Here is a 143,688-nt window from a genome sequence, read left to right as displayed (position 1 = left end):
ACTGAGCGATTAACACACGCACGCACGCACACACACACACACATGCACGCACACACACGCACATGTGCACAAACCAGTCTGCAGTTAACGCAATCAATGCTGGAGCTGCCTTAGAGCAAGTGCTTGCAGCTGCGTCCTGGGTTGGAAACCTTGGGCCTCTGAACAGGACCGGGAAGTGCCACTGTCTGAAACACCTGAAGTCTGGTTTATGATGTGCGCTGCCTACACGAGGCTGCCCTACTTTCTAAAATCTCCCATCGGCATCCTCATTTTCTCTGTTGATGTACACTTCCTCATCCTTGGAGATCAGCCAGAATCCCATCCACAGGCTCTCATTTTGCCCTTGAAGTGACGTCTGCTGCGATGCTCACAGGTGGTGAGGAACGTCCTCGTCTGTGTCTGCATTCGCCTTCCACTTCTTCTCTAGTTGGCGCATCTCAACTCCAGGAACACAGCTGTGTGGCCCACCACCTCTCCTTCCTGCACGCTAAGGCCGGCTTCTTCCCAGGGCGCTCCTGGCACCTTATGTCTCCCACAGTGATTATTTATTACCCATGGAACAGGTCTAGGAGCTTTTCAAGGAAGGAACAATCTTAACCATCTTTCTATCCTTAAGGCCTACAGTGTACATGTTTGATGAACAAGTAGTGAGTGAATGAGCGAATGACCAAGTGTGTGGATAAGTGAGGGAGTGAATGAATGATCTATCTTCCTGGCCGACAGGACAAGCAGGGGAATAGATGCAGGTGGGTAGCAACTTCCTTTGTCCTTTGGGGCTGACGCTGGAGGCAGCCTACCCACATTCACCCCCACACACCTTCTTTGCTCAAGACCCAGATTTAGGTCAGGTCCCAGGTCCCTGAAAGCTCCATGACACCTTCACAGGCTTAGTGCTTTCCAGACTTTCCTGAGCCAGAAAGGGTTTGGTCTACTGGTGTTTTGCAAGATTTAAAGATTCTTTTTCAGTATTTATTCATTTGGCTGTGCTGAGTCTTAACTGCGGCACATGGGAGCTTCAGTCTTTGTTGGGGCATGCAGGACTTTTACTTGTGGCGTGCAAACTCTCAGTTGCAGGCATGTGGGATCCAGTTCCCTGACTAGGAGTCAAACCTGTGCCCCTTGCACTGAGGGTGCAGTCTTGGCCACTGGACCACCAGGGAGTCCTTAAAGGTTCTTTTGAGAGTGGACACAACACACAGATGCATGCACACGCGTGCACACACACACACACTCACTCGGGTAGATGGAAAGCAGAATTTTTTGTTACTTACCGCTCCAGATGGGAGAAGACCTCCAGGCAGGGCCAGTCTGGGGGACCCAGTACCTTGGGGTAGAAAAACAGGCAGCTGGAGCTGTGGGGAGCAGCCTGGGTGTGGCAAGTGGGCTGGGGCTAACTAGATTTCACAGGCTCCCCATGGACTGGCTAACCTGAATGACTTGGCATTATAAACCCCAGGGCCTAGGGCCTCCCCTGGTTGTCCTATAGCTGTGGCACTTGGTCACAGGCCAGAGGCAGGGCTGTCTGCAGGAGAGCCTGACAAGGGAAGTGGCTGGAATGTGGACCTGATCAGCTGCTCAAGAAAGGGAAATGACAAGCCTCTAACCACGGCCTCAAAAGTGGGTCAAGAGAGTGTTCAAAACAAAGCTCTATTGCAACTGAGCCCTTTAATGGGAGTTACACAGTGAGTTATGCAGCCACAAAGCCCCTGAGCTACATGGACAGTGAGACGAGGATCGTTTCTCTATTTCGGTGGCGGCAGGGGTGAGGGGGGGGTCCAACCAACACCTCCTTCCTCGGGGATCGCCCAAAATGCACAGAGAAATCAGGGTCCTGCCCCAGAGGATGATTTAAAACAAGTGACTCTGGAGATAGGACGAAGTTCTGGATAAATGCAGGTTCTTCTGGAGACACAGAGGAACAACCAACCCAGAGAGGGCTGCTCGGGCAGCCGCATCTCCCCGTGACTCTAAAGAGGCCGCGCGGACGCACGTGCAGTCCTGGTGCTCGGCCAGTGGGCACCCTTCACGTGGACGTTCTCGCGCTAGGGTGTCCGGGCGAGGGGAGAGTGGCAGTCACAGAGCAGCAGCAGGCCCGACCCCGGAGCCCCAGCTCTGCCTCAAGCCCTCTCCTCTCACCGTGGTCTAGAACCAACAAAAAACCGAGAGCGGTCTCCCGACAGAGCTGTCCAAGGGCCAGCGGTCACAGCCACGCCATCCTGCTCACAGCACCGATTGTTCTCTGAGACTTAAAGGTCCCTTTGATGGTGCCCAGCACAAAGGTCCTCAGATAGATGAAAGGCAGACTGTTTGTTACTAACAGCTCCAAACCAGAGCAGGCTGCCAGAAGGGCCACACAAGCGCTCACACCCAGGGACCAGGGGCCAGGCAACCATTGCTGCAGAAGCCACTTGTGTGTGGCAAGTGGGCTAGGGTCAACTAGGTTTCTCAGGCTCCCTGTGGATGGGCTAGCTTGAGTCATTTCTCATTTCTTCTGGAGTCAAATCCTAGGCTTCCCATCACAGTCACGAGGACCCCACCCTACAGAGCACCCCTCCACCACCACCACCATGGCCTCTGATGTGTGGGAACTGGGGATGAACCAGGTGTGTACACACACACCTCCCGCTGACCGGCTGCGGGGTACACAGCTGGATGAGAGACGCTGGAATGTGATTTGGGTTTCCATCACTCCATAGCTGGCACAGGACGGGCCATTGTCAGCGTGTGCTGGGCCGTGCCACTGGTCACTGGGTGTCCTTAGTCCTCCATCTGGGGTGGAGGACTGGCGCCCACGAGCCCACAGCGGGACTGACTCAGGGCGGGCTGGGCCCTCAGCCCTGCGGCTCCGCTATTTCCAGCAGTGTTGCACAAAGTGGTTATGGGGAGGTTTGTCCTGGCTCCTGGCCCCTGGAGTGGATGTGGTCATAGCGGTGGGGGTCTCAGGAAGGGGCCCTGAGCACGTGCTGGGAGGGCTGCTGGTGTGGGTCACGTACCGTGAGTTCAGGTCCACTTGTGGCACCTGGAGGCTGTGTCGAGTCATTCCGCCTCCCCACCACCCCAGAAGCCTCAGTCTCCTCACCTGTGAAGTAGACACACTCGTGGTTCCACCGCGTGGGCTGTTAAAGGGTTAAACCAGCCTTTTCTACCTGGAGCCCATCCAGGTGTGTGCCAAGTCACTTCAGTCGTGTCCAACTCTTTTGTGACCCCATGGACTGTAGCCAGCCATGTTCTTCTGTCCATGGGGTTTTCCAGCTGAGAATACTGGAGTGGGTTGCCATGCTTCCTCCAGGGGATCTTCCCAGCCCAGGGACTGAACCCGTGTCTCTACATCTCCTGCATTGTTAGGAGGAGAGGCCAAGTGCAACCTAGCAGAAGTCGAGAGGCCGGGTTCTGCACTTGACTGAGGGCTTGGAGGATGTAAGGGTGCAGATAGCAGCTGTGCGAGAGGGAGAATGTTCTAGAAAGCTCAAGAACAGAGACCAGAGTGGATGGGAGTGGGCGTGGCACTGTGAGGTCATGGGTACCAGTGCCCTCGCATGTACCTGATGGGGAAACCTGGAAAGGGCCCCAGAGGTCAGCTTACAGCAGGGTCGTGGCTTTAGTCACACCAGGGACAAGTCGGCCGGACAGACAGAGAGGCTCCCATGGGAAGCCCCAGGCACGCATGTCCTTCAGCTTGGTGCAGTGGTAGAGACCAGTTACGAGACCCTAACTGCCGGCTCACATCTCAGGGTAAAGGGCTGAGATTTGGAAATGAGAAGGAGTTTGGGGGGGACCTGGGACTGATCTCCAGGGGAAGGGAGCTGGGACAATCTGCTTCAAGTTCAGGCCTTGGAGCCTGCTTGAAGAATCTAACCTGTGACTCCACAGTCTGAGGGACACAGGGACTGGTCTCAGATTCTCTGAAAAGTCCAGAGAGGGAGGGACTGGCTGGTGGCCTGCTCCCCTGCTGGAGCCGAAGTGCGGGCAGTGTAGGGTGTGGGGGTGTGGGGGGCGGGGATTTGGAGGATGGCGGCTAAGGGGGTAAGGGGTCGGGGGTGTCAGTGAGCAAGGGCCCTGGAGCAGTCTTGCCTTGAGTGGGAAGGGGCCATACTGAGGGACTGCAAGGACTGGAGGGCAGGCTGGCTGCCCAGGGCTCCTGAGTAAGCACAGTAAGCAGCCAGGGCAGACAGAAGCACAACCTTCCTCACATAGGGTCTGCGGATCACAGATGCGCTGCAAAGCCCTTGAATCGGGGAGGGGGGGGGCAGTGGAGAGTGGTGATGGGGAGCATGGGCAATCTCCCCAGAAATCGTGAAAACACCTGTCTGAGAAAGAAGCGGCTTCCATCTCTGCTAGTGCCAGAACACACCACAGGACCTGGTTGGTAAATCTGATAAAATCTTTCCCATGCCACGCCCTCCTTTTCCTGATTCACCTGGAAGTCTCGGGAAGCTGCGCTGGCAGGAAGCGGCGTGAGAGGAGGGACGCTGCAGGTGGCCGTGCTGGAGCTGCTGGGATGGAGGCAGGGAGGCTGTGCCAGGAGGGACTGATCCAGTCTTTACCACCTCAGTGATCCATCCCCATTCACATCCAGGATGAGAACTAGCCCTGAAGAGTGAATTGAAGGGACAGAGGAAAATTAAAATGCAGGGACTTCCCTGCTGGTCCACTGGCTGAGGCTCTGTGCTCCCAACACAGAGGCCCCGGGTTCAATTCTGGTCAGGAAGCCAGAGCCCACATGCTACAACTAAGATCTGACGCAGCCAAAGAAATAAACAGGCATTTTTTAAACAATTAAAATGCAGCTGCTTTTCAATTGCTTTGCACAAATGCTCACGAACGTCAGTCTGTGGGCTGGGCTTGGTAGGAAATATAGAAGCTACTTTCCTTCTTCCTCACCCAGCTCTTCAAACACCATGCAGAGTTCTTGTTCTCCTGACCCTGGTTGAAATCTCAGCTTCTCTCCTCACAGCCTTGTTGTCCAAAAAAAAAGATAACATGAGCAAGCCACAGTTGCTGCATGCTTAAGTCTAACATCCTAGTAGCCACAGTAGGAAAAGCAAAATCGGACAAATAGAGTTAATTAATTTTAATAATGTGTTTTATTATAATGTATAATGTATGAGCCATCTGCTGTGAAGGGCTGACTAATTGGAAAAGACCCTGATGCTGGGAAAGATTGAGGGCAGGAGGAGAAGGGGATGACAGAGGACTAGATGGTTGGATGGCATCACTGACACAATGGACATGAGTTTGAGCAAATTCCAGGAGGTGGTGAAGGACAAGAAAGCCTGGCATGCTGCAGTCCATGGGGTCGCAAAGAGTCGGACATAGCTTAGTGATTGAACAACAATGATAACAATGTATTTTATTCTACCCAGTATATGTAAAATATTATCATTTAAGCAGTTAATGTAAAATAGGAGATATTTTACACTTTTTCCCCATACTAAGCCTTTGAAATGCAGTGTTTCTAAGAATGTTATTTTTTTTATGGTTTTCTTGGCTGTACGTAAGCTTTTTAGTTTAATGTAGTCCCATTTGTTTATTTTTACTTTCATTACCAGTGCCTTTGGAGTCCGATCCAAAAAATTACTGCCAAGAACAAGGTCAAGGAGCTTACTGCCTATGATTTCTGCCAGAGGTTTTATGGTTTCTGATTTTACATTCAGATCGTTCATCCATTTTGACTTAGCCTTGTGTGTGTGGTGTGAGGTAGGGATCTGGTTTGATCCTCTTGCACATGGCTCTCCAGTTTTCCCAGCACCAGTTATTAAAGAGACTGTCCTTGCCCTGGTTTGCATTCTTGCCTCTTTTCTTATAAATTAATTGACCATAAATTTATGCATTTATTTCGGGGCTTTATTCCATTCTGTTGATCTATGTGTCTGTTGCTAAAGAAAACAGAACAAGTGAACAAACAAAACAAAAAACTCATAGCCACAGAAAACAGATTGGTGGTTATCAGACAGACAGGGCCTATGGGGTGGACGAAAGGATGAAGAGGGCCAGCTGTTTGGCGACAGATGGGAGCTAAACTTTTGTGGTGGTCACTTTGCAGTATGCGTGAATATCGAATGGTTATGTCGTGCACCTGAAGCTAATATACTATTCGTATCATTTTATGTCAATTAACAAAATGAAGTGCGGTATGTATTTTACAATTCCAGATTACCTCTATTCAGACTGGCCCATTTCAAGAGTGCAATAGCCTCATCTGAGTCTCAGATATCGAGGAATGGTTTTGTTTCCAGGTAGTTAAAAAATCCGGTCCAGTCTGGAACTAAAGCTGTGATCTTTTATTCATTTCGAAAGTCCCTTCCCCACACTGGACAGATTTGGGCTTGGAAATCAGCAGGAGAAGAAGGGGCAGAAGGTGTGTGTGTCAGGGATGGGGGGAGTAGGTGGCCTTCCACTGATAGGTGGTCTTTCTGCCCCTTTGCTCCATCCCTCTTCCTCTGCCCAGGACTAGGGGCCAGGGACAATTAGAGGTCAAGGACAGAATGCTGGGTGTGTGTCTCCCTGACGTTGTACCTGCTGGAGTAACATCCTAGGCTGCCTTCTTCCATCCTGTGCTTCTATGCTGGGGAACAGTCATCTGTGGTTCCCTGATGTTTGCACTCAGCTCTGGGCTGCTGGCTGCCCTCCACTCCTGGATTCCCCTTGGGGAGGTCACCTTGCCTCTCCAGGCCTCCAGAGCCCTTCGGAGATGCCCATTCCTGTGACTGGCCCAGCGGTCCACTTGCAGGGGCAGTGCACACCCATGTTGCTCCAGGGGCAGCTCCAGCCCTGTTCTTGCTCTTAGATGCTCCAGGGGCAAATCTGGTGCTGCTCCCTGATGCCCACTCCCCAACCCCCAGGGGACCCAGCCAAGTTCTCTGGCGACTCCCTTGAGGCCCATTTGCTTGGTCTGCAATCACTGTCCTCCCTTACCCTGTACCTTCAAAGTGGATTACGGAGGATAATAGTGGCAGAACCTTCCTTTGCTGAAACCTACATGATTGGACTTCCCGTCTCTCTAAGGAGACGCCAAGACCCCCTTATCAGCCTGTGACATTTACAAATATAGTCAGGAAGGGTGCGCCGGCACCAAAATATTAACATTGGCAGTCCTCAGGTATAAACATTCCAAGGGAATTTTATTTTTGCACCTTGGAATTTCTTATTATATAAATGTCTAAAATTTATTATTTTTATTATAATTTTTAAAATTATAATAATTAAATTATATAATCATAATAATTAAATTATAACTTAAATTTTTTATTATATTTTTTTGAGAAAACCAGTGACCAGGGAGTCAAGTAAGATAAGAATACGAATATTTAAAGAACGCATACATCAAGAGTGAAGGGCATATCAAGTGTTTGTGTTCAGGCCTATGCTCACATGTGTAAACAGGATGCTGCGTATTTGTAGAGGAAATCTTCTCTGTTCTCTTCCCTGGCTCTGTTCTGCGTCATCTCCCAGGCTCCTCGCTGGCTGCTCGTGTTTCGTTACCTTTTCCAGTGGCAGAATCTGGCCAAACATTGGAAGGTGGTGCCAGGAAAGATTGGTTGTTCTCTAACCTCTGCTTCCAGTGGTCGTGTGGCTGCTGCTGCAGCCCAGGACTCCACGGGCCTCGGGGGTCCCCCTGCAGCAGCGTCTGCAGCAATGCCTCCTGGCATGGCCACCTTCCCTCTCTGCTCCCCTGGCACTTGCCTCCTGCAATTATAGTCTCTGAGTTACCTCTCATTCCCCTTTTAGCTCTTCAGCCTTCAAGCCATTTGTAATGTCAACTACAAATTGGCACTTGCCATCCACCTGTACAAGGATTAAATCACATGCTGCTGCAGTTGCTGATTTTCAACACCCCATGAAAGGAATTCAGGGTGGGGAGCAGAAATGAGGCACTCTGTGCTCAGGGGGAAGAACTGGCAGAACAGGTCTTCAGATAATTAGATATTTTCAGCAGCTGATTTTATGAGCCCAGTTCTTGTATCTCCCCATATCTGTTGTTGTTCAGTCGCTAAATCGTGTCTGACTCTTTGTGACCCCATGAACTGCAGCATGCCAAGCTTCCCTGTCCTTCACCATCTCCCTGCCTCATATCTAGAAAATCGCTAAATCCTTCATGATGATGACTGTTTCTCCTGACTAGCAGAAGCTTCATGAGACTAGTAGAAACCTTTTGCAAAATATGTGCAAAATATGTGCTTGATTGCATATACTCCCCCTTCATCAAAATCAGATATATACTGACATTTCCCCCCTGTCTCTTGGGAGCAGTTTCTGAGAGCTCTCTGAGGTGCTGTCTCCCGGGCTGCAGTCCTTATTTTGCCCCAAATAAAAATTAACTTGCAGCTCTCATATTGTGCATTTTTTTTAAGTCGACAGAAGAACTTTCCTGAGTTAAATCCCATCTCTTTGAAACACCTAGCATGGCTTCATTTCTCCGCACTGGACTCTGGCTGTTTCACAGTCAGCCGAGTGCTTTCCCATCATCAGCCCCTGTAGCTACGTGGATGCAGCATCACGGTTCACTCAGTACCTCCTGGACGAGTTCTCCACTGCCCAGGGGGGCCAGGTGTGTGGGTGCAACATGGGACACTGGCCCCAGGCCAGCCTGGCCCTGGGCCTGCAGCGGCAAGTGAGCCCTTAAGCCAGGCTTCCTGGTCTGTGCCTTACGTCCTCCCTGGGACGCCGCCTGCACCCCCAGCGACAGGGCTCACCCCTGGAGATCTGTCCCATTGACCTGAGAAGCCTTTCGCATTTGGCCTTGGGTCACGCTGACACCCCAGCTGTGACTCCAGACGGTCTGCACTGAAGGACACCTTTGGGACATCTAAACCTTTACCTTCTGGATAAGGAAATGAAATTGACACAGAAGCGGAGAGAAATGACCTGTCCAGGGTTATACAGGGACTTGATGGAACAGCCACTCCAGATTCTAGGCCTCCCACTTCTTGATCCAAACCACTTAAAAAAACAAGAGCAAAACTTAGTGTTAGATCGTTGTAGATTCCTACACAGTTTTACAAATAACACAAGAGAGACCCTGGTACCCTCTGCCCAGTCTCCCTCAGGAATAACAGGCTGCAAAGCCATCATACAGCATCACAACCAGGATGTGACATTGACACAGACCCCTGATCAAGTTTAGATTCCCCTACTGGTATTTACTTATTTGTATGTGTGTGTATTTAGTTCTGTGCAGTTTTACCATGTGTATATTAGTGTCTCCACCACCACAGTCAAGATGCAGAACATTTCCTCCACCACAAGGATCCCTCATGAGTCCTTTTTTTTTATAGCACAGAGAACTGTATTTAATATTTTATAATCACTGCCGATGGTGACTGCAACCAAGAAATCAGAAGACATTTGCTTCTTGGCAGGAAAAATATAACAAACCTAGACAGTGTGTTGAAAAGCCGAGAGAGACATTACTCGGTCGACAAAGGTCCATATAGTCAAGGCAATTGTCTTCCCAGTGGTCACGTACGGTTGTGAGAGCTGGACTGTAAAGAAGGCAGAGTGCTAAAGAACTGGTGCCTTTGAACTGTGGTGCTGAAGAAGACTCCTAAAGAGTCCCTTGGGCAGCAAGGAGATCAAACCAGTCGATCTTTTTTTTTTTTAATTTTTAATTAATTTATTTATTTTTTCAGTGGGTTTTGTCATACATTGACATGTTTCAGCAATAGATTTACACGTATTCCCCATCCCGATCCCCCCTCCCACCTCCCTCTCCACCCGATTCCTCTGGGTCTTCCCAGTGCACCAGGCCGGAGCACTTGTCTCATGCATCCCACCTGGGCTGGTGACCTGTTTCACCATAGATAATATACATGCTGTTCTTTCGAAACATCCCACCCTCACCTTCTCCCACAGAGTTCAAAAGTCTGTTCTGTACTTCTGTGTCTCTTTTTCTGTTTTGCATATAGGGTTGTCGTTACCATCTTTCTAAATTCCATATATATGTGTTAGTATGCTGTAATGTTCTTTATCTTTCTGGCTTACTTCACTCTGTATAATGGGCTCCAGCTTCATCCATCTCATTAGGACTGGTTCAAATGAATTCTTTTTAATGGCTGAGTAATATTCCATGGTGTATATGTACCACAGCTTCCTTATCCATTCATCTGCTGATGGGCATCTAGGTTGCTTCCATGTCCTGGCTATTATAAACAGTGCTGCGATGAACATTGGGGTGCACGTGTCTCTTTCAGATCTGGTTTCCTCAGTGTGTATGCCCAGAAGTGGGATTGCTGGGTCATATGGCAGTTCTATTTCCAGTTTTTTAAGAAATCTCCACACTGTTCTCCATAGCGGCTGTACTAGTTTGCATTCCCACCAACAGTGTAAGAGGGTTCCCTTTTCTCCACACCCTCTCCAGCATTTATTGCTTGTAGACTTTTGGATAGCAGCCATCCTGACTGGCGTGTAATGGTACCTCATTGTGGTTTTGATTTGCATTTCTCTGATAATGAGTGATGTTGAGCATCTTTTCATGTGTTTGTTAGCCATCTGTATGTCTTCTTTGGAGAAATGTCTGTTTAGTTCTTTGGCCCATTTTTTGATTGGGTCATTTATTTTTCTGGAATTGAGCTTCAAGAGTTGCTTGTATATTTTTGAGATTAATCCTTTGTCTGTTTCTTCATTTGCTATTATTTTCTCCCAATCTGAGGGCTGTCTTTTCACCTTACTTATAGTTTCCTTTGTAGTGCAAAAGCTTTTAAGTTTCATTAGGTCCCATTTGTTTAGTTTTGCTTTTATTTCCAATATTCTAGGAGGTGGGTCATAGAGGATCTTGCTGTGATTTATGTCGGAGAGTGTTTTGCCTATGTTCTCCTCTAGGAGTTTTATAGTTTCTGGTCTTACATTTAGATCTTTAATCCATTTTGAGTTTATTTTTGTGTAAAACCAGTCGATCTTAAGGGAACTCAACCCTAAATACTTGTTGGAAGGACTGATGCTGAAGCTGAAACTCCAGTATTTTTGGCATCTGATGCAAACATTAGAAAAATCCCTGATGCTGGGAAAGATTGAGAGCAGAGAAAAAGAGAGAGTCAAAGGATGAGATGGCTGGATGCCATCACCAATGCAATGGACATGAACTTGGGCAAACTTCGGGAGATGGTGAGGGCTGTAGTTCATGGGTTTGAAAGAGTCGGACACGACTGGGTGACTGAACAACATCAAGAACAACAAATAACCTATAAGGGCTTCCCAGGTGGTGCTAGTGCTAAAGAATCCACCTGCCAATGCAGGAGATGCAAGAGATGTGGGTCCAATCCCTGGGTTGGGACAACCCCCTGGAGGAGTGCACAGCAACCCTCTCCAGTATTCTTGTCTTGGAAATCCCTTGGACAGGGGACCCTGTTGGGCTACCGTCAAAGGTATGATCATAGGGTCACAAGGAGTCAAACATGACTGAAGCAGCTGACTATGCATGCTTTAAGCTTAGTGGGGAAGAACTTGAAAAGAATATATAGATAGGGGCTTCCCTGGTGGCTCAGACAGTAAAAAATCCACCTGCAGTGTAGGAGACTCAGGTTCAATTCCTGGGTCAGGAAGATACCATGGAGAAGGGAGTGGATACCCACTCCAGTATTCTTGCCTGGAGAGTTCCATGGTCAGAGGAGCCTGGTGGGCTACAGTCCACAGGGTCATGAAAGACTCAGACATGCCTTAGTGACTAAACAACAACAACATATATGTGTGTATAAATACAAAACCGAATCACCCTGCGGTATACCTGAAACCAACACATTTATGTCAACTATACTTTAAAAGATTTTTAAACAAAAAATATGATTCTCTAATAAATATTTCTAAGTGGATCAATAGAAACTTTGCCTTACTACCTTCTGAATTTAGCACACTCATTTACTATGAAACGAATGGTTTACCGGACTTATGAGTCCTTTGTAACCACACTGACTACCCAACTGCCCCACCCTCTCCTCAGCCTCCAGTCCGCTGATCTGTTCTTTATTTCTATAATGTTGTCAATTTAAGATTATTTTTTTATAGAATCATATGTAATATTGGGGGATTTTTTTTAAACTCAGCATAATTCTCTGAAAATTTATCCAGGTTGTTGTGTGCATCAATTATTCCTTCTTTCTAATTACTGAGCAGTGTTCCATGGTACGGATGTCCTACTGTTTGTATAACCAGTCACCCGTTGAAGGTATCTGGGTGGTTTCCAGCTTGGGGCTGGTACAAATAAAGCTGCTGTGTGCCCTCATGGGCAAAGATTTGTGTGAATGTAAGTCTTCGTTTCTCTGGCACCAGCGCCCAGGAGTACAATCACTGAATCACAAAGTGGTTGCATGCTTAGTTTCACGGAGTGCTATGTCATTTTACATACACTCCCATCAACAATGTGTAAGTGATCCAGTTTTTCTGGATCCTTGCCAGCGTTTGGTGTTAGTCATTGTTTAAAATTTTAGCCATCTTAAAAAAATAAAATAAAATAAAATTTTAGCCATCTTGATAGGTGTACAGCTTTAATGAGCATTTTTCTACTGGTGAATGAAGAAAAACAACTCTGCATGTGTTTATTGGCCACTTGTACATAATTCTTTTTTTCTTTCAGATCTTCTGTCCACTTTTTAATGCAGTTCTGTCTTTTCACTACTGAGTTGTCAAAGTTCTTTATATAGTTTAGATACAAATCCCTTATGAGATATATAATTTGCAAATACCTTCTCCCATTCTGTGAGTTGTCATTTTGCTCTTTCAATAGTTGTCCTCAGCAACTTCCCTGGAGGTCCAGTGGATAAGAATCTGCCTGCCAGGGCAGGGAACACAGGTTCGATACCTGGTCCGAGACGATCCCACATGCCTCAGGGCAGCTAAGCCCGTGTGCCACAGCTATAGAGCTCTTGCTCTACAGCCCAGGAGCTGCAACCTCTGAGCCCGTGTCCTGCAAGCACTGAGCCCATGTCCTACAAGTACTGAGCCCATGTGCTACAAGTACTGAGTCTAGGTGCTACAGCTACTGAAGCCCTAACCCCTGGAGCCTGTGCTCGGCAACAAGAGAAGTTACTGCAATGAGAAGCCCAAGAGCTGCAACTAGAGAGTAGCCGCTGGACAACAACAAAGGCTTAGGACAGTCAAAAATAAATAAATAAATAAATAAAAAAACAGAACCCTTTGAAGCCTAAATGCGTTTAATATTTAGCAAAGCCAGTTTCTTTCTTTCTTTTTTTTTTTGCTTGTAGCTTTGGTAACATATTTAAAATTCCATTGCCTCATTCAAGGTCATGAAAATTTACTCCTATGTTTTCTTCTAAGACTTTAGCAGTTTTAGCTTTTACATTTAAGTCTTTGATTCATTTTGTGCTAATTTTTGTATCTGGCGCAAAGTAGGGATTCAAGTTCATTCTTTTGCATGTAGATAAAGCTCAACATTCAGAAAACTAAGATCATGGCATCCGGTCCCATCACTTCATGGCAAATAGATGGGGAAACAGTGGAAACAGTGGTTGACTTTATTTTTCTGGGCTCCAAAATCACTGCAGATGGTGACTGCAGCCATGAAATTAAAAGACGCTTGCTCCTTAGGAGGAAAGTTATGACCAACCTAGACAGCATATTAAAAAGCAGAGACATTACTTTGTCAACAAAGTTCCGTCTAGTCAAGGCTATGGTTTTTCCAGTGGTCATGTATGGATGTGAGAGTTGGACTGTGAAGAAAGCTGAGTGCAGAAGAATTGATGCTTTTGAACTGTGGTGTTGGAGAAGACTCTTGACAGTCTCTTGGACTGCAAGGAGATCCAACCAGTCCATCCTGAAGGAGATCAGTCCTGAGTGTTCATCGGAAGGACTGATGCTGAAGCTGAAACTCCAATACTTTGGCTACCTGATGCGAAGAGCTGACTCATTGGAAAAGACCCTGATGCTGGGAAAGATTGAGGGCAGGAAGATAAGGGGACGACAGAGGATGAGATGGCTGGATGGCATCACCGACTCAATGGACATGGGTTTGGGTGGACTCTGGGAGTTGATGATGGAGAGGGAGGCCTGGCGTGCTGCGATTCATGGGGTCGCAAAGAGTCAGACACGACTGAGCGACTGAACTGAACTGACTGATCCAGTTGTCAGCACTATTTGTTGAAAACACAATTCTTTCTCCATTGCATTATCTTGGCACTCGTGTCAAAAAACAATTGACCATAAATGTAAGGGTTTAATTCTGGATTTTCCATCCTGTTAGTTTGATCTGCTTGTCTAACCTTTTGCCAGTACCACACTGTACTGATTATTATACTTTGCCTTTAGTTTTAAAATTGGGAAACGTATATCTTCCAGCTTTGGTTTTTCTTCTTCAAAGTTGTTTTGCTTATTCTGGGTCCTTCACATTTTTGTATGAATTTTGGGGTCAGTTTGTCAGTTTCTACAAATCCCAGTTTCTGCCACTGGGCTTTTTGGTAATGAGATTGCACTGAGTCTGTTGGTTAATTGCAGGAATACTGTATCTTAACAATATTAAGTCTTCTGATCTATAAACATGGAAGGTCTTTTTTTTTTTTTCAGGTCTCTTAAAATTTCTTTCAACAATGCTATGCAGTTTCCAGTGTGTATAAATCTCGCAATTTTTAAATTAAATTTATCCCTAAGTATTTTTTTCCTTTTTGATACTATTTTACATGGAATTGTTTTCTTATTTTATTTTGGATTGTACATTGCTAGGGTACAGCCAGCAATCACTTTTAATGAGCTTTTGATTAGCATTGCTTTCAATTGCAAACTTAGTTAAGGAAATATTTTCTGGCATTGAAAACTGCATTTATAAGTTTAACAGATATGTTTTCCTTAAGTATTTCAATGGTTTGATAACAAAGTCATTTTGAATGAATCTGGAATATGACGAAACTTATATTCTCTTAAATGTTCCAGCACTGTTTATAAACTTAGATTTCAGCCTAAATTGCAAATTTAAAGCAACTACACAGTGTCAGTCCCCACTTGCAAAAAAAATTCCAGACATGAGATTCCTTCTTGACACCCAGACCTTAACACTGAACCATTTCTGAATTCATGCCGAGTCCTTCTGACCTGAGTATCTGGGTGCCTGCTGGGAAGAACAGTTCCTGCCCCAGTTACCTGCAGACCTTGGGGGCAAATGCACTCACTCAACTGAGGAATCAATTAACGGCCTAGATCAGGAGCTGATTGTAGCCAGTTCAAACAAACAACCTTACCCCGCAAAGCATGTACATAAATGCAAGAGCAAGTTTTTTTTGGAAAATATATTTTGATGTTTCATACCAATTCCACACTTAATATCTCCTCCAAACTTCTAAATTTATCTTTATCATAATTGTTTATAAAGATAATGTAATGAATTTTTCCACTAAGCCCTATATAGTTATTCAGTTTATCCCAATGTGCAAAAAGTTGTATTATTTTCTGTGTTCCATGATGTAGAAAAGATTGGGAAGTGGGACTTCCCTGGTGGTCCAGCATTTAAGACCTCGCCTTCTAATGCGGGGAATGTGGTTTTGATCTCTAGTGGGGGAGCTAAGGTCTGACATATCCCTGGGCCAAAAAACCAAAGCATAAGACAGGAACAATATTGTAACAAATTCAATAGAGACTTTACAATTGGTCCACATCAAAAAGTCTTTAAAAAAAAGATTGAGAAGTAAAATGTAAGGAGGTTCTCCTATGTGCCTGTCTGTCAACTCCATGTTACCTTGCTTCTCACCCAGTTGTCAATAAACCTTTGCTAAGGAAAGAATGACCCCTGTCTGTCATTTACACTTTCAGCCAGTCAGGTCAGTCCTCAGGCGTGTCTGACTCTTTTCGACCCCTGGACTGCAGCATGCCAGGCTTCCCTGTCCATCATCAACTCCCGAAGCTTGCTCAAACTCATGTCCATCAAGTCAGTGATGCCATCCAACCATCTTATCCTCTGCCACCCCCTTCTCCTCCAGCTTTCATCCTCCTGCTTTCAATCTTTCCCAGCTTCAGGGTCTTCTCTAATGAGTCCGTTCTTTGCATCAGGTGGCCAAAGTATTGGAGCTTCAGCATCAGCATCAGTCCTTCCAATTAACACCCAGGACTGATCTCCTTTAGGATGGACTGGTTGGATCTCTTGCAGTCCAAGGGACTCTCAAGTCTTCTCTAGCACCACAGTTCAAAAGCATCAATTCTTTAGCACTCAGCTTTCTTTAGTGTGAATTTATTTATAAGGTGGTATTTCACTTCTCGGTGTGACAGGAAAAGGCAAAGCTTGTTTACACTGCACCAGTAAGAGACGCCTGTGGGGCTGGCTGGTTTCAATCACACAAGTGTTTAGCTTAGACCCAGAGCTGCAGAATACTCTGAACTGATTCAGCACCAAAAACAGAAAGTTTGTCGATTTTGGGCAGATGACTCTGTCTGCCTTGGGACTCATGACTGCATTTCAGGCCGGAAGGGAACCAGCAGCTCTGTGTGGAAGTTTGGCACTTTACAGACAAGGTTGCCCCTCCCTCGCTTCTTTTCCCTTTCTTTCTTTTCTGTAATTGAAGTATAGTTGATTTACAACATTATATTAGTTTCAGGTGTATAGCACAGTGATTCAGCATTTTATAGATTTTACTTCATTAAAAGTTATTGTAAGAAATGTATATTATATAACATAATATACACAGAAGAACTGTACAAAAAAGATCTTAATGACCTGGATAACCATGATGGCGTGATCACTCACCTAGAGCCAGACATCCTGGAATTCGAAGGCAAGTGGGCCTTAGGAAGCATCATTACGAACAAAGTGAGTGGAGGTGATGGAATTCCAGTTGAGCTATTTCAAATCCTAAAAGATGATGCTGTGAAAGTGCTGCACTCAATATGTCAGCAAATTTGGAAAACTCAGCAGTGGCCACAGGACTGGAAAAGTTCACTTTTCATTCCAATCCCAAAGAAGGGCAATGCCAAAGAATGCTCAAACTACCACATAACTGCGTTCATCTCACATGCTTGCAAAGTAATGTGCAAAATTCTCCAAGCCAGGCTTCAACAGGACATGAACCATGAACTTCCACAGTCAGCTCCTGGTCTTGTTTTTGCTGACTATATAGAGCTTCTCCATCTTCGGCTGCAAAGAATATAATCAATCTGATTTCAGTATTGACCATCTGGTGATGTCCATGTGTACAGTTTTCTCTTGTGTTGTTGGAAGACGGTGTTTGCTATGACCAGTGTGTTCTCTTGGCAAAACTCTGTTAACCTTTGCCCTGCTTCATTTTGTACTCCAAGACCAAATTTGCCTGTTACTCCAGGTATCTCTTGACTTCCTACTTTTGCATTCTAGCCCCCTGTAATAAAAAGGACATCTTTTTTGGGTGTTAGTTCTAGAAGGTCTTGTAGGTCTTCATAGAACCGTTCAACTTCAGCTTCTTCGGTATTAGTGGCTGGGGCATAGACTTGGATTACCGTGATATTGAATGGTTTGCCTTGGAAACAAATAGGGATCATTCTGTCGTTTTTGAGACTGCATCCAAGTACTGCATTTCGGACTCTTTTGTTGACTATGAGGGCTACTCCATTTCTTCTAAAGGATTTTTGCCCACAGTAGTGGAAGGGATAACAGAGGATGAGACAGTTGGATGGCATGACTGACTCGATGGATGTGAGTTTGAGCAATATTAGGGAGTTGGTAATGGACAGGGAAGGCTGGCTTTCTGCAGTCCATGGGGTCACAAAGGGTTGGACATGACTGAGCGACTGAACTGAACTGAATCCCATACTAGTTTGTCCCTCCTCACTCCCCTCTCCCGCTGGTAACCACTAGTTTGTTTTCTATTTCTGTGAGTCTGTTTCTGTTTTGCTAGATACATCCTTTTCTTTTTTCTTTGTAAAAATGTGGACCATTTTTAAAGTCTTTATTGCATGTGTTACCATATTGCTTTTGTTTTATGTTTGGGTTTTTTGGCCCTGAGGCATGTGGGGATCTTAGCTCACCTGCACTTCCTGCATCAGAAAGTGAAGTCCTACCACTCGACCTCCAGGGGAGTTCCTGCGTTTGTTTTATTTTTTAGATTCTACCTCAACATGTGGGGGCTAAACAACATGCTACTAAAAAACCCAGTGGGTTAATGAAGAAAGCAAAGAGGAAATCAGGAAACACCCTGAGACAATTGAAAATGGACACACAACTTTTAAAAAATCTAAAACCTATGGAATTCAGCAAAAGCAATTCACAGAAGGAAGTTTATAGTGATACAGGCTGGACTCAAGAAACAAGGAACATCTCAAATAGACAACATAACCTACAACACCCTGCTCTCTCTTGCCTTTCTGGAATGTATGGGAGGGCCCCTAGCCTGTTTCTCACATAGGCCGTCTGAGATCAGGTGGCGGGGGTGGGGACGGTGGGCGGGGGCAGTCCTGCACCTCTCGATCTTCCCCTCAACTGTACGAACCCTGGTGGGGGGTGGCTACGCTGGCCAGACCCAGGCCTGACCCCGTGGCCCCACTGGTCGTGGGCTGTGGGCTGGCTGTGTCCCCCCTCCCACTCATCCAGGAGGGAAGCGGGCAGGGCACACCTTTAAAGAGTGACAGAGCCACAGGGTGTGACACAAACAAGGTCCAAGACGGCGGAAGACGTGACTGCAGTGAACCCTGAGCTTCAGCATGCGCTCACTGTGACACATTACCATCTTAATCACACACCCTCAGGTGCCAACACAGTTCTGAAGCCAGCCATCAGAGGCCACAAAGTGGGCAGTGGCCCGCTGCCTGGAAATCCCCACCCCTTCCTGAAGTAGTTGGAATAACCCTCCCACTCATTAGCCTATGAAATTGCCCAGCCCATAAAAACTGATCACCCCACCTTCGGAGATGGCCCACACTTTGTCTGTGGAGTGTGTTTCTCTCTAAATAAATCCACTTCTTACCTATCACTTTGTCTCTCACTGAATTCTTTCTGCGATGAGACATCAAGAAACTGAGCGTCATGAAGTCCCGAGACCACGTGTGATCTCAGTTAAAAGACAGTGGGTTCAAGTCCCAATCAGAGTCACATGGCTTTCCTACCACCCATGGGGCTCCCCAGGGGGCCCTAGTGATAGAGACCTCGCCTGCCGCCGCAGGAGCCGTGAGAGGCGTGAGCTGGATCCCTGGGTCAGGAAGGCCCCTGGGGGAGGGCATGGCAGCCCACTCTAACATTCTTGCCTGGAGAACCCCATGGACAGAGGAGCCTGGTGGGCCGTGCCGTGGGGCTGTAAAGAGTTGGACACGACTGAGTGACTTAGCATGCACGCACACCACCCAGGAGCCCTCGGCATCCTGAGCGAGGCCCAACCTCCATTCCAGCGAGACGGGCGACTGACTCGGCGGGGCCACTGCCCGTGTCCGGGGAACAAGGCCGTGTGGAGCAGGGCTGAGCCGGGGGCCGCGCCGTCCTTTTCGACGTTCTCCCAGGTTGCCCGCTGCCCCTCGCCTGGCCCACCCGGGCCCTCCCTCTTGAACAGAGGCCGCCGCAGGTGGACGGGCTTTCCCTCAGCCTCTGTAGGCGTCCCCTGCAGGTTCCAGCCGGTCCCCACAGCACAGCCCTGGGTGACAGCTGTTCTTTGCTCGGGGGCCGAACAGAGGAAGAAAGGCAGTTTCTGTCCACAAGTGCAAGTTCAGACTCAGGGATCTCTCTGTGGGCAGCACCCCATGCTGAGGGTGTGTGCGCGCTCGTGTGTGTGTCTGTGTGTGTGTGTGGGTGTGTGCGCGCTCGTGTGTGTGTGTGTGTGTGTGTCTGTGTGTGTGTGTGTGCGCGCTCGTGTGTTGTGTGTGTGTGTGTGTGTGTGGGTGCGTGCATGCTCGTGTGTGTGTTTTGTCTGTTGTGTGTGGAGGGGTGTGGCGCTCGTGTGTGTGTGTGTGTGCGCGCGCGCGTCGTGTTGCGTGGGTGGTGGTTGCCGCGCGCCGCTCGTGTGGCGCGCGCTCCTGTGCGTGTGTGTGTGTGTTGCGCGCGCGCCATGTCGTGGGTGTGTGGTTTGGTTGTGCGCACGCTTGTGTTGTGTGTGTGTGCCGCGCGCTCATGTGCGTGGGTGGTGGGTGTGTGTGTGTGGTCGCGCGCGCTCGTGGTGTGGTGGTGGTGCGCGTGCGCCGCGCGCATGTGCGTGGGTGTGTGGGTGTGTGTGTGTGTGCGCGCGCGCGCCGTGTGTGTGTGTGTGTGTGTGCGCGCGCGCTCACGTGCGTGGGTGTGTGTGTGTGTGTGTGCGCGCGCGCTCGTGTGTGTGTGCGCGCGCGCTCATGTGCGTGGGTGTGTGGGTGTGTGTGTGTGCGCGCGCTCGTGTGTGTGTGTGTGTGTGTCTGTGTGTGTGTGTGCACACGCTTGTGTGTGTGTGTGTGTGCGCGGGCGCGCACTCGTGTGTGTGTGTGGGGGTGTGGGTGTGGGTGTGGGTGTGTGCGCAGCTGTGTATTTGTGTAAAAGTTTGTAGGCTTCCCAGATGGCACAGTGGTAAAGAATCTGCCTGCCAATGTAGGAGACACAAGAGATGTGGGGTTGATCCCTGGGTCAAGAAGTTTCCCTTCAGGAGGAAATGGCAACTCACTGCAGTATTCCTACCTAGAAAATTCCATGGATAAAGGAGCCCGGCGGGCTATAGTCCATGGGGTCGCAAAGAACCAGACACAGCTGAGTGACTGAGCACGCATGCACACACATGTATATGTGCAGGGGTGTGTGTGGGTACGTGTGAGCTATGCAGGCTGTGATTTCCAACACTAAAGTGGACTTTTTCCTTCTTGGCACATTCTTTTAGATGAAAAAATTTTACAGAAGCATAAAAATGAAATCATATTCATCTACAGTTCCAGTGGATCACCTCTGAAAAAAAGAAAACAAAATTACCTTCCATGAAATTAGTGGTCTTCTAAGAAACTCCAAAATCCCCAGCAAGCAGAGATACCAGCTAAAGACAAACTCGGCCGATGGTCAAATGGCTGGAATGGTCACAGAGCTCACTGTGGTCCAGAGCATGCTGGTCAGGGGAAGTTTCCACCCTGGTGCCCTCCTCAGAGCAAGCCCCCAGCTCCTTGCTCAGCGTCTTTTCCTGGTTTCTCAGAGTCTGTGAGTTCCTCAATAGCAGAGGCCATTTCTTATTCATCTCGGCATCCAGTGCTCAGACTGGATGCAGCAGGTGCCCCAAAATTGTCTAAGAGCATCCAAGACAGTGTCCTGGGTTGGTGGGAACACAGATGGCCCTGACTCAGTGCTTTGACCTTCTTGAGATTCAAACTCTTCTCACTCTGCTCCTTCACATCTCCAGTGACCTCCAATCAGAGCCTGATGCGAAGAGCTGACTCATTAGAAAAGGCCCTGATGCTGGGAAAGATGAAGGGCAGGAGGAGAAGGGGATGACAGAGGACGAGATGGTTGAATGGCATCACTGACTCCAGTGTGCGGGTGCGTCTGGGGGTCTTGGTGATGTGGCCCTGGCGTAATTCTCACCCTTGCCTGGAAGCCTCGCGCAGAAGACGGGACTTCCCACCCACCTACAGTGAGGGCGGTGCTTATTACCTGTCGGGTCTCCTCATGACCCGACACCCCCATGGCCAAGGGGAAGGCATCCTCTGTCCATGGAATTTTCCAGGCAAGAATACTGGAGCGGGTTACCGTTTCCTTCTCCAGGGGATCCTCCCGGCCCAAGGATCAAACTCACTGGGGCCAAAACCCCTACATAAAGGTTTGGGGTGCTGGAGGGAGCTGGGGAGCTGGGTGGGCAGGGTCAGGGGTGCCCCTGAAAGCTTCTGGAAACCTGGGCATATACCTGATAGGCAGAAGCTGATGAAAGGAAAGGTTGGGTGTTAACACCGTGCCTTAGCCCGGGACCCCCCACGCTCTGCACTCCCCGCCCCCCCCCCGCCCAGTGGTCCCTGGGAGCAGCCTTGGGTCAGCTCGGCCCAGCGTGTGCCCCTCCCCAGCACTCCAGGGCCCGGGGGTCTGCGTGTCCCGGCGAACACGGCCAGGCACAGAGGGTACAGTGGGTAGTGATGGCTGCAAGGATATCGGACAGAAGTCCCTCCCCTCGCCCCTACTCCCCTTCAGGCGGAGCAGGCCTTTCCCCTGGCTCGGGTCCAGCCGTCACTCGGCCACAGCGATGGTGGATGGACCGAGAGGTCCGCCGTGTGACACCCGCCCCTCACCTTCAGCCTCAACCCAACAGGCAAACCGTGCCAAGGCAGGGCCCCGGGCCTCTTTCTCCACGAGTGAGACAGCGGGTAAAGCTCCAAGGGCAGAGAACATCCTGTCTCCCCCTGCGGCAGGGGCAGCCTTCTCTGGCAAAATCCCCAAGGACGCCACTGGAGTCGATCGGGAATTTCTGGCGCCTCCGCCCTGACCACCTCGCACCACCGGGAAGGCCCTCTGTTTCGCGCGGGAGTGGAGCCCGCGCGCCACCCAGTGGAGAGCCTGGGTAACTGCACCGACCTCTCAGTTTCCCGCCTCGAGCTGGCCCCTTAATTATTTTCTCTCAAAGGCCATCTCGGGCTTCCCTGGTGGCTCAGTTGGTAAAGAATCTGCCTGCAGCGCAGGAGACCCGGGTTCGATTGTGGGTTGGGAAGATCCCCTGGAAAAGGGAACGGGCAACCCACTCCAGCGTTCTTGCCTGGGAAATCCCATGGACAGAGGAGCCTGGTGGGCTACAGTCCCTGAGGCTGCAAGAGCGGGACGCGACTGAGTGACTAAACCACCACCACGGCAAGAGGCGTCTTAACGCTGAAAAGAGAAATAATTTCACAACCTTAATGGTGGTGGAGTCATCTCCTACGGTTGCTGAAGAAAAGGACCTTAACTCAAGGGGGCCCTGGTGTGTTCCTGCCAAGTGGGATGACACACGTCTTTAATGATCCCACTTACAGGGATCGCAGGTTCCAGCCTGCTGCTGCCACTGCGTCTACACCTTGCTGACCTACACCTTGCAATAACTTGCCATAAGCACACCTGAACACAAGGACGTCTTGGTATAACTCCTCTTAACCGCCCAGCACCTTGACATAACACCTCTTGCCGTATCTAAATTTGCATATGTCACCCCACTTCCGCATAGTTACACCTTAACCCACCTGTGCTTAGTCGCTCACTCGTGTCCAACTCTTTGCGACCCCATGGACTGTAGCCCCCCAGGCTCCTCTGTCCATGGGATTTCCCAGGCAAGAATACTGGAGTGGGTTGCCATGCCCTCCTCCAGGGGATCTTCCCCACCCAGGGATTGAACCTGAGTCTCCTGCATTGGCAGACTGGTTCTTTACCCCTGAGCCCCCACCAGGGAAACCATTCTTACTGAAGTGGAAATTATGCCACAAACCCAAGCGCTGGAGCCAGATGTGGCGTCTCGGGGCAGCTGCCCGTGAAGCAAGGCTGGGTGGGCTGGGCCTGGGACCCCTCCATGGGTTGGGGCTCTGGAGTCTTGGTACAACTGCTGTTGGGACCTGGCCATGGTGGCCAGCCCCAGCGGTGAGGCCACAAAAGAGATGAGCTCCAGGCGTTTCACTGTAGAAACCACTTTTATTTGGATGTGGCTGCTCAGGAAATACTGAATATCCCAGACAGATGACAAGCTGGAAAGTCACAGATGAACAGTGGCTTTTCAAGCTACGGGGTGATTAGAAGGTGAGCCATCAAGGCATGAAGCCAATTTTCTGTCTGGTGATCTCCCCGCCTTCCTGACCCTCTCTCCCCCAGAAGCAGAAAAAAGTCAATCCAAAACTCTAAGCCCTCGAACTGGCTCAGACAGATCACTCCCACATAATAACTTATTGCATTTCAGACTGGCAGCAGGTCCATGCAGTTGGGGGGCTGAGCCCTGGCTCTCCTCAGAGCCTGAGCCAGACAAACGCCTGGACCCCAGCACGGGGCCGGAAACACCAGACGGCACAGCCTGCCTTTGAAAACAATTTAGTTGGGTATCCAGCACTGTGATTTTACATTTCTCTGTGCCTTTTCTCAGAGAATGCCCGTGCCCCAGGCCCCTGGAAGCCCTTCACTGCAGGAGGCTGGCTGGACGGTCCAGGCCCCCCCCAGCTGGACCACTGTGGGGAGGAGGCTTGCGAAAGAGCAGGGACCCTGGGATGGGGTCCTTTCCAGCCTCCTTGATATCCTCTGTGTGACCGGAGCCCAGAGGAGAATCCTGGCACATAATGCCCTTCTTGGTTCCTTGATGGTCTTTTCTGAGGGACAGGGAGCTGGGTCTGGAGGCCTGACCCAGGCGTCCTGCAGCCCTGAAGTTCTCTGAGCAGCCTGACTTACGGAGAATCGGAAAAATGGATTACAGCCTTCCCTGTCCGACCCCTCCTCCCCTCCCAGGTCTTGGTATATAACAATTTTGTAGTCGGGCCCTTATTTTCCCCACAAATCTACCCTCAGATTTCCCCTGGCTCCTAAAACTGTAGAGGAAAGAGGAAGTGGACATGAACTGGAGTCAGGCAGTGTGGGAGGGGGCAGCTGGTTTGTACCACCTCTGCAACAAAGAGGCAGGATCGCGGGGCAGGAGCAAGGTCTGTGGTTCTTCAGAACTGAAGGCTTTGACAGCACCATTTTGATTTTAAGAAAATAATGAAGGTTCTCATCAGTCAGCTGTGGGGAAGCTTGTTGCCGAGGCAGATGCCCAAACAGGCACAATGATGGTAGACCTGGAATTTTCCGCATAAGATGTTAGTTTCCTAGAAGAGCGAGGGTCACTGTCAGAAAATCCCAAGAGACAATTACTTTCCCTGGGCGAAACAAAACAAAATGAAACAACAACAAAGTCCTCCCCCCCAACCAGCCTTTTCATATTCATCACAATGAATTAAAATGTCCAAACAGATCTGCCAGCATGTGATTTCATCGCTCAGTCTGAAAAGATGGTCTGTGGATCCCATGATGTCATCGTTGGTGAGCTGTTTATCATCCAGATGGCGAAGGTTGAAAACCACTTTTGGAAGCTGACACTCCTGGTTTTGAAAAAGCATCTTCCACATCGCCTGGCCCCCTGCTTCTTCAGTGGTAATAGATGCTGAAGGCATGCAGGATGTAGAGCAGGGTGGTGATGAAGGCAAAGAACTAGAAGAGCCGGGGAGTTACTGCCTTAGAGATGCTGGCAGTCACTGCCCCTCCCAGCCCCACACAGGCCCACGGCAGCCCGGATGGCCCTTGTTTTGACCCTGCTTCATCCGCTGCCTGCCTAAGCCCCGTCTGGCCTGAGGGCAGCAACCACGGGGCAGCCCCTCCAGCCTCCGTGAAGCACTCCACCCCCTTGTCCCACCGTGTCACCTGCAGACCTGGGCTCCTCTACCTGCCATAAAGTTGGCCCGTCCCCATGCCTGCCCTGGGTGCCCTTGCCTCGTTCTGGGCACTCTCCCCCTCCTCCACCTTCAGCCACAGTCTGCTCAAATGACAGTTTCACTCACAGGTCCAGAACTCGACTCTACGCACCCACCTCTTAGATCTTCAGAGGCTCAGAGGCCCCGCAAGCTCCCTGTGGGCAAACTGAACTCCTGAGATGCCCTCACAAGCCCAGCTGATCCCAGGATCCTCACCTCGTCCAGCTACCCAAGCCCAAAACCTGTGCTTCCCCCTCCCCCTCCCTCCCCCACGGCCACGTCCATTCCTGAAGATACCCAGCTGTACTGTCTGATGATCTCTCGGTCCAGGGGAGGACTCCATCCTCCCTTTGCCCCACCCTGTCCAATCACACTCTGTTTCATTCATCCGTTCAACACATGGCTTGTAAGCACCTGCTATGGGCTTCCTCGGTGGCTCAGTGGTAAAGAAGCTGCCTGCAATGCAGGAGACGCAAGAGAAGCAGAAGACGCAAGTTTAGTTCCTGGGTTGGGAAGACCCCCTGGAGGAGGGCATAGGAGCCCACTCCAGTATTCTTGCCAGGAGAATCCCATGGACAGAAGAGCCTGGCGGTCTAGGGTCCATGGGGTCGCAAAGAGTCGAACAAGACTGGAGTGACTTAGCATGAGCATGCATGCTTCAAGCACAACCATGGATCTAATGGTGAACAAAAATTTAAAAATTCCTGTCCTTATGGAACTTGCATTTTAGTGGCACATGCGGAAAGGACCCAAGATGAACCAGGAGAGAAGTAGGAGCTACTGCTTTGAGTGGGGCTGAGTGGCAGCCTCACCAGGAGGTGACAAGTGAGAAAAGAACAGGAGGTGAGGGAGCCGGGAGCCGAGGCCAAAGTGTGGGGTCCAGGGACAGCAAGGAGGCCGGTGTGACAGGGGCCCCTGAGCAGGACGAGCAGCGCTCCGAGTGGTGGGAGGCAGAGTGGTGCTGGGCTGGGGGGGCAAGGAGGCAGACAGGCAGGAAAGGCGTCCTGCAAGCTCACCGCGTTGGCCTGGTATCTTTCTGACAAGGGGGCCAACACCCCATATCACAGCCCTTCCTACTGCTGCCCAATCCCTGGGGAGCCCGACTGACACAGGACTTTTCTGGCCACAGAGACTGGAGCTGATGGGCTGGGACCCAGCCTGGGCGTTAGATCTCCCTGAGAAGGAATAAGGAGGGTCAGGAGCACTTGCGTGCACACACACACTGGAGGAACCCACCACCTGCCATGTGGTCTCCTGCCACCTGAGGGCGCCATCCCCCCAAGAGAGGGGCGCGGCCACACTCAGGGCCTGGAAAGACTGTCGGCCGGCAGGCAGTGAGCTCGGCCCACGACTCTCTGGACCACCTTGCCTTGGATTCCATCAGCCGATGCGTAACCCCGAGGATGTCCGTCACTGAAATAGAAGGACGGCAGAACTTGAGCCGTGACGAGGAGCTGAGCTCCAGCCCAGCAGCAAAGGGGGCCACTGAAGGATTTTCTTTCTTCATTTTTTTAATAAATTTTTTTTGTGGACCATTTTGAAAAATCTTTAGTTAATTTGTTACAATATTGCTTCTATTGTTTATGTTCTGGTTTTTGGGCCATGAGGCATGGTCTTAGCTCCCCGACCAGGGATTGAACACACAGTCCCTGCCTTGGAAGGTGAAGTCTTAACCACTGGATTGCCAGGGAAGTCCTAAGGATTTTCAGTAAGAGATGTGCATTTTGGAAAATTTATGTTTTGGAAAAACATATTCTGAGGGCAGTGTAGTAGGTGTGAGTGAAGCATTAGTCACTCGGTCATGTCCAACTCTTTGCCACCCCATGGACTGCCAGGCTCCTCTTTCCTGGAATTCTCCAGGGAAGAATACTGGAGTGGGTAGACATGCCCTTCTCCAGGGGATCTTCCCGACCCAGGGACTGAACCCCCATCTCCCTGCATTGAAGGCAGATTCTTCACCGGCTGAGCCACGAGGAGGACAGACGACTCTAAGCGTAGGCTTGGCACCCTGTGAGCTTGGGTACACCTGACTGCCAGACCGTCTGCGTGCGCGCACGCTCTCACACACGCACACGCACACCCCTCCCATCCCGCAAGGCTGCTTCGGTCTGAGGACGCAGGGCTGTCTGTTCCGGAGAGACGGAGCTGAGCCCCTGGCTTTCCCTCCGGGTGGCGCCTGCCGCGCTCCAGTCCAGCACTCACCGAGGCCGCGGTGTTTATATAGTAGTTTTTCAGGTCCTGGATCTCTGACATGATGGTGGCGTGCACTTGTAACACGGCAGCACTCATGTACAGGATGCCCGTGGTCCCGTGATACAGGCTGTCCTGGAAAGATGGAGCAGAGGCCATGGACACCGACACACGGGCACGCAAGCAGGTACCACCTACCCCTCTGACTCAGCCGCTGGGCAGAGCGGGTGAAAGAGACAAGCCTGCTCCCAAAACTCCTGCTTTTTTCTTTCTCAGTGTTTCTAGGGAAATTTCTGTGTTGTGAGCAATGGCGGACTAACAAATGGCAATACCAGTATGAACCAAGATTTACTGAGTGCTTCTTCCTGGTCAAACTATAGGCTAAATCTTTTCCTCATGTATCTCATTTAACCTCGTGAACTGTGAGGTCGGTTCTATTTATCGTTACTGCTATTTTGAGGAAATAGAAGTCCAAGGTTAAAGTCAGTGACCACAGGCTGAGCCAGGATTTGAAACCAAGCCACGTTAACACCCAGCTTTTGCTCCCAGCTGTTAGCGCTACAAAGGCTGCTGTTCCTAGGTGCTTTCCTGACTGTATACACTTGTGTCGTTTCATCTTCACAGCCAGTTTCATAAGGCAACTACTATTAACATGCCCACTTTACAGATGAGAAAACTGAGGCTAGGCTGACACATGGCAGAGTCGGGCTAATCTGGTTTTCTTTAACATTGTAAGAATATCAAAGCATTCTGGAAGGAATGTCATGATAGGCAAATTGGCATTTTGCAACCCCTAAAGAATATTCATCAGAAGATGAAAGAAGACATTAGAGTGATGGGGTACGGTTGTCACGGTGAAAGGAGGACTACCAGTCACCATGTGTGATGTGACTTGAAGACACTTATGAAGCATCCTTGCCAGAAAGGTTTAACCCATTTCAGTGTAGCCTTTAGCTGCTAATTTCTGGCTTATAGAAAATTCAGGGATTAGAGGAGCGAGTCAAGTCACACCAGGAAGACGCAAACAAACCAAAATGCGGGACCTTCTACAGCAGCGGGCCCCAGCCTTTCCGGCACCGGGGACTGGTTTTGTGGAAGACAATTTCTATTCATGGACCATGGGTGGGGGGTTGGTTTCAGGATAATTCAAGCGCATTACATTTATTGTTCACTTTATTTCTATTATTATTATATCAGCTCCACCTCAGATCATCAGACATTAGATCCTGGAGGTGGGGGAACCCCTGGTCTGTGGGACAGCTGACCACCCAGTTTTTTCAGCAAGTCACCGGCAAGGAAAACCATGATAGTGAGAAGGTAGGAAGGAAGGAAGGAAGGCCAGGGGTCTCCAAACGGAGAAAATAGGCTGCAAGTGTCAGACAGTTTTTATCTCTCAAGCGGCAGGAGGAAACAAACAAGTGTTAGATTTTCTCCCCCTTCTCTATACAAATTTAAAAAGAGGTTTCTCTTAAAATTCTCTGCTGCCATGAAGACACCTGGCTCCACCTGAACTTAACTTTTCTCAAACCTTGAGCTAACCAATGTGTTTTTCTCATGGAAATATTTGTCTTAAGCTGTGTTAATGAACTATGTATTTACCCTAGACTCTGTCTTCAAGTTGGTTCCACCTAAGACTCAGAACCTACATGACAAACCAGTATGTTTTACTCATGCAAATGTTCCCCTAAGCTATGGTAATGAGACTGTTTTTGCTTGGAAACCTGCCTTTCTTCAAGATTCATGTCAATCATTTTATGGCCTGGGACAACTCACCTTGTGCCAATGTTATCTCAAAATGCATGTTGTGGGTGAGGGGCCTGGCGCCAGTCTCTGAGTTTTGAGACCTTTCCTTTCTCTAATTAACAGCTTGCTGATAGATATATAACACACCACTTAAAGGCTGGCAGGGGGCAATCTTTCTGCCCCCTTCTGATGTCTATGTCAGAAGCTTGCTCTATCTCTTTTATACTTTAGTAAAGCTTTATTACACTAAAGTTCTGAGCGATCAGCCTCATCACTGGCCTCGGGTTGAATTCTTCTCCTCTGGAGGCCAAGAATTCCGGTGTCTTTCGTGGTTTGGCAACCACCTATTGAAAAGTAGATTAAAGGTACTCAAGAAGCATCACTACCAAGTGCAAGTGGGCCTGGTGAGGACCCCGATTCAAACAGGTCGACTGCAAAAACATATTTCAGCTATAATGGGAAAGAAAGTGAAGTCGCTCAGTTGTATCTGACTCTTTGCAACCCCATGGACTGTAGCCTACCAGGCTCCTCCATCCATGGGATTTTTCCCAGGCAAGAGTACTGGAGTGTGTTGCCATTTCCTTCTCCAGGGAATCTTCCCCACCCAGGGATCGACCCAGCATTGTAGGCAGATGCTTTTACTGTCTGAGCCAGCAGGGAAGTGACTGCGTTATAATGGGGGACAGTTATAATTTTCCAGGACTGTGACCTGTGTCTTTGATGATAATGAGGAATTATCATTAACTTTATGTAAGTTTGATAATGTAAGAAAGCTTGTGTATTTTTTGGAGGTATTCTGAAGTGAAGTGTGTAGAATGGAATGACATGGTGTTTGGGATTTACTTTAAGATTCTTTAGGAGAAAAAAAAGCTAGGTGAAGCAAACGTGATAGTCTTGAAAATGCTGGAATCTGGGTTATGGTTACATGAGGATCCATAATATCAATACAATCCTCCCTACTTCTGTTTTGAATTGTTCAATAGGGAAATATTTCCAATGGTTATCCGGATGGTGTGATGACATGAAAAATATTTAATGGATGGCATAATAATAAATGAAAGGCTCTACATCTAAAATGATTGGTTCAGTGAGATTTATACATTTTGCATAAAATTTGCCAGGAATAGGGAAGAATGAATTGTGATAGGTGATGGTGGTAAGACCTTGAGATCGGGGTTATTCTTTTCCTACTATATTTCTTTCAATACTGCTCAAATGATTTTACCATAAATTAAAATTAGAGGGAAAATGTGTCAGGATGTGCTTGCTACGGGAGGAGCTGGGCTGTGCGTATATCCCTATAAAGGGAGGCAGTGGAGGGGAGTGCAAAGCAGGATGGATTCCGGCAGAGGAAAGCTTTCATTCCCATCTAATAGTTGTTGCTGTTTAGTAGATAAGTCGTGTCTAACTCTGCGACCCCGTGGACTGTACTCCACCAGGCTCCTCTGTCCATGGGATTTCCCAGGCAGGCATCCTGGAGTGGGTTGCCATTTCTTCCTCCAGGGGATCTTCTCAACCCAGGGATCAAACCCATGTTTCCTGCATGTCCTGCATTGGCAGATGGATTTTTTACTACTGCACCGCCTAGGAAGCCCTATCTAACAGTTGTTGTTCAGCTGCTAAGTCATGTCTGACTCCTTGGACTGCAGCATGCCAGGCTCCTCTGTACCTCACTGTCACTTGGAGTTTGCTCAAACTCATGTCCATTTGAAGGAGGAAACAGACAGACCAGGCTTCACCTTGAAAGCAGGACTCCATCCTGGGCCGGACTGTGGACTTTGAGCTCTATGCCCAGCATCTATGGAAATGACATACCAATGGAAAAACCAGGCCCCCCGGATGAAGAAGCCTCAGGACTGGTACCTAGACTCTTTGTCACCTAAAATGTGTGCTAATTATCTCTGTAACAGAACAAGGGCATAAACCCCACTATGCTTATGGGGCGTCACCACCGGCCTACTGATAAATGTCCACTGTTTAACTACCTAGGCTTATGATGCGCGAATCATGGGTCAACTTTGATAGTATCTCTCTTTTACCTTGTCCAGACTAGTTTCAGGAAATTTGGTGAGGTGGGTTTAACCATGTACACTTAGGGTATATAAGGTTTTCACAAAAACTGGTCAGGGTCCTTGGCTAAGAGGAGACTCCGCCTTGGGCCCGCTGGTGTAATAAACTGCACTCCACTATCTGCGTTGTCCTCCTTAGTGAGTTTGTTTCCCAGAACGCGTGGCTACAACACATTAAGTCAATGATGCCATCCTACTGTCTCATCCTCTGTTGCCCCCTCTCCTCCTGACCCCAGTCTTTCCCAGCATCACGGTCTGATAGTAGACACATTCAGATAAAATGTTGAGATTCCCCAGGGGCCCAGCCCAGCAAGCGTCTCTGGTTCCTCCTCCCACCCAGGAGGCTTCCTCCTCCCACCCGTGTTTGTCCTCACCGCGCCCAGGACAATGGTCTGGGAGGAGCCTCAGGCCCTGGGTCTCTCTCCCTGATTCTTACCAGAATTTTCCAGGACTCATATCTTTTGTAAAATCCAAACACATAAGACAACAGGAGCATCAGGGAGATGAGGAAGGAGGTGAGCGAGACGTACATCACCCATCCTTGTAGCAGTGGGCTTGCTACCTGCGTGGCTGCCACCAGGATCCAGACCCAGACCCCAAATATCTGCAAGAGAAAACACAGAAGGGGCTTCACTGGCTGGTGTTGAGTGTGATGTGCTTTGCACATTTCCCATCTCTGTCCTCCTCTGGCTTTGGTTAAGCACTCTTCAGGGGCTTCCCTGGTGGCTTAGATGGTAAAGAATCTGCCTGCAGTTTGGGAGGCCAGGGATTGATCCCTGGATCGGGATGATCCCTTGGAGAATGGAATGGCTACCACTCCAGTGTTCTTGCCTGGGAAATCTCATGGACAGAGGAGCCTGGCATGCTACAGTCCATGGGTTGCAAAAGAGTGGGACTCAACTGAGGGACTAACATTTTCACTTTCAGACATAAATAAGTCACCCCATCCCTTATGGGGCTCCCACTGCTGTTGTCCTGGAGGTAAAAGCACTTTTGAATTTATGGAGAGTTCTCAGGCTCTTCCGAAGAGAAGCCAGAAGAGACCAGGGAGTGTACCACGAGGCAGAGCTTCTTAACCTCTTGCAGGTTGGGAACATCCCTGGAAGCCTGGCTGCCTCTGACAGCACATTGCCCCAGGCCTCAACAAACAATCTCCAGGTGAACTGGAAGTCCCAGGCTGGACGCGGGACTGCCCATGAGCGAGCGGGGCCGCCTCGTTCCAGCAGGAAGAGTGGAGGAGCAAGAGCTGCTGTCCTCCTGAGCCGGGCTCTTGCCTGCTGATCACAGTGACCAGTGGCCGACGCTGAGGGAGGTGCAGGGCATGGCTTGGGGGCACCTGCCCCACCAAGGCATGAGAAACGCCTGGAGATGCTGGCCCACCGCCAGTACCCAAGCAGTGCTGGTTGTTAGCGGCAATGGCATTCAGGGCTTAGTGACCGTGAAACCTATAAAATTTTACACTCACATGAGACCTCTGAGGGCAGAGAATGGTCTGTGCCATTCACCGATGTATTCCTGGTGCCCAGCCCAGCACCTGGAGAAAAGCAGGTAGGGAGGGTGTCAAAGAGCATTCTTTGGAATGACTCAATGATAAACCCATGGGCTTCCCTGTTGGTAAACAGTCCACTTGACCCAGGAGACCCAGGTTCAATCCATGGGTGGGAAGACCCCCCTGGAGAAGGAAATGGAAACCCACTCCAGTATTCTTGCTTGGAGAATTCCATGGACACAGAAGCCTAGTGGACTATAGTCCATGGGGTTGCAAAGAGTCAGACACAACTTAGCAACTAAACCACCACGATGGTAAACCCGCCACCACTAGCTCTCGTTCACTAGGGGCTTTAAGGTTATAAAGTGCATTCACAGAGGTGCATTCCCCACTGGTGGTCCAGTGGTTAAGAATCCAACTGGGAAAAAAAGAAAAGAATCCAACTGGATATTCAGGGGACATGGGTTCCACCCTGATCCAGGAAGATCCCACCCACGCGTGTGTGCCACGACTACTGAGCCCCTTCTTTAGAGCCCGCACTCCACAACAAGTGTAGCCCCCACTTGTTGAAACTAGAGGAAGCCCACACACAGCAATGAAGACCCAGCACAAAAAATATATAAATAAAATGCATTCGTTCAGATGGCCTCATTTCGTCTGTACAGGAATTCAAACTCCCGTGGGCTCTCTATGGAGAGCTGCCACTTGATACCTGCCTCCTCTTGCTGCCAGCTTCCCTGCCTCAGCCCCACCAGGCCCCTCAGAGCTGGCAAAGCGTCTCCCCACCCCAGCTCCTGCCATCAGAGGCCACCCTGAGCAGACACTTCCACACGTGCATCTTCCATGTGTCTGCACTTCACTCTCACAGCGTGTGAGACGCCGCCCTCGTGGGGAGCATCTGGAGAAGGAAATGGAAGGAGGGACAGAGGTCCGAGGCCACGTGGGCCACAGAGCAGGGCCCTGGTGGGTCTCTCCTCCTCACTATCATGCCCCAAGGGCAGGGCCCCTGAGCATTTGGGAGAATCTACTCAAATTGCCCCGCTTCTTGGCGTAAAGGTTGCACAATCAGCTTTACGCAAAGGAATGTTATTTACTTTTTATTTCCACACCCTCTATCTTCTGAACATTAGAAGGGAACCAAGGCCACGGCCAAACTCCAGGTGAATTTAAAACCAGTGGAGTTTGCTATCCTGTTTCTGTCTCAAGCAGCCTCGGTTGGATTCAATACAGAGAAAATAATTTTGAATATTTGCCTTGACTTTTTTTTCTAAACTTATATTTAGCTTTCCAAATTTGCTTGGCAACCTAAATCATTCTCTCCTTTTAACCCTCATTTTTGGATATCTCAAGAGCTGGAGATATTTTTAGATGTTGAGGGCTGGCCTTTAACTTGGAAGAAGATTGTATTAAAGGCAGATATTTCAAGCAAGTGTATTTCAAGTACCATTTTGGCAGTCTGTTTCTTAAGAACAAACACAGATTACTCACCTGTGCGTTTTCTAAAGGTTGAACTGAAACTGGAAGGGATCACTTAAGGGAGGGTAGAGCTTAACAGTAAGTTTATTTATTACTCATTCTCCTCTGAAACATGAAGAATAGGCCCCCCACATTTAGAGAGCTGGTTAAAGAGCTAGAGGATGAGAAGTGGGGTAACAGCACCCAGATGCAGTCAGGAGCAACGGCCAATTACAGGTCGGGGCTGGGGAAGTTGACATATCATCAGAGCAGACAGCAAAATGTTTTCAAGGCTCTTGGGGTTAGGTCAGAAGGATTCAGAAGGTTGCTGCTGACTAAAGATGGGGCAATTTGACCTTCAGATAAATATAATAACTACTATGGATTGCGCCTAGTCACTCAGTCTTGTCAGACTCTTTGCGACCTCGTGGACTATAATGCACCAGGCTCCTCTGTCCATGGGATTCCCCAGGCAAGAATACTCGAGTGGGTTGCCATTTCCTTCTCCAGGGGATCTTCCTAACCCAGGGATCGAACCCTCCTCTCTTGATTGGCAGGCGGGTTCTTTACCACTGCACCACCAGTGGGTTGGACTGTATCAACCAAGCTGAAATCCATGAGTTGAAAATGATGCTTTTAAAAGCCCTACTTGGGTCATTTTTGGAGGATGCTTATTATTTTGGAAGGCAGCCATGTTCACCACTGTACCGTCAATAATTATTATTTTGAAAAATGCTTAATAAAGGAAAAGAATTATGCCAAAAGGGTGGCATAAGGGTAAGGAGCTTCTAAAATACATAAAATCCTGAACCTTAACCCTCAGGCCACCCCCTGAGTCCTGCTACTCCTGGGACCATCCGGGGACTTTGAGGGAGCCCCAAGGTCTGGGTGTTGCCCCAGAGATTCCGATGGAGTTGGTGAGAGAGGCTGCATTGTTAAAAATTTTCCGGGATGAAGCAGTGAAGACTGAGAAGCCCCAGGGCCCATCCTGTGGCTTCCAGGCTCTTCCACTCCAGTTCATGCACAAGCAGTACTGACGCTTCCGGGTTCAAATCCTAGCTCTGCTAAAGGGGCAGGTTATTTAACTCATCTCTGCATCCATGTCCTGGTTCATCAATCAGAGGAGGTGGGGAGGACTCCTCTCTTCTGGTTCCTGTGAGCATTAGATGAGTCTCTCATGCACAGGGTGAGTGTTAAGTAACCATTGTTGGCCATGTTATTAGCTATAAGGATATGGGAGGGACTTTTCCCCAAGAAAGACCCAGGAGAGGGAAAGTCCAAGGCCTGTGTTCCTGAGGGATAGGAGGTTCACTTCTGGAAGAGCTGGGACACCAATCGGTGAGGAGATGAGATAGCATTGAGGGGGCACAGATCCTTCTAAGGAGGTGATGAAAGCTTTGGTCACCTAGAAAAATGTGCCTGCATACATGCGTGACTTCATCTACAAATGTGGGGACTCACAGTCCCTCCAAGGCCACCTGCAGTCCCCAGGTCGGAATCCGTTACCATTTCCAGGATAGATAACGGTGCCATCAGCCAGTCTACTATTTTGATGTTGTTGATCAAGATATTAAATGCATATACTCTTTGACCCAGTAATTTCACTTTGGGAATTTGTCCTATAGACAACGCACATGCGCAAAATGGTGAATGTACAAGGTTGTTTACTGAAGCTTGCTGGTTACAGAAAGATAAAGAAGCATCCCAAATGTTTCATCCAGTGTGGGGGGGGGGGTGGTGGGTTGTGAAAGCAATTATGTCATACAGCGGAAAACTCAGCAGCCTTCAAAGAGAATGAAAAACTCTGTATATCAGAATAGAACAAACCCTAGCATTGTACAAGGCAGAGAGCAGCGTGCCCAGAGTGCTATGATTTACATAGAAGAAGAAGAGAATGTATAAGCGTATGTATGTGTATATGTGCATTGGTTTGAATATTTCTGGAATGAGACCCAATGAACCAGTCATGCCCTGGCCTCCTGGGAGAGAATTTCTTGGCTCAGAGACAAGATCTTTTAAATGAATCCAAATCACCAATATACACATTGAAAAAGAAAGAAGGACACTGGACTGGATGATGAGGGCTCGCTTCAAAAGTCAAAAGATTTTGCAGCAAAATGAATGGACCTAGCAACTGGCATACTGAGTGAGGTAAGTCAGAAAGAGAAACATGAATATCATATGATACCATTTATAAGTGGACTCTTAAAAAATGGTACAAACAAAATTATTTACAAAATAGAAACAGCGTCTCAGATGTAGAAAAGAAACTTATGGTTACCAAGGGAGAAGGGGGAGAGGGAGAAATAAATTGGGAGATTGGGGTTGACATATGCATCCATATATGTCCACATATGGACAGCTAGCCTGGAGGGCTACAGCCCACAGGGTCACGAAGAGTCGGACACGGCTGCGTGGCTGGGCACACGTAGCGCAGGGAGACTCAGCGCTCTGTAGGGACCGATGTGGGAAACAGTCTGAACAGAGTGGGTACATGCGCGTGTATAACCCGTACACTCCGCTGCACACCCGAAACCAGGGCAACGCTGGAAAGCAACCACACTCCAACAAGGACTTCTGAAAAGATTTTGAACGGGAGTGACAAGAGGAGAACTGCCGTTCCTTTGGGGAGAGTGGATCTGTCTTAACGGGACAAAGCAGGAGGAGAGCCAGGGGGCCTCCGAGGGGCTAGGTGCAGGGGCTGGGCGCACTGCCCCGGGGCCGTGAGCTTCACTCGGATTGCCTGTGAAGACAGAGCTGCCCTAGCAATGACCCCGTGTGAGGGGGAGGAGGAGCTGAAAGACACCAGGCTTAGGGCTGCACCTGGGCTCCTGGCCGCAGCTGGGAGGTGTGGTCCCGGTGGGGCCCGTCATGGGGTTGAGAATAGGAGGAGGTGCTGGCCATACGATACTCTGGGTGATACCAGTGGCAGGTTTTTCTGCATAGCTGGGCGTTATTTCAGCCTGGCTGGCCCACTCACCACTGACACTGCATTCCTTTCCTTACCACGGGGCTTAATCTTCACAAAGCATTGGTGGCCCCTCCTCCCCTTCACTGGTCCTCAGGTGAACACAAGCTGCAGGAAAAAGGCGAGACTCGTGGGACTTCCCTGGCGGTCCAGTTGTTAAGAATCCACCCTGCAATGCAGGGGACGAGGGTTCAACCCCTGGCCAGGGAACTAAGATTCCACACGCTGCGGAGCAACGACGCCCACACGCTGCAACTGCTGAACCTGTGTGCTGCAACAGAAGACCCAACGAGGGCAAATAGAGAAATAAACACCCAAAAAGCAAAGAAGAAAAGGCCAGACTCGGGACAGGGAGGCCCAGGAGGTGAGGGGGCCAAGTGAACTGCGGGCTCCTGCTCCCTCTGATGGCCCGGAAACAATGAGCTGAATGAAGGACAAGGCCTGGCTTGTCCACGATGGGAACCAGGACCACTTTGGGGCCCCCTCCGATGCTGAGATGTTTCAAAATGAAGAAAACTATTGTCCCTCACATTCAAGTAGCCACGGCCCACATTGTATGACTCCAAGTCCCTTGGCCATTGTTTACCTTCCCAAAATTGTGATAAAATACACTGAACAAAGTGTGCCTTTTTAACTGCTTTTAAATGTACAGTTCAGAGGCTTCCCGGGGGGCTCACACTGTAAAGTATCTGCCTACAATGTGGGAGAGCTGGGTTCAGTCCCTGGGTCGGGAAGATCCCCTGCAGAAGGAAATGGCAACCCACTCCAGTATTTTTGCCTGGAAAACTCCATGGACAGAAGAGTCTGGCATGCTACAGTCCACAGCGTAGCAAAGAGCCAAACACAACTCAGTGACTGAGGACGGCAGTATTCCATCATATGAATACACCACGTATCTATTTTATTTGCAAAGTATTTATTTATTTACTCATTTTTGTCTGTGCCAGGTCTTAGCTTCGGCGTTCAGGCTCTGGAGTGCAGGCTTCGGTATGTGGGGTCTTAGTTCCCCGACCGGGTATGGAACCTGCGTCCCCTGTTTTGGACCACCAGGGAAGTCCCCTCATGTCTATTTTATTTATTCGTCCTCTGATGGACACACGGGCTGCTTCCACCTTTCAGCTACTGGGGGTAGGGCTGCCGTAACATGAATGTACCACTATATGTTTGATGCACATCCTTTAAAGGGAAGAGTAAGATGAGGCCCATGCGGGAGCTGTTGTTTGGAGCCCGTCTGGCAATTCTGTTGCAAAACGCCCGGAGAGTCACAGCCCCTTCAAACAGAGCGCCCCCTGTTGGTGTCACCGAGGCCAGCACAGGCATCCCTCGGGACTTTGGTACCGCGCACTCAGAATGCCTCAACCCCAGGGTGATTTAATGGTTTAAATGGTACAACAGGAATCAGATCTGTGTTTTATCTTCCGACTGTGCGGCATGTGGAGTCTTAATTCCTAGACCAGGGATCAAACCCATGTCCGTTTTAATGGAAGCATGAGTCTTAACCACTGGACCACCAGGGAAGTCCCTAGATCTGTTAATCATTTTTTCAATCCTAAGATTTTAAATCGATTGTAAAAATAAGATTAATGTTATCAGCAGAGGAAGTCTTTATTATGTTTTGTTCCTTTTGGGGCCTAGTGCTGGTTGCAAATTGTGGGGAACATACATTTTGTATTCAATTTTTTTGGTATTTTTCTATTTTGCTACATGGCTTAATAATAACTTGTTGTTCTAGGTAGTTCTGTCAAGTTGCCCTGAACACTGGCATGTTTAGGTGTGAATCGCGAATCATCGCTCCTTGGGAAATACAGACTATGTTCCTATAAGCTTGTGGTCAAAATATCGTCATCAACTGATCAACATATAACTTTGTTTTATGTGTCTTTCTGTTTAAAGACACATTATTCAATATACTTAATATGTAATGTTAATCCATTAATATCGAGCTGTCCCCAACAGCTCTATAACTAAATGCTTACCTAACACTTACTTTCTTTTTTTTTTTATTAATTAATTTATTTTTTTATTAGTTGGAGGCTAATTACTTCACAACATTTCAGTGGGTTTTGTCATACATTGATATGAATCAGCCATAGATTTACACGTATTCCCCATCCCGATCCCCCCTCCCATCTCCCTCTCCACCCGATTCCTCTGAGACTTCCCAGTGCACCAGGTCCAAGCACTTGTCTCATGCATCCCACCTGGGCTGGTGACCTGTTTCACCATAGATAGTATACATGCTGTTCTTTTGAAACATCCCACCCTCACTTTCTCCCACAGAGTTCAAAAGTCTGTTCTGTATTTCTGTGTCTCTTTTTCTGTTTTGCATATAGGGTTATCGTTACCATCTTTCTAAATTCCATATATATGTGTTAGTATGCTGTAATGTTCTTTATCTTTCTGGCTTACTTCACTCTGTATAATGGGCTCCAGTTTCATCCATCTCATTAGGACTGATTCAAATGAATTCTTTTTGACAGCTGAGTAATATTCCATGGTGTATATGTACCACAGCTTCCTTATCCATTCATCTGCTGATGGGCATCTAGGTTGCTTCCATGTCCTGGCTATTATAAACAGTGCTGCGATGAACATTGGGGTGCATGTGTCTCTTTCAGATCTGGTTTCCTCAGTGTGTATGCCCAGAAGTGGTATTGCTGGGTCATATGGCAGTTCTATTTCCAGTTTTTTAAGGAATCTCCACACTGTTTTCCATAGTGGCTGTACTAGTTTGCATTCCCACCAACAGTGTAAGAGGGTTCCCTTTTCTCCACACCCTCTCCAGCATTTATTGCTTGTAGACTTTTGGATAGCAGCCATCCTGACTGGCGTGTAATGGTACCTCATTGTGGTTTTGATTTGCATTTCTCTAATAATGAGTGATGTTGAGCATCTTTTCATGTGTTTGTTAGCCATCTGTATGTCTTCTTTGGAGAAATGTCTGTTTAGTTCTTTGGCCCATTTTTTGATTGGGTCATTTATTTTTCTGGAATTGAGCTGCAGGAGTTGCTTGTATATTTTTGAGATTAATCCTTTGTCTGTTTCTTCATTTGCTATTATTTTCTCCCAATCTGAGGGCTGTCTTTTTCACCTTGCTTATAGTTTCCTTTGTAGTGCAAAAGCTTTTAAGTTTCATTAGGTCCCATTTGTTTATTTTTGCTTTTATTTCCAATATTCTGGGAGGTGGGTCATAGAGGATCTTGCTGTGATTTATGTCGGAGAGTGTTTTGCCTATGTTCTCCTCTAGGAGTTTTATAGTTTCTGGTCTTACATTTAGATCTTTAATCCATTTTGAGTTTATTTTTGTAACACTTACTTTCTATGTAAGGCAAGTCACTGCCTTGCCAAACTTAGGAACACGAGACATAACTTCAGCAGTGTACTTGGGCTATTTTGAAAACTAAAATCACCAACAAAAAGCCAAGCACAAAAATTAGCAAGGTGGGACACTAAACAGACTTGGGAAAGGACCCTGTTAATAGTATGAGCAAGGGCTCATAGTTAATACTAGTTAATACTAAGGCAAGGGCTTCCCCACTGGCTCAGTGGGTGAAGAATCCACCTGTGATGCAGGAGACATAGGAGCTATGGATTCGATCCCTGGGCTTGGAAGATCTGCTGGAGGAGGAAATGACAACCCACTCTAGTATTCTTGCCTGCAAAATCCCATGGACAGATGAGCCTGGCAAGCTATAGTCCAAAAGGTCAAAAAGAGTTGGACATGACTGAACAACTAAGCATGCATTTAGGAAGGCAGGCATTGACCTCAGGTTGAAATGTATGTGTCTCAGATTTGTGACTCGAATTTTTTTCTGCTCTGCCTCGAATGACACATGTCTTCGAATCTGTGTGACAACACCTCAAGTATGGATTGTGGGGTTACAAATAAAGTTTGGTGAGCAAGGGAACTTGGAAACGCAGAATCTGTGAGTAATGAGGCCCGCCTGTACTTTCAATGCTGCCATTACATTCCATCACGTTGATAAAACTTCATTTACTCAATGAGGCCCCAGGGCAAAGAGGGTGGATGTTTCTAGCTTTTCCTTGTTATAGATGATGCCACAGTAGGTAACACTGCAGAGAGAGCTGTCTTTTTTTAATTCTTTCCATGGGGCTTCCCTGGTGGCTCAGTAGTAAAGAAGCCGCCTGCCAGTGCAAAGGACATGGGTTTGATCCCTGATCCGGGAAGATCCCACATGCTGCGGAGCGACTAAACGTGTGCACCACTGCTGGGCCTGTGCTCCAGAGCCCGGGGGCCGCAACTGCTGAGCTCACGTGCTGCAACCACCGCAGCCCACCCGCCCTGGAGCCCACGCGCCACAGCCAAAGAAGCCCCTGCAAAGAGAAGCCTGAGCACCATGACTAGAGGGTAGCCCTGCGTGCCACAACTAGAGAAAAGCCCGAGGAGCGATAAGATAAATACATAAATTCTTCCTATGGAATAAATTGCCCAACTGGGTGTACTGGTGGGCAGTGGGGTGGGGGTGGGGGGCAGGAGATGTAGCAGGTGACTTTCCAGCATCCATCAGGCTCAACATAGCTCTTGGCTGTGTTGTCCCACACAGGGTATGTGTCCACAGCCTGTGACCACCCTGGACACAGATGCAAGGCTTCGGGGTCCTGGGAAGGGTTTCTCCCTGCCTCAGGGATGAGAGAGTTCTGCCCTTGCTCTGGCCATGGCTTGTCTGGGTTTAGGCCTGGAGCTATAATGAGGAAGAGGAGAGAGACAGGAAGAGGCTGGGTTGGATGACACAACTGTGCTGCCAAAGAACCAGCCTAGTCAGAGCCCGCCAGCTCCTCCGGGCTTCTGGGAATGTGAGGTCTTCCACTTCCCTTCTGTTCCAGCCATTCTGAGCCAGTGGCAGCCCTCGTCACAGCACTGCTAAGGACCTGGGAGGAGAGTCTGCTCTCATGAACTTCCCCACCTCTTAGAACTCCCCCACTTGGCTTCCCGGAATCCCCAGGCCAAACTCAGCCACCACCCAGCAGTCTCCGGAGCCTGTGCAGCGCGCCCAGCGTCCAGCCTTCCAAACGGCGGCTGAGATCTGTTAGTGGGTGATGAAATCCACCTGCTCACTACCGGCATTAAAAGGTTAAGTAGGGACTTCCCTGGTGGTCCAGTGGCAGGGGGCCCGGGGTTCGACTCCTGGTCAGGAAGGTAAAGATCCTGCATGTCACAATGAAGACAGAAGATCCCCACACGCCACAACAAGCCCTGGAGCAGCCAAATGAACAAATAAACATTAAAAAAAATTTAAATAGACTAGCAGCAACATGAATGGACCTAGAGATGGTCATACTAAGTGAAGAAAGTCAGGCAAAGACAAATGTCTTATGAGATCACTTACACGTAGAATCTTATAAAGATGCAAAGGAGTTTATTACAAAACAGAAACAGACTCACAGACATAGAAAGCAAACTCACGGTTGCCAAAGGAAAAAGGGGAGGGAGGGATGCACCTGGGGTTTGGGATTAACAGACACACAGCGCTATGTATGAAACAGATAAACAGCAAGGACCTACTGTATAGCACAGGAAAAACTATGTGCAGTATCTTGTGAAAACCCGTGATGGAGGGGGACTTCCCTGGTGGTCTAGTGGCTACAAGTTCACCTTGCAGTACAGAGGACATGGATCCAACCCCTTGTCCAGGAAGGTCCCGCAGGACTTTAGCAGCTAGGCCAGTGCTCACAGCTGCTGAAGCCCCCTCGCTAAGAGCCTGTGCCCTGCAACAAGAGCAGCCGCCACTCACTGCGACCAGAGAAAGCCCACCAGAACACCGAGGGCCCAGCTCAGCCGCAAATAAATGAGTAAATCTATCTAAAACAAAAACAATGGAGAAGAATCTGGAAGAATATATATGAATCACTTTGCTCTGCATCTGAGACTAACACAACATAGTAAATCAACTTTACTTCAATAAAAAGTAGCTGGGTTTGAAAAAAACAGGTAAGTAGACTAGTGAAGAAAATACTGTGGATTATTCATAGGAAGGGGAAATACCGTTTCCTGAATCTTTTGTTTTAATTAGTCACACACAGACACACACACACACACACACACACACAAAGTTGCCACGGAAACACATTTTTTTCCGTGCATCACGGCCAGGAGTGGACCCCTAGCTCCAGTCTGCCTCCTTCTGCCAAGAGCCTCAGTCCAGGCTGGTGTGGGCCCCCTGCCCCCCAGAGCACCCCCCATACCCTCCCTGGCATCAGCTCGCAGCTCTGGTGGCCTGGCCCCGGGGGACCACGCTGAGGTCTGTGTGGGAAGTGTGAGCCTCTGAGAGGAAGGGAGAAGGGAAACTCGGAGGAGCTCCTGGAACGTCCTCCGTCTGCGGTGATGGAACTTGGCATAAAGGCACCAGGGCCTCCACAGCTAGTGGATAGGGGCCCAGCCTCTTTCAGGCCCTCCCGGGGGGGGGGAGAGGGCAAGCACCCCTGAAGTCCTCACCTGGCTGCGGCCCTCCCTGTGGGCGGCGCAGGAAGCCCAGCGCCCATGTGGGTTCTGATTGCCACCATCTCTGCAGCCTGTGAAGCTCTTTGGGCTGGCATGTCACCTCCTCTGATGGGGGAGGAAGCCGGTTCTGAGAGATCAAGCGACCTCCCACAAGTACCCATGAGCAGGGGCCATGTGGCCGGCCTGGGCTGCGGTCCCGGACTCCCAAACCACCGGCTTTATGTGGAAGCTCTAGGCGCCATGATTCAACCCAGGACCCTTCCAAAACAGTCAATGAGAATTTTCTCTCTGTGGCTTTAAGGGTGACAGGAAATTGCCTGCCCAGGCCCCTTGAACTCCCACGAGGACCCCTGTCTTATCCGGTCCACTCCAGAAACAATGGAGCAGGCCACAGCTCCGTCCACCCGCCCCCTGCAGAACAAGCCATATTAGGAGCTCCTGGTACCCTCAAGAGCTCTCAGGCCTGGGCTGGCCCCACGCCGGGGAAATCAGTGCCTGCCCTGGGGTGTGAGCCCAGGAGGGGCAGGATGCCGTAGGGAGGGGCTGGTGATTCAGAGGCCAGGCCCTCTGCTTTCCTCCCCTCCCTCCATCGCTTCCTCCCCTAGGACCGCACCCACCATTCAGACCCGGCCCCCCCCTTCCCACTGGCCCAACCTCTCATTGACTCAACAGTACAGATTTACAATGTAATATAAACTAGGATAATAAAAACATTCTTATTCCTAAAAAAAAAAAAACAACTAAGCCTTTTGGGGAACACATCCCTCCACTTTTTATAAAAAGCTTGTGTACCTTAGTACAGTTAGAAAATACAGGAAAGATGTAAAGAAGCAGTATAAATGCATATTGCTCCCCACAGTGGCCTCGTGGACAGACTTCCCCATTCCCCAGCCCCACCACCTCCCTTCTTGGCTCCACTGTGCTTATTAATCTTGTGACCCTTCACGCTGTCCCCAGGAAGTCCTCCAGTGAGCCCCTGGGCTCAGGGGAGGTCCCACCTCCTCCTTCCCCCAGGAACTGCTGACTTCTTGTGACCAGTGGCGGTGTTCCTGCCCTTAGGCTCCGAGGACCCAAGGAGTCCCCGGGGACTCCTGCCCAGCTTGCTCCTTCCCTGCTAGTCTCAGGCCAGATCCTCGAAAACAGGTGCTGGACCAATGTCACCTCCTCCAGGCAGCTGCTCTTGCTTACTCCCCCCTAGCTCCTGGATGGAGGACTCTGCCCTGTGGTCTTGAGTCGTTGGTGTGGGGCAGGGAGCCTGGCATGACGCACAGGTGCCCAGCGTGTGCTGTTGACCGACTTGGGCAGGAGGCAGGAGGCAGCCTGTTGGACTCTCCACTCACTGGCAGCTCAGGCTCGCTTTTGTGGGCCTGCTGCCCACCCAGGTGGCCGGCCCTGACGCCTTCTTGGCCCCCCACTGGCCCAGACACGGACGGGCATTTCTGCCAAGTTGTTGTTGTTTAGTCGCTAAGTCGTGTCTGACTCTTGGGACCCCATGGACTGTTGCCCACCAGGCTCCTCTGTCAATGGGCTTTCCCAGGCAAGAATACTGGAGTGGGTTGCCATTTCCTTCTCCAAGGGATCTTCCTGACCCAAGGGTGGAACCTGAGTCTCCTGCTTGTCAGGCAGATTCTTTGCCACTGATCCACCTGGGAAGCCCATTTCTGCCAGGAGCTGGGACCAAATGGGAACAAACACCCATCTGTTTTATCCTCACCCATACCCTCACACATAGGAAGGGCTAGCCAAGAACGTCCTGTCAAAGAGGACAGTGTTCAGGGTGGTCCAGTGGCTGAGACTCTTGAGCTTCCAATGCAGGGCACCTGGGTTTGCTCCCTGGTCAGGTAACTAGATCCAACATGCTGCAACTTAGAACCTGCAGCCAGGAGACTGAAGACTCTATGTGCCACTAAGACCCAGAGCAGCCAAATAAATTTTAAAAAAAGAGAGAGAGAAGAGGATGTTCAAACAAACATACTACTCCTCCCACCCAGCATCATGTGGGCAGAGAGAGTCAGATGGGCAAGTAGGGGCAGAGAATCCCTCCAAGGGAAGGGGCTGGCGGAGGGGGTGTGTGTGACGTCTTTGAAATAGATCAGAGGACTCTGGAGCCCCACACCTGTGTTATCTGGCCCCCCGGTGGGAGTCCATGGAGACCCCACCCTGGGCTGCCTGCGGCAGGAGTGATGGAGCTGTGCCCCCGAGGAGCCGTGGGCCTGTCGCCTGCTGCAGCAGAGCTGGCCGAGACAGAGGACATCTGTCTAGGTAGCGGCAGCTGAGGGGCAGGCTGGCTGCAAGGCGGGGGAGGAAGCAGGGAAGGGCTGGTGAGAGCATCAAGGCTGGGAACCCACGTGGGGCTCCTCCATCCCGCCCCACTCTGGCCTACTTCCTGCCGCTGCCAGCCTGGACAACACTCTAGAAACCTCTCCTCGCCCCGGGGAAAGTCCTCCAGGCAGAGCACCCCCGGTAGGGCGCTGGCTGCAGGCGGGGCCTGCTTATCGGTGAGCCTTCCTATCTGGGGCGCCTCGGTCCAGGCGACAGTGTACCAGGGCACCCGGCTGTTTCCTTCGGGGCACCTGCTGTGAGAGGAGTTCTCCTGGGGCCTGGCCTTCCAGCAGCAGGCTTGGCGGCCTGTCTTGTCCGAACTGAGAGAGGCCACCAGCTCAGGGAGGGTTGCATGTGGTTCAGCCGAATTCTTGGAGGAAGAACAGGGCCTGAAGGCGGGGAGTGTGCAGAACTGATGATGTGGGCTGTTAGTTCCGAGGGTCCCTCAGCTCAAACCTGTCTTGCTGTGGTCTGCTCTGCCACTGGTCTTTTTCAGGTTTTGTTTTTTTTTTTAATATTTATTTATTTATTTGCCTGCACCAGGTCATAGTTAGGGGCTTCCCAGGTGGCACAGTGGTAAAGAATCTGCCAGCCATTGCAGGAGATGAAAGAGAGGCTGGTTCAATCCCTGGGTCAGGAAGATCCCCTGGAGCAGGAAATGGCAACCTGCACCAGTACTGCTCCCAGGGAAATCCCATGGACAGAGGAGCCTGGCAACTTACAGTCCACGGGGCCATGAAGAGTCGGTCACGCCTGAGCATGCACGCACACAATTTGACTAGGTCCTTAGTTGCAGCATTTGGGATCTAACTCCCTGCCCAGGGATTGAACCTGGGCCCCCTGCGCTGGGAGCACGGAGTGAGCCGCCGACCATCAGGCAAGTCTGGAACCTGGATTCTTGCGAGGTTCTGGCCCTGGGAGGACTTGAGGGGGTTGACTAGGAAAGGAGGCTTTCCTAGGTCCTGTCGCCATCACTCCTTGGGGTTTTCCCCAACCTTAGGGTCCCTGTGCCTCTGCTCTGGGGAGACCACTGGCCTCAGCACACCCCCTCCCCACGAGGCCCACAGCCCACTGGGTGGGGCCCCCCCTCACGTGACCCCTCACGTGACTCCTGGGTGCATGGCAGTCGCTTCGTGTACTCATCAGCGTCTGGGGCTTCAGCTTCTTCTCTCTGCCCTTTCAGCCTTGCAGCAATGGTGCGAACAATCCCCTAGGCTGCATCCTATCTGCGGGCAGAAATTCCTGGGCATTCCATTCTCTCCCAAACATGACGGGCACCACTTACTGTCCTTCCTACCTAGGCTCCATCTGCCCCCGTCAGGCATCAGACTCCCCAAGGCGGGGGCCGTGTCTGTCTTCTGCCTCTTTACAGTCCTGTGGTTGCCATGGGGTAGGGGCTCAATAAATATTTGTTGAGTGAATACATGGGATTTAAGTGGGATTGTCTTCCTCTTTCCTTGCAGTCTGAGTGTACACGTTTGTATACATTTCCTTACAGTCTGAGTGTATACACTCCTCTGAGTCCTGGGAAGCCCTGGTAAGAACAAGCAAATATCTAATCCCTTAATCCAAACCCTGGAAAGAATACCAAATTCTCACCCTGAGCAAGCTTGTCCTGACAGCGTCCCTACACTCCAGGAGCCTTTAACAAGTGAGGCTATGCACCCTTACTTTTTCCCTGTCTCAGAGTGCTCTTTAATGTTCATGCATCGCCCCTTTAAGACAGGATCCATGACTTACCATATCCCTTTTATTGTTTATTAGTGTCTTTTTATTCTTGTAACCCCCTGAGAGCAAAGCATGAATCTAGAACAATAGTAATACCTCAGTAAATATTTCTTGGTTTGCAACTGAAATTTGTTCATGAGAGACTCACACTTTCTAAAAAATTGTATTTATTTATTTAACTGTGCCAGGTCTTTAGTTGTGGCATACAAACTCTTAGTTGCGGTGTGTGGGATCTAGTTCCCTGACTGGAGATTGAACCTGGACCCCCTACACTGGGAGTGAGGAGTCTTGGCCACTGGACCACCAGGGAAGCCCAAAGACCCACGGTTTTTAGCAAGAGGTTTGGATGACCACCACCAATAACGTGGTGTGGGCTCACATTTCTTGTGTGGATGCTTCCAGGAAAGTCCTTACTGCAAACCCAGAGTTGTCTTAGCAGATCTTTGCTGATGCTGCCCCGTCGTTGAGGCTCAGAGTGGTTAAGTCACCTGCCCAGGGTCTCACAGCCACTAAGCAACAGAGCCAGGCTTATCCCCCTCAACTGACTCTGTGTGACTGAACCTGGACACATCAGGGGCCTCTGAGGGGAAGGGCTGGGCCTGGGGCCAGGAAGCCAAAGTGGGTCCGGGTCTCTGGGGAGTTGGAATCTGGGTCCTTCTTACGTGGCTCCTCTCTGCTCCTGCTCCTCTCCTCTGCAGTTCTTCTCAGCAGCCTTGCTCTCCCCCAGCCTCACACTTTTTCTTCCCGGTGCCCTCTTCCTATTGCAGCTTCCCAGCGCCTCCATGGGCATCATTTCGTTGGGTCTCAGTGGTACCCTGGCCATGGAGGCCTTTGATCCCCTGGTCCTGCAGGGGCCAGGCGAGGTCAGAGGGGGTGAGGCCGGGGACCAGGTATGGAATGAAGGGAAGGACAGATGCCCCAAAAGATGAAGAAAAGCTGGAGCAAACTGAGTTTACTTTTGCTGCTTCCCAGAAGTATAGAGAATTGAAAGCGGAGCAGAAGGAAACAGGAGAAAGGATTTTTCCTTTTGGAAAACTCAGCTTCTAAAGAAGTGTTATAACAAAGAGGAAGGAACCTGCTTGCCCTAAGCCAGGCCCGAGATGAGCCCTACTTCCCTCTCTCAACCCCACACAGTTGGCAGATGGCTCCAGGGTTCAGTAAGTTCTCAGACAGGCTTTTACATCCAGCCTTGCCTTACGTGTGTGCTCTGTCGTGTCCAGCTCTTTGTGACCACACGAACGGTAGCCTCCAGCTTCTCTGCCCATGGGATTCTCCAGGCAAGAACACTGGAGTGGGTTGCCATTTCCTCCTCCAGGGGTTCTTCCCAACCCAGGGATCCAACCGCATCTCCTGCATCGCAGGTGGATTCTCGGCCACTGACTGAGCCATCAGGGAAGCCCATTTATGTATAGACAGAGTAGAAAAAGAAATCGGCTGAACTGCATGTGAAAATGGGGATGTGGATAAGACATCAAGGTGAACTTCCCAGCTGCAAGGTTCTGGAATGAGCTTCTGGGGGAGGGGGTGGGGGAGTGTGGGTTGGGAGAGGGGGTGGAGGGTGTCAGAATATTTCCTTCTGACCATTGTGCAGGCAAATTAAAAAGCTGAAAACATTGAACACCGAACAGGGTGTTCAAATCATCTTTCCTTTTAATCAGCTGACTCTCTAGAAACCTTCCCAGCTGTTTCTTTATAATGAGTCAAGTATCTAATTAATAAGTGAACTAGTGAAAAGGTTGGACTCCTTGCACTCTTATTTATAAAACTCTCCCTAGTTGTAGTCGCTGGGGTTAGTCCTATGTTCACCCTTTCATCTTGTTAAAAAAAAAAAAGCTGATGAGCCAGTTTAGAGCAGGCAGGGACTCAGGGGGTCACGTGCTCCCTGCCCCAGGCCCAACGCCCGCAGTGTTTGCTGTTAAGAGCCAGGCAGTGAGGCTGTGAGTCACCTGGTCCCCTGCCCACCCAGCGTTGGCACCAGCAGACTCCCACACTCACAGAGAGATGGAGAGAGGAAATAAACAACGTCTGCTCTCACCTTAAAATGCACCGATTCAAAGCCTCCTCAAGCTTGGAACTTAGGTTTTGAAATTAATACTGTTTTCAGATGAGAAATCTGAATTCAACCATAAACCAAGCAAAATGCAGACTTAAACATTAAACTCTCTAAAGGCTCATCCATTGCCCGTGGAAATGTAAAATGGTCCAGCCACTCTGGAAAACAGATTGTCCGTTTCTTAATAAAAAATGAAGCAGACACTTACAGAAATCATACTCACTCTGGCATTTACCCAGAAAAGTGAAACTTACATCCACCCAAAAGCCTATATGTGAACGCTCATAGCAGCTTTATCAGAATAGCTAAAAATTGCAAAAGACCAAAATGCCTCTCACTACGTCAGTAGTTAAACAAACTGTGGTAAATCCACACTGTGGAATATCACACAGCAATGAAAAGGGACACACGACTGAAATGCACATGATTTGGATGGGCCCCAAAGGCATTATGGGGCTTCCCAGGTGGCATGGTGGTAAAGAATCCACCTACTGATGCAGGAGATGCAGGGGACTTGGATTTGATCCCTGGGTCAGGAAAATACCCTGGAGGAAGAAATGGCAACCTTCTCCAGTATTCTTGCCTGGAAAAGCCCATGGACAGAGGAGCTTGGTGGGCTACAGTCCACGGGGTCACAGAGAGTCAGACACAGCTGGGCAACTGAAGCATTCGCGTAGACATTATGGTGAGTGGAAGAAGCTAGTCGTTAAAGACTGTGTACTGTATGATTCTATTCATTTCTGTGACTTTCTTGAAATAAGAAAATTACAAAGATGGAATTAGTGGTTTCCAAGGGTGGGGAAGGGTGGTGAGAGAGAATAAGGTCGGGGAACCATCATATGAAAGCAAGGGTTTCCCTGCTGGTCCAGCGATTAAGATGCCATACTTCCACTTCAGGGGGCGTGGGTTTAATCCCTGAGCAGGGAACTAAGATCCTGCATGCCATCCAGCGTGGCCAACAAAATTTAAAACAGAAGCAGGAGGGAGGTCTTCATGGTGATGGAATGGTTCTGTGTCTTGATGGTAGTGGTTACATGAATCTACACACGTGAGAAAATGGCATGGAATATAGACATAGCCCATGAACATCAGTTACCTGGTTGATATTGTATTAAATAGTAGAGAGTTATTATGAAAGCTGTGACTACTGTGTGGGAGACCTCTCTGAAATGTCTTTGCATCTGCCTATTTATATATAATCATGACAGAAGTTTTAAAATGTGCATTTTAGTGTGAAAGACTCTAAAATAAAGTTATTTAGGCAAAGCTCTGTAAGAGCAGTCTTCGGGGAGCAGAGCTAGCCGGGAACATGCAGACCCCCAGCGTCTACACTGTCCTTGTCTGTCATCATCATTGATACGAAAGAGGCAGAGATTCTTGGCTACAGAGGTGGTGCGAGGACTCAAGGGAGCCCTTGTTGAATTCTGCACGCCTAGAGTTTTTGGACCCTCGCTCCATGGGAAGACCCTCGCTGTCTTGGGGCACAGTGGCTGGATGGAAGTACGCCTGCAGTCACCACAAGTGTACACCCTGGCACCCCCTTATGGACCACCTGTGAATCCAGGTTACGGATTTTGCCTTCTCTGCCCCTTTTTGCTGTCCTGAGCTCCCAGTTTTAGAATCCACCCCCTGGAAAAATCTGCTCTCTGCCTTAGAAAAGCACGTGGCTGTCTGTGATGCCTTAGGTCCACAGACTGAGAATCTGGGACCCCAAGGTCTGGGGCTCTGTGGTCAGCTCTGTGTGTGGAAGCAGTCAGCATACTCAGGAGGCCCAGGACAAGGGGACTTCTGCTAGGCTGGCCCTGCTCTCTCCTCTCTAGTCCAGCACATCTGCTCATGGCGATCAGAATCAACCACCAGGACTTCCCTGACCATCCAGTGGTTAAGATTCCAAGCTTCCACTACAGGGGGGCTCAGGTTCGATCCCTGGTCGGGGAACTAAGATCCTGTGAGCTGCTTGGCGTGACCAAAACAAAACAAAACAGAATCAATCACCACCTGGAATTCTCCCTTCCTCTCCTGCTTACCTCTCCATCCACACCCCAGATATGATGCATGCTTGGTCTTATATTCCATGCTGCTGCTAAGTCGATTCAGTCGTGTCTGACTCTGTGCGACCCCATAGACGGCAGCCCACCAGGCTCCTCTGTCCCCGGGACTCTTCAGACAAGAACACTGGAGTGGGTTGCCATTTCCTTCTCCAGTGCATGAAAGTGAAAAGTGAAAGTGAAGTCGCTTAGTCGTGTCCGCCTTAGTGACCCTGTGGACTGTAACCTACCAAGCTCCTCCGTCCATGGGATTTCCCAGGCAAGAGTACTGGAGTGGGCTGCCATTGCCTTCTCCATATTCCATGCTAGGAACCCTCATTTAAGGAACAAGCATATGCAAAAGAGCAGGTACAGAATAAATTCATTAAATACACACATATGTGTATAAATGGGCTTCCCTGGTAGCTCAGCTGGTAAAGAATCTGCCTGCAATGCAGGAGACACTTGTTCGGGAAGATTCCCTGCAGAAGGGTACCCACTCCAGTATTCTTGGACTTCCCTGGTAGCTCAGATGGTAAAGTATCCACTGGTAATGTGGGAAACATGGGTTCAATCCCTGGGTTGGGAAGATCCCCTGGAGGAGGGCATAACAACCCACTCTAGTATTCTTGCCTGGAGAATTCCATGGACAGAAGAGTCTGGTGGGCTACAGTCTATGTCAGACAGACATGACTGAGCATGCATGCATACATGCATATATATGGATTATATTTCTTTCCGTAATCTTCTAAGTGTTCAATAATGAATAAGGATTCCTTGAGAATTAAAACTAAATTTGTGATAAGGAAACATCAGACAAGGCTGAATGGAGCGACATGGTACACAACAATTGATCAGTATTCTTCAAAAGACTCAAGACAAAGATGGTGGGAATTGGTCCAGATTAAAGTAGATGAGGGACTTCCCTGGTGGTCCAGTGGTTAAGACTTCACCTTCCAATGCAGGGGATGCAGGTTCAATCCCAGGGAGCTGAGATTGACTCCACATGACTGGTGGCCAAAAAGCCAAAACATAAAACAGAAGCAATATTGTAACAAATTCAATAAAGACTTTAAAAATGGTCCACATCAAAAAAAAAAAAAAAAAACAATGGTCATGGAAATGGAAATGGTCATGTACACATGGCTATATTTAAAAAGGATAACCACAGGGACCTATCGTATAGCACATGCAACTCTGCTCAGTGTTATGTGGCAGCCTGGATGGGAAGGGGTCTTGGGGGAGAATGGATACATGTGTATGTGTGGCTGAGTCCCTTATAGCTTGTATATGGCTATACCCCAATTCAAAACAAAAAGTTTTTTTTAAAAGAAATGAAATGTAACCAGAAAATCAAGTTAAAATTAAATATACTTAATAAAAAAAAAAGAGTAGATGAAGGAATTATGGCCACCAAATGCCACTCAGAATTCTGAGCTGGATCCTGGATCAGGAAGAAGACATTTGTGGGGACTGTCAGGACAATCTGAACAGTTGATAGCCTAATACTGATGCTAATTCCCTGACTTTGACAGCTGAACTATGTAAATGTGGCCCTGAAGGGAAGCTAAGTAGAGAGTACATGGGAGCACTCTTACTATTATTGCCAACATTGCTATAAACGTAAAATTATTTCAAAAGAAAACTAAATGAATGAAATGCAATCAGTGACAATACCCCACCCCCTAAGATACCTAAAGCCCTAGAGCCCAGCACAATCATGCACTTTTCTCTCCCCAGAAATTCCATCTGCAGGAGCCCAGTATCCTGGGGGTGACTGACCAGATGGCCCTGCAGTCCTTACTCTGGAAATCCCATCCCTCCAGCCTTCTGCCAGCTGGCCTCCCCTGGAGTCCAGGCCTTTCCCCCTCCTGCCCCGCAACCTGGAGATTCAGCCTGTCCTTTGAGGTCTAACTGCAAAGTTGCCTCCCAGGTGGTAGGCTGGGACTCCTCTCTGACTTGACAAGGTTGGACGGCCTCTTCTTGCTTGTACCCAGCCCAGGACACTGGCCACCTGCCAAGCATCGACTGACTGTATCGTGGAAGGGCTCATGGGCCTTCCTCCAGCAGACGGGGAACCTGGCAGGGTAGGGGTCCTATCACCAGTGGCTGGTGTGACTGACACGGAGCACGTGCTCCAAACACGTGGGGAAGTCCACCCCCACCCCGGCCATTCTTGTGGTTGTTCCAAGGCGAGGGGCACGCCTGGTCCAGAGAACGCTCGGGAGCACAAAGATGCCTTAGTCTGGTAGGACGCCCTCCCTTGTACACCCAGGCCTGGCAGAAACCTATTCTTGGCTGGGGTTTCAGCTGGAGCCACCCAAATGCCGGGCCCACCCCGCCTGGCTTCCCTTTCTTATTGCCACCAATGGGCATCCTTTAGCCAGTTTATGCCAAAAGGTGCTCAATCGGGCTGGCCTTCCAGGCAGACGACAGGCCGAGAGGACCTTCCCGCTCAGCTGGGCGCTGGAACCACCCTGCCTAAGGCCAGTGCTGTCAGTTCAGGGCAGCACCACAGAGGAATGGAGAGAGCGACATGGAAATGTACATCACCACATGTACACTAGACAGCCAGTGGGAGCTCAAACCAGTAACGACCCACGGGGTGGGACGCGGAGGCAGGTGGGAAGGGTGTGCAGGTGAGAGGGGACGCGGGTAAGCCTGTGACTGACTCATGCTGATGTTTGGAAGAAACCAACACAATACTGTGAAGCAATTGTCCTTCAATTAAAAATAAATGAACTTAAAGAAAGAAAGAAAATACCTCCCACAAGCTAGATATTTCAGAAGGTATTCAAAGACTGAAATAAGCTCCTCTGCCCTAAATCGTTCACCAGGCTTGTGTCCCCATCAGTGAAGAGGACATGGTGACAGCCGGCTCAGAGTGGACTCAGGTTCTGATGAGCATTCTGAACTCGGCAGAGGTTGGGGCCAACTTGGCCATAGAGACCCGGAAAGCAAGGCAGTGAGAAGTCGTTGAGAGCACCCAGGGCGTCTCACTGTTTTATGGCCCATGTTGTCTCAAGCAACCTCCCCTGGGGAGTCCACACAAGTCAAAGTTCAGTGTCAATTAGGAAAATACAGGAAGGGTTACTCTCAGAAGGAAAGACAGAGTGCCCCTGTTTCTAACTTTAAAAAAGTACAGAAGGCAAGCAGTTGGAGGAAAGAAACCACAACATAGAAGTCCATTCCCAACATCTTCTTGAGGATCCAGGACACATTAGCGATTCCTTCCGGCCTCCGATCACCAGGTGGCCTGCCCAGTACCCGAGCTGGTTTCGTTTTGGGAGGAGGAGACCCACTCACTCTGAAGAAGCCCAGAGGCGCTCTGGGAGGGATTAGGGGACCCCAGGCCTTGAGCTCCATGGGAGACGAGAGGCCACGGCAGCTCTGGACCCGGTGCTCCTTCCCCAGGGGCCTGCTTCCAGCTCCAGGCCAGCCCCTCCTTGCTCCCTCCCACTCCTCACCCGGCCACACTTCCTGCAGGTGGCCCCCATGGCCGCACTCACCAGCTCAGGCAAGAAGAAGGCGTAGGGGATGGTGAGAAACAGCGAGACCCCAGAGGGCACGTCGGAGGGGGCATGGCTGGTGGCGGGCGGGTCCCGGGAGGCCATGCTCTCACCCTCTGCCTGGCGCCCTGGCTTGGCAGCCCGTGCCCGCAGCCCTTCAAATATCACCTCCTGCCTGACACACCCATCAGACGTCGCCTGGAAGGGAAAAAAAAAAGTTCCAGCCAAGCAGGTCCTTCCACTGGCTGCGGCCAAGAGAATCCTCAGTGAAATGCGGTTTGTGCATCAGACGGGCCTTCCACCAGCTGCGGCAGAGCCGCTCAGGAAGGCGAGCAGGAGCCTCTTCCTAGACTTTTTCCTCCAAGGAAGTTCTGAATCCCAGGCACGCTATTGCAGGGGAGGCCAGCTGCAGCAGCCACTTGCACCTGGTGCCCAGAACAGGCCGAGCTGCCCGCTGTGACAAGGTCCGTTCATTGAGGACCTACTGTGCTGTGCTGTGTTCAGCCGCTCAGTCGCATCTGACCCTTTGCAACCCCATGGACTCTAGCCCACCAGGCTGCTCTGTCCATGGAATTTCCCAGGCAAGTATACTGGAGTGGGTTGCCATGCCCTTCTCCAGGAGATCTTCCCAAGCCAGGGATTGAACCAGGTCTCCCACACAGCAGGCAGATTCTTTACTGTCCGGGCCACCAGAGAAGCCCTGAGGACCTCCTAGGAACCACGGAGACTTCAGACCCCTCTGGGGCTCCCTACAGCCCGACTCATGGTTGTTCTGCTTCTTTTCCGAGCAAGGAGACCCAGACTCTGCCCGGTCAAGTCAAGGTCACAGCTTGCCCCGCTTGCCCCTGCTCCATCCTTGAGGACCCCACGCCAGTCCGACTCCTGCCCGGCCCTGGCAATGTGGCCCTTCCTTCTCTGTCTGCACTCTTGTCACTGGCCTTCTCCCCTAGTTTTCTCACCCAGCGGATGGAGGCCTCCGTCTCTGGGATGAATCTACCCCAGTGGGAAGCAGAGCCCTCCTCCCCTCCCTGCCTGGCCCCTGCACCGAGCCGGTGCCGGGGAGCCGGGTTTGCAGCCAGGCCAGTTCCTTCCTGTCTCCTGCCTGCCTGCCTGCCTCCAGGGCTGTGACCCAGCGGCCAAGAGGCTCCTTTCCTGCTAAAGACAGGGCCTGGAGATGTGGGCCCTTTGCCTGTCTGCCTTCCACTCGGCCACCCTGGAGAATGGCCTAGCGCCCCAGAGTCCGATGGGGATGCTCAAGGTGAGGGTGGGGGGTTCCTTCTCATTGGAGTGGAGGGGATATGAGAGGACCGCCCTGCGAGCTGGGGTCAGGAGATGTCCGCCATGGAAGGCCAGTTCCTGAGCAAGGACAGTGCCTTCCAGGGTCTGCCTCCCCCACCTCCCCTGGTTGGGGGAGAGCTGGGAAAGAGCCAGGGAACAGGGGAGATGGGACGAATGAGCCTACAGCAAAGGCACTGCAAAGAGAGGCAAAGTGTTCGTGAGCAAACGTTGAACCAGTCTGGTTGTGCCCTCCTCCTGGCCTGCGGGGATCTGGCGAGGGAGTGAGGCCCTGATCCCACCTCCTTCCAGCCCCCGCTCGCCTGCAGGATGGATGTAGCATGCAGGTGCTGCCTAGGACTCCCACCTCTTGCCGCCTCTCCTGACTGCTGTAACTCACCCGTGGCCACTGTCTTGGGCTGTAGGATACCTTGTACTTGGCCACCGACAACGCAGCATTCATGGGAACAGCTCAGAGAAGGCAAGAAGGATAAGAATCTTTCTCCGGCTCATTTCTCATCTGCAAAGCGAAGCTAATACCTGAGGCCAGAGCTCCTGAGAGATTGACAGAGCCCAAGCCTCTTCTACCTTCTGAGACAATTCGTATGTTAAGAAGTGAAGATGTGACAATGCAAAGTTGTAAAAAAAAATTGGCATATTTTAAAATATTCTATAGGGCTTTCCTGGTGGCTCAGTGGTAAAGAATCTGCCTGCCAATGCGGGAGACACAGGTTAGATCCTGGGGTCGGGAAGATTCCCTGGAGAAGGAAATGGCAGCCCACTCCAGTGTTCTTGCCTGGAGAATCCCATGGACAGAGGAACCTGGCAGGCTACAGTCCATGTGGTTGCAAAGAGTCGATCACGATTTAGCGACTAAACCACCACCCACAAACATTTTCTATTTAGCCAAGTCATGTTTTATTATATGCAACAAAGTATGGCATACTTACTGGGATTATATATATTATAGATGCATATGCACATCAGATAATGTTATGATTTTTGCTTTCAACCATCATATATATTTTAAGAGAAAAAAATTAATGCGTTTATCTAGATATTTACAATTTCTGCTGCTGTTCCTTCATTCCAGAAGTCCCAAGCTTTCCTCTGGTGTCTTTCCCCTTCTGCCCAAAGAACTTTATTTATTAATAGCATTTCTTTCAGAGCAAGTCTGTTAACAATAAATTCCCTTAGTTTTCCTTCATCTGAAAATGCCTTTATTCCATCTTTACTCCTAAACAGTATTATTGTAGAATATAGAATTCTGGGGTGTCAGTTTTATGTTTTCTTTCAGCACTTAAAAAAATGTTCTACTACCTTCTGACTTCTGGCTTCTGATGCAAAATTCTCAGTAATTCAAATTGTTTTCTTTGGTTGCTTTCAAGACTGTTTTTCCTTTGTCTTTCATTTTATGCTTTGATTCTGTCATGGCTGGGCATGGCTTTCTCTGAGTTAATCTTGTTTTGCTGTTCACTAACCTTCTTTAGTCCATAACTCTAAGTCTTTTACCAAATTTAAAAAGTTTTCAGCCATTATTTCTTCAAAAAATTTTTTTTCTGCACCACACTCTTTCTGTCTTTCTACCGAGACTCTGGTGATAAGAATGTTAGACCATTTGGAATTGTCCCACAAATACTTAAAGATCTGTTTATTTTTTCAATCTATTTCCTTTCTTTTGTTCAGTTGGACAATTTGTATTGGTCTATCTATACTGATTTATATTGATCTATTGAACTATAAGTTTACTGAATTTTTTTTAGTATCATCTCCATTCTGTTGTTGAGCCCATCCAAATTAATTTTTTCATTTTGGTTTTATTTTTTATTTCTAAAACTTCAGTTTGGTTCTTTTCATATCAAATGTTTCTCCAATGAGACCATCTATCCATCTGTTCATTTTGAGGGGCTTTGCTCTGACCTCTTGGAGCACGGTTGTAAGAAACTACTTCAGTGTCTCAATTCGACTGTGTCATCTCAGCGTTGTTATCTCTTGCTTTTTGTTTCTTCCCTTTGAAAGATACTGAGATTTTCCTAGGTCTTCAAATATCAAGTCACTGTGGATCGTATCCTGGGAAATTTGAATATTATGTTATGGGATTATGGGTCTTCTTTAAATCCTGTAGGAAATGTTGGGACTTCCCTGGTGGTCCAGTGCTTAAGAATCCACCTGCCCATGCAGGGGACATGGGTTCGATCCCTGGAATGGGAAGATCCTACATGCCACAGGGTGGCTAAGTTCATGTGCCACAACTTCTGAGCCTGCGCTCCACGAGAAAAGATTCGGCAGTGAGAAGCTCTCTCACGCAACTAGAGAGCAGCCCCCACCCGCCTCAACTAGAAAAAGCCCGTGCGCATCGATGAAGACCCAGTGCAGCCAAAAATTAATTAATTTTAAATAAATTGTTTTGTTTGTTTTAGCAGCCAACTAGCTTGATCAGATGCAGGCTGCAAGTTCCTGCCTACCTTCTCTGGCATGAAATCTCCCGAACAGCATCGGCTCATCTTTTAAAGCGGTGCAGTGCTTTTCAGACCTGTTTGGTGTGTGTGCAGCCTTGGACCTGGGATCAGTCTGGGACCGTGCTGCTCAGCTATAAAGTCCTCTGGTGTGTTGTTTAGGGGCAGCTATGCTTCCTTGGTTGCTCAGCTGGTAAAGAACGTGCCTGCAATGCAGGCCAAAGAGCAACAAGATATATTTATACAGAGAGAAATCGAGAGTGAGCGAAGGAGGGATTTGCCACCATGCTGCTAGGACCACAGTCCCTTTGGTCAGGGAGAAGGGCTCTCCTCCTCAAAGTGTAGGCACCTGTCTGGCTGCCACTGCTCAACAGTGACTAGACTGCCTAGGGTCGAGGGCAGGAGAGAACGGGAAAAAATGCAAACAAACAGGGGATTTCTCTACTCTGACCAGTGCTGGTGGTGGTGGTGGTTCAGTGGCTGAGTCACGTCTGACTCTTTGTGACCCCAGGCTCCTCCCTCCATGGGATTCTCCAGGCAAGAATACTGGAGGGGGTTGCCATTTCCTTCTCCAGGGGATCTTCCTCACTCAGGGATCAAACCTGGGTCTCTTGCATCGCAAGCAGATTCTTCACCGATGAGCCGCCAGGGAAGCCCCCGTCTGACCAGTACAGGCTCTCTTTCCCAGTCCTAAGCCCAGAAATGGAGCACTTTTTTGGAGATGTGTTTCATCTGTATCCCATGCACATTCTGGACTTCATGTTACTCTGAGTCCAGGCCTGGAGATACTGGAGGGGGAAAAAATGGGAAACCCACCACTAGTTTGGTAGTATTTGGAGTTCTGTTTTCCTTCCCAAATCTTCCCACTTCTACTTATTTTTCAGAGTCCTCAGAAAGCTGTTCCATGCATTGTGTCTAGGACTTCTGTCACATTTAGTGGGAAGAAAACGCTTAAATACCCATCTCTATTTGACCAGAGTCCAAACTCCACCAACCTGTTTTGATTCTCTGCATAGCACTTACTCAAAAATGTTTAAAAATTTATGTCTTTATTTATTTGGCTGCATCGTTGCATCATGGAGAATCTAGTTCCCTGATCAGGGATAGAACCCGAGCCGCCTGCATTGGGAGCTCGGCGTCTTAGCCCCTGGACAACCAGGGAAGCCCCACTCCCTCATATTTTTGTTTATTGATTCATTTGCCTGTTGCTTATCTCCCACCCCTGCCCCTTCCTACGATGTTAGCCTCAGAGAAGCCGTGACGTTATTCACATTGAATATTTCTGGGCACAGACTAAGCACTCAACAAAGGCTTTCAAATGACTGACTCTACCCTCTTGGTCAGAAAGACTTTGAAGACAACTGCTTCTCTCTCTCTTTTTTTTGTCTCTTCTTCTTTAAACTGTCTCCTCTTGAGTAAGTTACATTATACATTTTTCAGAAAAGATTTATTGGTTGCCCAACAGATAAGGGGCAGGTCAGGAGAAAGCCGGAGATGCTTGGGGAAAGAACAGACATTGTACCCATTCCTCCTACTGCAAATGTTAGAATAACCCATCCCAATTGGTTTGAACAACCAGGGAGACTTATTACCTTGTGTAGGTGAGAAGTTGAGGAAATGTTGGCTTCAGGGAAGGCTTGATCCAGTGGCTAAACAATGCTACAAAGGACCTAGAGCGTCTCTGTTTGCCAACCCTGTCTGTTGCTGTCTGTTGGCTTTTTTCTTAACCTCACTCGGCATACATCCCATGCACACAGCTCTAGGCTCTGGATTTCTGGAAGTGAAATTGCTGCAGGGATACTCATGTCCCACAGGCTCTGGCCTGTTCACTCAGACACAGTTGCATTGCAATTACTCTCTCAACCAATCAAGGTCACTTCAACCCTCATATGAGGGAGTTAGAACATACATGCCCAAAGGACCAGGCTTGGGAGGACGCTGTGGTTAATGGCTGTGTCTGGGGCCATCTGGTCCCCGGTGCCCTTTCAGTCAGGCACAGAATTCTTCAAGGTCAGAGGGCAGCTGGCAGGAACAGGACAGACTCATGCGACAATTTTGGGGTCACCCAGAGAGCCCTACCTGGTGGAGGGCTCAGAAAGCCTCGAGTCCTTTCTGTTATCGCCCAAGTGGCCTCTTCAAAAGGACAAAGTTCTGCAAAGTTAATCTTCGTTGGCAAAGTCAGACACAAACGAGATTAAGGTTCAGTCTGTCTCCAGAGCATGAGAAATGGACTGCACATTAGCCGTGTTTCCAAAGTCCCGAGTTCAAACTGTGTTCCACCTGTGATTTCTGATTTCCACCTCATCCCCACCTGCTCATTCAGTGTCAGCCGCTGAGGCATCAAATCTGAGGCTTCCGTTGTCCTATCTGACACAGCACAGTGCCACTCCTCCCCGTCCACATCGGAATTTCAGAGGATGAGATGTCTGGATAGCATCACCAACTCAACGGACATGAGTCTGAGCAGACTCAGGGAGAGAGTGAAGGACAGGGAAGCCTGGTGCGCTGCTGATGTCTATGGGGTCGCAGAGTCGGATACGACTTAGCGATTGAGCAACAACGATCAGAATTTCAGCCAGCAAGTCTGGCTCCTGAGGGAGCCACAAGTTATTACATCCACGTGTTCCTGAATTTCAGACAGCGAATGGTGGGAGTTCAGAGGGCGAGTTTTCATGCAAACTGAGCGGAGGGTGGTCCCCACATGGGGCGGTGGTGCTGCAGAGCGAGACTGCAGTTTAGGGGATCACCTCCACTGACGCTGACTTAGCGCCTGTGGCAGGGCTCGCAATGCCCCGGCCAGAGGACTGCTGGGGTTTAAACACGGCAGCGACAGCAGAAAGACGCAGCGGGAGGCCCTTCTGGCTGGCTGTGCCCTTCTTCACGTTCTCACGCACGATCACTTCCACACTGGGCATCGCTAAGTCAGGACAGGGATCCCAGCGGGGGCTGCTCCCACCAGGTCCTCAGAGCCAAATGCTGTGCCTGGAGGGTAGTGTGTGCTTAGTCATCTCAGCTGTGTCTGACTCTGCAACCCATGCGCTGTAGACCCCCCAGGCTCCTCTGTCCATGGGATTCTCCCAGCAAGAATACTGGAGTGGGTTGCCATTCACTTCTCCAGGGGATTTTCCAGACCCAGAGATCGAACCCAGGTCTCCTGCATTGCAGGCTGCTAGTAGTTTCTCAGCAAACATGGAGTGAATGAATGAACAAATGAACAAATGGGCGATTGTAAACCTCAGACACGAGGTGTCTTGAGTCAGTAGGGTTCTGCCTCGGATTCTCTGCTTTGAAGAGACAGAACACAAAGCAGCTAGGTGACAGCCGGCTCTAGTCACCTCCAGGCCCCGAATAAATCTCCCAACTTGGAATGCTGCATACCAGCGGAAGTGAGCGAGTCCACGGTGAAGGATGTCCTGCAGCACTGTGGACTGACGAAGCCCTGGGCTGGCAGGTGACACCTCCAGCGCCCTCCGGTTCCCTTGGGGTTGCCCGGGTGCTGACCGCATTGGCAAGTCAAACCTGCTCCGTCTGTACGTGGTGTCACGCGTTTCAGCCGGCCCCTGGGGAGTTGTCCTGCCTCAGTCTTAGACCATAAAGCCCCCTGGGACTGAGGTGGCACCTGCTCTGAGGTGCCCCGCCCATCACCATGCAGCCCAGGCCAGGGAACTGCGGTATTCCCCACCGCCTCCAGCAGACCCATTGGATGTGACACTCCGTCTATTGCATGAGGCTGGAAGTGGGGGTGGTGGGTGGCACCGTTTACAGTTTAGAACCCTGCTCCCCCACAAGGGTTCTGATGTGGGGACTCCCCTCACAGGGGCACCCCGCACTGGGTGTCCCCCCACCACTCCCCGACCTGGGTTCACAGTTAACTCACTGTGTTTCCAAGCCACACTCCTGGACACAACCCCCCGCCCCAGGACTCACTTCCAGGATGCTTTTGGCTCCTTGACAACCTCTTCCTGTTTTGGAAGCTAAAAAGTGGCACTGAAAAGCCAGAGAGGTTTCATTGTTTTGTTCTTTTTTAAAAACCCTCCGCTGACTGAAGCGAGAACCTCAGTCTCTCGCTGGCACAGCCCGCCTCGCCCCTGCGGAACCGGCACCTCCCTGCGGGCTGACCGCCTCTGAGTCTCGCTTCTGGGCCCAAGCCTTGCTGAAACTGTTTGCTCTCCTGTGTTTTTCTTATGTGTCAGAAACACTAAAGTTGGCTACATTCGTCAGTCATGACACATTTCAGATGAACACAGAAGACAGTCTGTGAAAACACCCTCTAAAGAAAGCTCCCTCTCTCCACGCTGTGCACTCATTGAAAGGAATTCACTGGCCATCATTTCTTTCATAAAATGCCCCACCTTTGACTGGATGCTAAGAATAACCTAAATGATTAGAAAAATGAAACTGTGGCCGTTAGGAATGAAAGATTCCATGGAAAAATGACCTTCACGGTGGGGAGTGACGTGGTTTCATGTTCTTGCTTATAATACAATGGGCGCCTAAGCTGAGATAACGCTGACAGAATGGGAAAACTCTGTACACCACCTCCTTTGCAAAGGAAGGAGCCCCTTCTTGTCGCAGAAGCTGGGGAGGGTCAGAGTCTCGGAGGGAGGCAGGCTTAGCCTAGGGAACTGGAGAGGCAGCTCGCTATGTTAGACAAATGAATGGTGCCTGGACACGCTGCTTCCCACACATCACCGAGGGTGGGGTTGGGGGATGGAGACACGCTGAAATCTCTTTTCCAAGGCCACATTCTCATGACATCTGTGCCCCTTTCACACGTGAATGTCTGAGATGAAGACCAAAATTGTTTCCCTTAAGGGTTTAGCAGAAGCTAACTGAGATGTTAGCTTCCGAAATCACTACAGATGGTGAGTGCAGCCATGAAATTAAAAGACCCTTGCTCCCTGGAAGAAAACCTATGGCCAATCTAGATAGCATATTATAAAGCAGAGACATTACTTTCCAGACAAAGGTCCGCCTAGTCAAAGCTATGGATTTTATGGATGTGAGAGTTGGACCATAAAGAAAGTTGAGCGCCAAAGAATCGATGCTTTGGAACTGTGGTGTTGGAGAAGACTCTTGAGAGTCCCTTGGACTGCAAGGAGATCCAACCAGTCAACTGTAAAGGAAATCAACCCTGAATGTTCACTGGAAGGACTGATGCTGAAGCTGAAGCTCCAGTACTTTGGCCACCTGATGTGAAGTATTGACTCACTGGAAAAGACCCTGATGCTGGGAAACACTGAAGGCAGAAGAAGGGGACGACAGAGGATGAGATGGTTGGATGGCCTCACCGACTCGATGGACATGAGTTTGAGCAAACTCTAGGAGTTGGTGATGGACAGAGAAGCCTAAGCCTGGCGTGCTGCGGTCCACGGGGTCACAAAGAGTCGGACAAGAGTGAGCGACTGAACTGAAGTGAGATGCAGCCCAGGAGTTTCGTAATACAATGGACCTCTAAAAGTGACCCCCTCCTAGGACACTTCCCTGGTGGTTCAGTGGTTAAGACTCTGCACTTCCAATGCAGGGGACCTCAGTTTGATCCCTGGCCGGGGAACTAAGGTCACATGCTGCGTGGTGCAGCCAAATAAAATAAAATTTAAAAAGTAAATGCCTCCTTTAAGACAGTACGTTTCAAAACAAGTTCCTCAGTCAGCACTCTGATAATTTAGATTAAACTCTAATTTGATTGTATTTTTCTTCCAACAGATTTCTCACGTTATATTTTCATGTACAATTTTTAAACGTCTCCACTGAGCAGGGAAACGTCTTCGGTTGTAGAAAGTTATACTTGACGTCTCTACGCAGTGTATTAGCTGTGCCACTTACTACCTCTGACCTTAGGCAGATTACCAAATCTGCTTGGCCTGTCTCTTCCGCAGCAGTACTGATAACACTGGAAAACCCCAGGGCTGGCCTCCTGTAGCACTTGTGAGCGGTGACCTCGTCAAGAACGCACACAGTGGGCACCCAACATACGCCAGCTGCACTGTTGTTGCTAACAGCGAAGCTTGGGACCATTTACCAGCAGTCACAGGATTATTCGAAAGGCAACAGAATCTTTGTTCTCTGACACAGAGGTAGGTCAACACACTCTCCAAAGCCTGCAAGTGTTTTTTTGTTTGTTTGTTCTTTAATGAGCACTAATTACATGGACTTAAAAAAGCAAATGGCACCCCACTCCAGTACTCTTGCCTGGAAAACCCCATGGACGGAGAAGCCTGGTAGGCTGCAGTCCATGGGGTCGCAAAGAGTCAGACACGACTGAGCGACTTCCCTTTCACTTTTCACTTTCATGCATTGGAGAAGGAAATGGCAACCCACTCCAATATTCTTGCCTTGAGAATTCCAGGGACGGGGGATCCTGGTGGGCTGCCGTCTATGGGGTCGCACAGAGTCAGACACGACTGAAGCGACTTAGCAGTAGCAAAAAAAAGCACAACTCGATTTGTTTTTATATCTAATTAGAATAAACCTGGGCTTCCCAGGTGCCTCAGGGGTAAAGAATCTGCCTGCCAATGCAGGAGATTCGGGTTGGATCCCTGGGTGGGGAAGATCCCCTGGAGGAGGAAATGGCAACCCACTCCAGTATTCTTGAGAAAAATCTCCTGAACAGAGGTGCCTGGTGGGTTACAGACCAGAGGGTCACTAAAGAGTCGGACATGACAGAACAACTGAGCAAAAGAGAAGGCACGTTCAAATATTAGACTGAAGTGAGTGATCAATAACACAGCTTTCTCAAATAGATTATCCTGATTTCCTCATTTCACAACATAAATTTTATTAGCAAAACTTGCACGTGTGTGCGTGCTTAGTCACTTCTGTTGTGTCCAACTCTTTGCAACCCAATGGACTGCAGCCTTCTAGGCTCCTCTGTCCATGGATTTTTCAAGCAAGAATACTGGAGTGAGTTGCCATGCTCTCCTCCGGGGGACCTTCCCAATCCAGGGATCAAACCCATATCTCCTGCATTGCAGGTGGATTCTTTACCACTGAGCCACTGGGGAATCCCCATTCTGTTTCCTAGACACTTACCAGATATATTATTTGTAAATATCTTCTCCTATTCTGTGGATTATATTTTCACTTTCTTGAATAATCATAAATATTTGAGTTTTGATAAAATCTTGCTTTTATACAAATGTATAGATATAGTCAACTTAAATGTTAGTTGGTGTTACATATAGAAGGGCTTCCCTGCTGGCTCAGTGGTAAAGAATCTGCCTGCCAATGCAGGAGATGCTGGTTCAATCCCTGGGTCAGGAAGATCCCCTGGAGAAGGAAATGGCAACCCACTCCAGTATTCTTGCCTGGGAAATCCCACGGACAGAAGAGCATGGTGGGTTACAGTCTGTGGGGTCACAAAAAGTCAGACATGACTTAGTGACTAAATAACAACAAATTACATATAGAATGGATGGACAACAGGTCCTACAACATAGCACAAGGAACTATATCCAATATCCTATGATAAACTGTAAGGGGAAAGAATATTAAAAAAGAATGTATATATGTATGTGTCACTGGCTCACTTTGCTCTACAGAAGAAATTAACACAACATTGAAATCAATTATACTTCCACTGAAAAAAAGAAACAGACACAGAGAACAAACTAGTGTTACCAGTGCAGAGAGGAAAACGGGGATGGGAAAGATAGGGGATAAAAGTATGAAGTAGAAAATAAACATAGTACAAGGACATATTGTACAACACAGGGAACATAGCCAGTATTTTATAACAGCTTTAAATAGAACGTACTTTTTAAAAACTGTCAATCACTCTGCTGTATACCTGAAACTTTCACATTGATTCCGCCACTAAGTTGTGTTCGACACTTCATGACCCCACGGACGGCAGCACGCCAGGCTTCCCTGTCCTTCACTGTCTCCCAGAGTTTGCTCAGACTCATGTCCATTCAGTCAGTGATGCTGTCTTAACCATCTCATCCTCAACATACTATACTCAACTACACTCAATTTTAAAAGAAATGTAGCAGTTGTTTTTTGAAAAAAAAAATTCTCTTTAAATTATTACTTATAAAAATTTGCTTTACTGTATGACACATATTCAAATGATCAGATAAACATTTCCTATAGAATGTGGCCTGTACAGAGAAGTGACGGGACCGTGAGTTCTGGTTGGGCCACGTGGTGCAGGGCATCGTGGGGGGTCTATCAGGCTCAGCGGGAAGCTGAGGGTCAAAGGCCACGGCTGTCAGGCTATGTTCTTCCTTCTTTCACCCAAGAAGTCATAGGTCTGCTCAGAAATGTCAAAAGGCTCATGGACCCCCTCCGGCGACAGCAGAACCTGGAGGACGCCCTCATTTTCCTGGTTTTGCTTGAGGAAGTTGGCGATGACCTTCCACCGGGCAGCCTCAGTCTCCTCCTCGGCCCACCTAAACGGGGGCAGGAGCGCGGAGTGCAGCAGGGGGAGCACGCAGTCGTGGTAGACCAGCAGGAACACGGCCGTCAGCAGCTCCCTGTCTCTCTGGAAACACACCAGCCACAACAGTCACTGTGAGCGGACCCGTGCCATTACTTCTCAAGTGTTACATCTAGGGACTCTGTTAACTGGAAGCCGTCGAGGGAGGTGGTGGGATGGAGGTGCCGGGGATAGGAATCCCCGGCAGGTAATGGGCTCTGAACCAGCTGTTCAGTCAGGACACGGACACAGCAGGAGTCACCTCGGGGACAAACGAGAGGTTCTCTCTGAGGGTCTGAGAGGGACTCCTTGAACCCAGGGTGCCCACTGAGCTCCACTGAGGGTCTCGCACACTCCATCAAGGAGACAGGGGCACTGGAGTCTAATTCTGGGGCAAAGGGCGGTTCCAGGTACATGGAACTAAGAAGACACAGTGTGAAGCCAGCTGGATCACTGAATTAGCCCAAGGCGTCACAGGAGAAGCGTAGCAGCCTGAAATCCAGAGAAAGGAGCCCAAGGAGTAAGGGTGTCTTGTCAACCCCTCCTCCCCCAGAGCAGGAGCCGGGTGACATCCCAAGGGCAGGCAGCCCAGCTCCACAGCTCAGGCGGGCATTGCAGGGGTGCAGGAGGTTTGCACTGAGACACGACCCCTCCAGGGGGAGCTGGAGAGGCTGCTTCTACAGACCCGAGGCCCAGCATCTGTCCACTACTGAGCAAGAGCAGCATTAAACCTGCCAATTTGGGTCGAACAGAAGCTCAAATAAGGATACAGTATATACACCTTTTTTTTTTCCTTTCAATTTTTAGTGTCTTTCTTTGTTCTCCCATGTTCCTTGAGGATAATGAAAAGTTCAGATTAAAAGTCCAAAAACCGTGGCCCATGGGCCCCATGCAGCCCACCTCCATCTCTTTTTATAGTCTTACAGAACCAGTCCTACTCAGGTGTTCAATACCGCCTGGAGCTGCCTTGCATTACAAAGGCAGAGTGGGGTGTTTGAGACAGAGAGCATGTGGCCTGCAAAGCCAAAAATATTTACTCTCTGGCCCTTTACCAAAACACTTTGTCAGTCTTGGACTAGAGCAGTCAAGCCACTGCACATTGATTGCTGCGAGCTCAGTCTGGTAACGACACGCTCTGGGCCACGGACGCACAGTCACGCGTGCTTTCAAAGTAAGGTGCAGCTTATGCCAATTTTCCTCTTACTTCTCTGTACCTGATATGGACTTTGAGAGCCAGGGAATTTTTTTTTTTAATGAGAGAAATCTGATAGGCAGCTGGAATACTTTGGCTTAGAAACTTCCCCTCAATTCAATAAAACTCAGTGGTCTGACTCTCTTGGTAAATGTCACATTGCACTTGAAAATATGTGGGTTATTTTAAAAGATTTTTGATATTGATTTCTAACATAATTCCACAGTTAGAAACATAAAAGAACAGACTCTGTATGGTTTCAATACCTTTAGACCATCAAATTTTTGTACTTGTTTTATGCCTCTGGATATGTTCCAGCATCTCCTATGGTCTATGGGAAGCTGAATAGAATTTGTAGCCTACTGTTGTGTGAAAATTGTATACATCTTAATTATGTTGAATTGGTTCATGGTGTTTTTCAGGTCCATTATATCCTTCTACTTTCCTGCATATTCATTCTATTCATTTTTGAGAGCTTGATATTGAAACACCAACTAAAAATCTTAGTTTATCTACTTAAAAAAACAACTGTAATATACAGTGGAATTGTATGTAACTTTGGTCTATATTTCCAACTTTCCTGTAAATGTGTTATCATACTTTCATAATTTAAAAAATAAAAAAGAAACAGAAAAAAAAATCTCCCCAAGGAACATGGGAGAAGATAAAGACACTAAAAATTGAAAGGAAAAAAAAAGTGTGTCTGAAATGACTAACTTGATCAAGTGTTTTTTTAAATGCTTAGAATTGATCACCCATAGCCTTCTTTGAAGGTGTCTTTGGAACCATAATAACAAGGTTGAACTGTCAACAGGGATTATGAGAATGGCCACTTCAGCTAAAGAAGACGTGCGGTTAGGACGTGTAGCGAACACTGAGCACAGAGCTGTGAAGTCTGGGGTGGACCGTCACGTTACCTTCTCTGATCTTTTTAACGTACTCTCTTTCTCAGCCCAGGAACTCTAAAAAGCAAACAGAAACACTAGATTAATGAGTATTCCCAAGTCTTTGCCACATCTCTGCAACTTCACTCTGTAAGTAAACTTACAGGCAGGGTTAAAAACGACATACAGAACCGGCTCACGTGAGCAGTGGATCTCTAGTTAGGCATCAAGTCCTAAGGACCCAAACCAGATGGAGTAGGCGGAATGTATCAGCAAGCGATTCTTCACAAGCTACAAGTAGGAACTAATTTAACAGGTTTGCCTGGTGGCTCAGACAGTAAAGAGCCCGCCTGCAATGCAGGAGACCGGGGTTCCATCCCTGGGTCAGGAAGATCCCCTGGAGAAGGGAATGGCTTTCCACCCCAGTATTCAGGCCTGGAGAATTCCACGGACAGAGGAGCCTGGAGGGCTACAGTCCATGGGGTCGCAAAGAGTTGGACACAGCTGAGTGACTAACACTTTCACTTTTAAGTAAATATTTCTAATCTGTGCACAAAGTTTCAGAAAAGCTTCTTTAAAGAAATAAAACACCCAGAGTTCAATTAGCCCCACAAAAGCATGAACTGAAGACCTTCTGGGGCCCAGCAGGCCTCCATCATGACACATACTACCCACCCTGAGTGCATCCATTATGTCTGACTCCTCCAAGAGCTTGGGGAAGGTGGCCAGTACTGGATTACTAATTAAATCTGAAATACAAAAGAACAGGAAGGATTTTATATAAGCTTCATCCAATGTAATTTATGGCAATAGACATACAAATATTCATTCAGATTGAAATTACTGTGCCACATGATTTGCTGATTACACACTCTACCCACTTCAACCTCTTGGAGGGCTGGAAGCTGTCCCCCCCCAATCCCCACCTGTCTCCACATCCACAACCCGGGGGTTCTGAAATGAGTCTGGTATCAAGTAGAGCTTTCAGGATGGGAGCAAGGTGGCTCTGAACAGAGTCAGACTGGAAAATCCCGATTTTCTTTCTGTGTTTTTTTCCCTACCTCCCTTTCCTCCTCATGACTGAAGTGTGGTGCGGTAAGAGGAATCTCCCAATTACAAGGCACCCATGCTCTCGGAAGGCTGAGTGGGAACCAGCAGGCACCCAGGGAAAGGAGGCGGAGGGCGGGCGGGTCCGGCCTGACTCCAGCTCCCCGTTGCTCGGGAGGACCTCGATGGTGGTGGGGACACTGAAAGGCGCAGGAGACGGCCATGTGCCTACATACTGTGCAGGAGAACACTGATATCTCACAGTCAACAAGGGCGCGTGCAAAGACACACACCAGGAAGGACACCCCACAAGTGGCAAGGGCAGTGACTTCCACAATCTTGTGTTCTCGGTTGAGAAAAATCCTTCCTCTAGGTCTTACGAGGTTTAGTCGGATGCTCAGATCCAAATAAAGTCAACAATTTTGAGTAGCCTTCTTACCTATAAAAAAAACCTAATAAGCCTTATCCTCTTTAAGGCGTCATGTCATTCATGAAGTTTTTCTAGAGTCACTGAAACCAATTCAAAGGCATGTGATGACCGAAAGGCTTAAACTGTGCTTCCTTTAGAGTTATAATTATTCCTTGAGGAGTGCTGGTGCTTCTCTGAGTTCCATTTCTACTTGCCTACCCAGGTATTGCGTCTCCAGGGAGAGAACATGTGTCTAACCACGAACCCCGCCTGTCCACGAGTGCTAAGCCATCCTGGGGTTCTCTCTCCTTACTCCATTCCGGCCACACTGCCTGCTTTCAATTGCAATTCCTCCAGTGCACTCAGCACTTTCTTGCCTTGGGTCTTCAGACACGCTGGTCCTTCTAGCCAGAAGGGATCCAAGCCCACCCATCTCCCCTGTATGTCTTACTCCTGTCTCAGGTCTTGTCTTACATATTCCTTGCTTGGAAAAGCCTTCCTTCATCCCACACATTAATTCAGGTCTTCCTAGTGTATGCTCTTATTGTGTATTTCCCTTCAGAACATTTACGGTTAAAAAGGATTATTCACATAACTTTGTGTTTGAAGTTTGTGGCTCCACCAGGATAAGGATACATGCCCTGGTGTGTAGTACCCACTCAATCAAGAATATCCAATAAAACGAAACTTTTTTAGAGGGAATTCTTACAACATATGCCAATCTCTAGCCAACTTCAATCATGTGTGACAACTCACTGATTTTTTTAAAGTTACTTTTTAACATTTTACTGGGGAAAAGTTTCAAGCTGACAAAAAAGTTGCAATATAGAACCCATGAATACCTCTCACTTGGTCTCACCAATTTTACTGATGTTTAAACTTCTTGCATTAAAACCAGTTATCTGGGGGTAATTTGTTCTCTTCCCAAAAGGAGGATATGTATACCAAACACCCAGTAAAAACATTATTAAAGACACTAAGGGAAAAATATGATTATATATGAAATTTGGGTCTCAAGTCTCCAGAATCTAAGATGTGAAAAGTGAATATGGTAAAGAACAGAACACATACTGAACTCATAGGATGCACGCTGAGCACAAGACTTTGCAAGTGAAGTCACTGATGGTCACTGATGCTCTTCTCAATATTTTATTCCAACTGTCGCCTTCAGAAGCAGAAGATACAGGCTGGCAGAGGTTACATTTACTCAAAGCATGGGGCACTGTGACAAGTGAGGAAACTACAAAGATGTCTCACCTGCACTGCTCAGGCTCATCCTGTCTTTCAGGAGAACATCTCCAAGAATCTGGCGATAAAATATCAACAAATGGACGCAGCACATGCTTCCAATTAATGTTTCTGGTAGTAGACTATTAAAGAAGAAAGAATACATTGTTTAACATATTCATTAAGCAATCCCCTATGATCCAACCTATGGTGCTGAAGCTGAAGCTCCAATACTTTGGCCACCTGACGCAAAGAACCGACTCACTGGAAAAGACCCTGATGCTGGGAAAGATTGAAGGCAGGAGGAGAAGGGGAAGACAGAGGATGAGCTGGTTGTTTGGCATCACCAGCTCGACGGACGTGAGTTTGAGTAAGCTCTCGGAGTTGGTGACAGACAGGGAAGCCTGGTGTGCCGCAGTCCATGGGGTCGCAAAGAGTCGGACACGACTGAGCGACTGAACGTGACTGAACCGAGCTGGTGGTGCTTTTTATTTTATTTTATTATTATTATTTTTGGTGGTGCTTTTTAAATGTATACTCATCAGTCTAATGAAGAGTTCTGAGTTTTGCTTAATTATTGAAAAGAATGTTAAGAAAAATTTCCTTAATGTTAAGTCTAAGTTAATGTTATATAAGTTAACTATAACATGTTGGCCATGTTAAACTTCAAAAAACTTTTATTTTTATGTGTATACTTTCAAGTCACAACTCTGAGTTACAATTTCTGTTCCACGTTTGCATACACATCCATGTCAAATGTCAAATAGAAAATAAAAGTCATCAATTAGAAAGAACGGGACTAGTCAGCTGCCGAGTTTTAACAAAGCCGTGTTGCCACCCCCACCCGCTGTGATGAATGCAGAGGAAACACGAATTCAAGCTTTTCACCATGCTGGGTGGGACACAGGAGGGTGTGACAGATCAGACTGAATTCTGACTTTGCTACTTCCAAGCTATGTGCTTTGGAGTTAATTTTATCCTTGAGTTTTGGTTTCTTCATTTGTAGAACACAGATAGTCATACCTGCATTTCAGGTTATTAAAAAGATTAAAATGAGGTAAATGCGGAAAGCTTAAGGGAATGCCTGGTACATAGTAAGTGTTCGAGAACAAAAAAATTTCAATATTGAAGGTAAGTTGATATCAGTTTAAAATAGACCATAAGAACTTTAGGATGTTGTATGTAATTTTCATGGTAACCAGAAAGAAAAAAATCTATACACAAAAGGTAATGAAAAGGGAATCAAAATGGATCACTGTGAAAATGTCAATTAAAACCAAAAGATGGCAGTAAGGGGGGAAATGAGGGACAAAAAAAAAAAAAAAAAACCTAGGATGTACAGAAAATGGATAACAAAATACAATTGAGTCCTTCCACATTAGCAATTACTTTAAATGTAAGTGGATTAAACTCCTCAGTCCAAAGACACAGATTGGCAGAATAGATTTTTTTAAAAACAGGATCCAACTGTATTCTATCTACAAGAGACCCACTTTAGATGTAAGGACATTCATAGGTTGAAAATAAAAGGATAGTTAATATTCCATACAAATAGTTAACAAAGAGAGAAGATATACTGCTCAGATATACTGATATCAGACAGGAGACTTTAAGGCCAAAAGGCTGTTACAAGAGACAATGAAAGATGTTCTACAATGATAAGAGGGCCAATTCATTAAGAAAACATAACAACTATAAACATATACAATAAACATCAGAGCTGCTAGAAATATGAAGTGCACACTGACAGAAGCGAAGAGAGAAACAGGTCTGCGATCACAGGAGGAGACCTCAGTACTCCCCCTCCAGCAAGGGACAGAACGACCAGCATGCAGGCATGCCATGTTGCTTCAGTCGTGTCTGACTCTGTGCGGCCTTATGGACTGCAGCCTGCCAGGCTTCTTGTGCCTGGAGGAAAACCAGACAGATCAGGAAGGAAAGAGAACCTGAACTACACTGTAGACCAACTGTAACTGACAGACGTATACAGAACACTGCCCAGTAGCAGAATATACATTTTTCTCAAGTGATCAAGGAACATTCTCCAAGATAGCCATATGCTGGACACAAAATAAGTCCTAACAATTTAAAAGACAACTTATATAAAGTATGCTTTCTTTTTTCCCCCCAAAGTATCTTTTCTGATCGCAATGGAATGAAGCTAGAAACCAACAGCAGAAGAAAAACTGGAAAATTCACAGCTATGTGGATATTAAACCTGAAGCCGGGGGCTTCTCTGGTGGTCCAGTGATGGAGAGTCTGTCTTGCAATGTAGGGAATGTGGGTTCAATCCCTGGTCGGAGAACTAAGACCCCACATGCTGAGGAGCAACTAATGCCCGCGTGCCACAGCTGGAGGGCCCACAGAGACCCCAGATGACATGAAGATGCTTCACGCTGCAGCCAAGACGCGACACAGCCAGAGAGACAGTCTACAGACCAGACACCGGGTGCACACAGCACTAGCGGGGACCGAGCCCTGGGGCTGCCCTGAGCAGACACTCGAGAAAACGTCCTGAGTCACCCCAAACACACATTTTCTAAGTGTCATGTTTAGAAGCACATGAACTCTGTCGCTAAGCATGAAGAGTGACCACAGAAGAAATCTCAAAAGCCTGGCAAACAATGTACTCTTATCAAAGGGGAAGATGTCTTTGAGCTAAGAAAAACCACCTCACCTTACAAAGGATATCTTAGTTTCAGAAATTAACCCTTTATTCTAATTTCTAGGATGAGAATTTTAGAAGGGAAAGTTAATCACACAGGTAACATCCAGGCTTCTAGTCAGTTGGAAGAGAACAGAATGAATGTGACCTCCATGGGGAGTTTCACATAATTTAGATAAGAAACCTTGACCACTCCATAACCCTTGCACTTCTAGAAATGTCAAAAATGCAAGATAGATTCTCTTACCACACTTAAATTCATATACCACATTTGGTACACAGAGTCAGAAGTCATCTTTTTCCAACCCTAATAAAATTCTGATCTTGTGTATACCTGACCTAGACGTCAAGGACTGGCTGCGGGGAACACGGAAGCTGCCCTGATGCCACCACGTGCCTTCTTGTTTTCACGCTGTGATTCCCAAGGCTTATCCTGCCTCCCACCCTCTGCTCTGTGGCTCATGTGGGCAGTGTTTCAGGGGCATGCCCAAACTCGTCGCATGCTGAAAAACAGCCATTAATTCTGCAAGGGGAAGGGGTGGAACCTTCCTTCCATCCTCCCCTCCCCTTCTCTCCCAGAGCAGCCTGCTTGCTCCATCTGGCAGGCACTGCGGCCAGCCTGTGGGAGAGGTCTTCAGAGCCCACTGTGTGGGCACTCCTTTCCTTCTGGCACCTCACCATAACACAAAGCAATGCTGCTGGCTCTTTATCAGAGTTTCCTTTAGGGAAATTCTTTGATTTTCCCAAACCCAAGATGGCCAGAAAGTTCTAAGCTGAAGAAGTAAAGATATACCTTTCTGACCTCACAGAGAGACCAGCAGAAGTACAATAAACATGATAACAGGCCCCGGGCAAGTAACTTCCTGGTGCTTCCCTGGGGGCTCAGATGGTAAAGAATCTGCCTGCAAGGCAGGAGACCTGGGTTCAATCCCTGGGTCAGGAAGATCTGCTGGAGAAGGGAATGGCAACCCACTCCAGTATTCTTGCCTGGAGAATTCCATGGACAGAGGAGGCTGGCGGGCTACAGTCCATGGGGTTGGAAATAGTTGGACACGACTGAGCAACTAACACACAAGTAACACTGCTACTTCCTTTATTTTTAGCAACAATACAATGGAAGTAAAAGAGAAAAAAAAGATGAGATACATCAGAAAGGCAAAGGAAAATAAATTTATAGCAAATTTATACCCAGACATATAGCCTACTCCCACAGACCAGGGTTTCTCAGGATTCAGAGCCAATGCACTGGGAGCCTGGGTCTAAATCTAGGGCTTTCCCTCATCAGGAGTTTAAAAACATGTCTTTGGTTTAGGATTTGATATGTACACATGGCTATGTTTAAAATGGATAACCAACAAGGACTTACTGTAAAAAAAAAAAAAACAATTAAAAAATAATTTAAAAAATTAAAAGTAAAGCAGAGAGAGAAAAAGCATGCATTTGGTCAAATCATATCAAGTTACATCCCATCAAAAAACAGCTCCAAAATCAGAAAACCAAGTCTTGGTGAAAGGTAAGGATCTATTTGCTCCCTGTTTTGTCTCAGCTGAGGGTGCACACAATCACAGTTGTCTCTGTAAAAGGAGATCCAGGCATAGGATTCCGCGGCCGCTTCTCTGGTCAAGAAAATTAGTCCAGGGCTTCTCCAGTGGCTCAGTGGGGGAGAATCCGCCTGCCAATGCCAGTGACGTGGGTTCCGGGAAGATCCCATGTGTAGTGGGGCAACTAAGCCTGTACACCACTTCTGAGCCTGTGTCATAGAGCCCAGGAACCACAGCTGTTGAGCCCACGCCCCAGAGCCCTTGCTCTGCAACAAGAAAAGCCATAGCAATCAGAAGCCCACGCACTGCAGCTAGAGAGTAGCCCCTACTTGCTGCAACTAGAGAAGAGAAAGCCCGTGTGCAGCAACGAAGAGCCAGGGCAGCCAAAAATAAATACATAAAAAGAAGACGAGTCCACATTGATTCACCCGCTCCTGACAGCCTAGGAGACACACAGGGAACACTGCTGGCTTGTGAGAGGGCAGGATGAAGCTGGCCAGCAAGGATACGGGGGAAACTGGGCACTGATAGATTATAATTGGGCTTCCTTCCCTTGGCTCTACCCACATTGGTATATGACCCTTGGCGTAACAAAAAAGAGTCCCTGTCCTTTCTTTTCAGGCAGAGAAATTTGGCTAAACAAAGATGATGGTGTTTTTTTTTTTTTTTTTTTGTAGCATGTGGGACTAGTTCCCTGACCAAAGATCAAACCTGTGCCTCCTGCAGTGGAAGTGCAGTGTCTTAACCACAGGACTGCCAGGGAAGTCTCAAAAGATGAAGTTCTTAAGCACCAGGGAGTGGGGACAGAGGTGGGGCAGACTTTTGGAGCAGAGAAGGAGGAAGGCTATTGGTAGAATTGTGTGTGTGTGTGCCCAGTCATGTTCGACTCTTTGCAAACCCAGGGACTCCGTCAGGCTCCTCTTTTCGTGGAGTTTTCCAGGCAAGAATACTGGAGCGGGTTGCCATGCCCTCCTCCAGGGTATCTTCCCGACCCAGGGATAGAATCCAAATCTCCTGCATCTCCTGCATGGCAGGCAGATTCTTTACCACTGAGCCACTGGGGAAGCCCCATTGGTAGCATTAATGCCTTCTTTTTCCACCCACTATGAGAAGCAGGTCAGGGAGAGGAGATTGAGCAGGGTTAACCCCACCTCAAGGCCCACCTCCAGGACACACCTGCACCCAGCCTCTTACCTTGAATCCACAGCACAGCCCTTGCACCATAGCCCATGGCTCTGCAGCAGGGCCCGGGCCTCTGGCTTCTCCCTGCCCACAGCCTGTCTCTGGGACAGCCTGCCTGAGGCCACAGTCCTACTGGCAGGTCCCAAGGCCCACACTGGACACTAACAGGAGTGCACATTTCTGGATTCTGCAAGTCAGTCAGTTGGTCAGTTCAGTCGCTCAGTCATGTCCGACGCTTTATGATCCCATGGACTGCAGCACGCCAGGCCTCCCTGTCCAACACCAACTTCTACCCAAACCCATGTCCATCGAGTCAGTGATGACATCCAATCAACTCATCCTCTGTTGTTCCCTTCTCCTCCTGCCCTCAATCTTTCCCAGCATCAGGGTCTTTTCAAATGAATCAGCTCTTCGCATCAGGTGGCCAAAGTATTGGAGTTTCAGCTTCAACATCAGTCTTGTCAATGAATATTCAGGACTGATTTCCTTTAGGATAGACTGGTTGGATTTCCTTGCAGTCCAAGGGACTCTCAAGAGTCTTCTCCAACACCGTAGTTCAAAAGTATCAATTCTTCGGTGCTCAGCTTCCTTTATAATCCAACTCTCATTTCCATACATGACCACTGGAAAAACCATAGCCTTGACTACATGGACCTTTGTTGGCAAAGTAATGTCTCTGCTTTTTAATATGCTACCTAGGTTGGTCATAACTTTTCTTCCAAGGAGTAAGTGTCTTTTAATTTCATGGCTGCAATCACCATCTGCAGTGATTTTGGAGCCCAAAAAAGTAAAGTCAGCCACTGTTTCCATTGTTTCTCCATCTATTTGCCATGAAGTGAAGGGACCGCATGCCATGATCTTAGTTTTCTGAATGTTGAGCTTTAAGTCAACTTTTTCACTCTCCTCTTTCACTTTCATCAAGAGGCTTTTTAGTTCTTCTTTGCTTTCTGCCATAACGGTGGTGTCATCTGCATTTCTGAGGTTATTGATATTTCTCCCAGCAATCTTTTGATTCCAGCTTGAGCTTCATCCAGCCCAGTGTTTCTCATAAGTTAAATAAGCAGGGTGACAATATACAGCCTTGACATACTCCTTTTCCTATTTGGAACCAGTCTGTTGCTCCATGTCCAGTTCTAACCGTTGCTTCCTGACCTGCATACAGGTTTCTCAAGAGGCAGGTCAAGTGGTCTGGTGAATATTCCCACCTCTATCAGAATTTTCCACAGTTTGTTGTGATCCACACAGTCAAAGGCTTTGGCATAGTCAATAAAGCAGAAATAGATGTTTTTCTGGAATTCTCTTGCTTTTTTGATGATCCAGGGGATGTTGGCAATTTGATCTCTGGTTCCTCTGCCTTTTCTTTAAAACCAGCTTGAACATCTGGAAGTTCATGGCTCACGTATTGCTGAAGCCTGGCTTGGAGCATTTTAAGCATTACTTTACTGGAGTGTGAGATGAGTGCAACTGTGCGCTAGTTTGAACATCCTTTGGCATTGCCTTTCTTTGGGACTGGAATGAAAACTGACCTTTTCCAGTCCTGTGGCCACTGCTGAGTTTTCCAAATGTGCTGGCATATTGAATGCAGCACTTTTACAGCATCATCTTTCAGGATGTGAAATAGCTCAACTGGAATTCCATCACCCCACTAACTCTGTTTGTAGGGATGCTTCCTAAGGCCCACTTGACTTCACATCCCAGGATGTCTGGCTCTAGGTGAGTGATCTCACCATCATGATTATCTGGGCATGAAGATCCTTTTTGTACAGTTCTTCAATGTATTCTTGCCACCTCTTCTTAATATCTTCTGCTTCTGTTAGGTCCATATCATTTCTGTCCTTTATTGAGCCCATCTTTGCATGAAGTGTTCCCTTGGTATCTCTGATCCCTTGGTATCCCTTGGATCCTCAAAGTGGAGCCCAATTTCATGATGGCCCTCAGGGCTCTCCCTGGGCTCTGGGAGGAGAGTCGCGTGCACACAGAGATGAGATGAGGGAGGCCAGGGACCACAGGCGGCAGGGCAGAGCTTTTACAGCGGCAGGAAGAGCTCTACCCTGAAATCACTTCACAAACATTTTTCGGGTGCCTACTATGTACAACAAGGGCCTCTGTTCCTGAGGTCGGGGCTGAGGGCTGAGGGAGAATCCAGGACACAGAACAACATTTACGGCTTTGGGAGAATGGGCCTGTCGATCTGACCACTGCTCACCCAGTCAGATTGATGTCTAGATTGTAAAGCATATCTCCAAGCCAGTATGTGAAGCCAAAAGAAACACTATTAAAAGCTGTACTTGAAAGATATGCTTGGAAGTGCTTTAGACTTTGGAAAGCTTATCAACCAGAGAAGCAGCAGGTGACTGAAGAAGTAGGAAGAATGAGGCCGAACAGGAACAGCTTTCCTTTTACAAAGACCACTCCTGTGCTGCTGCTTCTTTTTTTATCCTGAAAAACAAAAATTGTCCAAGAAAAGACTGGCCAAAAAGGGGGAGTTTATAGGCTCTGTGGACATCCGGGGTGGCGGGCAGGGCAGCGGGGAGCCAAGAGTGAATACTACCCATGAGTACACAATTAATGGTTGTTGAAAGATTGAACTGTTAACACTATCATTATGAAACACATTTCAGTACTAGTGATAAGAACAAGGGATACTTAAACTGGGAGTGTGATCTCAAGCGAGGAAAGCAGCCGCTCACGAGTGCTCCAAGTCTCCCCGACCCCTGAGTGCCCGGCAGCAGTCAGCAGGTCACGGGGGGCTGCCCGGCTGCCCCTTCTCTGTTCTCGAGCCACGCCCTTCCGCCCACCCTCCTATGCTGCATGTTCTCCACAGCCCCACATCATCCAATGGCGCCTCCTCCAAAACTCCAAGGCCTGATCTGAACTTCTCTGATCTTACCAGCTACATAGCACATCCTCATTTGAATAAGTTATATGACAGCACTGCCATCTGCTATTATGTTTACATTTATCTACACATATGATATTTACATTTATTTACTCACATGACAATACTGGGGCTTCCTGGCGGCTCACACATTAAAGCAACGCAGGAGACCCGGGCTCGATTCCTGGGTCGGGAAGACCCCCTGGAGCAGGAGAGGGCAACCCACTCCAGCATTCTTGCCTGGGAAATCCCATGGACAGAGGAGCCTGGTGGGCTATACAGTTCACAGGGTCACAAAGAGCTGGACATGACTGATCCACTGAGTACACATATGATAATAATACTAATAATTATTGTGATACTTATTGTGTATTACTGTGAGGCATGTACCATAAATACTAGGCAAATGCTTTATATATTTTCATTTCCGTAAACCTCATTAAAGCTTGAGGGGCTTGATATTATTATTATGTCCATTTTAAAAACATAGACCTTGAGACCCTGAGAAAGATGGTAAATGGCCTGTCCAAGAGATTACTGAGTTGGAAATGGCTAGACCTGGGATGCTACCAGTGTAAAAGCTCCCTAAAGAATATGCAAACTAGAAACACCATGAGATACCACTAATCACTTATTAAAATGGGCAAAACAGGAAAAAATCGATCATATCAAATGCTGTCAAGAATATTGGAGTAACAGGAACTCTCACACGTTGCTGGAGAGAGTATACAACAGCCTGGTCATATTGGAAAACAGTTTGGCAATTTCTTATAAAGTTAAGCAAAGGCCAGATGATCCAGTAATCTCATAAGAAAGGAAGACATAAGTCCACACACACAAACAACTCTTATGCAAATATTTAGAGTAGCTTTATTCATGATTGCCCAAACCTACAAACAACCCAAATGTCTCTGAACTGGTGAATAAACAAACACATTGTGTATATCCATCAAATGGAATACCAGTTAGAACAAAAAGGAGCAAACCACTAACACATGGGGCTTCCCAGGTGGCTCCGTGGTAAAGAATCCTCCTGTCAGTGAAGGAGACGCAGGAGACTTGGGTTCGATCCCTGGGTTGGGAAGATCCCCTGGAGAAGGCAATGGCAACTCACTCCAGCATTCTTGCCTGGGAAATCCCATGGACAGAGGAGCCTGGCGGGCTACAGTCCATGGGGTCGAAAAAGAGCCGGACACGACTTAGGCAACTGAGCACGCATGCAGGCGCACACTGACACACACAACTGCATGGACACATCTCAGTTATGTTACGCTAGATGAAAGAAGCCAGACTCAAAGGCTATGCATTGTGTGATTCCATTTGTAGACCATTCTGGAAAAGGTAAAACTGGGAAAAGAAAACTGATCAACTGTTGCCTGAGACCACAGCCAGAGATTTGATTACAAAGGGGCATGAGATCACTCTTTAGAGTGACAGAAATATTCTTTATCTTGACTGTGTGGTAGCTACATGACTGTATACACTTGTCAAAACTCAAAGAACTTAAAGTAAAAGGGGTAAATTTTACTTGCGTGTAAATTATACCTCAATAAACCTGACATTTAAAAAAGTTCCCCAGGGAATTTCCTGGCAATCCAGTGGTTAGGACTCTGAGCTCTCACTGCTGAGGTCATGAGTTCAATCCCTGGTCTGGGAACTAAGATCTCACAAGCCATGTGGTGTGGCCAAAAAAAAAAAAAAATTCATGATGATTTTTTTTAAAAAGTTCCCCAAAGCTCCCTAAGAGAAGGATCACGGATGATAAGCCCTGCTTAGTCAAAAGCTTCTATACTACTTTTGACCATATCTATGATTTGTACTAACTGGCAAACTGAAGAGTAAGTTAATCTGAAATGTGTTATTATTCCATTTCCCTACTGATCCTTGGCTGAAGAATCAGTGAGGAAAAAACCAAAAAGCTAACAAAGGGTGCGTGAGCAGGAAGAGCAGCTGGAAGGAGAGAAGGTCCATAAACGCCAAACGAGCCCAAGCTCACCAGACAGGTAACCGTGGGCACTGACCTCAGCGTGCTCCTTGATCTTCTGTTCAAAGATCTCAGTTTCACTAGAAGTTGAGGCTGCCTCCTCATTGTCATCAACTGATGGAAAACACTACCATGTGCTTTTAAAAAAGAAAAAATAAGTATCAAAACTTAGTGCTTAGGCAGTGAATGTGATAAAACAGTATTTTACATAAAATTTTATAATAAAAATGAGACAAAGTATTTTCCAGCACCAGGAGTGCTGAACTGAATGAAAGGCAGCAGCTGCCCGTACACCCTAAATGAACCAATGAAGTACGATATGCCCTAAAGACCTTCAGAGGTCTCACCTGACGGCTCAGCTGGTAAAGAATCCGCCTGCAATGCAGGAGACCCCAGTTCAATTCCTGGGTCAGGAAGATCCCCTGGAGAAGAGATAGGCTATCCATTCCAGTATTCTTGGGCTTCCCTTGTGGCTCAGCTGGTAAAGAATCTGCCTGCAATGCAGGAGACCTGGGTTTGATCCCTGGGTTGGACAGATCCCCTGGAGAAGGGAATGGCTACCCTCTCCAGTATCCTGGCCTGGAGAATTCCATGGATTGTATAGTCCATGGGGTTGCAAAGAGTGGGAAATGACTGAGCGACTTTCACTTTCATTTTCAAAGACCCTCAGAAGGTTCCCAACTGGCCCACCCCTGGAGCTGCCACTACAGCAGATTCTTAGACAACATCACTGCTGCTGGATTACAGAGGAAAGGGGAGTTTAAAAAGCATCTCTGACTTCAAGTGGAACCAACTGTATCTCAGACCCCAGGACCTTTCTGTTCCAACATGGTGGGGCTGGTGTTGCTGCGTGTCCTAAATCATGAATCAAGGAGAGGGCTGTCTGAGGCACCAGAGGGGAGCTTCAGATCTGTCAGGCTCCGAGGTCCGAGAGGCAAGCACCATAAATATTTGCCTGACTCTCCATGTTCCCGTTATCTAGCATAGTGCCTGGTCAGTGGACACATCAAAAGATGCTCACTGTTTCTAGAGGGCAGCCTGGAGTGTATCCCAGTGACCAAGCAAGAGGAAATCACTGAATTGGCCTGTCTGTCAGTTCTAAGGCCCTGTGCTCAATGAAAATGAGCCAATACAGAGTCCTTATGCTTCCTAATTTCCTATGTTAAAGTCTCATATGTGTCCCCAAGGAAATATTCACTTAGATGAAAATGATTAAGCTTTTAATATCAAATGACATACTTTTAAAAATGTGAATTCATGTGAAAAGTGGTAGGCTTTTCAGACTATAGCTGTCTTCTTTGATGCATCTTCTGCTTGTTTAATCTTTAAGGAAAGGGAAGAAAGCAACAGAAAGAAAGCAGTACCTCTTCTGGATACTGAAGGGTCCACTTCCACACCTTTTTCGTACGGGGTGCCGCCATTCAAGAAGAGCTTGTAAGTCCTACCAAAGAAAAGGACACAGTGCACGTGTGACGCTGTGCAACAGTGGGGTCGGCAGTGGAACCCTGTCAGCACAAGCACGCTCACAGGCATTTTATTTACGTCTCACTCATTGGTAAATGAGAACGAAAGTTGTTATCCGTCCCCAGGGTTACCCTCTCAGTAAACTGAGTCTCCTTCTTAACTATGAACTATAGAAAATACATTTTCCACGTTAAAGTGAGAAGATTAACTGATGTCATTTTGAGACTTTAATGACTTGTGCCATTTAAATGTCTTTTCCAAAAGTTTTGAATCATCATTGGAAATAAAGCTATTATGAATTTATACTACTTTTTTTTTTTTTATACTACTTTTAAAATGCAAAAGTAACATGTAGATTGTTGTAAAAACTTCAAATGACATAGAAATGATCAATAAAAACCCGAAAACTCCCTCCCTGCCCCTTCCCCCCTGGTTTGGTAAGCCCCGTGTCCTATCTTTTTCTGTAGAAATTATTTTGAAAGCAATTCACACACACAGTAAATCTCAAACTGACACACATTTCCTTTTAAAGTTGCCTCTTTAACCCTGTGGCGCTGCCGCCCCAATCCTGCTCCCCAGAGACAACCTCCAGGAACAGTTTACACAGGCACATGAGCACAGTCCTCCGTGAAAAGAAGGGGCATCAGCACGCACGTGATTCTGCAGCTTGCTGGTTTCATCTAGTAACACACACTGGAGATGTTTCTCTATCAATACACAGGCCTCCGTCTCATTTTAAAAAATAGCTTAAGACTTTAAAAAAGATTGGATAGACACACTTTTCCCTCTCAGTAAGCACAACTAAAAACCCTGAACATTATTAAAAACAAAAAATAAAAACAGAAAAACAAAAGCCACAAGAAGTCTGGCTTCTACATCTACAGGCAGCACTGGGATGAGGGGCTGGGGTGATAAGTGCCCCGCCCCCCCCCCACCAGAGTGCCGCCAGGAGGACTTCTACCTCTGGTCTGTGGCAAGGTCACACCCACCCCTGTGGTGTCAGCAGAGGACGAAGCGGGCAGCATTATCTGAATCAAACCTTTGGGATAGGAACTATTATAATCCCATTTTAAAGATGGGGAAATTGAGGCTTGGAGACATTAAAGAACCTCTTGACAGTTACACAGAGTCCAGGCTATGGCCCTGAAGTCTATCATTCCAAATCTAGGGTCTCCATCATCATCCTACTGACTGCCCATCTGCATCCCTTCTGTGAGTTTCTTGTTTATATCCTAGACTCAGATTTGTGTGTGTGCACCCAATTTCAAATTTGGATTGTCTTCTTCTTAGTCTTTGAGAGCTCTTTTTATATTAAAGATAACAATCTTGTGACTGTTAGATACTGTACATGTTGGAAATACATTACACACATTTGCTCTTGGTCTTAAATTTTAAATTTGTTTACAGTGGCTGCTGCTACAATTTCCACGTACCACCTAGAGAAGAAAGGTGGAGTCACGGAGGACCTGGGGACCCTTGACCTAGCTTTCCCACTCTTTGGTGAGAATTAGGCTCTATTTTGGAGAAGGCAAAGGCAGCCCACTCCAGTACTCTTGCCGGGAAAATCCCATGGACGGAGGAGCCCGGTAGGCTGCAGTCCATGGGGTCGCTAAGAGTCGGACATGACTGAGCGACTTCACTTTCACTTTCCACTTTCATGCATTGGAGAAGGAAATGGCAACCCACTCCAGTGTTCTTGCCTGGAGAATCCCAGGGACGGGGGGGCCTGGTGGGCTGCCGTTTGTGGGGTCACACAGAGTCGGACACGACTGAAGTGACTTAGCAGCAGCAGGCTCTATTTTGGGCTTCCCTGGTGGCTCAGCGGTAAAGAATTCACCTGCAATGAGGGGACTTGGGTTCAAGCCCTCAGTCAGGAAGAGGCTCTGGAGAATCCCGTGGACAGAGGAGCCTGGTGGGCCAGTCCGTGGGGGCGCAGAGGCGGACACGCCTGCGCTGAGCACCTGCACACGGGCTCTCTCCCAGCGCTGGGAGGGCGCCACCACGTCAGGGAGTCACTGCAGGAACACTCAGCGCACGGCTGGGGCAGACACCTAGTAAACGCCTTCGCTGTCTGTGTCATCCCTCCCCGGCTAGGATGAGATTACGCGCTGTTCTCACATACCACCTTAAAGGAGTATTAACGTGAAAGTCCAAAGTATTAGTTGCTCAGTCCTGTCTGACTCTTTGGCAACACCATGGACTGCAGCCCGCCAGGCTCCTCTGTCCAGGAGATTTCCCAGGCAAGAACACTGGAGTGGGTAGCCCTGCCCTCCTCCAGGGGACCTTCCGGACCCAGGGACTGAATCTGGGTCTCCTGCATGGCAGGAGGATTCTTTACCATTTGAGCCACCAGGGAAGCCACCAAAGAACATTAAAATCAACATTAAAAAGCCCTCTCCCCTCAAGTTACTGAAATGTGAAACCTCTGGAAACCTGAGGTGTCTAGATTCTAAAAAAGCAATTTCCACAAAATTACCCACTTGGAGGGAATATATAAACCCAACTTACTTTGCTGGAATAGGAATTCCAGTGGCGTCAAAAAGTTTCAGAAACACCCAGCCACAGCTCAACTCTCCTCTCTCACCAGTGGACTAGAAAATAAAACTGGGTGTGAACCTTCGCGTCTGAATCAGTCAAATGTATAAGCACATACCGAGCTCTTCTAAAAGCAATAAAACTAGTATTTGCCTTTAGAACTAAAAAGTTCTTCGCAAGAAAACAAAGTGAAAGCCAGGGGAGGCTCACCGGACTCGCAGGCAGACAGTGCAGGCAGGGCGTCAAGGGAACATCTTACCTTAAGTCGCTCCTGAAAAACCCTAAGCCTGATGCTAGGACAACTGTTGCTCTTGTTTCCTGAGTGATATAAATATGCTGGGACATGATCCCAGATCACATCAACGCTACGTGCGAGCAGGAGGCTTTGGGTCTCAGTGAGAAATGGAATGAGTCAACTACGTCCCTCAAGGGGCTTCCTGCTCAGAACGGCACCCCCTGCCCCCGTCAGCTGTCAGAGTCCAGTGCGTCCCCCTGGGGGTCCTGCTCCTCGATCCTGTCCAACACAGCCACGCACACGGATGAATCTGCCTTGAAACGAAAGGGCAGGACTTCTCTGGTGGCGCAGTGAGTGAGAACCTGTCTGCCTACACAGGGCACATGGGTCTGATCCCTGGTCCGGGGGAAGATTCCATATGCCATGGGGCATCTGAGCCCGGGAGCCCCCACCACTGAGCCCGCTCCGCAACAAGAGGTCACCAAACGAGGAGCAGGCCCGCCCGCAGCACCAGAGACCCAGCGCAGCCAGAAATAAACAATGAATGAGTAAGTTTCTAGAAAACAAATGAAAGGACAGCATAACACCATTAGCGGAATTTAACAACCAGCTCTCTGGGTTACCACGAAGCCAAGCGCACACACCACACCTGTGAAGCTATTACTAAAATATGGAAATATATATTACCACAGACCCACACCCACTGATTCACAAGAGTTTATATGATGTAAGTTAATCCAAGTTTCTGATGTTCCCTTAATAAAAATGACCACTCTGCCAGGTCCCTTCATTAGAACCCCCATTTACAAGGTTAAGGGCACTCTGACCCTCAGGGACAGAGGTACAGCTCTGTGCTGTAAAGCCACTGAACATCTTCTATCACTTCCTGTAAAGTCCCATGTTTTTCAAATCTTCATTCTTATAAAGCACTGGAGTTCACTCCAGCTATAAATACAAAGAAAGAGTTGCTTTAAACGCTGCTGAAAAAGCAGCATCATAAAAAAAAATTAGAATCACTGCCATTCCTCAAGAGGTTAATATTCTATTACACAGAAAAATCTAAGCGTTATCTTTCAACTGACATACATTGCGAATATAAGAAATTCCAAGTTCAAATAATATCCCAAGATCTGGAGAGGAAGAATTGGATCTGATGAAACAGTCACCATCAAGCAAGCAGGGCAAGATGCCAGTAACCTGAAACAAAGCAGAAAACAGAAGTTACTAAGAAACATGGAAAACGGAGGGAGTAAAAACAACGAGGTCCTACTGTCGGACAGGGAGCCAGGGTCACTAGCCTGTGATAAACCATAAAGGGAAAGAGCGTGAGAAAGACTGAATGTACACGTGTAACCTACCCCTTTGTTGTGCAGCATCAACTACACTTCAATAAAATAAACTTTTTTAAAATGGCAGGACAGTTCAGCTCTATCATCTGCATCATAATAAAGGTATTTTTTCTTTTAAGATTTTTAAAAAATGTAGACCACTTCTAAAGTCCTTATTGAATTTGTTACAATATAGCTTCTGCTTTATGTTTTGGTTTTCTCGTTGCCAGACCTGTAGGATCCTAGCTCCCCAAACAGGGATTGAAGCCACAGCCCCCGCACTGCAAAGTCAAGTCTCAACCACTGGATCATCAGCGAAGTCTTCAAGGTCGTTTAAAGGAAACAAAAAGCAGATGGATTGGACTCATCTATACCAACGGTTTGAAATTCTAAAATATAATTTCTGTGCTAAAGAAAGCTACCTTTACGGTCACTTACTCTTTGCTTAGAGAGGAAGCTAATGTAAAACAAGCACTGCACCAAGGTCTTTGGAGGTATTACATAGTTTGATATAGGATAAGATTTTTGGAGGGGAGGGGGCATGCTGCATGGCACATGGGATCTTAGATCCCCGACCAGGGGTCAAACCTGTGCCCCCTTGCAGTGGAAGCTTGGAGTTCTAACCACCGGACCACCAGGCAAGTCCCTAATGAGATACTTATATTAACCACTGTCCTTTGCAGACAGGACTAAAATTATAATCTGCATACACACTTGCCCAGCTTCCCTGAGGCAGGCCTTGGAAATTTTCCTTTCCTTTCACTCTCCCTGGACCACAACATCCCTCTTCCATGCCTATAAAATCCCACACATCCTTCAAGATCAGTTTATCTTCTATAAAACCTGCTTCTCTATGGTTCCACGGTACCAGGAGCCCCACAACCGTCACACTCTGCCTGCATCACAGCTGCCAATAGCACCCACTCCACAGAGAGGCTCTAAGGATTCAGTGAGAAGACGCACCTAACGGCCTGCCTCAGTGCCCAGCACGCAGTCTAGCTCCATTCAGAGGATCCTGGTGCTGTATGTGTCCATGTTTCTTCTCTACCAACACACAAGTTCCACAGTATCCAGGAAGCATGCCTCACACCTAAAGGATGGATGGTTAATTTCACTCACAAAGGAACCTATACATACTAGTTATCCCTTCCATCAGTTCATCTTTATATCCAGGAGAACATTAGAAAAGCTGTTGGGCCAGAATGAAAGCAGAAGGATGCTTAAAAGACCAAACTGGAGGACTTCTCTGGTGGTCCAGAGGGTTAAGACCACCTTCCAATGCAGGGGATGCGGGTTTAATCCTTGGTCGGGGAGCTCAGATCCACATGCCTCTCAATGAGAAACCAAAACAAAAAACAGAAGCAATGTTGTAACAAATTCAATAAAGACTTTAAAAATGGTTCACATAAAAAAAAAAATCTTAAAAGAAAAGATCACACTGGACTTGGAGGGGGGGTGCTGGGGACAAGTGTGGACACGTGCGGCCCACAGGCAAGGTGGCGGGCTCCTCCTCATGCTGTGCCCACGTGGTGAGGCTCTGCCCGGCTGTGAGATCTCCTGATGCAACAGGAGAAGTTTAATGAAGGGCTCCTGGGGGCAGTGACACAAGGGAGTGAGCCGTGGGAAGGAAGCAATGAAACTGGAGGTAGGAAAAAGTAAACAGGACTATAGACAACTAATATTATTAAGAGAACATAAAGACATCGTCATCTCCCCTGGCATCTATGTGACACTGACTCAGTGGCCTGAAGCCACTTAACCTCCTTCCTGTCTTTGTTTGTCTCAATCTTGACAGTCCCTGGATGTCAAGGGATGATCGGCTCCCTAGGCGTCACCCATGAGTTTATCTGAAGAAAGCACAGCTCTCCTGAGCACAGCTGGAGACCGCATTTTTAAAAAAAACACTTCTTAAGAAGTGTTAAGATTCTCTTTTAAGGTTTCTCTTTTTGTTTTCATTTTCCATCAGACATAATTTTCTAAAATTGAACCCTGTGATTCATTGAATGAGATGATTCATAGGCACCGTAACTTTGGTGAGGCAGAAACATGAGTGATTTTTATCAAAGTCCTCAGAGAACATTAAATAATCTAAAGGTTCAAACCTGGCCCCATATACTCTGTATTAGAGAGAAATACATTACTTCAGGAATTTGTTGTTCTTGATCAGTCACTCAGTTGTGTCCTACTCTTTGCAACCCCATAAATGGCAGCACGCCAGGTTTCCCTGTTCTTCACTATCTCCCAGAGTTTGCTCAAACTCATGTCCATTGAGTCAATGATACCATGCAACCGTCTTATCCTTGGTTACCTCCCTCTCCTTCTGCCCTCAGCATCAGGGTCTTTTCCAAAGAGTCAGCTCTTCGCATCAGGTGGCCAAAGTACTAGAGCTTCAATTTCAGCATCAGTCCTTCCAATGAATATTCAGGGTTGATTTCCATTAGGATTGACTGCTTTGATCTCCTTGCAGTCCAAGGGACTCTCAAGAGTCTTCTCCAGCAACACCAAATACACCAGTGTATTACCAAATACATTTTGATAATCTTACCTTAGAAACTAATTGCATGATACTTAATGGGTAAAAGAAACTCATGTTTCACTCAATTCACTCAGCAGATTCCTTACCTGGGGAGAAAAGGTCCATGTTTTGGGCTTCTTAGGTTGCCACGTGGCCCTGACTGTATGAATGTTGCTCAGAACCTGAAATGAGATTTTCCCATTTGGAATCATACTGGTGAAAGCTCTTTGGAACATCACCACTTCCATGCTCCAAACAGTGAACAGCAGCGCAGAGGGAGAGGGGGGTATCTTTCTTCTTTGGGCGATTCTGTATTTCTTTTTACATCAACCACATACACAACTTTTAAAATGATTAGCAGAAGGGAACATGTGAATGCTCATGGAAAGGTATGGGCGGGGGGCGGTCCACGGGGCCTTGGGTAGCCGGCAAGCTGAAGTGTGGTCCCCAGTCTGTGCCCTAAGTGTCCCATCGCTGAGACCATCCCACATCTTCAGGAGAAGGAACACGCTGGGCTGAAGAGCGGGATGACTGGGTGGGGCAGGGGCCAATGGAGGGAAGCAAGGGAGAAGGATGGGAGACGGTGAGCCTGGCAGGGCTTCCTTGAGGAACAAACTACTATTAGTCACTCAGTCAGGTCTGACTCTTTGCAACCCCATGGACTGTAGCCCAGGAGGCTCCTCTCCATGGGATTCTTCAGGCAAGAACACTGGAGTGGGTAGCCTATCCCTTCTCCAGCGAATCTTCCCGACACAGGAATCGAACAGGGGTCTCTTGCATTGCAGGCAGATTCTTTACCAGCTGAATGAACTAAGCCAACAGTAAATCATACTGATCCTCTGCACACCTCGTTACGTTAGTAGTGTTATTTCAAACATATCCTTATACATAAACACATATAAGCAGCCTCGTGAGCAGTCCCCTGTCTGCTCCAAGCCTCACTATAATCCTCAGGCACTTCATTATCCCTTTGAAATACCCATTTGTTTGTTCATGTAACATATAACGGAGATGTTTTTGTAAACCAGTGCTGTTCTAGGCACTGGAAATATACAGCAGTGAACACAACAGACAAGCAGCCCCTGTTCATGGAATTGGCAACGAGAAATGACCAAACAGACTCGTGAGTCAGTGGACAAATCTGCCTGGCGCTGATGAGCACCATAAAGTAAAGGCTGAGGAGGAGGATGGGAAGTGTGTTCGGGGTACGGGAGCAATGATTAACAAAGCCCAGTGTCACAGCACTTACAAAACAACAAAAGAGCTGATAAATGAATTCAGACTCAGATCTCTGCACCAGTAATAGACTATACTAAGTGAAATACTTAACAGCTGATAGAGATTAACCAGATTAGGAGAAATTTTAGGTATAACTGACCTTTTAAGAAATATGGCCCACAGGAGCATTTTATGTGCAATGATAACAAGATGGGGACAGCAGGGAATTAAAGCATGTGAGTATCTTTGTGTGTTAAGGAGGAAGATAGAAATACAGAGTGATTTTAGGTTTATGAGAATAATCTACAGCTAAGTAGGAAGCCTAGAAATTTACACACTGCAAACTGAGAGGCTTCAAAAGAGTTGGCTGACAAGGCCATGCATAGCTATTATTTTTTTTTTCTGCATGTTTCTACGTATTTGAAACAGTTCCTAATTTAACAAATATTGCTAATTTCAATAAAAGTCAGATTGAGGTGTAAAATACATGTAAAAGGGAAAAGAATAAGCAAATTGGAAGATTATAATGTTCAAAGATAAGAGTCTAAATGTGAGATTTAGATTTGTTTTCTATTTCTCTTATTATTGGCAAAATAGGTATATAGTTTGTTGATGTATTATTTCTTACTGAGTTCTTAAGGCTTTTCAATCACTGTTTAAGGATGAAACATACAATGATGGTTGATTATAAAATGTGTCAAATATATCAGACAAGTTAAAAGAAACTCACAGTACACCCTAAGCTTATCACCTAGATTCTGCCATCAACATTTTACTATACTTGCTTTATCACATACACCATCTAGCCATCCATCAGTTCATCTTACTTTTTGATACACTACAAACTTGCAGACATAAGTAAACTTTTCTCTAAATATGTTAACATGCATAGCATAGAGTTCATTATTTGTTCACAGTTCCTTTTTTGATGGAAAATTTAATACAATGAAATCAGAAACCTTATTTTTATCCTCTTGTAATGTCCAGAGTGGGGAAAGGAAAGTGGGATGGCTAGGGATCATAGGTCCTAAGCAACGACATGGCAAGTGCTGTCACCAGAGGCCTAGAGAGGAGCCTGAATCTCATCAGGGTCCCAAAGTAAGGAGACACGCCTTCCCCCAGAGGTGCGTGCAGAGGCCAGGAGGGGAAGCGGGACCTCGTTCTCACCTGGCAGTAACGGCGTTAATGTGTGCACTACAATAGAAGCAAAACTTATTAAGATCCAGACTCCCAGCTCTCAAAATGTCTAGGATACAATTAAAAAAAAAATCATTCATTACACCAAATACCAGGAAAATCTCAACTTAAGTGAGGAAAGACAATCAAAAGATAACAACACTAACTCTGCTCAATATTATGCGGCAGCCTGCATGGGAGGGGAGTTTGGGGGAGGATGGATACATGTATATGTACGGCTGAGCCCCTTTGCTGTGCATCTGAAACCATCACAACATTATTAATCAGCTATATTCCAATATAAAGTTAAAAGTTAAAAAAAAAGATACCAACACTAAGATGACTGATGTTGGAATTATTTGAAAAGCATTTTAAAGCAGTCATCTAAAAATGCTTCAGTAAACATCTATGGAGATGCTTAAAATAAATTTAAAATACAGAAAGAAACATGGAGTCTCAAGAAAGAAATAAGGAAATTTTAACAAAGAAAATTTTAACAAGAAAAAGAAAGAGGACCCTAATGGAATTCTAGAACTGAAAAATACAATGAAAGTGAAAGTGTTAGTCACTCAGCCAGCCAGGCTCCTCCGTCCATGGGATTTCCCAGACAAGAATGCTGGAGTGGGTTGCCATTTCCTTCTCCAGGGATCTTCCAGACCCAGTGACTGAACCTGGGTCTCCTGCATTGCAGGTGGATTCTTAACCATCTGAACCACCAGAGAGCCCCAAGTTTGAAAACAGACACATACAGACACCCACACACGTCACTGAATAGACTCAATCACAGAACAGAAAAGAGAGAAAAGAATCAGTGAGCTTGAGGACAGGCAAACAGAAATTACAGTCTGAACAACTGAATAGAACAGATGGAAAGAAAATGGTCACAGCCTTAGGAACCTATGAGATCATAACAAAAAGATCTAATGTTCATGCTATCTGAGTCCCAGAAGGGAAGGGAGTTTAGAGTTGGAAAAGTATTCGAGAAAATAATGGCTGAAAAATCCCCAAATCTGGCAAAAGACATAGGCCTACAGTTTAAGAAGCTGAGAAAACCCTAAACAGCATAAATCCAAGAAATCCATGACAAAGTATATAAACTTCTAAAACCTAAACACAATATCCTGAAAGCAATGAGAGAAAAACACCACCTAGATTCACCCATAGGGTAAAACCAATTCCAATGAAGCGGAACAATATTTTTTGAGTGCTTAAAGAAAAGAACTGCCAACCTAGAGTTCTATATCTAGTGAAAATATCCACAATGAATAAAGGGAAAGCAGGCATTCTCAGATAAAGAAAAACTAAGAGAATCTATAGCCAGCAGACCTACCCTGAAAGAATGGTTAAAGGAAGTTCTCTAAATAGAAAAGAACACGATAAAAGAAGAAATCTCTGAATATCAGGAAGGAAGGAAGGAAGAACAATGGAAAGAGTTAAAACAAGGGTAGGGCTTCCCTAGTGGCTCAGTAGTAAAGAATCCGCCTGCCAATGCAGGAGACATGGGTTCATCCCTGATCCCAGAAGATCCCACATGCCCTGGCGCATGCCACAACTGCTAAGCCTGAGCTTTAGAGGCCAGGAGCCGAGACTCCTGAGCCCATGTGCTGGAACTGCTGAAGCCCCTGCAGCCTCGAGTCTGCTCTGCAACAAGAGAAGCCCGCACGATGAGAAGCCCGCACACTGCAGCTAGAGGAGGCCCTGCTCTCTGCAGCTGGAGAAAAGCTGAACGGTCGAAGCGGAATTATAATATTGTGTGATGTCGTGCTCAATGTGTGTAGAGGAGATTCTTAAGATAATCACAAAGCAGTGAGAGGATTAGAGTTTCTACTGATCACTTGACCTGGGATGTTGACAAGCAGACTGGGGGAAGTTATGCAGGTATAAAATAATACCTACTTATTTTAGGTATTATTATTAGTACCTACCTAATACCTACTTATATTAGGTATATTAGGTAACTACTAAAAAAGCTGTACAAAGAGAGCCACTCAATAACACGGCAGGCACTTCAGAATGGAGTTCTAAAGAAAGTTTAAGTAACACACAGGAAGACAGAAAAAAGAAAATGGAGGAATGAAAAAGAGAGGGAAGGAAGGGAAAAAATAAAATAGCAGATTCAAGAGTTAAGATTCCCCTCCAGGATCCACATGATTTGGGATGCTTGTCAGAGACTTGAGGGAGTGGCTTTTTGTATATTACCCAAAATTCACAGTTGTTAGTTATCACTGGGTTAGTTGTTTGGAGAGGAGCTTATTCAGTCATTATTGGAAGCAGTGTCTTATTAATTAGTTTTAGTAATAATGCTTTCTATTTGTGACTTGGCTTAAATTTACTAAAGAAGTATTCTTAAGTAAATAGATTCTCCAGGCAAGAATACTGAAGTGGGTAGCCATTCCCTTCCCCAGGGGATCTTCCCAACCCAGGGATCAAACTTGGGTCTCCCACATTGGAGGCAAATTCTTTACCATCTGAGCCACCAGGGAAGCCCAAATAAATAGAATGAGGATGTAACTATTAAATATGTTCTATAACTCCATGATTTGGAAAACATGACATAAATTTGCTTCATAAACTAATCTCTATTATTTTTATATAAAATAACTTCTATGATTCTGATATATTATTCAAAATAAAATTCCAATCTTTATTTTATGTTGTCAAGTATAAGGATAGTGAGAGATAGAACAAAAAGTACTCTTAGGAAGAAGGCAGTTCATCTCTTCTTGAATGCTGATGACACCTAGTGTTCATTCATGGCAGTGGTTTTGTGCGGTTCAGATGAAACAAAGGCACTTTCCTCGTGCTGTGAGGCTTAGCTTAGGTGCGCGTGCTCAACTATGTCTGACTCTTTGCAGCCCCTTGGACTGGGGCCCACCAGGCTCCTCTGTCCATGGGGTTTCCCAGGTAAGAATACTGGAGTGTACTGCCATGCCCTACTCCAGGGGATTTTCCACACCCAGGGGTCCAACCCAAGTCTCTTGAGTCTCCTGCGTTGACAGGTGGATTTTTTTACCCCTGTGTTGCCTAGGAAGCCCAATAAATGCTGGAGAAGGTGTGGAGAGAAGGGAACCCTCCTACACTGTTGGTGGGAATGTACACTGGTGCAGCCACTATGGAGAACAGTATAAAGGTTCCTTAAAACTAAAAACAAGCAATCCCACTGCTGGGCACACACACCGAGGAAACCAGATCTGAAAGAGACACGTGCACCCCAATGTTCATCGCAGCACTGTTTATAATAGCCAGGACATGGAAGCAACCCAGATGCCCATCAGCAGATGAATGGATAAGGAAGCTGTGGTACATATACACCATGGAATATTACTCAGCCATTAAAAAGAATTCATTTGAATCAGTTCTAATGAGATGGATGAAACTGGAGCCCATTATACAGAGTGAAGTAAGCCAGAAAGATAAAGAACATTACAGCATACTAACACATATATATGGAATTTAGAAAGATGGTAATGATAACCCTATATGCAAAACAGAAAAAGAGACACAGAAGTACAGAACAGACTTTTGGACTCTGTGGGAGAAGGTGAGGGTGGGATGTTTCAAAAGAACAGCATGTATATTATCTATGGTGAAACAGATCACCAGCCCAGGTGGGATGCATGAGACAAGTGCTCGGGCCTGGTACACTGGGAAGACCCAGAGGAATCGGGTGGAGAGGGAGGTGGGAGGGGGGATCGGGATGGGGAATACATGCAACTCCATGGCTGATTCATGTCAATGTATGACAAAAACCACTACAATATTGTAAAGTAATTAGCCTCCAACTAATAAAAATAAATGAAAAAAAAATAAAAATAAAAAATGTATACACCTTAAAAAAAAAAAAAGAAAAAAAACTAAAAACAGAGCTACCATATGACCCTGCAATCCCACCCCTGGGATATATCCAGAGAAAAACACGGTCTGAAAACACACGTGCACCCCTGTGTTCACTGCACCACTGCTCACAATAGCCAGGACATGGAAGTAACCTTGTCCATGACACCGCTCAGTCTCGCAGTTACGTCCTACTGTTCGTAACCCCATGGACTGCAGCCCACCAGGCTCCTCTGTCCACGGGATTTTCCTGGCAAGAACACTAGAGAGCGTGGCCATGCCTTCCTCCAGGGGATCTTCACAACCAGGGATTGACCCAGTCCTCCTGCATTTCCTGTCTTGTAGGCTATGATTCCGGTGAGCCACAGGGAAAGCCCCACCGAGAGTGGACTGGATGAAGGAGATGTGATACATGTACACTACGGAGTACTTCTCAACCATCAAAAAGAACGAAATGAGTGCTCGCTTCGGCAGCACATATACTAAAATTGGAACGATACAGAGAAGATTAGCATGGCCCCTGCGCAAGGATGACACGCAAATTCGTGAAGCGTTCCATATTTTAAAAAAAAAAAGAAAGAAAAAAAAAAAAAGAACAAAATGAGGCCATCTGCAGCAACATGCATGGGCCTAGAGAGGGTCACACTGAGTGAGGTCAGTCAGCAGAGAAGGGGAAATGTCCTATGACATCCATCCTGGGTAGACTCTGAAAAGAAATCACACAAGTGAACTGACAAAACAGACACAGACTCGCAGACTGAGGACGGGGTACGGCTGCGGGGGGCAGGATGGGGGAGGGGACCGTGCGGGAGGGTGGGGTGGGCACGCACACACCGCTGCACTTGGAGCAGATGGCCGGCGAGGACCTGCCCTAGCCCCGGGGGCTCTGCCCAGTGTCAGGCGGCAGCCTGGACGGGAGGCGGCCTGCGGGAGAGTGGGCACACGTCTGTGTGTGGCTGAGTCCTCCCGCTGGCCACCTAAAACTATCACACACTGTGTGTTAATCGGCTATGCCCTAGTACAAAATAAAAAGTTTGTATTTTTTAAAAATAAGTATTTATACTCAGCAGGGACAAAGATAAATCCAAGAACTCCTCCACACCTGACCTGCTATCAGCGCTCTCTATCTCAGATCATGTCACCACCATCCACCCAGACGTGGAAGTCAGAGACCTGGCTTCACGTCTGACGCCCTGCTCTCCGGCACTCCCCACGTTCCACCCGTTACCAACCAAGCCTCCTAAATATCCCTCCAACCACAGCTCACACCTCCACCTCTCTCATCAAGTTACCACCATCACTCTCATCTGGTGATCTTACGGAGTTCCATGCATTGGTGTAAGTGCTTTGTTCTTGTGCGATTCAGCTGCTAAATCATGTCTGACTCTTTTCAACCCCGTGAACTGCAGCACGCCAGGCTTCCCTGTCCATCACTATCTCCCAGACTTTGCTCAGATTCATGTCCATTGAGTCGGTGATGCTATCTAACCATCTCATCCTCTGCTGCCTCCTCCTTTTGCGTTCAATCTTTCCCAGCATTGGGGTCTTTTCCAATGAGTTGGGTCTTCGCATCAGGTGGCCAAAGTATTGGAGCTTCAGCATCAGTCCTTCCAATGAATATTCATGGTTGGTTTCCTTTAGGATGGACTGGTTGGATCTCCTTTCAGTCCAAGGGACTCTCAAGAGTCTTCTCCAACACCACAGTTCAAAAGCATCAGTTCTTTGGTGCTCAGCTTTCTTTATAGTCCAACTCTCACACCCATACATAACTACTGGAAAAACCACAGCTTTGACTAAACAGACCTTTGTCAGCAAAGTGATGCCTCTGTTTTTGGATATGCTGCCTAGGTTTGTCATAGGTTTTCTTCCAAGGAGCAAGCGTCTTAATTTCATGACTGCAGTCACTGTCTGCCGTGATTTTGGAGCCCAAGAAAATGAGATCTGCCACTGCTTCCACTTTTTCTCCTTCTATTTGCCATGAAGTAATGGGACCAGATGCCATGATCTTAGTTTTTTAAATGTTGAGCTTTAAGCCAGCTTTTTCACCCTCCTCTTTCACCTCCATCAAGAGCTCTTTAGTTCCTCTTCACTTTCTGCCTTTAGAGTGATATCATATGTATATCTGAGGTTATTGATATTTCTCCCGGCAATCTTGATTCCAGCTTGTGCTTCTTCCAGCCCAGCGTTTCTCATGATGTACTCTGCATACAAGTTAAATAAGCAGGGTGACATTATACAGCCCTGACACACTCCTTTCCCGATTTGGAACCCGTCTGCTGTTCCATGTCCAGTTCTAACTGATGCTTGTTGACCTGCACACAGGTTTCTCAGGAGAGGCAAGATGGTCTTGTACTCCCATCTCTAAGAATTTTCCACAGTTTGTTGTGATCCACATAGTCAAAGGCTTTAGCATAGTCATTGAAGCAGATGTTTTTCTGGAATCCCCTTGCTTTCTCTATGATCCAACGAATGTTGGCAATTTGATCTGTGGTTCCTCTGCCTTTTCTAAATCCAGTTTGTACATCTGGAAGTTCTTGATTCATGGACTGCTGAAGCCTACTTTGAAGGACTTTGAGCATAACCTTGCTAGCATATGAAATAAGCACAAATCTGCGGTAGTCCAAACATTCTTCAGCATTGCCCTTCTTTGGGAATGGAATGAAAACTGACCTTTTCCAGCCCTGTGGACACTGCTGAGTTTTCCAAATGTGCTGACATATTGAATGCAACAGTTTAACAGCATCATCTTTTAGGATTTGAAATAGCTCAGCTGGAATTTCGTCACGTCCACTAGCTGAGCACTTACCTTCACACTCCAGGATGTCTGGCTGTAAGTGCTTTACTCCCATTAACTTGCCTCGTCTCCACACTGACCCTAAGGAAGGTACACCACAGAGAGCAAGGCAGAGTCATTTGGAGCCTGGGTTCAATTCCAGGCAAAACGGCTCCAGATTTCAGATTTCATTTTCTTGGAGGCGTGGACACTTGCTGCCCTTTGACCACCACATTGTGACGTAGCTTCCAAATGGTCTACTCGGGTCCCTCTGGCCACCCCTCTAATCCACCTCCAGGGAGGAGGCAGAAATCACCCTCAGAGGTACATCTAAGTCATGTCACTCTCTTCCAACGGCTTTCCTGTTCTTAGGACAAAGACGAAAGCTCGCGGCTTACACGGTCTCACACGGCACCCCCACCTCGTCCCACCCTGCACTTCCTTGCTCCCTCCGCTCAGCCACGCCAGCGCCCCTTCCCACATCCTTTCCTCTCAAGGCCTTGCCTGCACTCCTTGTTCACTCAGGTACACACTCCCCATCTCCTTACGGCCTATTCACCCCTCAGATCTCACAGCAAGCATCACCCCCTCAAGAGTTCAGATTATGGAAGTGAGAATCCTTTTCTAGTGTGCCAAACTTCCCTCTAAGCAATGCTTTTCTTAACTCACTGATTATTTAGAAATCTGTTGCATAATTTCCAAGGACTTTTTCCTGTTCTCTTTCTGGTTTTGGTTTCTAATTCAACTCCTTGTGATCAAAACCCTACACTGCATGATTTCAAAATCTGTTCAGGACCATCTATTTTGGTGAATGTTCCATATTCACTAAAAAGAATGCAATTGGGGGGTGAAGTGTTTCACAAACGTTAATTAGATCCAGTTTGTTCATGGTGCTATTCTGTTGTTTTATAATATTACTAATCTTCTGTCTGCTTGTTCTACAGCATTGCAGAGAGGAGTATTAAAGACTGTAATTATAAGTGTGGCTTTACCCATTTCTCCCTTCAGTTCTATCCATTTCTACTGCATGTATTTTGAAGCTCTGATGTTGGGTGTATACACATTGAGGACTGTTACATCTTCTTGCTGAATGATCCATACTATCATGTAATGCACCACTTTATTCCCAATAATGTTCCTTGTCCTGAAGTATACTTTGTCTGATATTAAAATCTTTTGAATGGTGTATCTTTCTCCACTCTTCAACTTTTAACCTGCCTGTATGATTATGTTTAAGGTGGTCTCTTAGTCTATAGTTGGATCTCTTTCACTCTGGTTTTCATTTGCATTTCACAGATGACATATTATGTGCTCAGGATCTTTTTATATGCCTGTTGGTCTGTCATATTTTCTTTTTTTAAGTGCCTGCTCAAGTCTTTTGTCAATATAAAAAAACCCTAAGTTATCTTCTTATTTCTTGGGTAACTTTGAATCGTTACTGACCGTAGTGGATAGTGTTCAGTATCTTACATTAAGTACAGTGATACTAGCTTTGCTTTAGTTTTCTCTTGTTGCCCTTCAACTCAGATGACCATTATATCTACTACTGTGGGCAAGAATCCCTTAGAACAAATGGAGTAGCCATCATAGTCAAGAAAAGAGTTCAAAATGCAGTACTTGGATGAAATCTCAAAAATGACAGAATGATCTGTGTTCGTTTCCAAGGCAAATCATTCAATATCAGAGTAATCCAAGTCTACGCCCCAACCACTAATGCCAAAGAAGCTGAAGTTGAACGGTTCTACGAAGACCTACAAGACCTTCTAGAACTAACACCCAAAAAAGATGTCCTTTTTATTATAGGGGACTGGAATTCAAAAGTAGGTAGTCAAGAGATACCTGGAGTAACAGGCAAATTTGGCCTTGGAGTATAGAATGAAGGAGGGCAAAGGCTAATAAAGTTCTGCCAACAGAACACACTGGTCATAGCAAACACCCTCCTCCAACAGCACAAGAGAAGACTCTACACATGGACATCACCAGATGGTCAACATCAAAATCAGACTGATTATATTCTTTGCAGCCAAAGATGGAGAAGCTCTATACAGTCAGCAAAAACAAGACCAGGAGCTGACTGTGGCTCAGATCATGAACTCCTTATTGCCAAGTTCAGACTTAACTTGAAGAAAGTAGGGAAAACCACTAGACCATTCAGGTATGACCTAAATCAAATCCCTTACGATTACAGTGGAAGCAACAAATAGATTCAAGGGATTAGATCTGATAGACAGAGTGCCTGAAGAACTATGGACGGAGGTTTGTGACACTGTACAGGAGGCAGTGATCAAGACCATCCCCAAGAAAAAGAAATGCAAAAAGGCAAAATGGCTGTCTAAGGAGGCCTTACAAATAGCTGAGAAAAGAAAAGAAATGAAATGCAAAGGAGAAAAGGAGAGATATATCCATCTGAATGCGGAGTTCCAAAGAACAGCAAAGAGAGATAAGAAAGCCTTCCTCACAGATGCTTCGGACCCAGAGCAAGAGGCGCTTTGTCTTCAAGGTCCCGGAGGAGGAGCGGCTGCAGCAGCAGAGAGAGATGCTCAGAGACCCAGAGCTGCGGTCCAAGATGATCTCCAACCCCACCAACTTCAACCACGTGGCCCACATGGGCCCGGGCGACGGTATGCAGGTGCTCATGGACCTGCCTCCGAGCGCCGTGCCCGCCGCCCAGGAGGAGAGGCCGGGCCCCGCCCCTGCCAGCCTATCCCGCCCCCCTCCGCCCAGGAACAAGCCCTACGTCTCCTGGCCCTCATCAGGGGGATCTGAACCTGGAGTGGCTGTGCCGCTAAGGAGTATGTCTGACCCTGACCAGGACTTTGACAAAGAGCCCGATTCAGATTCCACCAAACACTCGACTCCATCCAACAGCTCCAACCCCAGCGGCCCGCCGAGCCCCAACTCCCCCCACAGGAGCCAGCTGCCCCTCGAAGGCCTGGAGCAGCTGTCCTGTGATGCCTGAGGCCGCCGGCTCCCGCCACAGGGCCGGGGCCCAGGTGGTCTGCAGTGCCAGTGCCAAGACTGACCTGAGCCTCCAGTGTTGTCCAAGGAAATGTGGACTCGACGTGTAGATACGGAGATGAAGAAAATGCTTTATTATGATAACAATCAGTTCCGTGCCGCACTGTCTGGCGGTAGACCAGATCACCCTCTGCATAGCTGTGAGGCGATACAGCTTGTTTGCACATGAAGGACGCCCCGGCCCCTCCCGCCCACCCAGGGCCGGCCGCGGCCCCCGCGGATGCAGGCAGCTCAGGACGGCCTCGGGGCCGCGTCTGGCCCCTGCTCCCTGAAACGGTTTCCTAGGCGCTTAGGAGCATCGTAGGAAGTTGTACACATCATTCCCAGTGTCACTAGAGTCTTGAAGACAGGAAACGTGGAGGTTAGTCCGTGGCCTTTTCGTTCCTTTAGCCCATACACAGAGGCGGAAGTCCTCCTGCCGACCTCGTAGCCGTGGACAGAGGCCCTCGAGTCAGTCCGCTCCTGTCACCACCACACGTGTCCCATCTCTACTACTGTGAAGTCAGCCGCGCTCTGTGTCCTGCTCGCCTCCACAGCTCAGCCTCCCGCCCCGAAGCCTGTGGGTGGCGGGTGCTGGGCCCCGTGCCCACAGGCCGAGAGGCCGCGCCGGGGGCGCCCCGCCCCGCATGGAGCCCGCGATTCGTGCCCGCTACTGGATGCTGTAGACGCCGCCACACTCCACCCCCAGCACCCCGCGTGCTTCTGCCTCCCCTCCCGGCGCGGCCTGTCTCTGAAAGCTCGCCGGGAGCCGCCGGCAGGCTTCCCTCTGCCCCCTGCCAGCCAACGTCCTCGCCACGCTGTGGAAGACGTGCGTTTCCCGTGAGTCGGCGCTGAGTGACGTGGGCACCACGGCCTGCCCGTGCGTGCCACGCGCCCAGCACCTGCCTGCCTACCCCCCGGGCCTTCCGCGGGGGCTGGCACCTGCTGGGGGTTCTGGTTTTTACTTTTTTAATGTAAGTCTGAGTCTTTGTAATTATTGAATCGTGAGAACATTTTTGAACAATTTACCTGTCAATAAAGCAGAAGACGGCAAAAAAAAAAAAAAAAAAGAAAGCCTTCCTCAGTAATCAAAGAAATAGAGGAAAACAATAGAATGGGAAAGACTAGAGATCTCTTTAAGAAAAGTAGAGATACCGAGGGAACATTTCATGCAAAGATCAGCACAATAAACAACAGAAATGGTAGGGACCTAACAGAAGCAGAAGATGTTAGGAAGAGGTGTCAAGAATATACAGAAGAACTATACAAAAAAAAAAAAAAATCTTCATGACCCAGATAACCATGATGGTGTGATCACTCAACTAGAACCATACATCCTGGAAAGCAAAGTCAAGTGGGCCTTAGAAAATATCACTAGGAACAAAGCTAGTGGAGGTGATGGAATTCCAGTTGAGCTATTTCAAATCCTAAAAGATGATGCTGTGAAAGTGCTGCACTCAATATGCCAGCAAATTTGGAAAACTCAGCAGTGGCCACGGGACTGGAAAAGGTCAGTTTTCATTCCAATCCCAAAGAAAGGCAATGCCAAAGAATGCTCAAACTACCGCACAATTGCACTCATCTCACATGCTAGTAAAGTAATGCTCAAAATTCTCCAAGCCAGGTTTCCATAGAACATGAATGGTGAACTTCCAGGTGTTCACGCTAGATTTAGAAAAGGGAGAGGAACCAGAAATCAAATTGCCAACATCTGCTGGATCATCGAAAAAGCAAGAGAGTTCCAGAAAAACATTTACTTCTGCTTTATTGACTATGCCAAAGCCTTTGACTGGGTGGATTACAACAAACTGTGGAAAATTCTGAAAGAGATGGGAGTACCAGACTACTTTACCTGCCTCCTGAAAAATCTGTATGCAGGTCAAGAAGCAACAGTTAGAACTGGACATGGAACAACAGACTGGTTCCAAATCTGTATTTGGAAAGGCTGTATATTGTCACCCTGCTTATTTAACTTATATGCAGAGTACATCATGAGAAATGCTGGCCTGATGAAGCACAAGCTGGAATCAAGATTGCCAGGAGAAATATCAATAACCTCAGATATGCAGATGACACCACCCTTATGGCAGAAAGTGAAGAAGAACTAAAAAACATCTTGATGAAAGTTAAAAAGGAGAGTGAAAATGTTGGCTTAAAACTCAACATTCAGAAAACTAAGATCATGGCATTCGCTCCCATCACTTCATGGCAGATAGATGGGGAAACAGTGACAGACTCTATTTTCTTAGGCTCCAAAATCACAGCAGATGGTGACTGCAACCATGAAATTAAAAGACACTTACTCCTTGGAAGAAAAGCTATGACCAATCTAGACAGCATATTAAAAAGCAGAGACATTACTTTGCCAACAAAGTCCGTCTAGTCAAAGCTGTGGTTTTTCCAGTGGTCAAGTATGGATGTGAGAGTTGGACTGTGAAGAAAGCTGAGCGCCGAAGAATTGATGCTTTTGAACTGTGGTGTTGGAGAAGACTCTTGAAAGTCCCTTGGACTGCAAGGAGATCCAACCAGTCCATCCTAAAGGAGATCAGTCCTGGGTGTTCATTGGAAGGACTGATGTTGAAGCTGAAACTCCAGTACTTTGGCCACCTCATGTGAAGAACTGACTTATTTCAAAAGACCCTGATGCTGGGAAAGATTGAAGGCGGGAGGATAAGGTGACGACATAGGATGAGATGGTTGGATGGCATCACTGACTTGATGGACATGAGTTTAAGGAAGCTCTGGGAGTTGGTGATGGACAGGGAGGCCTGGCGTGCTGCAGTCCTTGGGGTCACAAAGAGTCGGACACAACTGAGCAACTGAACTGAACTGTTGCCCTTTACCAACCTGAAGTTCCCTTCTGTTCTTAATTTGATGAGAACTTTTTAAAGAATCATAAATGGGTGTTAATATTTGTCAAATGCTTTTTCTGTGTCTATTGAATGATCACATGTTTTTTTTTTCTTCTTTAGTTATGTTAATATGGCAAATTACAATGATCTATTCTCAAATGTTAAATACTGGCTACAGAGGAGGGTACCTTTGAATTCCTGGAATAATCCCGATTAATCATGATATATTGTCCTTTTTTATCTTCCCAGGTGGCGCAGTGGTTAAGAATCTTCCTGCCAAGGCAGGAAGTGCAAGAAACGCACGTTCGATCCCTGGGCTGGGAAGATCCCCGGAGTAGGATATGGCAACCCATTCTAGTATTCTTGCCTGGAAAATCCCATGGACAGAAAAGCCTGGCAGGGTGCAGTCCTTGGGGTTGCCAAGAGTCTCACATGACTCAGCACGCACGTGTGCCTGTACTTCAAGGGAGAGCTGCATGCTAACAATGCTAACTAATGTCAACAGAGAAGCAGATGAGTTAAGAGTGGTATAGATTTGAGCTGGATAATCATCAATCAGGTTCAGTTCACTCATATTTTGTTTAGGATTTGAGTTCATTATATTCATGAGGAGTACTGGTCTTATAATTTTTCTTTTTTGTAATGCCTTGTCTTATTTTGGTAGCATGTTTTTCCTGGCCTCATGAAACAAGATGGGAAGCATTCCCTCTTCATCTATTCTCTGGAAGGGTTTGTGTTCTAGTGGTATTACTTCTTCCTTAAATGTTTAGCTGAAACCACCAGTGAAACCATCTGGGGTCTGGAGTTTTCTCAACTGGAAGAGTTTTAATTTCAGTTTCAATATCTTTAACAGGGGTTATTCAAATTGTTCTAGTTCCTCTCAGGTCAGTTTCATTAAATTATGGTTTTTGAAGAATTTATCTGTTTATCAATGTTATCAAATTTATTGCCATAAAGTTATTTGTAACATTCCCTTTCTCTTCTTTCGGGCTTCCCAGGTGGCACTAGTGGTAAAGAACCTGCTTGCCAATGCAGGAGACACAAGGGACATGGGTTCGATCCCTGGGTGGGTAAGATCCCCTGGAGGAGGGCATGGCAACACGCTTCAGTATTCTTGCCTGGAGAGTCCCATGGACAGAGGAGTCTGGCTCACTGCCCCTCTTCACTACCTCACCTCCAGGGTGGGATACACAGTTTTGAGGGCCTTCGCCAGCTGTGGAGCGCTTTGCCTGGCAAAGCAATAACTATTTTTTTTTACTTCACCCAAAACTCTTACTCCGTGTTTCTGTTTGGCACCAGTGAACAGAGGCTGTTTTAGCAACAATCATTTGTTTTCTTTCTTTCTCTCTTTTTAAAATTTATTTTAAAAAATTATTTGTTTATTTATTTTTGGTCCCGCTAAGGCATGTGGGCTCCTGGTTCCCTGACTAGGGATCAAACCTCTGCCCCCCACATTGGAAGGTGAAGCCTTAACCCACGGACCACCAGGGAAGTCTCTCTTTTTAAAACTTCTTGATCAGTCTCACTAGGCATCTGTCAATTTTATTAATCTTTTTAAAGAATAAACTTTGCCTTTTCTGACTTTCTCTTTTGCTTTCTGTCTCATTAGTTTCTGCTCTTTATTAGTTCCTCCATTCTACTGTCTTCAGGTTTCACTCACTCTTCCTTTTCTAGACTCTTGAGTTTGAGCTTAGATCACTGATTTAAAATCTCTCTTCTTGCCTAGCATATTCAATTAAAGTCATAAATTTTCATCTCAGCACTGTTTTAGCTGTATCTCCAAAACAAATCAATTAACTAAGAGTCATTCAAATTCTTTGGTTGGTAGTGGGTAGAAAATCTTCTCTTAGGCATTAGAGAGGAAGGGGGTGGAAAAGAACACAGGGAAACATTGTCAGGTGATGGTATGCTCCACAGGTTGACTGGAACGTTGGTTACATAGGTGTGTACACCTGTCAAAAATGCGATACTCAGACTTGCCAGGTGGTCCAGTGGTTAAGAATCCACCTGCCACTACAGGGGACTTGAATCTGGTCCCTGCTCCAGGAAGATTCCACGTGCCGCAGAGCAGCTCAGCCAGAGGGCCACGACGACCGAAGCCCTCGGGCTCTAGAGCCCACGCTCTGCAGCTAGAGAAGCCACTGCGAGGAGAAGCCTGCACACCACAGCTAGAGAGCAGCCCCCACTGGCCGCAACCAAAGCCCACATGCAGCAACAGAAATCCAGCCATAAACAAAGAAATGTTTCAAGGTGCAGTACTCTATACTGAAAACCTGAACTGCATATAGCACTAGGAGGCAGGCATCAGTACCTTCTTGTAAGTGAAAAATCTACGGCTCACAGGAGCTAACTGTGATATATAAACGTCATACATTTAGCCAGTGAAAGAGTCTGGAGTTAATAAACCTGTGTCATCAGAACCCTTGCTGTTTGCATGCTACCATACATTATTTGGGGCTTCCCCGGTAGCTCAGACGGTAAAGAATCCGCCTACAGTGCAGGAGACCTGGGTCTGATTCCTGGGTTGAGAAGATCCCCTGGAGAAAGCAATGGCAACTCACTCTAATATTCTTGCCTGGGAAATCCCATGGACAGAGGAGCCTGGTGGGCTACAGTCCATGAGGTTGCAAAGAGTCAGACACAACTGAGTGACTAACACTAACACTACACATTATTTTATCTAGGTATTTATACACACACATAGACATTGAGATAAAGAAAGAGACGGACAGATCCTATGCAGCATGCATTTAATATGTGGTTGGGCGGGATGTGGAGGAGAATGGGTACATGTGTAAGTATGGCTGAGTCCCTTCACTGTTCATCTGAACTATCACAACATTGTTAATCAGCTATATCCCACTATAAAATGTTTTTGGTGTTAAAAAAAATAAAAATTAAATTTAAAAAATGCATGTGGCGGGAACTAGTCAGACTCCCCAGCAAGCTTACCTCACTGCCGTCGAAGAGACAGAGGCGCACGTGTCTGCTCAGAACTTGGATGCTCACCCCTGGAAGAGGAATCACCTTGCAGCTCCAGAGAGTCAGAATCAAGGAGACACGGCTCGGTCTTGACCTGATCTGCAAGAGCAATCTGTTACGAGGAAGGTCTGCTTTTATGACTTATGAGACAAATTCACTTTCCAAGCACCTTTTGTAAAGAGTAACCATACTTACAGAGCCGGTTTTTGCATCCCACATTAGATCTCTGAAGGCCAGTTGGGAAGGTGTGAGCTCTGGCTGTAAGAAGTAACTTGCTCGAAATTGATTCCCTGCAAAAATAATTTTTCCTGTATATTCTTACAAAGAATGAACGAAATTCAAAACCCCAAATCCATGATGTTACAGTACAAACTTAGGAAACAGACATTAAAAAATACCATGCATGCTGTTTGCTAGAAACTTGCTTCCTAAGACAGACATACCAACAGAGATAAGAACAGGAAGAAACACCAAGATGGAAGCACATAAGAGCTGATCTTAAAGCAGCGTCAGGAAAGACCTTAAGACTGTCAGGCCGGTAACATGCCCCGTGATGAAGATGACCCATTCAAATATTTTTGTAAAATTCAGAAAATCTGTAACCACATTTTGGACATTCTAGAAAAAGGGTATCATCATTAATTTTGCTTCTTTACATAAAAGAATTTTTTTTTTTTACATAAAAGTATTTTAATGCTGTTTTTCCATAATTTACTCATGAATACTTATTACAAAATCTATTCCCAGACAGTCCCTTAACGGCAAGGAGATCAAACCAGTCCATCCTAAACGAAATCAATCCTGAATATTCACTGGAAGAACTGATGCTGAAGCTGAAGCCCCAATACATTGGCCACCTGACACGAAGAGCTGATTCAATGAAAAAGACCCTGATGCTGGGAAAGATTGAAGGCAAGAGAAAGGAGTGACAGAGGATGAGATGGTTGGATGGCATCACCGACTCAATGGACATGAATCTGAGCAAATTCCAGGAGATAGCGAAGGACAGGAGAGCCTTGGCGGGCTGTAATCCAGGGGATCGCAGAGTCAGACATGACTTAGTAACCGAACAATAACAACAAATCTGCTGTGCTAGAAACTGGAAACACAAAGGTGAATCAGAGAAACACGTCCCCTGCCCCCATGAGCTTACAGCTCAGTGGGCGAAAATAATTAAGAAAAACAGGTAGACAAAAGACTAGATAAAATAATTATAAGCTGACTTAGACCTATAAAGGGTACTGACATGGATGAGAGTAGGAGAACCTACAAGGAAGGTGTCTCTGGGAAGGTGGCGTTTTATCCTGAGATAGAAGCATGAGGAGGAGGTGGGTGTTTGCGGGGCACGGAGAAGAGCCTCCCAACAGAGGAGCCTCAAAGCAGTCCCTACATAGATAACAACTCAGAGAATACAGGTGAGCCTCTCCCCAAAATCGCTGCTGTTTAAAATGAGCTAAGACTCCAAATTCCCAACGTGGGCATTCTGCATTCAATCCCTGGTCAGGGAACTAGACCCTGCATGCTGCTACTGAACGCCTCACGTGTCAAAACTAAAAAGATCTTGAATATTGTAATGAAGATCAAAGATCCTGCATGCTGCAACTAAGACCTGGTATAGCCAAATAAATGAATAAATATTTAAAAATAAAACGAGCTTATGAACAAATGGTGCCAAATACAGGGCAATCCAAGAATGAATAAGAAAATAGAAACAGTGAATAGAGATAACTCTTGGGGAAAGTCTTGATGTGAAGAAAAGCAGAGAAAGGGAGGCTTCAGCCAGAGTGGGATAGGGCTGAGCGGGGCTGGTTCACAGAGGTGGTGCTTGGACTATTGCTGAGGCAAGGAGCCGGTGGGGGAGGGGAGAGCAGGCAGCAGATACAGGAGAGGGGTGCTCACTGCGAGTCCTGCTTCTGAAATAAATGAAAGGGGGCTTGGCTTCTGATAGGATCAGGGCTCCCTCCTCCTGTCACGGCAAGATGAGGGGCAAGATGAGCATCCAAGAGATGTGAGATCCAACATCTTTAGCAACAACCTTCTCTGGCTGTGCCAGAAAAGTTAGATGTAAACCATGACGGCTTCACTCAAAGTCTGTCTGGTTGATGGACACCTGTACCTTCCTCCAGGAGCTGGAAGAGGGTGGAAGGCCTGAACCCGGCAGGAACAGCTCCCATCGTGGTCAACACATCAACAGTGTCTATCTGCTGAAGAGAGTAAAACAAAATTGACTTGCTTGCTTTCATTCAGGGTTTCTCACCTCTAGAATACGCTCTTTATTACTATAGCAACTACAACTCCCAAAACAAAAATACAATGTCCAGACTTTAGTGGGAGAATACAGCAGTTTAACCCCCAATTATGAGACGATGCCATCGCTGATACCTGGCCTTTCCCAAGGCTCTAAGCCCCATGCAGTGCTCCGGGAGCCGACCTCTGCGATTTAGACCGGCTGCTTCTGCGTGGTTCCTGTCAAAATGGCCTGTCCAGCCCCACAAGGGAGTGCGCCATGTCACAGATGAGCTGATACCATGACCTGATGTGCACTGAAGAATGAATGGCTTTGTGTGTGTGTGTGTATATATATAATGTACATACACATGCACCCATGTCCATAAATAATAAATACAGTAAAAATCCCAGAAAGGATATATTTACTAAACAGTTAGTGGTGATTACCTATGGAAGGAGTGGGGTTTCATTTCATTATGTAACTTTTTAAATGATAGGATTATGGGTAGCTTCTTACTTTTTTGAGCTTTTTGGAATTTTTAAATGTTACAAAACTAAAATTAACAATTGTCTTTACCCAAATGATAGAAAATTCAAGCAGAATCAAGGTGAGACATTTCCAAGCCCTCAAATCTACTCTTCTGAACAGAAAAGACTTAATGGGAAATGTTACTCAGAGTACAGACTTACTAAACCAGAGGTGTGTATCAATGTTCTGTGCATTCCAGGCCCTGTACCCACTTAAGATCCAACGCTTTCATTTAAAGTTGTTTTGAATCTGAACTCTTATCAGAACTATTAGGTAACAAAATGAGGCGTTATTAATAAGATGAAGTGAAAAGTGCAAGTGTTAGTCGCTCGATCGTGTCCAACTCTTTGTGACCCCATGGACTATAGTCTGCCAGGCTCCTCTGTCCATGGGGTTCTCCAGGCAAGAATACTGCAGTGGGTTGCCATGCCCTCCTCCAGAGGATCATCCCAACCCAGGGATAGAACATACGTCTCCTGCACTGCAGGCAGATAAGCACTGAGCCACCAGGGAAGCCCCATTAATAAGACAGGAGATACCAACCTCTGAGATGGCTTTCCGGACAGCACTCCAGTGAGAATCGGTTCTAGGGAGACAGAGTAGCTAGGTGAGTGCAGGGAAAGTTTATGCCTGTTCACTCAGTCAGAGAACTTCATTAATCAAAGAACAAAGTATATCATTGTATCTTCTGACAATCTAACACTGCTACATGAAACTAAGAATACTATCACATGCTAAAAGTAACCACAAAGTTAAAGTTGTAATGACCTTTAAGCAAATGGTAATGAGAAAAGCTCCCAAACTATAAGTTGTTTCCATTTCAAGAAATTCTTCCATTATTTATAATAGTAAAGATAAACAAATAAAACATTTCATGAACCTGCTTTTATGTCCCCTCACACCATTTTACCTTTGCTTGACTTCTGCTCCTTCTGCTGCTTCATCCCCTACCTCTGTATCTTCTTCACTGCTTTCTTCACTTGATTCTTGGCCTTCTTCTTTATTATAGGGCTGAAAAATAGTATGAAATATGAAGTGCCTTTTACCTAATGGGAAAATCAACCAATAAATGTACTTTCAGAAAGATCTGAATGTAGGTAGGGATTTAGTATATGACAGACATATCAAAAATCAGTGGATAAAAGCTCAAATAATGATGTCATTATTTGAAAAAAAGTACAAGGATAAAGGTAGAGAACAAGTTTAATTAACATAAGTGCCAGATGGAACTGATTCAAATGTAAAAATAGAAGAAAAGATATAAATAAAAGAACTACAGAAGTGTTAGAAGAAAATAATCTTGAGATGGGGGAATCCTTTCCACTCATGATAGCAAAACCAAAAATCATAAATGGAACACTGACAGATTTAACTACCTAAAGGTAAATCTGGTTGAAAGTCAACAAAGACGGTATCTGCTTCAAGTTTCCAAGGCTTAATATCCTTATTATAAGATAACACAAAAACTCTGCCATAGCAATACAATTTTCAAAAATCCCTTTGAAAAATGAATTAAAAAGGCAAATTTCAAAGAATAAATAGAAATAAATAAAGCAAGTGAAATGACACTCAACCTCACTAGCAATACAATAAATGCAAGTAAAAAACAATAATGAGCCCATTTTGTTTTTGGTCCTCACTTTGGCAAAAAGACTGATGATAGCCATCAGTGGCAAGTGTGCAGACAAACAAATATTCTCAGCTGCTAGGGATGGGAGTCCAAATAAGAATAACTTGCCTAATTTGCAAAATGGCAAATTCTATCAATATACCCAGGTGTAAACCCTTTGCAGCAGCAATGAGCATCTAGGAATTTATTTAAGGGGAATAATGGGACAGGGTTATGTGCAGACTGATCACAACGCAGGTTCTTCTTTTCCAAGAGTCCCTGATTATAGCAATGAATCAAGCTAAAAGGGGCTTCCCGGGTGGCTCAGTGGTAAAGAATCCTCCTGCCAATGCAGGAGAGATGTGGGTTTGATCCCTGGGTCAGAAAGATCCCCTGGAGAAGGAAATGGCAACCCACTCCAGTATCCTTGCCTGGAAGGTCCCACAGACGGGGAGCTTGATAGGTTACAGTCCATGGAGTTGCAAAGATTCGGACATAACTGAGCATGCACGCAACCTAAGAAAACTACATTTTCCAAGCCCTCCTCACAGCTAGGTGTTGTCAAGAAACTAAATGCTGATCCAGGAGATATAACTGGAAGCTTTTTGTGTAACTTCCAGGAAACCTTCTATAAAAGACTGCAGCTCTTGCCTTTTGACTTCTTCCTCACTTCTCCTCTCTCTCTGCTTGGAATTGTTCAAAGATATAGCTGCCAACCTAAAGAGATAACAACCCTAGGGACAGCTGATGGCACCTAACCACAGAGTAAAATATTGCTTCTGTTGTTTAATTGCTGTCATGTCAGACTCTTTTGTAACGCTATGGACTGTAGCCCACCAGGCTCCTCTGTCCACGGGATTTCCAGGTAAGAAAATCCCATAGACAGAGTGAGTGGCCATCTCCTTCTCCAGGGAATCTTCCCGACCCAGGGGTCGAACCTGTGTCTTCTGCACTGGCAGGTGGATTCTTTACCACTGAGCCACCAGGGAAGACCTGAGTAAAATATGAGGTAGGGCCTTGCCATCCCTTGTCTGCCCATCTCCACGCTTCCTCCATATGCAAGAGAAACGTGCGTCTACCTTAGTTAGGCCACAGTTTGGAGGTCTTTAGCTCTAATGGAAGTTAACCCCAGCCTCCATGCAATGTCACTTCAAGCTATAGACTGCTGCTGCTGCTCTGCTCAGCTGCGTCTCTCTGCGACCTCGTCAACTGTAGCCTGCCAGGCCCCTCTGTCCAAGCAACTTTTAAAATATTTTATTTACTGGTTGATTCACTGATTGACTGAATTTTGGCTGTGCTGAATCTTCACTGTGAGCGGGGGCTAATCTCTACTTGCAGTGTGTGGGCTTCTCACTGTGGTGGGTTCTCTCATTGCAGAGCACGGGTACTCAGTAGATTTGGTTTTCAGGTTCATAAGTGTGGGTTAAGTAGTGGTGGTATACTTTACATATAAGTTATATATAACTTAAATATAAGTTGAGGCATAGCTTGAACCTGCATCCCCTGCATTGGTAGGCAGACTCTTAACCACTGGACGATCAGGGAAGCCCCCAAAGTGGGGCAGTCTTGCGGGACTGCGCCCTTATCTCGTGGGGTCTGTGCTAAGTCCAGGAGTTGGTGCCAGAAGTGAAATGCATTGTTGGATACCTGGTTGGCTTCAAAAAAACAGTGTGAAAAACAACATGTATCTGGTGTCAAAAAAACCCCCCACACAGCTAGTGTCAGAAGTGGTATGAGGAAAAACAAGACATCTCAGTGTGGTTACTAGAAAATTTTAAATTACATTTGTGGTTTGCATTATACTTGTACTGAACAGCACTGATCTATATATATGGGACAGCAAATGACCATGCCATACTATGAAATATGAAAGAACTAGGCAACCAACATGCATATACACTGTTCACATCTTAGAAAGGATCATGTATTTGTGGAAGGTAAGAAAAGTTAACTGCAGTTTTCTTTCACAACAAAAAATAAATGTCTATTCATTTTTATGATCAAGACGAACCCACAGAGCATCTTCACTGTGTGACGACACGCTGGAGCTCACCTGCATAAAAGCGGGTCACTATGATTCCTGCTCGGTCTCTCAGTATGCGGGAGCTCCCCTGCACAAGAGCAGGTCACTATGATTCCTGCTCAGTCACTCAGTATGCTGGAGCTCACCTGCATATGAGCGGGTCACTGTGATTACTGTTTAGTCACGCAGTCCTGTCCCACGCTGTGTGACCCCATGGACTGTAGCCCGCCAGGCTCCTCTGTCCATGCTACAGCTCACCGACATCAGAGCAGACCACTATAACTACTGTTTAGTCACCAACCAAGTCATGTCCGACTTTCTGTGACCCTGTGGACTGTAGCCTGCCAGGCTCCTCTGTCCATGGGATTTCCCAGGAAAGAACAATGGAGTGGGTTGCCATTTCCTTCTTCAGGGAATATTCCCAGCCCAAGGATCAAACCCATGTCTTCTGCATTGGCAGGCAGATTCTTTTACCGCTGAGCCACCAGGGAAGCCCCAAATTTTTCCCATGCTCTGATCCTCTAAAATTGAAGCAAATTCTATATCTTAAGTCATTCACTAGCCAACTGATCAAAGAATACAACTTAGTGTTTTATTATAAAAGAAAAAAAAAGTCTTAAAGGAGAAAAAGGAAAGAATAAACAAAAAAGACTAACCTCCAGGTAGGTTTTCGGAATAAGGCCTTTGTTTCCTTTGGCATTCTTAGCCATCCACCAACCATCAGAGTTTTTTTTGATTATACAAAGAATTTCCCCTTTCTTAAGGCAAAATAAAAGTAAAACATTTTAATTAGAATTTACCCCTAAGCTCAGAATTATCAACACTAAAACTATTGTATTTTCAAAACGAGGGGAGCATCTACTCTTTTTTTTTTTCTTACCATTTTACTACCAGGTAACTTTGATAAAAGAATTTTACAACTACTGTTTGTAAATCATAATTATCCCTTATTTTATTTAAACAGACTGAGTCTTTAAAAAGTTAATATCAGGAATCTCTAATCCAGATATATAGGTAGAGTTCTCTTACTCTGTTAGGTATGCAAATTTATCCTTAGGTTTGCTTCCAGTTTGTTTCTACTTACTTTAAACGTAAGGTCTCCCACTTGCTGAGCCATAAAATCTCCAAGAGCAATGTACTCTCCACTTGTGGCCTCTGGGTGAGATTCGCCTTCCTGTTTCTCTTCCTCTTCCTCTTCTGTTTCTTCATCCTCACCCCCACTTTCTGCGCTTTCTTCTTCGTCGTCGTCTTCTTCATCTTCCTCAGCAGAATTCTCCTCTTCCTCTCTTTCAGTAAGTGCCCCAGTTCTGGAAAAAGTAATTGATGAGGATCACTAGAAGTAACGCAGAAGAACAGATCAAGTATAACTTCTATATACAGAAGAACCTGCCCATATTTATAACAGGCAAATTGAAAAGAAACATAAAGGGAAAGTACAACTAACAGTTTTTACCATCTAGCAAGGAATACATGACCTGAGAGTAATGGAGGAGTTAAAGTGTCTGAGGAGTGTGTTGACGTGGTGGAGCAGGTGCTGGTCTGGAGGCCAGGAGACTTCAATTTAAGTCCTGGATTCATCCATTCAGCAAATGCTGCTTGAGCGTTATTGCACAGTGGTTAGAGCATGGATTCTGAGATGAAATTCTGGTTCTATCTCCTCTTCGTTGATTGGTCTTGGGTACATTTCTTTTAGACTCTCCATTTCTCATTGGTAAAGTAGAGATAATAACAGAACCTGCCTCATAAGGTCCTCATGAAGATTAGAGGAGTTACAAACTTGGACAGTGTCTGACCACAGCAAGTTCTCAATAAAAGTTGGCAGTGACGATGATCATGATGTTACCTGTCAGTTTCCATGTCAGACACAGTAGAAACAAAGGTAAAGCAGACAATTCCCTGTTTTCCGGGAGAACAATGAGGCAATCTAGCAGACGGATACTTACAGTATAGTTCAACAGATGCTGCAGTAGAGGTAAATACAGCATACCAGGGAAACACAGAAGATGGGCACCTAACCTAGACTGCACGGTGGGGATCAGGAAAGGCTTAGAGTTAGGACTTGATGGATGAGCTGGAATTAATCAGGTAAAGGGGGGTGGTAAAAAGGTAGGGAAAGGAGTGGAGGAAGAAGGCTGGAAAAGAAGGAACCTCAAGTAGCTCAGGAATGGTAGGAAGAGGTCTGGGAGGAATGAGCAATAGATGAGGTGGAAAACAGATGAGCAAAACGCAGACTGTGTGAGCTTTATTTTTAAGGTGTTCCCTAGAAATGAAGGCAGGGAAGGGCGTGATCTGACCTGCTCTGAGAAAGATGATCACGCTCCATGGAGACTTGGAAGAAAAGCTAAACACATAGATGGTTATTAAAAGTGAGGCATGAAATAGCATAAACTAAGGAAGCCTGAAACTCAGCTTCTCTGTATATCGGTGCCGAATGGAATCCTGGAGTTTTGGGCAAAGCAGAAAAGGATAGGGCTTCCCAGGTGGCACTAGTGGTAAAGAACCCACTTGCCAGTGCAGGAGACATGAGACTTGGGTTCAATCCCTGGGTCGGGAAGATCCCTTGGAGAAGGGTATGGCAACCACTCCAGTATACTTGCCTGGAGAATTCCATGGACAGAGAAGCCTGGTGGGATACAGTTCATGGGGTCTCAAAGAGTCTGGACAAGACAGACACAATGGACAGGACAGAGCAGCTAACAATACTTTGATGCAAAAAAGGGAACCCTCTTACACTGTTGGTGGGAATGCAAACTAGTACAGCCACTATGGAGAACAGTGTGGAGATTCCTTAAAAAACTGGAAATAGAACTGCCATATGACCCAGCAATCCCACTGCTGGGCATACACACTGAGGAAATTAGATCTGAAAGAGACACGTGCACCCCAATGTTCATCTCAGCACTGTTTATAATAGCCAGGACATGGAAGCAACCTAGATGCCCATCAGCAGACGAATGGATAAGGAAGCTGTGGTACATATACACCATGGAATATTACTCAGCCATTAAAAAGAATTCATTTGAATCAGTTCTAATGAGATAGATGAAACTGGAGCCCATTATACAGAGTGAAGTAAGCCAGAAAGATAAAGACCAATACAGTATAGTAACGCATATATATGGAATTTAAAAAGATGGTAACGATAACACTATATGCAAAACAGAAAAAGAGACACAGATGTACAGAACAGACTTTTGGACTCTGTGGGAGAAGGTGAGGGTGGGATGTTCTGAGAGAACAGCATTGAAACATGTATATTATCTTGGGTGAAACAGATCACCAGTCCAGGTTGGATGCATGAGACAAGTGCTCGGGGCTGGTGCACTGGGAAGACCCAGAGGGATGGGGTGGGGAGGGAGGCTGGAGGGGGGATCGGGATGGAGAACACATGTAAATCCATGGCTGATTCATGTCAATGTATGGCAAAAACCACTAATTAGCCTCCAACTAATAAAAATAAATGAAAAAAACAACAACAACAATACTTTGATGCAAATAGACATTGCTAACCATAAAACTAGCCAAATGACTCTTCTTTATTATGCTAATACAGTAAATTTCAATTACTGATTGTTTCAATGTTAATCTAATCTTGCAGGGACTTCCTTGGTGGTCCACTGGGGCGTTCCCAATGCAGGGTGCCAAGGTTTGATCCTAGCTCGGGGAACTATTAATAGATGCCACATGCTGCAGCTGAGAGCACACCACAGGAAGATCAAAGCTCCCTGAGTGCTGTAACCAAGAAACACACAGCTAAAGAAGTAAAAATAAATATTAAACTAATCTTGCATTCTAGAATAAATCCCACTTAGTCATGATGGACTGTCACTTTTATGTGCCCTGGATTTCATTTGCTAGCATCTTATATTGCATTTGTGCATTTGCTCATTAGGCCTTCTATTTATAATATTTTTATCATGTCTTGATATTGAGCTTCCCTGGTGACTCAGACAGTACAGAGTCTGCCTGCGATGAGGGGGAACCAGATTCGATCCCTGGGTCAGGAAGATCTCCTGGAGAAGGGAATAGCTACCCACTCCAGTATTCTTGCCTGGGAAATCCCATAGACAGAGAAGCCTGACGGGCTACTGTCTAAGGGGTCACAGAGTTGGACACAACTGAGCAACTAACACTTTCACTTTTCATAATGCTCATAAAATGATTTGGAAATGTTTCTTTTTCTGTTCTCTGGAAAGATTTCATAATACTGGTACTATGTCTTACTCAATTGTTGCAGAAATTTGTGTCAGTGAAACAACCTGAGGATTTATTCTGTGGAAAGGGTTTTAATTATACATTCAACTTCTTTAGTAGATCTTTTGGTAGGATTATTAAGATTTTCGATTCATCTTGTCAATTTGAGTACATTTTATTTTTCAAGGAACTTATTTCATCTGTATTTTCAAATTTATTGGCATAAAGTATTTCATAGCATCTTCACAGTATCTTAAATTTCTGTAGGCTCTGAGTGGTTAGTTTTCATCCTTGTTTTTTGCTAGTGTTTTCCCTCTTTCTCTTTTCTTGACCAGTCTTGCTAGGAATTTACTCATTTAATTACTTTTTCTAAAGAACTAACTTTTGGTTTATTGATTTTATCTACTATATGTCAGTTTATTATTCAGTTTTCTCTCTTATTTTTATTATTTCCTTATTTCTATTTTCCTTGGGTTTAATTTGCTGTTCTTTTTCTGGCTTCTTCAGTTGGAAAATTTAGTAGATGATTTTCAAATTTTCTTTTCTAAATGTTGCATTTAAAGCCATAAATTTCCCTCTAAGCACTGCTTTAGCTGCAGCCCACAACTGCATTTTTATTATCGTTCAAAATATTTAGTTTTCCACTGTGATATTTTCTTTGATCTTTAGGTTATATAGAAGTGTGTGACTCTTTTTTAATTATTTATTTATTTGGCTGCATTGGGTCTTACGTTTAGGCACATGGAATACTTTGTCATGCTATATGGGACCTTTTGTTGAGGCACATGGGCTCTGGAGCATGTGGGTTCAGTAGTTACATAGGAAATCTTAGTTCCCCGACCAGGAATTAATCCCACATCCCCTGTGTTGCACGGCAGATTCTTAACCACTGAGCTATCAGGGAAGTCCCAGAAGTATGTGATTTAATTTGCAAACATTTGGAGATTTTTATTTATTTCTCTGTCATTTGAGTTTTTTTTTTCTTTAACTAAGATAGAATTGACATTCACCATTGTATTAGTTTTGGATTGTCATTGAGTTTTAATGTAATTCCAAGTCACCAAAATTGCTGCATGATTTCAATCCTCTGACATTTGTTGATAATTGCTGCATGGTCCATTATGATTCATTTTGGTTAATGTTATATATGCGCTTGGAAGAGATGCGTATTACCTAGTGGGATACAGTGTTCTACAAATACATTTTTAATTAGGTGGTTAAGATTTGTGGATTATATCGTCAGCTTCCCTGTAGTACTAGCAATTTTTGCTTTATATGTTGTAAAGCGCCTATTAGGTGCCTACACATTAAGGATAATTTCTTCCTATTGAATTGGTCCTTTTATTACTATAAAATGTCTTAATCTATTAAATTAGTTTTGACCTTAAAGTCTATTTCCCCTGATATTACTGTAACTGCATCACCTTTGTTTTGGCTAGGGTAAATATGGAATATCTTTTTCCAATCTTTTACTTGCAACCCATTTATGCTATCTTAAATGGCCCCCAAATACAGTGCTGAAATGCTATGTAGTGGTCCCAACCAGAAGAAAGCTGTGATGTGCCTAGTGGAGAAAATTAGTGTGTTACTATTAGACTTCTTCAGGCATAAATCACGGGGCTGTTGGCGGAGTTCAATATTAATGAATCAGTAACATACATTAAATAAGGTATCTTTACACAGAAACACACAAAAAACAAGGATGTATATTACTCAGTTGACAAAAAACATTTTGTTCACTGCTTCAGTAGGAACCTAGCTTCTCCTAGAAGCTGCAGTGTAGTATTCACTATTCAGGGTCTGCAGCAATTTTGTGGGGTATAAGTATTGCAAATAATGAAAACTGACTGTGTATTATAAATTCTCAAATGTATATTTTGCTTTACACAATCAAGTGTTTTTTAAAAAGACATTTAGAGAAGAAAAATAGTCTTTTCTGTTTACCCACATACCAGGGCTTTTCATTCCTTTTTGCAGATCCAAGTTTTCATCTGGGATTATTTCCTTCTAGCCGGAAGGACTTCCTATAGCAAATTCCTCAGTTATTGTCTGACAGATTTCCTCAGCTGTTGTTTCTCTGAAAATGTCTTCTGCTGCTGCTAAATTACTTCAGTCGTGTCCGACTCTGTGCGACCCCATAGACAGCAGCCCACCAGGCTCCTCCAACCCTGGGAAAATGTCTTCATTCCACTTTAATTTCTAAAAGATACTTTTGCTCTATACAGAATTCTGGGTTGACAGATTTTTTTTCCTTTCAATTCTTTTATGATGTCCCCGCATTATCCTCTGACTTGTATTTTTTTCTAACAAGATATCAATTTTAATTTGAATTGTCTGCCTGTACATGTTTACTTCCCTGGCTGCTTTTGTGATTTTCCATTACGTTTAGTTTTCAGCAGTTTAACTGATGCACCTATGTGTAGTTACTGTATGTTTATTCTTTGGGGTTGTCTGAGGTTCTTGGATCACTGAATCAATAACTTTTTAAAACCTCAATTACAATTTCACTTAAATATTCCCTGTGCTCCATTTTCTCTCCCCTCGGCTTCTGGGACTTCTGTTACACACGGGTTGTAACTTCTGACCATGCCCTAAGCCATGCTTCTGTTCTGTTCTTTGCATTCTTTTTTTCTTTTTGTGCGCGAGTTTGGAAGGTTTTCACTGCTCAGAGTTTGGGTCCGCTAATCTTTTCCTCTACTATATCCAGTTATCCATCAAACCACCAATTTTTTAAAAAATTTTATATACTGTGTTTTTTAGCTTCAGAGTTTTCATTTTGGTCTGTATTAGTTTTCATTTCTCTGCTTAAGATCCTCTCTAATCAACCAATCTGCCTATCTCTCCAACAAATTCCTTAACACATTGAAAATAGATCTTTGATAGTTCTGGTGTGCTAATTTTCACATCTGGGTCACCGAGGCTTCCACTGATTATTTTTTCTCTTTATTATAAGACATTTTCCACCTTTTTGAAGCTATATATTGAATCAGACTTAGAAAGTTCTCAGCCATTATTCTATCAGACATTATATTTTGCAGTTGTAGAATGTTCATTTGATTATTTTCTACATTTGAATTCTCTTAAAGTATTCTTTTTTTTCCCATTTCATCCATCTTTTCTTCTATTTTTTTTAACATATTAATCATATTGTTTAGAAATCCCAGTCAGATTACTCTACTATCTAGTTCAGATCTGGGTCTGTTTTTATTTACTGTTACTGCTTAATTATCTATTATTTATTTTCCCCTACTTTTTTTGCATTTCTAGTCATTATTTTTAATAATTATTGCACATTGTGGATGATATTTAGAGACTCTGGATTATGTTGTCATCCTCTAATGAGCAGTGAATTTTGTCCTGTTATCTTTTTATGTTAAGGTCTGGTTTTAGGTTTTGTTGGGAAAGATTTCCATCAGTTTTGTCTGTATCCAAGATCACAGTTTTGAATATTAGAGTGTATTCCTTACTCCTAGACATGGGTCTTACATGCTCTCTAGCCAGATGCATGAAGCATTCACCAAGGTCTCTCTACTCTAGCTGGGTATAAACCCCAACATTTTTCCAGGATTCTGTGACCTCCAGAATCTTTTAAGCTCTCAGTCTCCCAGCAGGTGCTTTCTGCCAGGCCTTCTGGAATCAAGCTCTGTGTAACCCAGGAGTCCCCTCAGATTTCTGGAGTTGTCTCTCTGCAAGTCTTTTCCCTCTCCCCACATGTCCCAGTAGCCTCAGCAACTCCAGAAATTTTAAGACCTTTTCTTTTTTTATGTGGATCATTTATTGAAACTGTTACAATATTGTTTATGTTTTATGTTTTGGGCTTTTGGCCCCAAGACATGTGGGATCTCAGCTCCCTGCGCTGGAAGGTAAAGTCTTAACCACTGGGCCACTAGGTCCCAGCAACTCCAGAATTTGATCTCTGGAGCCCAGAGAGACTGCTGCTCCCTGTCTGCGATCTACCTTCCTGCATCACACACAGCCCATAAACTATGGCCAGGGAGACGGTCTGGGTGAATACAGGAGTCACCTCTTGTGTCTCTCTGTATTAAGGACATCAGCCCTGCTCAGTTGATGTTCAGTGAGTTCAGACAGACATTTTGTATATTTTGTCCCGATTCTACAGCGTTTTTTTGGTAGGTAGGTTAAGTCCAATACCAGCCACTTTGTCATTCTCAGTACTGGAGATCAATGGAAATTCTAGAAACCTAATAGTATATTCTTTAGTGTTTTTTCCCCGAGAATACAGTGTAAAAGTATGGGAACAGCATTTGAAGAGTCTAAATAGTTGACTTTTCCCTTTTTATCTCCCTATGAACTGGGTTTGTTTACACCGTCAAGTTCTCTTTCCACTTTACAAAGCCTATTACTGACATCCACTCCATCAGGAAAAGAATGCATGTTTCTGCTTCCATTTTTAAAAGAATATTTATAAAAGGAGGAAATAAGCAAATAAATAATTCAGATAATTTTGTTTTTACACATCAACCCTGACATTAAAGGCATGACCCTTATTTTCTAACGTCTGTTTATTGAGCTTTTCACATCTCTGTTTTGCTCCCCCAACTAGCTCATGAATTATCTGAGAGATTATGGCTTCTACTTCTTTACATCTCTCCAGGAAGCTCACACTTTCTCCTATATACAATAAGTAACTGTTGACAGATAATACTGTTACAGTTTTCATCTATATACGACTTTATTCTGAATAAAACATTTAAGCTGTTGGTGATATAATATTTGAAAGGAAGAAAGGAAGGGTGCTTACTCAGTGCCATTTTCTCTGCTTATGGACACGGCAAGCTCCTGCAGTTGGTGGGTAAGCTTATCCAAAAGATGGTGCTCCTCTTCTTTCTTCTGATGATAATTTCCCACTGGTGCAGGTTCATCAGCCTATGAGAGAATATAAGTCTACTTCACTAAAAAAAAAATTAATTTTTTATTACACTTATTGTAATAGAAAAAAAACTCCAGTAGGTGATACAAGACAAAGCAAATATCAATATGAGACTACGCCTATCTTAGATAAATAAGTTTAAAAGAAATGTAGATTACGCTGGAATGTGAATCAAATGGCATAATAAAGTCATACCTCCAATTTTTTTTGTTTTGTTTTGTTGCTAGGTATTGCAGACCCTCTACAGTCAGTAAGGGACAGGTTCCAGACAGAGGACTGGCTTTGGAGTTAAAAAGACAGGTGCCAAGTCCAAGTTCTGTCACTTACTGGCAATGAGACACTAGGAAAACTGCTTCACCTTTGCAAGCCCTAGTAGTTAGGTTTTCCAATTTAGAGTCAGTCTCTTGAACCAGTTTTTCATCACTGGAGAAATTCGGAAGAGATACTTAGAAAGCACTTGTCTCAGATGCAGCAAAGCAGATTCACACACAGGCAGAGAGATGACTTTTATGCGCCTTCTACGCTGAGTGCTCTCTGAGTCTCTGGCCCTGAACACTTCGCTGAAGTTCAGGCTCATATTAAAAGAGGAAATCCTGATGGAATTGCCAAGAGAAAATTCTAGTTCCCCCCATTTCTGCAGAGTCACCGATCTCAGCACTGCTGGGTGACTCAGGAGGCTTCTCTACCTCGTACCCTCGGGGCCAGATTATCTGCTTCCCCACGGCGTGATTAAAATGAAAACAATTCTAAACTGTGAAACAGAAAACGTACACAATGCAATAATAAAAATAGCTTCTTCCAAGTTCTTCCAAGTCCTCAGTGCTGGGTGAGTTCATCACAGGTGAACTTTTATCAGTATCTGGGGCCCTGGTTCACACTTCAACACTTATATGAACCCAAGAACCTACCCACTCTAGGGGGTAGGAACTCCCACTTAATAAAATATTCAGGTAAGAACAGATTTATTTTTCAAAAAAATATTGTGATCAACTGTAATACTTACTTTTGTTAATTTTTGAAGAGCATTTTTATTTTCATCTATTGCCTGTTTTAATTGGATACATCTAAATTTTCAAAAAGAAAGAAAAATATTGATTTTTTAATTGTCATAACCAAAAAAGCTATTTTAATAAAATCAAATGTTCAGTCTTTAAGCAGGCAAGGCTATTTCTATTGTATGAATGATGTTTAAAAGTTCATATGTAAGTGCCTTTCCACTCATTAGCTTGGGTGATCCTCATAGCAAGATCTAAGGTATGAAGTATGATAACCAAAACTCAGAAGACTTAAGTGACTCCAGGCTTCAGTTTCCTAATTCTAAAATAAGGAAAGCACTGGACTTTTAAACGCTTCCATAGGTCTAAAATTCTATAAACCCAGGATTCAGCCCAGAAGACAATTAGATACGCCACATCAAAGAAAGAAGAGACAAAAGCCATGTGATCATCTCAACAAATGCACAAAAAGCATTTGATAAAATTCAACATCTATTCATTATAAAAACTCTTACCAAAGTGGGTATAGAGGGAACATATCTCAACATAATAACAGCTACTTATGACAAACCCGTAGCCAATATAATACTCAATGCTGAAAAGCTGAAAGCCATCCTGCTAAAATCTGGAACAAGACAAGGATGCCCACTCTCACCACTCCAACATAGTACTGGAAGTCCCAGTCACAGCATCAGGTAATAAAAAGAAACAAAAGGTATCCAACTTGGAAGAGAAAAGTATGCAAAGTACATGATACTATATATAGAAAACCTTAGACTCCACACGAAAACTACTGTAACTGATAAATTCAGCAAGGTAGCAGGATACAAGATTCATATGCAGAAATTGGTTGCATTTCTTTATCCAAAAAATGAAATATCAGAACAAGAAAGTAAAAATAATAATTCCTTTTAAAATTGCATCAAAAAATAAAATAAAACACTCTATGTGGAATCTAAAATACAATACAAATCAACATATCTATGATACAAAAACAGACTCACAGACATAGAAAACAGACTTGGGGTTGACAAGGGCTGAGGGGAGGGAAGGACTGGGGGTTTGGGATTAGCAGAGGCAAACTATTATATATAGGACGGATAAACAATAAGGTCCTACTGTATAGCACAGAGAACTACAGTCAATATCCTGTGACAAACCGTAACAGAAAAGAATATGAAAAAGAATATATATGTGTGTGTGTGTAACTGAGTCACTTTGTTGTAGAGAAGAAATTAACACAACAGTGTAATCAACACAACAAATTAACACAACAATCAACTATACTTCAATAAAATTAAAAAAACAAAATACTTAGGAATAAATGACCAAGGAGGTGAAAGACATATGCTGAGAACTATAAAACAAGGATAAAGAAAAGTAAAGATAATGCAAAGAAATGGGAAGATGATCATGTTCTTGGACTGTGTCCACGCTTGGCTGCTCAGTTATGTCCAACTCTTTGCAACCCCATGGACTGTAGCCCACCAGGACCCATGAGATTTTCCCAGCAAAAACATTGGAGTGGGTTGCCATTTCTTCCTCCAGGGGATCTCCCTGACCCAAGGATGGAATCTGCGTCTCCTGTGACTCCTACATTGGCAGGTGGATTCTTTACCACTGAGCCACCTGGAAATTCCAGGTTCTTGGATTGGAAGGATTATTATCATTAAAATGGCCATATTATCCAAAGCAATCTACAGATTTCATGCAATCCCTATCAAATTACCCATGGTATTTTTCACAGAACTAGAACCAATAATCTTAAAATTTATACAGAACCAGAATTGCCAAAACAACCCTGAGGAAAAAGAACAAAGCTAGAGACATAGCCCTCCCAGATTTCAGACAATAGTATAAAACTACAATAATCAAAACAGCATGGTACTGGCACAAAAACAGACATAGATCAATGCAACAGAATAGAGAACCTAGAAATAAACCCACACACCTAAAGTCAATTAATCTTTGACAAAGGAGGCAAGAATATACAATGAAGAAAAGACAGTCTCTTCAGCAAGTGGTGTTGGGAAAGCTGGACAGCACATGTAAATCAATGAAGTTGGAACACACCCTCACACCAAACACAAAAATAAACTCAAAATGGTTTAAAGACTTAAATATGACATGACACCATAAAACTTCTAGAAAAGAATACAGGCAAAACATTCTCTGACATAAACCATACCAATGTTTTCTTAGGTCAGTCTAATAACACCAAGGCAATAGAAAATAAAAGCAAAAATAAACAAATGGAACCTAATCAAACTTACAAGCTTCTGCACAGCAAAGGAAACCATAAACAAATGAAAAGATAACATATGAACTGGGAGAAAATATTTGCAAACAATGCAACCAAAAGGGCTTAATTTTCAAAATATACACACAGCTCATACAACTTAATAACAACACCACCAACAAAACAACCAACACTCAGTCAAAAAATGGGCAGAAGACCTAAGAAGACATTCCTGCAAAAACGACATACAGATCGCCAACAGGCACAGGAAAAGATGCTAGACATGGCTAATTACTAGAGAAATGCAAACCAAAAATAAACGAGGTATCGCCTCACACTGGTCAGAATGGACATCATTAAAAAGTCTGTAAGAAGACAGCTGCTGGAGAGGGTGTGGAGAAAAGGGGGAGCCTCCTCCACTGTGGGTAGGAATAATAAATTGGTGAAGCCACAGAGGAAAACAGTATGGAGGTTCCTCAAAAAAACTAAAATTAGAGCTGGCCTGATCCAGCGATCCTACTCCTGGGTGTGTATCTGAAGAAAGCTCGAACTTGGAAAGATACACCTTATGCTCACAGCGGCACTATTTGCAATAGCCAAGACATGGACACAACCTCAACATCCACTAAAAGGTGAGTGGGTAAAGAAGATGCGGCACATACATGTTAATATAATGAAATACTACTCAGCTGTTAAAAAGAATAAAATGAGGCCGTTTGTAGCAACACGTATGGCCCTGGAATTATCATACTAAAAGTAAGTCAGAAAGAGAAAGACAGACACTGTATGATATCACATCCGTGTAAAATCTAAAACGGGACACAAATAAACCTTTCCAGGAAACAGACAGAATCACAAACCGAGACAACAGCCTGGTGGCGGCCAAGGGGCAGGAGGGGGGAGGGGGGCGGTGGGCCGGGAGTCTGGGGTCAGCAGACGAAAACTGTCACACAGAGGATGGGTGAACGACAAACTCCTACTGCATAGCACAGGGAACTATGTCCAATATCTTGTCATAAACTACAGTGGAAAGGAATCTGAAAAAGAATATTTATAACTGAATCGCTTTGCCTTACGCCAGCAACTAACACATCATATTAATAAATCAACTGTACTTAAATAAATAAATTCTGCATTTCTTGTTGCTTTGAAAACATTTTTATTGCCTTCCCACTTTGATGTTTTATAGCTGAGTAATGTTAGACATATTAATTAATCACTGTTAGCCTTAATTTTCTCATCTATATTAATGAGTAGCTCACTAACTTTCAGTAACTTTCAGATGTTATTATGAAAGTTAATTAAGAAAAAATTCTTGGAGTGCGGACCACACTGTCTGGTATATACAAAAGTACAAAATAGATGTAAGTTACTTCTTTTTAACATGTGTCATCCTCTATTTAACCTTATTCCAATATTTAGACTTGGTAGACATAGATAACTGTAAGAAATATTTCCAAATACTTTTGAAAAATTTCATTCATTTTTACCTCAATATTATTTCCTATTATTACTCTGTCTTTTCAGAAATTGTATTAATTTAAAAAATATAATGCCTCAATTTCTATGCTGTAAATACTGCTCACTGAAATCTAAGTACAGTCTCTACAAAGCTTACATAACTTAGTATACTTTACCTTTGGTATATATTTCTCCTCTTACTTGCTTCTAGAGCTCCTTTCAGTCGACTCTCAAAAAGCAACCCATCAACCTACAATAAATGGAGACTGTCTAAAATATCACATTGTTAAATCCCATATAACCTTAGGAAATAAAATCTTAATTTTTTCCCAAATATTTTATAATGAACATTTTTTAAAACACATGATAAAGCTGAAAGACTTTAACAGTGAACATCCACATGCCTACCACCTGGGTTTGGCCATTAGTATTTTACTGTACTTTTTTGATCCATCTATTCATCAACCCATCTAATTTTTTATGTATTACAAAGAATATTACAATCATTAGTATATTTTCCCTTAAACAATACATCATGGGTATCACTAACTAGAGTTCAGTATTTGCTGTGAATTTTACATACAATGAAACACACATTTCATCTTAAGACTGTATTTGTTAAGTTCTGGCAAGTGCCATGTAATCCAAACCCCTATCAACCTATAGAAAATTACCATTACTCCAGAAAGTTCCCAGAATGTACTCTTTTGTGTAATCATTTCACACAGCATATTTCTGAGATACTTCCATATCAGAAGTATACTTCCATATACACTGCTGTGTGTATCATTAGTTAATTCTTTCTTATTGATGATTAATACTCCCTGTATGAATAAACCACAAGTTTTTTTCTTTCTTATCCTCATTCTTATATCTTATACTGTGACTTAGCAGTTTCCAAATACTATCTGTAACTTTGCCAACATACCCACAAAAGAGGCATATACATCTTTTGGATTCTATAGATGTGGAAAGGATAAAGTGGTTGAAAAAAAAAAATAAAAATTCTCTACTGGTGCCACTTTGCATCTGTTATTTATAACATCTACACACATGGTGCCAGAGTCAGCCATCACAGGCATAACCCAGGCGGGTCCTTCATAACTTGTCCCATGGATAACAGGGTGGAAGTCTGTGCCATTTTTTGCTTCAGGTGTCCCCTGTGGAGGCTTCCCTGGTGGATCAGACAGTAAAGAATCTGCCTGCCAATGTAGGAGACGTGGGTTCCATCCCTGGGTTGGGAAGATCCCCTGGAGAAGGAAATGGCAAAACACTCTAGTATTCTTGCCTGGAGAATCCATGGACAGAGGAGCCTGGTGGGCTACAGACCATGGGGTCCCGAAAAGTCGGCCGTGACTGAGCTTGGGCAGAAGCACATCCTTTATGAGGTCAGGGAAGGAGGACCCCACAATATCACAGAGCCCTTCCCAGACACACAGGGTATCAAGAGGCTCAGGAGCCAATTGGGTTCCAGAGTGAATAACCCCGGTCATTGTTTTTTTTCATCTTTGTATCAGTAACAGTTGTTGTGGCTTACTTCTACAACTTTTCCTGGTTCTGTCAATGTCCCACTAAATTTAAAATTCAATACAATATAAAGCATCTGGCCAAAGCTCAGCTTAAGTCAGTGTCTCATCAACTTTTATTTTTATTTCTACCAGAACAGTATTCTATTTTGTTGTACCACTATAATTCCAATAGAGTTCCTTAAGAAATATTTATCCACCCAGTCTTTTGTACTTTTTAGATGAAAGTCCAAAACTGGATAATATATGAGCATTCAGTACACCTTTTGTCTGCTAAAGATTATAAAATAATTTTATTTAGTGGAAATAATACTTGGTAATATTAACAGATCAAATGAGAAATAAAAAGTAAAATTAGCAAGGTGAAATAGGAATTTCAGGAAATAAACAACCCATTCATCACTACTAACCTTTTTCTTAATTTTTAAAGTAGTATACAGTGTTCAAACTTATGAAAATATCAAAAAATATGAAGCAGAACAATAGTCAACTAGCACTCTACCACACAGAGTTTCCATTATGGCATGTTTCTTTCCATATTTTTTCTAGGTATATTGCATATTGCTGCTGTTGTTTAGTCAATAAGTCGTGTCTGACTTTTTTGCAACCCCATGGACTGTAGCTCGCTGGGCTCCTCTGTCCATGGGGTTTCCCAGGCAAGAATACTGGAGTGGGTTGCCATTTCCTCCTCCAAGGGATCTTCCTGACTCAGGGATGGAACCCACGGGCTCCTGCCATGTCTCCTGCATTGCAGGAGACCACTGAGCCATATAAATTTTTAAACTGAAATACTGCATATTCAATTTTATATTTGTTCTAACTTGACATTTTATCACAAATATTTCCCCTAACACGTTAAAATCTCCATAACAAAATTTAAACACTGTATTATATCCCAATATGAGTTACTTAAACATTCTTCTACTACTGATTATTTAAGTTGTATCCAGAGTTTTCTAAGTATACTGTGATGAATACCTCCATCCCTCAACCTCTGTCTCAATTTTTTAAAGTATGGTTCAGTTCAGTCGCTCAGTCATGTCTGACTCTTTGCAACCCCATGAATATGCACACCAGGCCTCCCAGTCCATCACCAACTGCCGGAGTCTACCCAAACCCATGTCCATTGAGTCGGTGATGCCATCCAACCATCTCATCCTCTGTCATCCCTTTCTCCTCCTGCCCTCAATCTTTCCCAGCATCAGGGTCTTTTCAAATGAGTCAGCTCTTCACATCAGGTGGCCAAAGTATTGGAGTTTCAGCTTCAGCATCAGTCCTTCCAATGAACACCCAGGACTGATCTCCTTGCAGTCCAAGGGACTCTCAAGAGTCTTCTCCAACACCACAGTTCAAAAACATCAATTCTTCGGTGCTCAGCTTTCATTATAGTCCAACTTTCACATCCATACATGACCACTGGAAAAACCATAGCCTTGACTAGACGGACCTTTGTTGACAATGTAATGTCTCTGCTTTTTAATATGCTGTCTAGGTTGGTCATAACTTTCCTTCCAAGGAGTAAGCATCTTTTAATTTCATGGCTGCAGTCACCATCTGCAGTGATTTGGGAGCCCAAAAAAATAAAGTCTATCACTGTTTCCCCATCTACTTGCCATGAAGTGAAGGGACCGGATGCCATGATCTTAGTTTTCTGAATGTTGAGCTTTAAGCCAACTTTTTCACTCTCCTCTTTCACTTTCATCAAGAGGCTCTTTAGTTCTTCTTCACTTTTTGCCATAAGGGTGGTGTCATCTGCATATCTGAGGTTATTGATATTCTCTAGGCAATCTTGATTCCAGCTTGTGTTTCCTCCTGGAAATGCAATTACACAGCCTGGGAGCATAAATATCTTCTACATCTTGTCAAGGTACTTTCCAGAAACGCTGTGCCTTATACCCTGGGGCAGTAAAAGCACCTGTTTCATCACAGCATCCCCAGTACTGAGCATCAATATTTTTTAAGTGTTTGTGGTATCTCATTTCCTTTGCAATTGCTTATCTTAGAAGTCAACTTTTCCCATGTTTATGTGACCAGTATTTCTTCTTTAGTTCATGTCCTTTGCTCATTTGTCAGGTCTTAACATTTTTCTTATATATTATTCCTTGATGCATATTTGGCTTGGGTTCAAGGGAAGCAAAAACACTCAACAGCCTCCAGTGGATGAGAGAGAAAGGAAGCTTGGAGAATGGAGGAAAGTGATGTTAAGTGCAGAGATGGTTGGAATGTCATTATTAGTTTAGATTTGGAGGTGAGATGGGATAGAAGAGTTGTTAGGTTGCAGATGGAGCTGTTAGGTGGGGTGGAGGGAGAGGAGGACAGCACTTAGTCGAGGATCCCATTTTCTAGCCTCCCCGGGGCTGGGTTGGGAGCGTGAGGGGTTAGAATCTGGTCCCGGGACGTTGCGGGTGGGGGAGGTTACAACTTGGAAAGGCCGGGTTGGGGATGACTCTCAGAGTTAGGGTGCGCCCCAGAGCTCGCCCGCCGCCGGAGCCCAGGTCTCTCACCAGACGGTACCTGCTGCTTCAGCTCCTGACTGCGGCGCTGCAAGGACTGGAGTGGGTCGCGCTGCCGCCTCGCCAGCATCTCCGTCGCCTAGGCGCGGAGAGCACACCGGTCGCCAGGGAAACCATGGCGGAAGCGCCGGGCGTGACGTCATCACTACGCGTCCGTCTCGGCACCCTGCTCCCCGCAGGGACGCAGATTCTGGAAGAATGTGGGGGTAATCCTCTCTTGAGGAAGCGGCTCCTTCAACCCGCAGGTCCGAAGCTCGCTGCTCAGGTTCACTGCCCAGCAAGTCACATTTTCCTCGCCAATCCCGAAGGATTGGGGTGGAGGTGGGGGAGAACGTGCCGCTGCGTCCGAAACTACAAGTCCCATAATACTCAGTATTACCACATTCCTTCAGGGTTACTCGGATTCCCCAGTGGCTCAGAGGTAAAGAACCCGCCGGTAATGCGGTAGCCAGCAGGGTGGGGAAGATTTCCTGGAGGAGGGTATGGCAAGCAACTCCAGTATTCTTTCCTAGAGAATCCCCTGAACAGAGGAGCCTGGCGGGCTACAGTTCATAGGATCGGAAAGAGTCGGACATCACTGAAGCGACTGAGCCTGCGCGCACCAATTTTGCTGAACTAATCTTGGTTCGTCGCTCAGTCAGTCGAGTCGGACTCTTGCGATCCCATGGCTCCTCTCTGTCCATGGAATTCTCTAAGCAAGAATACTGGAGTGAGTTGCCATTCCCTTCTCCAGATCTTCCCCACCCAGGGATCAAACCCAGGTCTCCTGCATTGCAGGCGGACTCTTTGCCGTCTGAGCCACCAGGGTACTTGAAGCTTCTTAATGTCTTAAATGAACTGTACAGATAGTTTTCTTACATGGCTTATGTGGGATACGTGGTTCTGCTGTATACTCTCACTTCACAAAGGCAGTATTTAATTCTTCGCTATTTGGGATATTGCTGGAGTATCACTTAATTGTAGTTTTTGCATCCTGAGTTCTATGGTCTAGGGATGGTCATTCTGTTCTACAGGAAGTCTCTAACCCTGATTATGAGCTGCATTTTACATCTTTCAGGGAGGTTGTAATAACGTTTCCCCTAGTGGGACTCATTCCTATAAATCCAATTCCCAAACTCTTCCCACTAAGGGCGGAAGCTCACTTTTTAAAAGATGAACCACATTGATAACATGTTTACAAGTTAATCCCACAGGCCAACAGCCATGCTATTTTCGTTCGTTCTTCAACAGAAAAGTGACAAGAACCACCTCACTTAATTTTCACTTTGAACACAGCTCCATGTAACATCAGCCAGATTTGGATACTGGTGGTGATCAGCATCCTGATAGTCTTCCCTTTTTTCTAGTCCTCGCCCACCTCCACTCCTACACTAAAAGTAAACACTACCCCAACCTCTACTGTAAAAATTTGTCTTGCTTCTTTTTGAACTGAATGTGGATTCATACCTTGTACTGGCATCTTGTCAGGCTTCTTTCACTCAACCTGTTTGTGCAATGCATCTATATCATTGTGTAGGTTGTAGGTTGCTCCCTCTCATTGCTCTTTGTCATTTCATTGTATCACATATTCTAGTATACTCAACTATTCTACTGTTGCTCTGTTTTACTTATAGCTCCTGTCTTTATTTTGAATTAACTTCTTCATTATGGCTCATGATACTTAAAATTCACTTAAATAGCTAGTTTTTCCACTAAAAATCCAACAACTGAGGGAGTGTTATAAAGTATTTTCAGATGGACTGACATACCAAGGGAACATTTCATGCAAAGATGGGCTCGATTAAGGACAGAAATGGTATGGACCTAAGAGAAGCAGAAGATACTAAGAAGACATGGCAAGAATACACAGAAGAACTGTACAAAAAAGATCTTCACTACCCAGATAATCACAATGATGTGATCACTCACCTAGAGCCAGACATCCTGGAATGTGAAGTCAAGTGGGACTTAGAAAGCATCACTATGAACAAAGCTAATGGAGATGATGGAATTCCAGTTGAGCTATTTCAAATCCTAAAAGATGATGCTGTGAAAGTGTTGTACTCAATATGCCAGCAAATTTGGAAAACTCAGCAGTGGCCACAGGACTGGAAAAGGTCAGTTTTCATTCCAATCCAAGAGAAAGGCAATCCCAAAGAATGCTCAAACTACCGCACAATTGCACTCATCTCACACGCTAGTAAAGTAATGCTCAAAATTCTCCAAGCCAGGCTTCAGCAATACGTGAACCGTGAACTTCCAGATGTTCAAGCTGGTTTTAGAAAAGGCAGAGGAACCAGAGATCAAATTGCCAACATCTGCTGGATCATCGAAAAAGCAAGAGAGTCCCAGAAAAATGTCTATTTCTGCTTTATTGACTATGCCAAAGCCTTTGACCATGTGGATCACAATAAACTGTGGGAAATCCTGAAAGAAATGGCATACCAGACCACCTGACCTGCCTTTTGAGAAACCTATATGCAGGTCAGGAGGCGACAGTTAGAACTGGACATGGAACAGCAGACTGGTTCCAAATAGAAAAAGGAGTACGTCAAGGCTGTATATTGTCACCCTGCTTATTTAACTTATATGCAGAGTACATCATGAGAAACACTGGGCTGGAAGAAGCACCAGCTGGAATCAAGATTGCTGGGAGAAGTATCAATAACCTCAGATATGCAGATGACACCACCCTTATGGCAGAAAGTGAAGAGGAACTAAAAAGCCTCTTGATGAAAGTGAAACAGGAGAGTGAAAAAGTTGACTTAAAGCTCAACATTCAGAAAACTAAGATCATGGCATCTGGTCCCATCACTTCGTGGGAAATAGATGGGGAAACAGTAGCTGACTTTATTTTGGGGGCTCCAAAATCACTGCAGATGGTGATTGCAGCCATGAAATTAAAAGATGCTTACTCCTTGGAAGGAAAGTTATGACCAACCTAGATAGCATATTAAAAAACAGAGACATTACTTTGCCGACAAAGGTCCGTCTAGTCAAGGCTATGGTTTTTCCAATGGTCATGTATGGATGTGAGAGTTGGACTGTGAAGAAAGCTGAGTGCAGAAGAACTGATGCTTTTGAACTGTGGTGTTGGAGAAGACTCTTGAGAGTCCCTTGGACTGCAAGGAGATCCAACCAGTCCATCCTAAAGAAGATCAGTCCTGGGTGTTCATTGGAAGGACTGATGCTGAAGCTGAAACTCCAATACTTTGGCCACCTCATGCGAACAGTTGAGTCATTGGAAAAGACCCTGATGCCGGGAGGGATTGGGAGCAGGAGGAGAAAGGGACGACAGAGGATGAGATGGTTGGATGGTATCTCTGACTTGATGGACATGAGTTTGAGTAAACTCTGGGAGTTGGTGATGGACAGGGAGGCCTGGCGTGCTGCGATTCATGGGGGCGCAGAGTCGGACACGACTGAGCGACTGAACTGAATGATCTTGTAAGAGGTAAGCAGAAAGAAAAAAAACTGCATTAAAGACAATGTCACTTAGGAAATCCTTATTTTACATATATGTCTCTAAATAGGACAACTCTCTACCTGTTTTATAGGGAGCTCCATATTTTACATGAAAAATTACAGGGTCATGAAGATGGTACAATTCTATGTTGGTAAAAATAAACCCCTTACATATATGTACATGTATGAGGAATGAGGAAGGATGAAAAAAAGTTTATTACTCTTGTTTACCTCCAGTGGAGAGATGACTGATTTTATACACTTTTGTACCCTATTCAGAGTGACAAGCATTTCCTATGTGTTTTGAATTGGCATCATCATCACCCGGAAGTCTGTTAGAGACCCCTATGCTCAGGCCTCACCCCAGAACTGCAGGATCAGAATCTGTACTGATACTCCAGGGCTTTCTGCTCATGTTCAGGTTTGAGAAATAGCCCTTCAGTAATCACCGTGCTGTAAGGAATGCACTCACTCAGCTGTGCTGTTTTCTAACTTAGGTTTCTTTTCACTTGTACCCTCAGCAGTCGCTTTAACACCAGTCATTGCTCCTCCGCTGTCACCCCTTAATGCCATTGTGAAAATCAAGAGGAACGTAAAACGAGACAGTTCTGCAGTGAGGCAGCCAAAACCAAAGCAAACCACAGCCATTGTTTCTCCTGAGAACAATCTGTTTCATAAAAACTATTATGATTTTCTTCCATCAGTGTCTTACAAAGAATATCAACCTTGTATGGCTTCCTCACAGGAGCTACTGAAAAAGAATTTAACAGCTTTGGAGAGGCTCGTAGTGGAGAACTAGTCCACTATGAGTCTCAGAAGCTATTAAAATTTTACATTTCACATCTCTCAGGGAGGTTTGTAATAACATTTCCCCACATGGGGGTCATTCCTATAAATCCAATTCCCAAGCTCTTCCCCCTACACCAATGATCTGAGCTCACTTTTAAAAAGATGAAAAAGAATTTAACAGCTTCAGAGACTCATAGTGAATAACTAGTGGCTAACAGGGAAAAAGTAACATCTCCAAGTAAGGTAGTATTTTCAAGGGAAAAAAAACCAAACACATTTAAGTAGGGCAAGGGGTAGAGACAGAGGAGAAACAGCGAGAGGCGACGTCAGAGGCGGCTGTCCACCCAGGGATGGGCACACATGGGCACGCGTAAAGGTGCAGTGGGCAGAACACAAGGGGCAGATGAGGAGCCGTGCGGCGGCTAAAACCACGTAAGGACCAGACGAAACTGGGGGCTGGACAGCACAGACACTGAGGGGCAAGGATGATGAACACTGAGGCGAGACAGGAGAGGGAGGCAAGTGTGTCCAGGTGCTACAGTAAGTACTAGAAAAGGAGTCAACATTGGGAAGACCAGGTGCATCACGAACCTGGCCCAAGAACAGGCCCAGAGAGAACTGGTCATAACCCAGATGCTTAACTGGGCACATACTAATAGCCTGGAGGCACCACCGGCTTCCCAGGTGGTGCTAATGGTGAAGAACCCGCCTGCCAATGCAGGAGACGTAAGAGAGCTGGGTTCTATCCCTGGGTTGGGAAGATCCCCTGGAGGAGGAAATGGCAACCCACTCCAGTATTCTTGCCTGGAGAATACCATGGACAGAAGACCCTGGTGGGCTATAGTCCGTAGGGTCACAAAGAGTCAGACACGACTGAAGCGACTTAGCACATAGGGACTTGGTCACTCACTCTTGATTTTTAGACACAGTCGTCCCTTGGTACCACTGGAGGACTGGTTCCAGGAGCTGCCATGGACACCAAAATCTAAGGATGCTCAAGCGCCACAGTTGATCATTCCCATCCATGTTTCCACATGCATGGCCTCAACCAACCGTGGATAGTAAGTGGATACTGGTTCACTTACATGTAGATTTATTGAAAAAAAATCTACACTTGAGTGGATCTATGCAATTCAAACCCATGTTGTTCAAGGGTCAACTGTACTTGGGATTTATCACTAAGCTCTATTCAATGAGTTTTCTCTTTTACGTGTATATTCTGTTAACGATACAAAAGAAATTTCTGTCAATAAAAACTTATACTTTGTGCTTGGAGTATGTTGTCACCCTCAGAAGTGTGAAGGTCTTACATATATTACCTTATCTCAGGTATTTTTATACAGTTGTTTGGTTTCCAGAATAGCTCCAGCAAATCTGCTGAGCAAAGGGGCTGGTAATGGTTCCCAGACCAACTTTGCTTTGCAGTTGTACCAATGAACTAGCACAGATTCCTTAGAAAACAAGGTATGCTATCAAAAACAGTAATTATCAGTTTTGAGGCTCCAGCTCTCTTAATGCAATGATACTCCTTTCCCTTTTAATAAAAGGTTCAAATACGTTTACTTTTTATTTTAAAAATAAAATTGATTCATAAAGTGCAAGGAGAAATTATTTCTCTCCAGTTCTCCACATCCATCTTCAATGAGCTGTTGGAAACAGAAAAGAAAAATTAAAATTAGAAATACATAACAGATAACTTCAAATTATTTTTACTGTTTAGTTAAACCATGAACAATAAGATCTGGTGTTACCACTGAGGAAACCAGATCTGAAAGAGACACGTGCACCCCAATGTTCATCGCAGCACTGTTTATAATAGCCAGGACATGGAAGCAACCTAGATGCCCATCAGCAGATGAATGGATAAGGAAGCTGTGGTACATATACACCATGGAATATTACTCAGCCATTAAAAAGAATTCATCTGAACCAGTCCTAATGAGATGGATGAAGCTGGAGCCCATTATACAGAGTGAAGTAAGCCAGAAAGATAAAGAACATTACAGCATACTAACACATATATATGGAATTTAGAAAGATGGTAACGATAACCCTATATGCAAAACAGAAAAAGAGACACAGAAATACAGAACAGACTTTTGAACTCTGTGGGAGAATGTGAGGGTGGGATATTTCAAAAGAACAGCATGTATACTATCTATGGTGAAACAGATCACCAGCCCAGGTGGGATGCATGAGACAAGTGCTCCGGCCTGGTGCACTGGGAAGACCCAGAGGAATCGGGTGGAGAGGGAGGTGGGAGGGGGGATCGGGATTGGGAATACATGTAAATCCATGGCTGATTCATATCAATGTATGACAAAACCCACTGGAAAAAAAAATAATAATAATAAAAAAAAAAAGATCTGGTGTTACAGATAAGAAAACTGAAACCCTGGAAGTTTGCAGAGCTCTAATGAAAAAGCCAAGACTAGATTCAAAGCTCCTGACTTCCAAGCCACTCACTGTTCTTTCTACTTTCCCAGCCTGCCAAAAAGCTAAGAATTTAGACTGGAGATGACAAAGCATGAATGCAAAGATGTACTATGGTGCTATCAAAGATATTTTTAAATATAAACTGATCAGGGAGAGAAAGAGTGGTAGGAACACCTCCACGGTCTGTCTTTTTGCTTTCTACTTTTTCGAGTGTTTTCCATTTTGAAGCTTAATGTTGTCAAGGTGCATAAATTTGCACGTGGTTAGGGCAGTCCCGTTAAACACGCACAGGAACTGAACTATGGCACTAAAGTGTGCGTTACCATGGAAAACATAACTTTCTCCTCTTTCTGGGGCCCTTGAAACCCTTCTGCCCCAAGATATTCGTCTATCTCCAAAATCTGCCCTTAAAGCGCTGCTATAAATACTGCTCACCAACTCCAAGACAAGCCGGGCACTGCGGGCGGAGGGCATGAGACGGGCCTAGCTGTGGCCGAGGCGCCGCACGGGACAGGCTAGATGGTCTCGAGGTGGTCGCGCGGGAGTCGGCAGAGACCAACAGGGCGGGGATCTCAGGCCAGATCCAGCTTCTTCTGCGTCGCCGCCAGCTTGTCTTGCAGCCTCTTCTTCCTCCAGTCCAGGTAGCGCCGCCGCAGCCGGTTTGCCTGCCAGCCCACGAGCACTCCGGAGGCGAAAGCCACCAGTATAGACAACTGCAGCGTCCTCTCGGACACGTCCGCCATCGCGAACCCGGGGCCGTGCAGCGCGGCTACGGCGTGGCGGCGGGGTCAAAAGACCGAGCGCGTTCAGGGGCGGGCACATGCTGCGGCGCATCTCTTGAATCTCGTGGGTGGGTAGAGAATACGCCTGCAATGCAAAAGAACCGAGTTCGATCCCGGTCGGCAAGATTCCCTGGAGAAGGAAATGGCAACCTCCTCCAGTATTCTTGCCTGGGAAATCCCATGGACAGAGGAGCCTGTCAGGCTACAGTCCATGGAGTCGCAAGAATCAGACAGAGACTTAGCGATTAAACCACCACCACCTGTTGAAGACTTGCTTGGCTCTCCTACATCCCCATCTTTCCCTCCTCAGAGCCCTTACCGCACGTGTTTGGCATTCATCAGATATTTCCTTGCATTATTACCTAATTTCAGTGGTGCCTCTTTCTAACCCCATGGGCAGTTCAACCTCTTTATATTTTCTCGAAGCCGTAGAATGTGAACCAAGTATGTGACTTTAAATTTTCTGGGGGAAAAAAAAATTTTCTGGTAACTTATTAAGAATGCAAACAGATGAAATTGTTGTTAATATGTATTTTACTTAGTTTACATAGAGGAAGTTATTATGAGGTTTTTTCTTTTTTTATATTAAAAGTCTATGAAATCTGGTGTAGATGTTATAATTAACCAAACATCTCAATTTGAACAGTAAATTTTTAGTGCAGATATTTGATCAGTTTCTAGAATTTGTAAAAGTTCGTTGAAAAGTTAGATTCACATACCCACATCGTTCCAAATACATGTAAAAATTTCTCCAACGACTGAGTTGAATATTGATTTTTATATTAAAATTCATTAAATTGTTTTTATAGATTTATTTTATTTTATTTGGCTGCAGCAGGTCTTGGTTGCAGCATACAAGATCTTTTCAGATGTGGCATGGGAGCTTTTGGCCTTTCCTGGTAGCTCAGCTGCTAAAGAATCTGCCTGCAATGCAGGAGACCCTGCTGGAGAAGGGATAGGCTACTACCCACTCCAGTCTGGCCTGGAGGATTACATGGACTGTATAGTCCATGGGGTTGCAAAGAGTCAGACAGGACTGAGTGACTTTCACTTTTACTTGTGAGCTTTTAGGGGTGGCATTTGAGCTCTTAATTGCAGCGTGAGGGATCTAGTTCCCTGACTAGGTATCAAACTTGGGTTCCCTGAACTGGGAGTTTGGAATCTTAGCCACTGGACCACCAGGGAAGTCCCTAAATTGTTTTAAAAAATTCAAAAATTGGTTCTTCAGTCACGCTAACCACATAGTCAGCTTCGTTGTTCAGCTAGTTGTGTCTGACTCTTCGGGACCCCACGGACCACAGCACGCCAGGCTCCTGTGTCCTTCACTGTCTCCCAGAGTTTGCTCAAACTCATGTCCGTTGAGCCAGTGATGTTATCTAACCATCTCAGCTTCTGCCGTCCCCTTCTTTTGCCTTTAATCTTTTCTAGCATCAGGGTCTTTTCCAATGAATTGGCTGTTCACGTGAGGTGGCCAAAGTATTGGAACTTCAGCTTCCGCATCAGTCCTTCCAGTGGCTCTTCAGGGTTGATTTCCTTTCGGATTGACTGGTTTGATCTCCTTGCAGTGCAGGGACTGAGGAGACCATAATTCAGAAAGACGAACGCTTGCTGTTTCCTGAGCCCACTGGGCAGGGTGCCACCTGAGGGCGTTTCCAGGGTGGTCTTCCTGCGTGGTGTACTTTCCCCCCGATACTTTCAGGACTAACTCCTTCACCTCCTTTAGGTTTCTGCCAACTGTCAGTTTCTCATCGGGACCTAGTTAAACGTCACAAGCCCAACAAATCCCTGCTGTCTGGTACTTCTGCTCTTTGTTTTCCTGCTTTGTTCTCCTACTCCATCCTCACTACCCTTCATGTGCTGTGGAATTCATTGGCTTGGCCAAAAATTTCATTCAGGGTTTCCATAGTATGTTACCAAAAATCCAAACAAACTTTTTGGCCAACCCAATACTTACTTAATACAAAAACTGTTTATCTCCAGATCCCCTGCTACTATGTAAGCTACATGAGGGTGGGTTTTTTTTGTTTTGTTTTGTTTTTTGGTCTCAGTTGTATATTGATGAGTCCCAAGTGCCTACAATAATGGCTGGCACATAGTGTTAGTTGCTCAGTTATGTCTGACTCTCCGTGACCCCATGGACTGTAGCCCGCCAGGCTCCTCCATCCATGGGATTCTCCAGGCAGGAGTACTGGAGTGGGTAGTCGTTCCCTTCTCCAGGAGATCGTCCTGACCCAGGGATCAAACCTGGGTCTCCTCCATTGCCAGCAGATTTTGTTTACCATCTGAGGTTTGCACGTAACAGACACTTAGTAAACATTTCATGTTGAGTGACAGGCAGGGAGTGGTTACAAGAGGTTTATTTGTGGGTGACTGAACTAAATCTTCAATTGTGCCCACTGCCGCCCGCCTGTTCGCGGGGGATTCGAGGAAATAAGAAATGAGAAAATGTAACGGAGTTCAGATTTCGTTAGGCATATGTCCCTCCAGCCATAGGAACGAGGACCTCCTACCTTAACCGGAAGTCTTCTGGAATCTGAGACTGAGCCACGTGAGCTTTTTGCTGTCCCGGTTTCCAGCACGATGGTCCTCCTGTCACTTCCCTTGTGCTGGGTTTTCTTCACGTTCCGCTTCTACCTCGGGAGCTTCACTGAGTTGGGCTCCTGCTGCACTTGGCCTCTTCCGAGCGGAGGTTGTTTCAGCCAGGTTAAACCCGAGTCATGGAACCATAGGTGTCAGGCGAGTGTATGCTCCTCGGCTCTTGTCTCGTCACAACAAAGATTTGGAGTGATGGACGTTAAAGCCCTCAGCGTGTCATAGCGCTCGGGTCTTGGACAGACCGTGTTATAGCTCTTAGAGAAATCAGTGTTACAGCTCTACTTTATTTAGAAGATAGCAGTAAAATCCATTTTCAAGGTGTGAGGGCACGTCGATCCAAAGACACGAAGAGAAGAGCGCCACAGCATGCGGGAGAGAGAGAAAGTCCTAAATGGTCAACAAAAGAGTCCGAAATGCAGTACTTGGATGCAATCTCAAGAATGACAGAATGATCTCTGTTCGTTTCCAAGGCAAACCATTCAATATCACGGTAATCCAAGCCTATGCCCCAACCAGTAATGCTGAAGAAGCTGAATGGTTCTATGAAGACCTACAAGACCTTTTAGAACTAATACCCAAAAAGGATGTCCTTTTCATTATAGGGGACTGGAATGCAAAAGTAGGAAGTCAAGAAACACCTGGAGTAACAGGCAAATTTGGCAGTACAGAATGAAGCAGGGCAAAGCCTAATAGAGTTTTGCCAAGAGAATGCACTGGTCATAGCAAACACCCTCTTCCAACAACACAGGAGAAGACTCTACACATGGACATCACCAGGTGGTCAACACTGAAATCAGATTGATTATATTCTTTGCAGCCGAAGATGGAGAAGCCCTATACAGTCAGCAAAAACAAGACCAGGAGCTGACTGTGGCTCAGACCATGAACTCCTTATTGCCAAATTCAGACTTAAATTGAAGAAAGTAGGGAAAACCACTAGACCATTCAGGTATGACCTAAATCAAATACCTTATGATTATACAGTGGAAGTGAGAAATAGATTTAAGGGACTAGATCTGATAGACAGAGTGCCTGATGAGCTATGAATGGAGGTTCATGACATTGTACAGGAGACAGGGATCAAGACCATCCCCA

At 46.0% G+C, this 143,688-nt stretch overlaps 3 protein-coding genes and 1 non-coding gene across 9 annotated transcripts; 1 reads left to right on the top strand and 3 right to left on the bottom strand.

Annotated features, from left to right (window-relative positions):
• Positions 1-23,441: 23,441 nt before the first annotated feature.
• MALL (mal, T cell differentiation protein like) lies at positions 23,442-56,247 on the bottom strand. Of its 2 annotated transcripts, none has more exons than XM_043467752.1 (5): positions 56,230-56,247; positions 55,271-55,468; positions 31,696-31,863; positions 27,460-27,582; positions 23,442-24,997 (listed from the first exon to the last, which is right to left on the bottom strand). In XM_043467752.1, the coding sequence occupies exons 2-5, from the start codon at positions 55,373-55,375 to the stop codon at positions 24,935-24,937; spliced, it is 459 nt and encodes a 152-aa protein (XP_043323687.1). In that variant the 5' UTR covers positions 55,376-55,468; positions 56,230-56,247; the 3' UTR covers positions 23,442-24,934. The 2 variants fall into 2 exon arrangements, with proteins under 2 accessions (XP_043323687.1, XP_043323688.1); XM_043467753.1 differs by lacking the exon at positions 56,230-56,247 and adding an exon at positions 32,725-32,793 and having other exon boundaries at positions 55,271-55,601.
• A 10,782-nt stretch (positions 56,248-67,029) lies between these two features.
• NPHP1 (nephrocystin 1) lies at positions 67,030-132,695 on the bottom strand. Of its 5 annotated transcripts, none has more exons than XM_043467746.1 (20): positions 132,549-132,695; positions 128,685-128,758; positions 124,817-124,877; positions 123,685-123,809; positions 115,813-116,035; positions 115,385-115,486; positions 112,007-112,107; positions 111,640-111,682; positions 110,455-110,542; positions 108,534-108,628; positions 108,309-108,437; positions 90,614-90,688; positions 87,750-87,860; positions 86,402-86,484; positions 83,794-83,870; positions 82,467-82,566; positions 72,210-72,322; positions 70,172-70,245; positions 69,530-69,574; positions 67,030-67,486 (listed from the first exon to the last, which is right to left on the bottom strand). In XM_043467746.1, the coding sequence occupies exons 1-20, from the start codon at positions 132,615-132,617 to the stop codon at positions 67,214-67,216; spliced, it is 2,061 nt and encodes a 686-aa protein (XP_043323681.1). In that variant the 5' UTR covers positions 132,618-132,695; the 3' UTR covers positions 67,030-67,213. The 5 variants fall into 5 exon arrangements, with proteins under 5 accessions (XP_043323681.1, XP_043323682.1, XP_043323685.1 ...); XM_043467747.1 differs by having other exon boundaries at positions 110,455-110,539; XM_043467750.1 differs by lacking the exons at positions 67,030-67,486; positions 69,530-69,574; positions 70,172-70,245; positions 72,210-72,322 and adding an exon at positions 80,545-80,719.
• LOC122442839 lies at positions 97,193-97,299 on the top strand. Its single transcript, XR_006269812.1, has one exon. It is a non-coding gene; the product is annotated as a U6 spliceosomal RNA (small nuclear RNA).
• A 5,628-nt stretch (positions 132,696-138,323) lies between the features above and the next one.
• Positions 138,324-139,996, bottom strand: MTLN (mitoregulin). The gene is made up of 2 exons (XM_043470406.1): positions 139,652-139,996; positions 138,324-138,426 (listed from the first exon to the last, which is right to left on the bottom strand). The coding sequence occupies exon 1, from the start codon at positions 139,957-139,959 to the stop codon at positions 139,789-139,791; it is 171 nt and encodes a 56-aa protein (XP_043326341.1). The 5' UTR covers positions 139,960-139,996; the 3' UTR covers positions 138,324-138,426; positions 139,652-139,788.
• Positions 139,997-143,688: the final 3,692 nt, after the last annotated feature.

The sequence above is a fragment of the Cervus canadensis genome, chromosome 5 (genome assembly GCF_019320065.1).
Source record: "Cervus canadensis isolate Bull #8, Minnesota chromosome 5, ASM1932006v1, whole genome shotgun sequence".
In the NCBI taxonomy this organism is placed as follows: Eukaryota; Metazoa; Chordata; class Mammalia; order Artiodactyla; family Cervidae; genus Cervus; species Cervus canadensis.
This window is presented reverse-complemented; position numbering and strand designations above follow the sequence as displayed.

What these genes read in the sequence shown, in the direction of transcription:
- MTLN (XM_043470406.1), bottom strand. Translation starts at nt 139,959, where the DNA reads ATGGCGGACGTGTCCGAGAGGACGCTGCAGTTGTCTATACTGGTGGCT.
- MALL (XM_043467752.1), bottom strand. Translation starts at nt 55,375, where the DNA reads ATGGCCTCCCGGGACCCGCCCGCCACCAGCCATGCCCCCTCCGACGTG. An exon ending in CCTTCTTCTTGCCTGAGCTG is followed by an intron (nt 31,864 to 55,270) that starts GTGAGTGCGGCC and finishes TTTCTCTTGCAG; the next exon opens with ATATTTGGGGTCTGGGTCTG. An exon ending in ATGAGTCCTGGAAAATTCTG is followed by an intron (nt 27,583 to 31,695) that starts GTAAGAATCAGG and finishes CCATCTTTCCAG; the next exon opens with GACAGCCTGTATCACGGGAC.
- NPHP1 (XM_043467746.1), bottom strand. Translation starts at nt 132,617, where the DNA reads ATGCTGGCGAGGCGGCAGCGCGACCCACTCCAGTCCTTGCAGCGCCGC. An exon ending in CTCTTCAAAAATTAACAAAA is followed by an intron (nt 123,810 to 124,816) that starts GTAAGTATTACA and finishes ATTCTCTCATAG; the next exon opens with GCTGATGAACCTGCACCAGT. An exon ending in CTTCCAGCTCCTGGAGGAAG is followed by an intron (nt 108,629 to 110,454) that starts GTACAGGTGTCC and finishes TTATTTTTGCAG; the next exon opens with GGAATCAATTTCGAGCAAGT.